Source organism: Citrus clementina, unplaced genomic scaffold (assembly GCF_000493195.1).
Source record: "Citrus clementina cultivar Clemenules unplaced genomic scaffold, Citrus_clementina_v1.0 scaffold_2, whole genome shotgun sequence".
Classification (NCBI taxonomy): domain Eukaryota; kingdom Viridiplantae; phylum Streptophyta; class Magnoliopsida; order Sapindales; family Rutaceae; genus Citrus; species Citrus x clementina.
The window spans coordinates 32,294,522-32,416,287 of record NW_006262688.1 but is presented as its reverse complement, the minus strand read 5'-3'; the positions used below and the strand labels follow the sequence as shown (position 1 = coordinate 32,416,287).

At 34.6% G+C, this 121,766-nt stretch overlaps 15 protein-coding genes and 2 pseudogenes across 18 annotated transcripts; 2 read left to right on the top strand and 15 right to left on the bottom strand.

The window, feature by feature from the left end:
• Positions 1-5,865: 5,865 nt before the first annotated feature.
• On the bottom strand, positions 5,866-9,054 carry LOC18051768 (cysteine-rich receptor-like protein kinase 25). The gene is made up of 7 exons (XM_006449071.2): positions 8,204-9,054; positions 7,983-8,096; positions 7,695-7,897; positions 7,243-7,453; positions 6,762-6,999; positions 6,494-6,644; positions 5,866-6,404 (listed from the first exon to the last, which is right to left on the bottom strand). The coding sequence occupies exons 1-7, from the start codon at positions 8,964-8,966 to the stop codon at positions 6,090-6,092; spliced, it is 1,995 nt and encodes a 664-aa protein (XP_006449134.1). The 5' UTR covers positions 8,967-9,054; the 3' UTR covers positions 5,866-6,089.
• A 1,525-nt stretch (positions 9,055-10,579) lies between these two features.
• LOC18052717 (cysteine-rich receptor-like protein kinase 29) lies at positions 10,580-13,318 on the bottom strand. The gene is made up of 7 exons (XM_024191648.1): positions 12,949-13,318; positions 12,724-12,852; positions 12,503-12,564; positions 11,881-12,091; positions 11,283-11,520; positions 11,035-11,185; positions 10,580-10,939 (listed from the first exon to the last, which is right to left on the bottom strand). Exons 1-7 carry the CDS (start codon positions 13,304-13,306, stop codon positions 10,589-10,591), a joined length of 1,500 nt encoding a protein of 499 aa, XP_024047416.1. The 5' UTR covers positions 13,307-13,318; the 3' UTR covers positions 10,580-10,588.
• A 4,564-nt stretch (positions 13,319-17,882) lies between these two features.
• LOC18052716 (putative receptor-like protein kinase At4g00960) lies at positions 17,883-21,213 on the bottom strand. Its single transcript, XM_006449068.2, has 7 exons — positions 20,122-21,213; positions 19,905-20,021; positions 19,579-19,697; positions 19,279-19,489; positions 18,816-19,053; positions 18,486-18,636; positions 17,883-18,391 (listed from the first exon to the last, which is right to left on the bottom strand). The coding sequence occupies exons 1-7, from the start codon at positions 20,930-20,932 to the stop codon at positions 18,044-18,046; spliced, it is 1,995 nt and encodes a 664-aa protein (XP_006449131.1). The 5' UTR covers positions 20,933-21,213; the 3' UTR covers positions 17,883-18,043.
• A 5,549-nt stretch (positions 21,214-26,762) lies between these two features.
• Positions 26,763-27,502, bottom strand: LOC18052715 (annotated as a pseudogene).
• A 6,366-nt stretch (positions 27,503-33,868) lies between these two features.
• LOC18052714 lies at positions 33,869-34,615 on the bottom strand (annotated as a pseudogene).
• Positions 34,616-36,463: 1,848 nt separating this feature from the next.
• Positions 36,464-37,219, bottom strand: LOC18052713 (cysteine-rich repeat secretory protein 38). Its single transcript, XM_006449060.2, has one exon. The coding sequence runs from the start codon at positions 37,217-37,219 to the stop codon at positions 36,464-36,466; it is 756 nt and encodes a 251-aa protein (XP_006449123.2).
• A 1,882-nt stretch (positions 37,220-39,101) lies between these two features.
• LOC18052712 (cysteine-rich repeat secretory protein 38) lies at positions 39,102-40,380 on the bottom strand. The gene is made up of 2 exons (XM_006449059.2): positions 39,475-40,380; positions 39,102-39,332 (listed from the first exon to the last, which is right to left on the bottom strand). The coding sequence occupies exons 1-2, from the start codon at positions 40,352-40,354 to the stop codon at positions 39,259-39,261; spliced, it is 954 nt and encodes a 317-aa protein (XP_006449122.1). The 5' UTR covers positions 40,355-40,380; the 3' UTR covers positions 39,102-39,258.
• Positions 40,381-48,888: 8,508 nt separating this feature from the next.
• On the top strand, positions 48,889-51,978 carry LOC18052711 (putative receptor-like protein kinase At4g00960). The gene is made up of 7 exons (XM_006449058.2): positions 48,889-49,857; positions 49,954-50,091; positions 50,275-50,393; positions 50,494-50,704; positions 51,022-51,259; positions 51,343-51,493; positions 51,581-51,978. Exons 1-7 carry the CDS (start codon positions 49,059-49,061, stop codon positions 51,905-51,907), a joined length of 1,983 nt encoding a protein of 660 aa, XP_006449121.1. The 5' UTR covers positions 48,889-49,058; the 3' UTR covers positions 51,908-51,978.
• Positions 51,979-53,220: 1,242 nt separating this feature from the next.
• On the bottom strand, positions 53,221-63,773 carry LOC18052709. Its single transcript, XM_006449056.2, has 14 exons — positions 62,880-63,773; positions 62,346-62,483; positions 62,111-62,232; positions 61,801-62,011; positions 61,391-61,628; positions 61,059-61,209; positions 60,620-60,950; positions 55,937-56,800; positions 55,384-55,521; positions 55,145-55,266; positions 54,840-55,050; positions 54,430-54,667; positions 54,100-54,250; positions 53,221-53,942 (listed from the first exon to the last, which is right to left on the bottom strand). The coding sequence occupies exons 1-14, from the start codon at positions 63,706-63,708 to the stop codon at positions 53,607-53,609; spliced, it is 4,080 nt and encodes a 1,359-aa protein (XP_006449119.2). The 5' UTR covers positions 63,709-63,773; the 3' UTR covers positions 53,221-53,606.
• Positions 63,774-66,480: 2,707 nt separating this feature from the next.
• On the bottom strand, positions 66,481-76,012 carry LOC18052708 (cysteine-rich receptor-like protein kinase 10). Its single transcript, XM_024190973.1, has 14 exons — positions 74,962-76,012; positions 74,742-74,855; positions 74,421-74,626; positions 74,132-74,342; positions 73,806-74,043; positions 73,635-73,722; positions 73,185-73,474; positions 69,467-70,107; positions 68,347-68,463; positions 68,063-68,253; positions 67,476-67,686; positions 67,141-67,378; positions 66,892-67,042; positions 66,481-66,786 (listed from the first exon to the last, which is right to left on the bottom strand). Exons 1-14 carry the CDS (start codon positions 75,755-75,757, stop codon positions 66,481-66,483), a joined length of 3,798 nt encoding a protein of 1,265 aa, XP_024046741.1. The 5' UTR covers positions 75,758-76,012.
• Positions 76,013-76,106: 94 nt separating this feature from the next.
• LOC18052706 (putative receptor-like protein kinase At4g00960) lies at positions 76,107-80,638 on the bottom strand. 4 transcript variants are annotated; one of them, XM_024191645.1, is made up of 9 exons: positions 79,681-80,638; positions 79,343-79,459; positions 79,037-79,245; positions 78,638-78,905; positions 78,058-78,295; positions 77,376-77,526; positions 76,914-77,286; positions 76,573-76,730; positions 76,107-76,325 (listed from the first exon to the last, which is right to left on the bottom strand). In XM_024191645.1, the coding sequence occupies exons 1-7, from the start codon at positions 80,510-80,512 to the stop codon at positions 76,978-76,980; spliced, it is 2,124 nt and encodes a 707-aa protein (XP_024047413.1). In that variant the 5' UTR covers positions 80,513-80,638; the 3' UTR covers positions 76,107-76,325; positions 76,573-76,730; positions 76,914-76,977. The 4 variants fall into 4 exon arrangements, with proteins under 4 accessions (XP_024047413.1, XP_024047412.1, XP_024047414.1 ...); XM_024191644.1 differs by having other exon boundaries at positions 76,107-76,730; XM_024191646.1 differs by having other exon boundaries at positions 76,107-76,730; positions 78,638-78,848; positions 79,681-80,636.
• Positions 80,639-86,104: 5,466 nt separating this feature from the next.
• Positions 86,105-88,648, bottom strand: LOC112101060. Its single transcript, XM_024190972.1, has 3 exons — positions 87,941-88,648; positions 86,459-87,739; positions 86,105-86,173 (listed from the first exon to the last, which is right to left on the bottom strand). Exons 1-3 carry the CDS (start codon positions 88,646-88,648, stop codon positions 86,105-86,107), a joined length of 2,058 nt encoding a protein of 685 aa, XP_024046740.1.
• Positions 88,649-89,658: 1,010 nt separating this feature from the next.
• LOC112101059 (cysteine-rich receptor-like protein kinase 25) lies at positions 89,659-90,303 on the bottom strand. The gene has a single exon (XM_024190971.1). The coding sequence runs from the start codon at positions 90,301-90,303 to the stop codon at positions 89,659-89,661; it is 645 nt and encodes a 214-aa protein (XP_024046739.1).
• Positions 90,304-97,263: 6,960 nt separating this feature from the next.
• Positions 97,264-100,586, bottom strand: LOC18052704 (putative receptor-like protein kinase At4g00960). Its single transcript, XM_024191649.1, has 7 exons — positions 99,778-100,586; positions 98,975-99,112; positions 98,681-98,886; positions 98,342-98,552; positions 98,005-98,242; positions 97,661-97,811; positions 97,264-97,572 (listed from the first exon to the last, which is right to left on the bottom strand). The coding sequence occupies exons 1-7, from the start codon at positions 100,544-100,546 to the stop codon at positions 97,264-97,266; spliced, it is 2,022 nt and encodes a 673-aa protein (XP_024047417.1). The 5' UTR covers positions 100,547-100,586.
• Positions 100,587-104,949: 4,363 nt separating this feature from the next.
• On the top strand, positions 104,950-107,534 carry LOC18052703 (probable UDP-3-O-acylglucosamine N-acyltransferase 2, mitochondrial). Its single transcript, XM_006449049.2, has 10 exons — positions 104,950-105,249; positions 105,359-105,557; positions 105,645-105,721; positions 105,821-105,870; positions 106,115-106,179; positions 106,278-106,329; positions 106,410-106,480; positions 106,631-106,697; positions 107,069-107,140; positions 107,297-107,534. Exons 1-10 carry the CDS (start codon positions 105,156-105,158, stop codon positions 107,363-107,365), a joined length of 816 nt encoding a protein of 271 aa, XP_006449112.2. The 5' UTR covers positions 104,950-105,155; the 3' UTR covers positions 107,366-107,534.
• A 3,632-nt stretch (positions 107,535-111,166) lies between these two features.
• LOC18052700 lies at positions 111,167-113,139 on the bottom strand. The gene is made up of 2 exons (XM_006449046.2): positions 112,432-113,139; positions 111,167-111,560 (listed from the first exon to the last, which is right to left on the bottom strand). The coding sequence occupies exons 1-2, from the start codon at positions 112,441-112,443 to the stop codon at positions 111,234-111,236; spliced, it is 339 nt and encodes a 112-aa protein (XP_006449109.2). The 5' UTR covers positions 112,444-113,139; the 3' UTR covers positions 111,167-111,233.
• Positions 113,140-114,062: 923 nt separating this feature from the next.
• Positions 114,063-114,928, bottom strand: LOC18052699 (NDR1/HIN1-like protein 2). The gene has a single exon (XM_006449045.2). It carries the CDS (start codon positions 114,758-114,760, stop codon positions 114,089-114,091), a length of 672 nt encoding a protein of 223 aa, XP_006449108.1. The 5' UTR covers positions 114,761-114,928; the 3' UTR covers positions 114,063-114,088.
• Between the last annotated feature and the right edge of the window lie 6,838 nt (positions 114,929-121,766).

Below are 121,766 nucleotides of genomic sequence, written 5' to 3'. Positions count from 1 at the left end.
CACAAAATATTAGGTGGATATTTGATAATATCCCACTTCTTAACTGTTAGTCATATTTTAAATAATAAGGTGATTTATAAAAAGGGGTAGGGTTACTTGCAGTTAAATACTACTATAATCATTATATTACTCTTTACACTCATTAAGTCATTTTCATGAATCAAAATTTACTTTTTACACTCATTTAAATATTAGTATAACCCTTATTTAGTATATTTATTTTTTTCTCTTTAGGTATGTAAGTACTATATAAGTACTTCATATTTTAGCCATTTACACTACACACTGTGTCTGTGAAAGCACTACAAATTTAAAGATTCTAGATGTGTACGATAAAAATAGATAAAAAAAAGCTCAAAGAGAAAAAAAAATGTGAGTCATGAAATAAATTAATAAATAAGAAAGATTATATTAAAAGAAAAAGAAAAAGAAAATGTGAGATTAGATCTCCCAATAGAAACTACATAGAAATAGATGCACTGAGCTAATTAAAAGGATCTAGACATAAATTCTCAAGAGAGAATTTACAGCTTCTCTCTCATAAATGGAGAGATAAAAACACTCCCCAGACTCAAGATTACATTTTTTCTTGATTTTCGAGTATTTTCTAATGAACCAAACAGTAACTTTAGCATTGAAGCGCCTTTTATAGGTACCATATATGTGCTTGAAGCTATTTGAGCTTGAAGATGAAGGACATAATTGTCATTTTTAGGCATTAAAGGAAATTTGCTACTTCAAAGCCGTAGAATATATTGATCATAATTGTAGATGAAACTTAATTTAGAAGTATCTATCCATAGGCGAGCACAATTTTTTTTTGTATTTTGATAATAAAATCATTAATTAATATTAGTTTATAAATAAACCGAAGAAAACAAAATTTTTATAATATAGAATCGTTAAAAATAAGTATTTGATAAACTAAAAAATAGCAGTTTCTATAATTTAATGTGTTTTCATTTGGCGTGGGATAATTTTACACCACCTTTTCCTCTCCAAACTAATTGTGCAATTAAATTAACTTGTGGCAAAATTAAGGCTAAATAGATCCAGAAATTATTTAAGTGCGCATATGGTATTTCTCATCCACACACCCCACCGGCATCATATACTTAATTTTTTTTTTTCTCCATCTCATTTATAAGTTTTCAAACCGATACCGCCGGTTGCCGAACATGTTTGCATTAGCTTTATTCCTAGTTGCCCAACACATTAATTTTTTAAATTGACTTATTTATTAACAGTTTGATTATTGTCGGGCTGTCAGACGCATTGTGTTGTGAGTGATTAGATCGTCGACAATTTAGCAAATTAATATTTTTTAAGTTCTATAATAATCTAGTAAAACTTTTGCATATAAAAGAATTCATTTTCCATAGTTTTATGGGCCCCAGCGGCCTACCTCCTGCTTCCGTCTGATAATATAAAAAATATCTCCTGAAATTATATACTTAGGTGGCGTTTGTTTTTTAACTTAATGACTTAAAGTGACTTAACTTAATTAATTAAGTTAATTAAAGGTGTTTGTTTTTATAACTTAATGAGATTTTTTAGATAATTTTGACTTAATAAAATAAGCTAATTTTTTTGACTTTTTACTTAATGGAGAAATCTGAATTAAGCAAATTACTTGCTAATGTCAAAAATATCCATGTTTTATAATTTATTTTTCATGTCTATCCCAAAACTCACCCATAGATATTTACCCCACATAAAAATATTCCTATTTTTTCTTTCTTATATTATATACGATAAAATTTGAAATTTATGGTATTTTATATATTAAAATTCCAAAATAATTATGTATTCACTTGAATATAATTTTACTTATAAATGTTAAAATATTATGGTATTTAATATATTATTTATTTGACATTCAAATTTAATAAGGATATAAATGTAAAAGTACATATTTTCAGCTTTTTAAGTTGAAAAAAACAAACAACTTAATGCTTATTTTCCGAGATTCAGACGAAAAAACAAACATATTATTCAGATTCAGACATTCAGACCTATTCAGAATTCAGACTAATTTAAGTCTATTCAGATTTCAGATAAAAAAATAAACGCCACCTTAGTTTAACTTCAAATTGCTAAAAGTAAAGATAAAAATATTGAGACAAACCCTATCTAATTTATTAACTTATTATTCCCCCATTTTTATATTATTTGTTTTAGTGATTATAGGTACCGCTACAGATAACTTGCATTAGCCTTAAAGAAAAAGAGATTTGGCAAAAAGTTTTGGGCCTTTTCTTTCTAAAATGAAAAGGAAAGCCGATGGAAGTTTCCTTCTGGAAGTAAGTACGAGGGCTGATTTTATTTATTTATTTATTTATTATTAATCATGTTACACTGAAAATGAATTACTGGTTATGCGATTGCTGTCTCAGAACACTCATTCTGATGACCTCGACATTTTTCTTTGTTTTCTTGAGAACTTGGGAGATGATAGGACCGGCATAAAAAGAAAATGACGAAGTGGAAACCCATGTCCGCCTCTCGCCACCGAGCTGTGAAAATTTGGTTTGCTTCGTTCACTCTCAATCACATTCTCTTGTTTTAATTGGATTACGGTTAAAGTTTGAATGCGAAAGCCACTAAATTTTTTCAAGTCTTTACCGGCCAAGGAATGGTGATGGATTCCAAGGTGGAATACAACAACATTAGTAACGCGAGAAATTTTAGAATAAATCAAAGTAATTAGTTAGTCATATAACAATTAAATGAGGTTCTGTAATGCCACTAAAAAGATAAAAAAAAATTGTGTAGATAAACATATTGATTTGTCAAGTGGTATGTATGTGCGCTATTAAAAGGGGAATAATTTGTACCAGACCCGCAACATCCTGACATGTGACAAAATTTGGGTCTCTAAACGTGACCACTTTGAAACCACTTCTGATTGTGGAGCTCATTGCTTTACCACATGGGTAAAGCACCATTAGCCCCGCTTATCACCTCAGTATGGTGATCTCAAACAAGTGTATCTCTGCCTGATCTCACACGAGTGTATCTCTGTCCCCCTCGTGCTTTCAAAGTTGTGGATTTAAATGATGCCTGTTATTGCGGATTTGTTGAATTTTTTTTGGAAAAACGTCTTTCATCTCAACTCTTTCAGTTTTGATTTTTTTCGCACGAAGGAATCTTTCTGCGTTTTGGGTCACAGACTCACACAGCTCATAAGACAAGGCCTTGGGCCGTATACTGAGCAATCATCTTTACATAAGTCCATTTAGTAGAACTATGGCCCAGTTGATACAAATATTCATTCAATGGCCCTTCTTCCCGAGGAGAAAAAAATAAATATTAATAAATCCCATGTTTCTTGCATCCTTTCGATTGTTAATTGTTAATTTGTTATCCAATCCGCACTCACATTGGGTTTTCAGTTCATTAGATGGGACTAGAATCCTCTTAGTGCTCTTATCTTCTCCTTGACAATAATATTCATGTGTTTGATTGGTGGGTTAAAAAAAAAAAGGTGAAGTTTAATTTTAATCATATATTGTCTCTAAAAGTTATGTGAGGCAGTTCATAAAAAACTCAAATGAGAATAATATCTTAATCTGAATGGGCGACTATGAAGGGGGTTAAGAAGTTCACATTATTTATTTATTTATTTATTTTTATTATTTGGGTTCTATTTCGATTGGGTATTAGGCTATAATTTATCCATATAAATAGAATAAGTGGGCTCCACATGCATGTGCAATTGCCTGCTTTTTAGCTTTATTTTGCCTATATTCTCTCTCTAATCAAGTATTGATTTTATAATCTCATGTAAACTAGTTGCCTTTTTGTTATCTACTGCTTTTAAAATTAGTGGAAGGTAATACATTCTATTCACTGAACCATAACACACTCTAGTTGAATTGAGTTTTTTTTTTTTTTTTAATTATTATTAATGCTAAGCATGAAAGTCCGTTGTATGATGTGAGCATTATAGCACGAAGAGTTTAAATTTAACGTTCAAAAGCGATACTGCCATGATTTCATTCACATTGGCCCATTCATGGTTTCCCTCTTCAATTTTCCTAGTAGTTACTGAGATATCAAAGAGATGAAGATGCTGAATCTCAAAGTAATATGGTTCATTATATTGTCAAGTTGACACTATGTAGCCCTCGCCATGCTGATGCTAATGCCAGTGTTAGGAATGTTCAGAAACTTACAATTCTACTTCTGAAAGTGCATTCGGGACCAGTCTCAACAATCATTTAAATTCTCTGTCTGCAACAGGATCTCTTCAGAATGGTTTCTACAAAACAACAGAAGGGAAAAGCTCAAGAAGAATTTACGGTCTTGTACAAGGTAGAGGAGATATTTCTGCCCCAGCTTCTGCTAATTGTACCAAGGAGTCCATTAATGTAGCCTTCGGTGAGTGTTCACAGAGCAAAAAGGTTAAAATTTGGTTCAAATGGTGTTTTCTTCGCTGTTCAGATAAGGATTTTTTTTTTTGGTGTTTGGGATCAAAGTTAACTGGGCAAGGCCAATGAAACCAACTTTGATTATCCGTTTGTGATTGCAAGAGGATTTATCCTGATGACTGAACTTGCAATTACAACTCCAAGATGGCGTCTAATGTCTGGGACTGCGGTTTTGGATGCAGAAAAAAGTGGGAAGAGGTATTGCATGGTTCAGTGTAATGGAGATTTCAGTAGGAGTCAGTGGCGGATCTAGAAGAATAATTTACCGGGGGCTAAATTAGATAATAGTAAAATATAAAAAATTAAAATTTTGAATATATAAAATATTTATTAATACATTTATAATTATTCTCTACGAAATTTCATATTTTAAAAATATTATGCAATAGACTTGTCATCAATATTATTAAATTTATTATTTCTTATATAAACAACCAAACTATCATTTATTTCATCCAATTCCAAAGATGATTATTAATGAGTTTCATTACTGAAAACGTCTCTTTACTATTATTATAGAAAATGTAAGAATTAATCTTATTTTTGAGAATAGAAAATATCTTGGGTGGAGGGCTATCATTATTTTTAATTAAAATATAAGTTTTTATAATTCTTAAAAGTTAAAGTTTAAATTTTATGGGGTTTATAATTTATAGTGACTATTTTAATAAATTTAACGAGGGATAATTAAAAAATAAAAATATTTTTCTCTTTTATTTTTACAATTTTTTTTTAGCCAGTGGGGGCTTGAGCCCCCAGTGGTCACATGCTAGATCCGCCCATGGTAGGAGTGTCTGTGGCAAATGCTTGATGATCAATTGATGACTTTTAGAACCACTGTTGGAAGTAAAAGATAATGGGAAATTTATGGGTCAAGTTGTAGCATGTAGTACCACGATTTTCAATTTTATTTAGCATCTCTACTAAAAGTGAGTAATGTGACCGCCCTTTTACTTTTATTTTTGTTACTTATTCTGTATTTACGTAGTAGTTTATCTGATAATAGGTGTTAAAAGATTATCACCATCTCCAGTGGCTGCAACTGGCATGACTGTGGCAGTGCTAAAGCTTCTTTTAATCTTCTAGCTTGTGGACCATGGATGGTCATTGTTTAATAAGAAAGTTAGACTATGCCAATCCAGGGAACTGTTATTTTTTTCTGGTTCATTTCATTTTCGCTGCTTGAGCAACGAACACAAGTTCTTAACTTCTGTAATGGAGAGTGGAAGAGCCATGTGCTGCAGAGGTGAATTACGAATCAAGTTTTTACTGATATTAATTTCATAAAAGTTATTTTTGTTTATGCAAACTTTTCCAACATATGTGGAGCCATTGTAAGAAGTCATCAAAACTGGAGACATACTGACATAAACTAGGCCTGAAATCACAGAACGGGTACTTTTTCTTAAAAATAAAATGGTATAAACCTGGAAGCGAACAAAGCTGCATAAAGAAGCCCGACAGAACCTAATGATCATAAGCCCGGAGAAACTAGCTTCTACCTTTGTACAATAAACAAATAATTTATACTGGAAGAACTCTTTACACAAGCAATGGCACGAGATGTATTTGAAAGTCAAAAAAATTTGTAAAACTCACAGAGCAGTCTTGTGTTGATTAAAATGAACAAAATGCTTTAATCAATCAACAATCTTATTACCTAGAAATACTAGTTGAAGTTTGATCTGATGCGAGAGAACCCGTTCGCACCCCAGATGTCGAAGTTGTATGATCAGACATGGTGGTATATCTACCTGCTGAATATGGCGCTATTGATGGTTGGGGAAGATTTACTGCTTCGCTTCCAAGCATGAGAACAACTACTGACATGGTTGGTCTTTGTGCTGGGTCGTCCTGAACGCACAATAATGCAATATGTATCCATCTTAAAGCCTCACTAACAGGACAAGCTTCAACTAAGTTTGGGTCAACCAACTCAATGCCTTCGCCTTCGTTCCATAGTCGCCATGCCTGTTAAGTATCATGTTTGATGAAGTTCCACAGTCCTTATGGTTAAGGTTCTAACTTTTTAAGTGCATAAAATTACAAGCCAAACTTACATATGTTAGAAGGCTTTGGCCGCACTCAGAGTAGTAAATTCCTCTGTTCTTTTTACCGCTTATGATTTCTAGCATTAGGACTCCAAAGCTGTAAACATCAGACTTTATTGAAAATAAACCCTCCAGTGCATACTCTGGAGCCATGTATCCACTGTTAAGGAAAAGAATTCATTGGAGTAAATCTGTAGCATCAAGGCAATAATAAAGAATTGTGATTCAAATCATATGAGTAATTTCATGGTAGAAAGGAATGATAGAAATGGCTTACTATGTCCCAACAACTTTCTCAGTGTTGGCTTCGAGCTGATTGCCTCCAAAAATCCTTGCAGTGCCAAAATCTGATATTTTGGGGTTCATCTCATCATCCAACAACACATTGCTTGCTTTCATATCTCTATGGATGATTTTGAGCCGAGAGTCTTCGTGCAGGTATAGAAGGCCTCTTGCTATTCCATTAATTATGTTTGCACGCTTTGCCCAGTCTAGTTCCTTATTTTTAACTGGGTCTGCATTGTTGGTAAATTAGGAAGCATAAGACCCCTTGATAAATTATTTGAGAGTTGATAGATATGAAAAATGTTACCGCAGCATTTAGAGAACTATAAAATGGGAACATTGATCTGTCTATTTACCCAATTAAAAGTGAATCACAGCTCTTGGCCTTACTCCTTATTACCACAAGAACATGATCAAGAGGAGGAAAAAAGATCAAATTAAGAGCACACGTCTGAGAGAGAAGAGGAACAAACCAAACAGGAACGCATCGAGGCTAGTGTTGGCCATGTATTCATAGACTAGAAGCTTTTCATCTCCCTCCAAGCAGTATCCCAAAAGCCTCACAAGATTTTTATGTTGAAGCTTGATAATTAAAATCACTTCATTCCTGAACTCTTCAAGTCCTTGGCTTGATCTCAATGAAAGTCTTTTAACTGCTACTTCCTTTCCGTTTGGCAGCTTACCCTGAAAGCGTTACAAACAATGTCAACAAAAGAAATGACTGTATCTTAATTTAGTAGCACTTAAGAGCTATTTATCATCACAAAAAAGGTTCGGTGTCAATTTTCGTGCACAAACAGGTGCCTATTCAAATTTGACAGCTTCTTTTCTCTCAAAGTCAAAGTAAATTACAGACAATGAACCAATTTATGTGGTACGAACCATTCGTCATTGCAAATGCATAAAAAAGGTACACGTGTCAAACCTTGTAAACAGGGCCAAAGCCTCCTTCCCCAAGCTTGTTTTCATTAGAGAAATTGTTTGTAGCAGCCAATATAGTAGTTAAACCGATGTAATGCATCTCTCCGCTGTCTTCTCCTTCTGTCACAAGAATACCTCCCTCCATTAATTCTGGCCGATTCGAGCCTTTGAAATTTCGTAATAGAATTTCCTCAGTTATTCCTTCCCCTGAAAACCTCATAAATCATTTTGTCAAGAAAGTAGCAACTTAAAAGGATAGTGTTTAGTACTAGACAAACTTAATTGTATGTACCTCTTCGGCTTTTCCTCCTGCAGCGGAATAAATAATACCACAAACCCAAAAGAGCTGCTACAACAGCTGCCACTGATGATACAGTGGCGATTACAATCGTCTTTGTGTTTTTTCCTGTTGGATAGTTATTGAACACATTCAATTTGAATTTGTCAAGCATATATAGGAAAAGTCAGGGGAAACCAGAATCGTACTCTTGTTCATTTAAATTGGTTACTAACCTCCACCGTCAGGCGTTGACTGCGGCGGTGGAGCTGATGGTTGCTCATAGAAACGGCGTTCCTCGTACCTTAGGCTGCAACTCGGGCTCAAAATCCGCCATCCTCTCTTAATTTGGCAACAATTTTGGCTTTCATTAGTCAACGTTGCCAAACAAGATCGACATGAACTGCTATTAATATCTCTAGTACACTGCAGCAGAGCATATCCTCGCTGAACATTATCCACAATTCCATCCTTTGTATCGAACATCAAGTCCGTACGTGGGACAGAATCTACCAAAGAGAATATCAAACCCAATGCTCCATAGTTTTGTTGCTCAGGTGAAGTATTATTCTGACTGTTCCACATCAGCAGCCGCGGAAGTGTTTGTTCCCTTCCGAAGAAATTCATGTTAGAGTAGCGTAACATGCACTCATCGTACCATATGATTGCACGTTTATCAGACGGGCAACGTTGTCTGAGTTGTTGAGTGGCATTGTTGACACAAATTCGACATGTACTAGTTGAGACATCTCCTCTGCAGAGATAGAGGCTGTAGATTCCATTTGATGAACCGTTGTAAAAGCTCTCGGAGGAAGCTTTAGATGATAGAGAATCAAATAGAGAGTTAAGGCTGGATATGTACTCGGCTGGGGCTGTATCATTTTCTGGACCCAGGCAGATATGTGTATTGTACGTTGGCTGGCAATTAATGGAGAAAGCAATTGCAAAGATTGTGATCAAGAATAAATGGAAGGCTCCTGAAATCTGTTGAACAAACATTTTTGTTGCTTTGTTTTGACAGAGAGGATGATTTTAGCAACATGATTATGGATATTTGATATTTTCATTGGGTTGGAGTGAGTACAGACGCGTCTCCTTTTGCCATAAGGCACCTGTAGAACATATATTTTTATTCTTTAAATATTTACATAGTTGTCAATGCAGCCATCTTTGACTGCTTATTTTTGTTTTAAAATTTAGAATTAGGGGTTTCTACTGGCAGATTGCTTAGCAGATGTGTCTTACTCTTTTGTTTGATTACGCCGTTGAATTTATTTGGTGAGACTTCTCACTTAAAAAAATTGAAAAAGAAAAAAAAGAAGAAGATTATGGCTGCAAACGTCAAGAAGTTGTCGCTATAGAAAAGGTGGCAACTGGTGCCTCTGCCGTCTGTGGTTAGTTAGCCAGAGACGCTTTGTTCAATAAAGTATGATTATATTAATCTATTAGTCAATATTCTGACAAACCAATTCCGTTCTTTTACTCTTTCCTATAGCTGTTGAAGTTAAGGAGCTCAAGGATGCCTCTAAGGCCTTAGCTGCGGAGGATAAACGCTCAGCGTTATATTTACCTTAAAAGATTTAGTTGGAACTTGAAACGGGGGTCAACAAAAGGGTTGGACCAAGAAATTTAGGCCAATGTTGGACCTTCAAAAAAAAATAAAAAAATCTATTATTATGAAATAAAAATTGATAACATAAGATACATACATGTTTTAGATGATAATTTTGATAGAAAATAATAAATTATATTATTAATTTTTCATTATTTACATATGTCACAAAATTAATTTAACTTTTAATCTATAATTGTAAGTATTTACTAAACACTTTAACTGTAACTTTTCAACTACAACTGTCCTACCATAATTCAGTGTCAGCCTCCAACATGGAATGTATAATACTATGTATGATTTATACATATTTATCCATAGTGCAAAGCTGGGAAAAGCAAAAGTAGATTCATGTTCTTTTTCATATCCTTTAATCTTTAGTAACTATGTAAACTGCAGCTTGCAAGTCGAACCATTAATTCTTCTATTGTTCATGTCTACGGGAGGAAAAACGTGTGAAATGCATCTAATTGGATCGGGCTTCTTAGCACCGTGAGCGAATAATCAGACCTTGGAATCTGGCTTGCACTGGGTTGTGTGATCTTTGTGCTTTCACCTCCTGGGAATTTGCAGTTGCAGAACCGAGTGCCGTGGTCCTTCAGTTCGTTTGTTTGTATTTTACTTTATTATTATTATTTTTTTCAAAAATTCCTTCCCAATTTTGACTTTGAACTTACCCATTTAGTGGAGACTAGTTAAAAGATAAAGGGTTTATGCTAAATTGATTTGTGATCGTTTCTTCAAAGTTGAAATATTGAGAACATACGCGATTGATTGAATTTTTTTTTTTAATCTTTTCTCATATTTTAACGACTTAAAGATCCCTCGCTAAAAATTACTCATTATCGATAATATTTAATTTGTGAAGCAATAAAGAAAAGGAAATTCAAATGAAGGAAGATAATTTTAGAAAGCAAATAGGTATAGACAGAATAGATGGATGGTCTCCTCACAACAAACAATAATAACTGTAAATTAAAAAGCTTAAAAATGAGGCCAATTCACAATATCATCGAGGATACAGGTCGGTAATTGAAATTTCGTTGTTGCCTGACAATGGAAGAGTTTCACAACCGGGCTGATCGGTTTCCATAATTCTTGAGTCGTGGGCTAGTGAGGATGACATGTCGGATTCAATGATGCTATCCATAAAAAATGCTGGTTCTGAAGGTACTGGAAGTGTGAGGGAGTAGCTATTAAGCATGAGAACAACAGAAGCCATTGTAGGCCTGCTGGCTACATTTTCTTGAACACATAATAATCCGATGTGAATGCATCTTATCATTTCAGTAATTGAACCACTACTCAATGTTGGATCTATGATATTCACTGTCGTTCCCTCCCTCCAATTTTTCCATGCCTGCAGGAATTCCACAAAATTATTAATCCCCAATTCAATCTTCTCTGTCGTGAATAACTGAAATGTTTCCGTGTTTATCTGTTTATACTACTTACAGAGCTTAAAAGATCTTCTACTGTCTCTCCATTTCGGAAACAATTATTTCGCTGACCGCTTATGATCTCGAGAACCAATACTCCAAAACTAAAAACATCTGACTTAACTGAATATTGTCCATGCATTGCATATTCTGGAGCCATATAGCCACTGCATTTTCAATTTAATTGGTAAGTCAATATTTGTCAAATCTAAACAGCATTTGAAATAATTATAGCATTATTAGCTTGTAGAGAGATGTACTTACTAGGTCCCTACAATTCTACTCGTATTGCCTTGAGTTTCATCCATCTCAAACAACCTGGCCATGCCGAAATCTGCTATTTTAGGGGTCATCTCTGCATCTAACAAAACATTACTAGTTTTGAGATCACGGTGAATAATCCGAAGACGAGAGTCTTCGTGAAGGTAAAGAAGCCCTCTAGCAATGCCTCCAATAATTTTGTATCGCCTTTCCCAATCTAATTGTGCCCGCCTAGTCGGATCTGCACGTTCATGAAACTATATAATTCAATGTACTATAATAATATTTAAACAATCAATATGATTAATTTTATATTTATTAATGTCAAATTGAATACATATGATATTTATGAAGCATATAGTACTGCTTTAATTTGTGGTATCAAAAAGAAATATAACTATATATATAAGTCTTTGAAAGTCATCAAATACAATTTCCTGAGCTATCTCACTGCACTAAGTCCTGAGACTGGACCTCAGCCCAAGGATAGAGGGCATAAGGGATCCTGACTTTAATATGATCAGGACCTACCTAAAAGAAAAAGTAACATAAATTATACGTATAAAGGAAGTAATTGCATGCAGATTAAATGCAAGCATACCGAATATGAAGTGGTCCAGGCTTGTGTTAGGCACAAACTCATAAATAAGAAGTCTTTCATTTCCTTCCAAAGAAAAACCAAGCAACCTGACTAAATTACGATGTTGAAGATTGGCCACTAACAGGACCTCATTCTTAAATTCCAGATCTCCCTGTCCTGAATCCCTAGACAGCCTTTTCACAGCAATTTCTGCTCCATCATAAAGTCTACCCTGAAATCACATCATAATAATATTGTCCGTAATTTGAGATTCAGGCATGGACTTTAACTTTATATGCTTGGGACGAAATTGGCCGATACATATAGAAATGTTACAATTCGAAATTTTAAAATGCGGGAACGTCCGGAAAAACGTATAAACCGCGCGATTTTAAAATTTTTCTGACCTTTTCCCACACTTTACAAGCACTTCAATATAGTGTATTTTATTTGATAGTATATTGAAAATTGAATATTCAGTCTTTCGGTTTGGTCCTTAGAATATTCAAAATAAGGATTTTCTTAATAAAAATGAACTATTTATCTCTCTCTTTCTCTCTATATGTATTGTAATTACCTTGTAAACAGCCCCGAATCCTCCTTGTCCAAGCTTATTTGCATCGGAGAAGTTATCTGTTGCAACTCTAATTGTATTGAAGTCGAATTGTAAGGATTCTGCTCTATTAATTTCGTCCCCGGCGGCAGCTTCGCCTACCATGTATTCGAAAATTAGCGGGAGCGCACGCGCGCGCACATACGCATACAGATATATTGCAAATTAACATGTGAAAAAGAGAAGTTTCTCTGGAAAATTTTTGGGTAATTGTTAAGTTAAATCTCCAAAAATGATACGTCTTCACTTACTTTTAACCTTAGAGTTATCCCTCGGCTTCCTTCTTCTTAAAAAGAAACAGATGAAGATAATAAGAATCACAAAACCAACTGTTGGAATAAGGATGATGATGACCGTTCGAGCTGTGTCACTACCGTTTCCTTCAAAACCAAAAGAAAAGCAGTTAAAAGTAAGTTGACTTAAATATATAAACAAAATGGGAATCAAAAAGACATGTAAGTAAATATATAGTAGACCTTCAGCCGGTGGGGGTGGCGATGGTGGTGGTGAGTTGGCTGTTGGGTTGTAAAAACGCTCAGTCTCAAACCTGAAATTACAGCTGGGTTTAAGAACTCTCCCTCCTATCTTCCCACTGCAACAATTTGGAATTTCTCCAATAGCCCTATCCAGGCAATCAGAGCACTGCAGCTCAGACAGATCAGGAGTACATTGTTCAAGTGCATATATCGTCCTAAAACTTGCTGTCATATCTCCTGTTGCAAACTTTTTTTGAGAATTCCCAGATGCAGCTGTGTCTCGTAATCTCCTCAACAAATCCTGCAGCGCCTGGTTAAACAGGCTCACATCGTCCGTGACATTGTTCATATTCCACATGTAGTAAGTAGGTCCAGTTTCCAGCACACCGAAAATTGTTTTGTTCGAGTAGCGGAGCAGACATTCAGCAGACCATATAATTGCTTTCTTTTGGTTGGGACAAACTCGCAAGATTTCCTGAGTAGCGTTTTCTAAGCAACCTCGACAAACATCGGTTGCAATATCTCCTCTACAAAGAGCAATGACGTTGACTTTGTCAGGTTCTTGGCCTGTAGACTCATTGTAGAACCCATAGTCTACGGCTGTATTAGAGGCGATGGAGGATAAGACGCTGTTAAGGTTTGTTTTATAGGCACTGTTACTTGTGTAATTACCAACGTCATTTGAACAGACGTTCTGGGCATTAATGGACACAGCAAGTATGAGGAAAAAGAAGAAGAAAACCAATCTTGAGCAGCCCTTCGCCATTGGAACACCCTTTAATTAGCCTCCGATCCCGTAAGATAAGAATCTATACAAAGCAAGACTGATGATAAAATGGAAAACTAATTATTAAGTGCGTGGTGATCAGCTAGCGACTACGTATTCAAAGCCTAAGAACTTTCCACGATGTGAAAGATGCATCTATGTTATTTGTACATATCAAGCTCGCTACTTTCTACCTTATTAAACACGAAAACGTCATATATTTTAGTTTTTATATTCATCAAGTCTTGACCATGCAAGCGTATTGGACTTTTCAAATATATGTAAAAGAGAGCTGATGGGGACAGAAGTTGTTGAAGACAAGCAAGCTGATATGGACCGTGTCAATATCTTTTCCCTGCCAAACGCGGAGTTTTATTTATCCCATATTTATATACATTTTATTGAGATAATATTATTTTTAAAAAATAATTGAGATAATATCATTGGATTGGCTAATTGTTTATATTTTCATGAGGACATACTTTGTCTGTTCGTATCAGATAAATCCTTAGGTCGAAGAAAAATGGCCAAAGTTATTCACATGGTGTTGAATCTTGAGTTTTTGACCAATAGCATGCAAAATTTCAATAGGGACTTCTATTTATCAGGGATGGGCATTCTGTCCTTATTTGTGAAATTGTAAAAATTAGGAACCCCTGTGTTATTAACCCTTTTCTTTATTATATGATATGATTTATCATGGATTTTTAATTTAGCCAAAAGCAGGTGGCGTCTTAGACAATTCACGGGCCATTATCTTCTAGATGTAAGCTCAGCTGCACATGCTGGTGGGAGTATAAATTAACAACCGATACCGATCTCGGGAGCTGGATCTGATTGAAAGATAACATTATTGATATAAATTATTTATACAAGTTTGAATTGGTCTATAATTAAATAAAAAAGTTTACCGAAATATCATAGGAACCATAAATTGGATTGTAAGCGTCCTAAATTGACCGCCCGCTTATTATAAAAATGCATAAATTTTCAATTAAATGACATTGTTGCGCCTCTGGTTAGCAGTTTATAAAATCTTTATAAAAAAAAAATCATAAAATTTAGAAGTTTACTTACCCTAATATAAATGTAGAATTTGAAAGTCAATCGCACTGCATCTAGAATTCCACCTACTGAACAAGGTGGAAAGACATTTTAGGAATATCAATTGCATCTCAAGAATCATATTACTAGCTCGTCCTGGGTTAAACTAGAGCAGCATATATACCTTAGCTGCAACACCCGCTATTTGTTTCCTCTTTTACCCTTATTAAATTGGATATATAGGATAGTTATTATTGGTTGTTTGTGTGTGAGTAAAACTTATCAATTTGTTTTAAATAAGTTACATAGATTATTAACTTTTATTAAAAAAATAAATTTTTTTAAAACTCACGTTTTCTTGCTTTTTATTTTTTAAAAGTATTTATTAATTACCAAAAGTATTTAAGAGAAAGTCATCTTTTTAAAAGAAAGCCGTCTTTATTTTCTACACCCTTACAAATCCAAAGAAAAAAAAAAAAAAAACATAAGTCTCTGGAGAAGGAAAAGAAAGTTTTATAACTTCTTTTCTTGGTCTTTACCTTAAGGTATTAAATATTTCTTTGACTTATATGAATTATTTTTATTAATTATCTGCCTTTAATTACTTGTAGTATGATTTGGGTAATATATGTGTGTTTGTAATGCTTTGATGATATGAACAGTGTGCATTCTTTGCTTCAAATCGTTTTCTTTATTTAGAATCACATGAATACGTTTATAAATCATGGAACTAGACATCCTAGGCTTTCCATTGATAGGTTTTGTGTTGAAATCCTTTGAGTATGCAAATTGTTCTGATCTTTTTCGAAATTGGGTTACTGGTGCTGGAAAATTCTAATTTTCAGCAGCAGTTCTCACTTCTGGAAATTTTTTTGTAAGGTTACATCTTTAAAATTATGGCGATTTTTTTATCAACAGATCTATATCTCGCATAACTGGGTATTTAATTTCCTGATTTTATTCATTATAGTTAAATTATTAAAAATCATAACCTACGGCTGCTGCAGATTTGAAAACTATTTTCCAGAATTGCAGAAGCTGGAGCATGTAACAGTTTGAGCTAATTTATGAACATTATATGTCATGTTAGGATTTTATATGAATTTTTAATCTTTCCTCTGTCTTTAAAAGCTAGAATCGCGATTTTTTGGCGTGTAAAATAAAAGATATGAATTTTTGAAATTCTGTCTTCAAATCTGGAATTTTTTTGGACATGTTAGATGTTCTCGGAAATAAAACGCTTTTAAAATAGTTTCAGGTGTCCAAAAATAATGAATTTTAATATATGCTTTTTGAATGTGTTTATTGTAATTAAAAAAAGAAACGGAGTATTTCGAGTACTAGAGACTATTTTATGAATTTCCTAAGTGGTAAAAGGTCTGTTTTGGTCAATGCTGGACAATTTTGTTACTTTGGTGAAATGTTAATATTCTGATTTGATTTTCACTTGTGTTGATTTTTGTGAAATTTTGTAGCAATGTTATGCATGTTTACAGTACCTCTATAAATTTGCATAGTTTTCTGTTATGTGTATAGGTTATTAAAAATCAGCATGTGCAAGATACTCATATTTATGTTTAGAATATGTATAAGTATTGAGCTAGTATAAGTGTCTATCATTTAAGGATGATTGGGATTATATTTAAAATTAGAGAAAATATTGATAAGGATATTTTTATGATGATTATAGGACATGAGTGAGCTCATTGGTTTGTTTTTAAGGTATTGAGTTGATTGCTGCGGATCGAGATAAGTAAATTCATGCATGATGTCCTTTATGATAAATGCAATTTATGTTATGAAAATTATGTTTAAATGAAAATTTTTACAAAACTGATTTTCAAAATATTTAAATGAATTTTGTAAAATAAAAATAATTTTAAATGAATTTATAAAAAGGTATTTTAAAATGATTTTTTCTTAAGAAATTAGTTTTCTTAAATAAAATTTTTTTCTTAAAGAATTTTCTAAAAGAATTAAATGATCAAAGAAAGGTCTTTAAATGTTTTAAGAGACTTTAACTGCTATTTATGAAAGGATGTAAGATGGATTCAAAAATGTTTTGGCTCGCAGTTCGTACTAATGTATGTGATGCTAATGTTATGATGTGATGTAATGCTATGGCCACCTTACTAGTATGATGATGATCTTGTGCGCAATGATGTTATGAACATTGAGGGGTGTAGTATCCCGAACGAGGAATAATGCGGGATATAGTACCCCAAATAATGAATGATGATGACTACGAGGTATGAGCTACCAAATATTTATGTTTTAATGTTTTTAATGCTCTTACACGAATCCATCCCTTATGCTAAATGAAAATGTTATTATAAGATTATATTAAATTATTTAAAGGTATAATGAAAAAGATTTTCAAATATTGTGCATGGATTTGCTTGCTGAGTTGACGGCTCACCTCTCGTCTCCAAAGTTTTGTAGATTGATTAGAGATGTGGCTTGGGTACTTAGGTGAAGATTTTTTTTTAGTGTATCTTTGGAGTTGCTTTAAAAAATAAATTTGGCAAGACTTTTTATTTTGGATTAGAGACTTTTCTTTGGAGATTTTATCTCAGATGTTTTATGTAAGGATTCAGTTGAAGTATGAATAATGATTGCTTATCTTGAAGCTTATTAATAAGAATAAACGATGTGATGTTTCATTTTAATTTTATCCTTGTGCTTTCGTGGGTAAATTTTTGGGGTGTTACATTAGCTGACGGACTTGTTAATTTGACAATTATATTCTTTGAAATTCTTTTGATAACGTTGAAACAGAAAGAGAAAGAGAAACAAATTTTATATATGAAAGTTTACTACATGCAAAAGAAAACAGTAGTGCACTAATTTGGTAAACCGGCAATAGATATCACAACAAAAACGGGTTCAACACAGCTTATTTGCCTTATTCTTTAAAAATATTGTTACCTCCTAATCATTGCATCGCCTTGTTATATGTTGTACATCTGAGAACCTCTGGTCAAATTTTGCCTGTCCTATTCGTTATGCGGCGGCTATCTTAAGTTTCAAATTCATTTAATGGAATTGGAACTGCTCTGCGGTTGGACGAGGGAGATCAAAAGACTCAAAACACATAAACATTAAACAACAAATAAGTCAATGATATATAAATTTCAGGGTTTATTTGTATTTCTTTTCCCATCAGGAAGATAATGATTGTTGACAGTTCCCAATGCGTTTGCCCTGTCTGTGCTAATAGTGTACTTTGGAGTACGAATAAATAGCAGCACAAAAATGATGAATAATTTCATCTCATTAATAACACTATCTAGGAGACAGCTCGGTGATTGAAGCTTCATTTTTTGATAATGGGACATTTCCAATTCCCTGTCCACCGGATTCAGTTGATCCGGTGATGACGTCTAAAGGTGATGACGTCTCTGGAATGACCGAACACTTCATAAAAAATGCAGGTTTTGATGGTGCTGGTATAGTAACAGTGTCGCCATTAAGCATGTTAACAACTAAAGCCATGCCTGGTCTATTTGATACATTCTCCTGAACGCATAGCAACCCAATGTGGATGCATTTCATCATTTCACTTGTTGAGCCACCCGTCATGGTTGGATCCATCAGATTTAAAGCTGCCCCTTCATTCCAGTTTCTCCATGCCTGCATACAACAAAGTACATATGCCATTTTATGCGCAATTCTAGTTCAAAGCCAATGGAAATTTGAGAAATACTGCCATTCATTTTGGATTTACATAGGTTAGAAGATCCTCTGTTTCCTCTTCAGTGCCAAAACTACTTCTCTTCTGACCACTCACAATTTCCAAAACCAGAACCCCAAAGCTAAAGATGTCTGACTTTACTGAGAAGCGCCCATGCATCACATACTCTGGAGCCATATACCCACTGCATATAATAATCAGAGAAGTCTATTTTAATTTCATTGATTGAGATAATTGAGCTCTTCAATCCAAGTTAGAAATCTTTCAATTATCAAGAAGCGTATATGTTGTAATATAAGACATCTAGAAAATGAAATCTACCAGGAGGATTGTGTTATAATGTATCCTTTTTACAGAACTTACAAGGTCCCCACGACTCTGTTTGTATCACTATGGGTTTGATCCATTTCGAATAATCTTGCCATGCCAAAATCTGAAATTTTAGGATTCATCTCTGAGTCTAACAGAATGTTGCTAGCTTTGAGATCACGGTGAATAATCCGAAGTCTAGAATCTTCATGAAGGTAAAGAAGCCCTCGAGCAATGCCTTCGATTATTTTGTAACGCTTTTCCCAGGTCATATGTTCACGGTTTATTGGATCTACAGAGTGTGTTAGAAGAGTATGGAAGAGTGAGTAGTTACAGAATTATAGATTCACACTACGTCATTGCATATGCACATCTGTAAATCTGGATCATTGAGATTGCTGAGAAGGTCAGAAATGTTTTTGTACGATACAAAAAGTTGCAGCTAAATCTTGTAGAACTGCTTTCAGAATGGAATGACTAGAAATTCATTCTAAACTATAAAGAAGCGTAAACATACCGAATATGAAGTGATCAAGGCTGGCATTAGGCACAAACTCGTAGACTAAAATCCTTTCTTTGCGTTCCAAACAAAAGCCTAGGAGCCTCACTAAATTCCTGTGCTGAAGCCTGGCCAGCAATAGGACCTCATTCTTAAACTCTATTTCTCCTTGTTTAGAATTCTTAGACAGTCTCTTCACAGCTATTGTTTCCCCATTCAAAAGCATTCCCTGTTGGAAATCAATAAGAGTTTTCGCCACTTATTAAGGAAATCATAGTTTTGGATTAAACAATGTATCTATGTACATGTACTTCTTACCTTGTACACAGCACCAAATCCACCTTGCCCAAGCTTATTAGCATCAGAGAAGTTATCTGTTGCAACTCTTATGGTTTCAAAGTCAAACTGCAATGACTTTGCAATGGTTTCTTCCACATCTTTACAAAAGCAATGTTTCAACCATAAGGAAAAGAGTAAAAGTTAAGTCTGAAAGCATAAGAGCTACAACTAGAAGAAGGAAGGAGGGGGGGGGGGGGGGGGAAGCAATTGTACTGAAGAAGTTTCTAATGAAAAATCAAAATTCAGAAGACTGTTAAAAACAAGGAAATCTATCTCAGGGTTTGCCCTGTCCTATGTGAACTTACTTTCATCTTCCAACTTTAATTTCCTCACTCTCAAAAAGATGCAGATGCCTGTAATAAGTATCACAGAAGCGACAACCGAGACAATGACAGTTATAAGTATAGTGTGGTTCTTTTTTCCTGCAATTTTCAAAAGTTTTGTCTGATTAAAATCCTGTTGGGTAACCGAAATTGGATTAAGTTTAGAAATATCAAGAGGGCAAGTTTAAGAGGAACTCACTGGGTGGTGGTTCCGGTGTTACTGGATCAGGGGAGCCCGGTGGTCCTGCAATCGAAGGCTTGAAGAATTTGTTAGTCTCATATCTAAAACTACAGCTTGGGTTAATGACTCTTCCCCCTTGTCTTCTATCACAACATTTTGACATTAGTTTAGTAGTATCATGCAGGCATTCCTTGCAATCAGCTTCGGATAGGTCAGGCGTACACTGCACAAGTGCATACATTGTTACAATGTCCGAAACTGCTTCTTTTCCGGTGGCATACTTATTTGGAGAAGGACGGGCTGCAGCTTCACTAAATAGCCTTTCCAACAACCTCTGCCGCGTCTGATTGAACTCAATTAGATTTTCCGTGATGTTACTTTCAGCATAAACGAAAAAATAAGGAGCATTTTCCATTAAGCCAAATATGTCGTAGTTAGCATAACGCAGCATACAATTATTGTACCCTCTATCATCATATCCTCCGATGGCCGTGACTTTGTTGGGACATAAAGACGTCAGATTTTTTCTCGCCACATTTATACAATCACTACAACTGCTAGGCTCCATGTCCGGTCTACAAAGTGCAATCGCGTAAACTTTATCAGGATTTTGGCCATAGGAGACATTGTAAAATCCATAGTTTATGCGAGGGTTTTCCGTGAGAGAATTGAGTAGGCGATTGAGATTTGCCTCGTAAGTACTGTTGGTGATGTAGTTACCGTTGTTGATATAACACTCATGGTACTGAAGTTCTAGCTGGGCAATTGTGAGAGCAAAATAGTGTATTACAAAGAGAAAAACATAGATACGCAATCTGGAAGAGGCCATAAGTTAGAGAACTTGTGACACAGAAAAATTAACCTCAGACCTCCAGCTTTGACCCGAACGCACTAGCCCCTGCTCGAGTATTTCCACCAACTCTGTCATGTTATCACCGGTAAGCAACGAACATTACTTCTTTCTTTTCAGAGAAAATATTTATGGGAAATTTCCACTTGCAAGAATAGAAGTGACGAAGAAGGAAATCATTGTTTTTTTTTTTTTTTTTTTTGAAGGTTTTACCTTGAAGTCTTGACGTAGAATAGTATGGATTGGTGTAAGAGTTTCATTTAGTGGCTCCAGAAAGGATGAGAAAGCGACGGGTGCCAAAAGTCCAAGAGATAAAGACAGCGCGTGTTACGGTGTTGGTGTCTTTCCACATAAGGAACTGTTAAGCACTCAGATAATGGAAGACGTGTACTGAACCAAACCGTAGAATTTGGTCAATTTGGAGGCCTCTGCTCTGACGCTCGGTCGTCCATCTTTCTCTCTCTATATTTATTTTTAAACTAATCAGAAAATGGGAAATTTAAATGAAGAAGGATTTCTTTATTAAGTTTCGCTAAGGTTGCTTTAGCATCAATTTAATATTAATATTTTATAAAATGTCAAATTTCCAAAATAGTACTTTTAACTTCAATTTCTTTTTATTTGATAAGAAACTTCTTTGTTTCTAAATTATGTACGAAAACTACTTTATTAGTATGATTATCAATCATCAATTAAACGAACAAAATATATTTATAACATGATACTTCTAAAATTTTGTGTTGATAAATTTGTATCATTTTTTATTATGTATCATAATTATTGGATTTCATGTAAAATATTAGATTTTAGGTCATAAAAGTAAATTTATTAGATGCACTAATATATGTTTCTTGTGTCAATTTGATTATAGAGAAATTATCATTACACCACTTCTTTTTTACATTATATTCATCCAACTATTACAAATTTTAACATATTCTTTGCACCATATTTTTTTTAAATTTGTATCAATTAATTACTTTTGCACTAACACCGTTAAATAATTTAAATAAAATAAAAATTTCACCCATAAATAAATTAAAAGATTATTTTATTTATAAAAACTTTAATAAATAAAAAATTATAATAAAAATACTCCTAAATTTAATAAAAATAAATCTTAAAATTATAAAAATAATTGTGGCATTTATTTTTAATAAATAAATTCAAGTATTTTAATAAAATTTTGAAAATTTATAATTTCTAATAAATAAATTCGTTATTTTTATTAAAATTTTGTAAAATTAAAGTCTTTAATAAAATTAATTATTAAAATTTTGTAAAATCTAAATTTAATAAAAATCAATTGTTCTATTTGGGATCTATTTTTTTATTAAATTTAGGAGTATTTTTATAATTATAAATCTTTTATTTTTTAAAGTTTTTATAGGATAAAATGGTCTTTTAAATTATTTAGGCGTAAAATTATCATTAATTTAAATTATTTAACGGTGTTAGTGCAAACTTGACTAATTGATAAAATTTAAAAAGAAATATGGTGTAAAGAACATGTTAGAATTTTGTGGTGGTTGAATGAATATAAGACAAAAGAGAGGTGGTGTAATGATAATTTCTCTTGATTATATTATGTTATAAGGGCAAAATAGTCAAAATAAAGTAATCTTAAATTTTTTTATTATTATGTACAGTTCAAATATTGTCAAAAGTCCTAAGCCCAAAAAACAAGAAAAAAGAGAAAAATTGTGGGAAGCATTTAATTAATTCATTAACCAAAGTGCCTTTTTACTTATATTTTCTGAAAATAATTCGAATTTATTATAATTATTTTTAGAAAACGTGGCGGATTTTGAAATAAGAAAAAAAGTGAGGTTTAAAAATCTCCACGTAATTAATTTTCAAGCTATGGATATGGAAAAACTATTTTGTACTTTTATTATATCACTTAGAATTAAAACTTTATACTTTTGGTAAATAGGTGAGAGAAACAAGTTGAAAGACATTGGAAAAGAACAACAGTTTGATCCCACGTCTACGTATTATAGGATTTAAATTAGTTTAAACTTTAAGTATAATTAAATATTTAAATTTAAATGATAATTTTATTTTTTATCAGATTCTCCAATAATAAATATTAAGTTATTTATTTTTAACTTAAAAAGACTGAAAATTTTATATATATCCTTTTTACATTTGTGCCCTCAAAGTTTTAAATGTTAAGTATATGACAAATATCTCAAAGAATATAAATAAGATAGTGTTTTATTATAATATAAATTATGCTCAAGTAAATACCATCCCTTAATATTCTAAGTTAGAACATTTTAATCATTTTTATTATAGTTCATGATGTATTATATAAAAATATTCATTAAAGATTTTAAAAGTAAATAATGTAAATTTAAAGAATATAAAAGATAAAAGTCATAACAATATACTAATTAGTAAGTTTAAATACAGATGATAATAAATCAATTTGATAGGGATATTTGAAAGAATGTCTTTTAATAATGTCACTTAGACTTTTCAAATAAAATATAAAAAAATAACTTAATCACTAAAAATTTAATTTATATTAACCTAAAAAATAAACTTAACTAACAAAATTAAGTCTACAGACATTTTCCAAGTCTTCCACATTTGATCACCACTTTTCAAAGTCTTCCAAGTCTACAGATATTAATCACTAAAAATTTGGTTGGGATATTTGAAAGAATGTATGGTGACGGTGTTGCGATGAGCCTCAATCTTTTAGAAAAGAAACAGTTGTTTAGATATGGGCCTTGTAAGCTGTAAGTGGGACAACAGTCATGATATTTTAAATTTCTACTTTACATTATGACAAATGGGTGATTTTATAGAATGACAAGAATTCAATATATTTTTTGTTTCCATTTCGCATTATGATAATGTGTAACGGTGGAGATATCTTCATCCTATAATTTCTATATGTGCATCCGTAGTCTATCCCATTTAAAAATATGTATCTACTAAAAATTCATATTATTTTTTAAATTTTAAAATAAAGAAGATATCTAAATAATTAATTAATCAAATCCTTTTCTTTATATTAATCTCTTGATTATTATTATTATCACTGAGTTTGTTTTAATATAATTTTTATATGATTATTTTACCTTTATAACATTAAATAACTAAACTCAAAAGACGTACTTTGTACAATAATTTTAAATAATTAATGGAGATTTAATAGATTAATTATTCATATTTATTACTTAATGGGTTAATTATTCATATTTATTCTTTATTTAAAACTGTTAAAAATAGCGTGGATTTTTATGATTACTGATTTTAAGTGGGGGTGCCCTTACGCAATTGAAAGGCAGAATTATCATAAGTCCGATGCTGGGAAAAAAAATCATTCATACCTCTCATGCTTTATTCATTTTTATATAATAGTAGAGTTTTTATTTTATTTTTAAGTATGTCCCTAATTGAATTATATATATATATAGAGAGAGAGAGAGAGAGAGAGAGAGAGAGAGAGAGAGAGAGAGAGAGAGAAATATTCCAATATGAAATTTTAAAGTAGTTCGGAAAAGTGCATAAATCTTACGGTTTACGCCCTTTAAGTTTTAAACCTTTAAAACCCCGAGGTTTTAAAATTTTTCCGGACGTTTTCCGCACTTTATGATCCTGGACTAGAAAACTATATATATATAATTGGAGTTAATGAGTAATGACTTGTTTTACAAAATGATTAACCTATATATTTATTGAAAAAATTGGTATCACTAGGGGTTTAAAATGCTATTACTCCTTTAACTTATTATAAAATTGTGCTAATTAAAAGATTAATATGTCAATATATTATAACATCGTAACTAATATTATGGTAAAACCTTTCTATAGTGATACTCTATAAAAGAATAATGTCCAAGTAGTCATACAAAATTTTAGTTCTAACTTAGACTAGACATAAGTAAGAATAAACTTTACATTGTAATAATTTATAATTTTCCTAGAACCATTTTAAAGAAACTTGCCCTCCACTTAGTAATAATTATTTGTACATTGTAAAAAAATATATGCTATATTATATTAAATGTTTAAGATAGAATAAATACTTTTCAAATGTTGTTTGAGACAGTGATTTATTATTTAGAGTTGTTACTAAATCCTTATATAACACACACACACACATATATATAGGGAGGGGGGAGAGAAATTTTACATTGAGAGAAAAATTTAAAGAGAATGCAAATATTTAGACTTTTAAGATAACTTTACATATTTTTGACACTATATCACATAGATATATGTATTAGTTTCTTAAAATTATATTTATATTTCGTCAATGTTAATACATTAGATTTGACCTATTCTATTACTTAATTATTAGTGTAGTGCATACTCTACCTCTATATCACTTTGATTAAGGATAATTAAGTTAAAACATTAACTTTATAACTATACTTTTATTTAGTTATAACTTATTCACAATTATTAAATTAGTTTGATCGTAATATTATGACTATAGAGAGTTACAGTAGAAAGTTTAAAAAAATAACATATAGTAACAATTAATATTTTTAAAATTTCATGGTTGTTTGCTTTATAGTCATACTTGCTCGTTTCCTTCCCATTATATTAAATTATTCAAAGATTTCACATTCTTAATCAAAAATAGAAAAAGATTTCAAAATTTTTTTAATGATACAATTTTAATAATTTATGTTATAACCTTCTTTGTTGCATTGTTGCCCATCATTTATTATTGTGTGTGTGTGTGTGTGTGTGTATTGTACTAAGAGTTTTGATGTCGCATTGTTTAATATGTGATTTTTTTAATTTTTTTATATGCACCATCGTTCACATAAATATTGATAATAATTTTATAAATTAACATGGAGTGATCAGCAATTATGGGCCTGCCCCCGCAATTGAGGTCGGACAATCTCGTAGTGAGAGACTGAGAATTTTGCCCTCTTTTATGTGCTTTCTGGACATGACGATCCACCAATTAATCGATTAGTGATGGTGAATATTAATAGTTCGAATCATTTAAAATTTGTCAACAAAAACAGAGCTTGTGTGGTTTCCACTTGCTAAGCGTTACATTTGGTTTCAAAGAGAGTGGTTATCACAATACTGCATTTGTGCTCCTGGTATCTCTTTAAATCTTAACTTTCGAGGACGACGGTATCTAAATTATGTCCTTCACATTCAACTACCATATAGTGGGATCATGAAGTGAAAAATAATTACACATGCACATTAGTAGTATCACTTGAGATCCAAGTCCTGGGATACTGCTTGGAACTCTACCATTACACAGGTCCTTAAATAATAACTTCCGTCAAAGCTTTGCTTACATTGGACTTTTATTTATAAAAGAAGAGTGTTTTTGGTAAACCTTCCTATAGTTCATTAGTCACAGATTGTCTTTTTTACTTTAAAAAAACAAAAAAAAAACCGAAACATCATCACCTTTGATTCTGTTAATGTTAAATGTTATGTTACAATTTTCTTTTTAAGGAAAAAAAAATTAATAATTTCTTAGGTAACTGCATTACTTCGTCGAACCTTTTGATTTGATAAGAAGTGTAACATGATGACAAACTAAAATAATGCTTCAAACTAAGCAGCAAAGCATTTATTTTTTTAAGTTTTATTCGAAACAAACTTCTAGTACAATAGGAATTTTACCGAAAGAGGAAACATTCTGTTTTATTGACTTAATTTGACACTAGTTTTCCAAATAAACTCAACAAACAACTGGGCGATGGTTGCTGCTGCTGAGTCGTTATTACCTTGGGCGGCGCTGGGGATGGTGATCATGCCGCTTCATACACACATTAGTTGTAAGGACAGGACGGGGCAGGGCAGGTCATGCATAGAAACGACCTGCAGTCTCGTACCTAAAATTACAACTGGGTGCAACAACTCTTCCTCCTGCTTTTCCATCACAACATTGTGGAAGCAGTGCAGTGGCGTTAATTAGGCACTCAGTGCATTGCTTCTTAGACAAGTCGGGCGTACACTGCGCAAGTGCGTATATCTTTGGAGAGTTACGCGTGGTTCCAGTTGCAAACTTAAGACCAGAACCACCATAAGCTGCTTTAACTTTCAGGTTATTCAACAGGGTTCTTAATACCTGATTGAAGTATTTTGCTTGTGCTTGGGATACTTTTTTCTCGCTATACATCCAGAATAGCGGCCCGAATTCCATTTTGCCTAATAATTGGCGGTTTGAGTACCTTAACATGCATAGGTCATACCAGATTATAGCCTCTCTCTGGCTGGGACAAAGTTTTTGGAGCTGAATATAGTAGAATTTTTTATGCAACTACTGCAATTTTCAGGCTTAGCATCTCCTCTGCAAATTGCCATTGCATTAACTCTACCACTATTTGCGCCGTATGAGGCACTATAGAAACCATGATCTTTTGTTTTTGACTTTTGAGGGGAAGGAGGCGAGTAACCGATTCAGGTTTGCTTTGTAGGCACTGTTTTCGGGAAGTCCCCTTGTTTTGAACAAAATTGCTTCAGTGGCTGGGCTACGGAGGTGAGAACGACAAGGTGTAAGACAATGCAACAGAAGAAGAATAGCATTCTTGGAGAAGCCATTATCTATTTCTGAGTCTATGTGGTATAATGAAGAAATGGTGCAATCGATGGTCCATTTAAATACAGGTTCCTGACTAGTAGCCGTACACATTAAATTTGTTTCTTCATGGTGAGAAAAACTTACATGGAATGATTTTAACACATTAACATATTGATATGGTAGGACCATTCAATAAATCTTTGACACATAGGAGAGAGGAATTTTTTTTTTTTTTTTTATTTAGAGTGACGGGATCCACTATTAATTATAATTGACTCTACCAATAGGTCACATTAATTAAGAATAAGAAAATTGTCTCTCTTTTTCATTTGTCAAAGACCGGTTAAATGATCCTACCACGTAAATATAGTGTTATAATAAGATCGTTTCACATAAGTTTTTTTCTTGTTGGTTACCTATCCACGACCATCAAGTCTTTCAAGTTTTGTCATTGTTTCAAGCGAGTCCAACTATTAGAGTAATTGCACTTAATATGCTCCATTCACACCAAATTATCACATCAGTAATGATAAATTGATATGCTTAAAAAGTAGGAAAACAAATTTTGTCACAAATGAAAATCATGCATCTTCAATGCAATGGTTATCATCTATTTTGCAATAATTGAACTCTTAAATTATCATTAGCAATGTAATTTTTGCACATCAAATGTTATAAATTTTGTATCCCAAATTTGTAAGTATATTATTACTCTTGACTTCATACTAGACTGACTTGAATTCATCCTCAACTTATCAACTTATCAACTTATTCGAATTTCTACTTGACTTAGTTAATCTCATAGTTGACTTTTTTTATTTCTTTTTTAGTCACTAGACAATAAAAAGACCCCAAAAACAAAAAAAGGATCACTATATTTGATGTAGAAGTGTGTGGTAATATAGCTTAAGATCTTTTACATATGAGTTTATGTTTTTTGGATCTTATTTGGTACAGTGAACAAACGAAACAGCAAGCGAGAAGAACGTAGATGAAATTAAATATTATGCATGGTGTTTTCTTTGGGATGATATGAAGAAATGTGGTTGACAGGGGTAATTTTGTCTCTTCTCATCTATTTAGGCATATGTGTTTGTGGAGGTATATATTTAATATTTTGGTGCAAATGGGTATATTTTAATAAGAAAACCCAACTGTCTATACCATGGGTTAGGATTTAGCACTAAACACAACAGTACCTCCACATTGCGGCAGGCGAATAAAATTAGAGTTTGTTTGGTGTTATAGTCGCTTTAAAATGGAAGTTTTAGTTGTAAAATAAAAAAAAAATTATGGTTGGTTCTTTTTATTAAATCAATAAATATTAACGAAGTCTAACTTATCATCGTTAACCTCGATAAAAGTAATAGATTAGAATATTAATAAATTATTTTTTATCAATTAAATGGGATAAAATATCCATTTTGTAATTGAATTAATATTAAAACTTATCAACAATCATCTAAAACAGCTAAACAAAAAAAATCGGATCTCAAGACCAAGTTGAATAATTTTCAAGTAACTTTATTTAATTGGGTACATAAATTAAAAATCCTTGAAAAAAACTAGTGGATAACCAATTAATTTAAGCTTTACTCATGTTCTACATTTTTCTTTTTTCTTTAAAGAGAAAAACTGAACAAAAAATGCTCGCTTCGTTCCAAGTTCCAACGGCCAAATTTGTGTACTGTGTATAAGTTTGGTGACAGGATAAAAACATGAAGTTTAACCCTTTTTTTTTGTTTTTATCGTATCCCACAAGCTAAGTGCGAAGTTTTTTTTTTTTTTTGATGACATGAGACTATTGCTCAAATTACAACTCATATTATATGAGAATATAACTAATATGTACAATAAGTGCGAAGTTAAAGGCAAAGTAATTGACAATCTCACAGTGGAAGACTATAAACAGCACGTGGAATAGTTAAGGATACATGGCTCACTCTTTATTAGTGTTTTCTTTTGAAGATGATCCACCAATTAATGCATGAGCTAGTGGTTAGCCCATGACTCGTCTATAAGTGGTATGAATCATTGCATTGGAAATTCTAGCATGGTGAAGCCGTTTGACAGAATCGTTCTAATTTAGTAATCTGACATAAGTTGTCAACACTCAACAGAGGGGGAGCCGAAGGGAAGAAAATTCGTTAGCGTGCTTAACTTCCACTTCCCAAGCATTACGTCGGATAGTGCATAGTGGAATCATTTGACAGAATCATGCGTTCTACTTGGTATTTTTGCATCAAAATTTTAAAGAAGCTCTATTTTGATTAAAGCAGTGATTTATTTATCTGTTTAGAGGAGTTTTATATATATATATATATATATATAAGGTATCGGAAGCATTATTAGCCTCCCCCCCCCCCCCCCCCCCCCCAAAACAAAAAAATTATGGCACAAGATTACATATATATGATTAGAAAAATCTTCTCACTATTATCCAAAAAGGAATATTAGAGATGCTGAAAACGTAATGAATATTAGGAACATTAGAGATGCTAAAAAGTTAAGGAAGAAAATAAACGTTTTTCTGCGTTCATGTTTTAACGTAAAACCAATAATGGTTTGGCTACTTGGATCAGCTCTAAGGTAGACCACCCACCATAATCATTGGATGCACTCTGTCACAATTATTTCAAGTTCAAGTACATACATCCAATGGCTGTAGTGGGTGGTCCAACCAATAAAGATCTTGAAACGCCGTGCGGTTGTTTTCAGCTTTTGCAAGTGGCCGGCTTAGTGATAGGCCTTGGTGTTGGGAATATATCGAATTCTCACCTCATGATCCACCTAGGCAGCGCCCACCACTTACATAGTCGAGATGTGCCCAATTGATATAACATCTAACATGTCATTTTATTATAAGGACATTAAGGGTGTATTACACTTTATTGTATTGCATTAAAATATTTTTTTTTGTGCTAACCCATGTTTGTTTATAATTTCTAGTTGTATTGCATTACATTAAAAAGGTGACTTATACAATTAAAGGTGAGTGTAAAATAAACCCATAGGAGAGAGGATAGGATTTAGGCTATATTGCATTAAAATACTGTTAATATTTCATATATAATCAATAAATTTTATTATTTAATAAACTATAATAAATTTAAATTTATTAAATATTAATATATATTTATATTTCAATAAAAATTTAATTTAAAAAATAATATAAGATAGTAATAAACTTATTTAATAAATAAATGTAATTCATTATTTTACTTTCATTACATAAAATCATTTTAATTATTTTAATCTTATTTAATAAATAAATTTATAAATTTTATTTAATCATTTATTATCTACTAAATACTAAATTTAAAAATTATTTTAAATTAAACAATAACATTTGACATTAATAAATAGAAATAAATTTATAATTTGATATTTTATTATATAGTATTATATTTTTACATAATATTAAATGATGTTGTATAATATGATTATACTATATTATAAGAACTAATTAATGTATAGAAATAAATTATATTTTAATATAATATTATTAATAATATAACATAATATTTTATTATTTAATCATAGTATATTATTAAATCATTTGTATATTATGAAATTAATATATAGAAATAATTGTTTAATACCTAATTTAAAAAATTAATAATACAACCCTAAAAACAAATTTAAATAATATTAATTTAATTTTAACATTAATTTAATCCAATATTTTTATAAATAATACAATCTATGCTACACCAAACATAATATTGCATCACAACTTAATTTAATGCACCCTCGTACAGTACAAATATACAATGCAAATGCACCCTAATAATATAATAAAGTCAACCAAGACCTAATACAATATGACAATTAATGATGATGTCATATGAAGATTAAAAATTCTCTAATGAATTGGGATTTTGTGAGTTTTTAAAAATCTTGAGCCCTTTTAAAAAAAAAATAGATTGTATGACGCGTACTCATTAGTGATGGTATATGACTAGGATTATATTAAGCATTCTTAATCTTTTAGCCATCAATCAGTCACCTAATTTTATAAGAATGACTCAAATAATTGTCCCATTGTTACCTTTAATTCATGACTACAAGGGGTTCCAGATTTTGTAAAGCTTTCTTAGTACTAAACAAAATTCTTCCAACTGAGAAAATGAGAGATAAATGAAGAAAATAGCTTGTACTACTTTTGTAAAACATATATATAGAAGAAACACCAAATGTTAAAAAATTGGTGGCCCATTTCTAACCCGTAACGTTTGTTCCTATATCGGCCCTTGCCCATAATGCAATAAAATCTATCAAAATAGATCCAATAATCTTAACATATGTGACGGTCCTATCATTTCTGTATGGGCTGGTAACCCTACAATAAAATCGCACGGTACTCGCCCCAATGCTCCTCACTCAACCAAGCAAGAATGTACGTTATCATAAGGAAGACTATTACGGGCAATTATTTGGGAAATCTATTAAATATAATAAATTGTGTCAACTTATCAAATTTTTTTTGGGAAGCTAACAGCTGATGACAGGTTGATCCAAATTAAGATTTATTAAGAAAGTGGTCCGGCTAATTAACGAATGGGACAAATGACTACCATGAAGTCACTTTCTAACCACAATGTTGATCACCCAGCTTCTAGCATAAGCTTGCTGATGACCAAGACGAGCATAAATTTGATTTGAATGTGTTAATAATACGCACCGTGATTTGTATAAAATTTTAACATGTGAAACCCGAGAGCTTCTGGGTTTAGAGCTACGTATGAACACGAGGAAAAAAATCATGGGCTTGGCTTGTGAATGTGAATTGATGATTGATCATAGCATAGGGCAGCGGGCGATGGCGATGGAAATCATGGTAGGGGCCAAAAACCGCCCCAGAGTGGGTCCCACTTATGCATGTGGGTAGTAAATGATGAAGCTGCAGTTTGACCAATTCGGCAGGGCTGAGTCTCCCACTCGCCATGACTTTTCACCATCCGATTGGTTACATCACATAAAAGATTAGGTCTTTCTTGGCCGGTACTTTGTGTTTGCAAAATTACCCGCCTGTGACGCTAACGCTAGAGCCTACCGGAAATCAAGCTTTTTTCTTTTGGCTTTTTGCTTTCGCTATAGATTTGAAGGCTACGACTGCCATGCACCAGTTCCATTGACAGACCGCGTGGAACTAAATATATGGAAAAAATAATAACCACAGGATTTAAAGTATTTGCACAATCAACGGTTGATGTTGATTGAGGGAACCACTAGGACGTGGTAGCCGAGTTGATGTTGTTGTGAGAATGGGAAACTAGGACGTGGCAGCCCAGTAAATGCATCTGTGATGTTTATGTGAAATCGGAAAAAAATTATGAAATGAAGTGAATTAAAAAAAAAAAAAAAAGAACACAGGCGGGGTAAGTGAGAAGAGCTTTTGGGTTTGATCTCTATTAAATATATTATTTGGTAGATATAAAGAATTTTAATTGTAACTACATTCTAAATTCGGATTAGTTGGGCTCAATGCTGTAGTCGGAAACTGGGTGGTTTAAACTAAAAAAAAAAAAAAAAGGCAATCCCTGCTCCTGTGATGGCCCATGCAAAAATTAAAAAAACAAAAATCTTAACAAGAATATGCATGCCATTGATTGACACTGAATTTTTGTAAATAATATTTTACAGGGTGGTGATATTTTGACTATAGAAATTCTGTAAATCTATTTCAATTCTAAAAATTAAGTATAGGGTGGTGATATTTTCACCATAGAAGTTATGTAAATCCAACTCACTTCTAAAAATTAAGTATAAAAGATCCACATTATTTTTAAAAATTTTAAATAAAGAAAAATTCTAAAGAATTAATCATTTAAATCTATCTTAATATTTTTTTGAGATTTTAATTTATTTTTTTGTGATTTATATTTTTTTATTATATTTGACTATTAACATTGCTTTATTCTAAATTTAAATTGATTATTTTACCCTTAAAGGATAAACACACCAAAAATTTACTTTAACATTCTTTTTGTTCTATACAAAATTCATTATTTCCAAATGGTCAATTCTACTTTATTAGTATGATTATTAACCTTTAATTAAGATAATGTCTTTATGAGCAATACTAATGTAAATTATTAGATTATTAAATTTATGTTATATACATGTAAAATATTAAAAATCATTATACTTCAATTGAAAAGTTAGAATATAGGTCACAAAATCAAGTACTCCTTATTAAATCTAACAAACTTTAGATTTCAACTCCTTATTATTTAAGATAAACTGCGGCACGAGCTTTACAGCCAAGCAAGGGAAATTCGGAGTTATTAATGCTTTTTTATCTATATATGTATAAACTCAAAAAAACAACTTCAAGCGTTTGAGGAGATTGTCTTTGGTGCTGGCGGCTAGCTATTGTAAGGTTATCCGTAGAAACGACCAGTCTCGTACCTAAAATTGCAATTGGGTGCAACAAATCTTCCTCCTTGTTTTCCAGTACAACATTTTGAAAGCAATGCTATGGAGTTGTTTAGGCACGTAATGCAACCGTGCTTAGACAAGTCAGGACTACACTGCACAAGTGCGTATATATTTGGAGAGCTTCGCGTGGTAAATCCTGTTGCATACTTAAGACGAGAGCTGCCAGAAGCAGCTTTAAGTATCAGCGTATTCAACAATGATCTTACTGCTCGAGTGAAGGCTCCTGGATTCGGTACTTTTTTCAAGTTATACATCCAGAACCAAGGCCCGAATTCCATGTTTCCAAAGAAGTAGCGATTAGAGTACCTTAACATACAATTATCATACCATATGACAGCCTCCTTCTGGTTGGGACAACGTTTTTGGAGCACAAAAGTAGACCTATAGATGCACTGACGGCAAGAGGCCACATTAACATCTCCTGTGCAAAGTGCTATTGCATTCACTTGATCTTGCTTTGCTCCGTAAGAGGTTTTGTAAAAGCCATAGTTGATCCTGGTGTGGGAGGTGATGGTGGACAGTAGGCGCTTCAGGTTTGCTTAGTAGATACTATTTCTGGGTAAGGTGCCCTTGCGCCCGCGCCCTACACAAACAGAGTCCAATGGCTGCTGCTGCTGCTGGTGGGCAACTTTAATGAAACACAGGAAGACGAAAAGCAGCAGTTTTAAATTTGATATTGAACAAGCCATTCTCGTTCTTGATGTCGGAGGAGAGAATGTTGGTTTTTTGTGAAAGAATGGATTGATCGCCCGCTTGTCCATATAAATACACATCACTGCAGACTCCGTTTTTCCAGTATACCACGTCAAACCGAGTCTCTCCAGGTCAACCACATGTGTTGACTGTTTTAATATGGAATATGAGATAATTTTACAAATTTCCTTACATTTTTTAAAAGTATCACTCGAGTCCTGAGCAAGCATTTTTAACAAATTAAACATTAATGTCCTTGATATTTGTCAAAGTGGTAGGAAACTCGTGAGCAGTAGAATATTTATAAATATAACGAACGACGAAAAGTTAAAAAGATATTAACATCTAGTGAGTCTAAATAAATGGACACAAGAAACTAATTTTTGAGATTTATATCTTATTCTGCCAATTCATGACACACACCAGGGACATTAATAAAATTGTTAATTGTCTCACGGAACCAATTAGAGTATTCCATTGAAGACTCTTATGTTACATTTTAAGTTTATTCAAGTAGATAATCACTGTGGTGTGACAATATCCTCGTGGACGAATGGCGTCCCTAATAATGAAAGAATTGAAGATTCATCCATTAATGGGTTCGGGTGCGATCAGTGAGAATGTTTGCTATTTTTATTTTCACCAATAGTAAGAGAAGTATGATTGTGAAGAAGCAATAGCGTTATAAACAATCAAAGAGAAACAAAAGGAAAATTATCTAGTTCTTTGAACCAGCCTCTCTTTGTATTTTCATGGTATCAATAACAAATTACATTGAACCATGCATTTTTTTTTTATAACAGAAACAGAGTGCATATATTAGAGGATCAAAATATCTTCTTGTGCAACAGACTAAAATCACGTGGTTTTTTGTTTCATATATTAGAGGATCAAAATATCTTTTTATACAATAGACTAAAATTAACGTGGTTTTTAATCATGACATTCACATTAATAATCACGAAATTTTCTAACTATTGCTGGTGAACCACAATTATTAAAGACGTTGAAAGTGACAAGTTTCTTTGATTCATTCCACCAATGGAAATTAAAGAGATTATTAAAGTAATGGAGATGGTGAAATGCACCGAGTTGTGGATAAATAGATATACATTACTCTCCCCAAAATAAAAGTAATTCATCCCACAAATAGAGTGTGGCAAAAACATAATGCTTGGAGTCAGCTTTCTTCCACCAACGCCAAAGATCACGCCCATTATTCGTTAATGCCTTTCCATAGCAATTCTCACTTCAAGTATCGGAGAAATTTTAGAATACATCAGAGGTACCATGTCAGTTATACAATAAGCAAATAATGATATGACATGTGTGAATTTATTTTAAAAAACCATCATGCAAGTGGTGGTTATATTAAATTCAACCACATATGTCATGCATGCATCAATTGGTTGTAATACATTAAAGTTATTCTAAAATTTCTCCAAATATCGATCTCCATAAAATTATTAAACAACCACTTAGTAGTGCTTACAAAAAGATTGGATAAATCGTTTAGTGCTTCCATCACATCATTACGTTATATATATATATAGTAATTTTCCAATCAAAGTAAGTTTTTTTATTTAGAGATCGCCAACTTTCCCCTCAATATTTTTGTTCTACCACATATATATCCTCTATCTCCATAGTTTTCATAATATCCCGTTACCCCTCCTCTAACGCCAAAATTACAGAGTTAGTTTTTCTGAAAAACCATTGACGTGTGGCCGTGTGGGTAACTGAATGTCACAAAAGCTATAGAAGAGTAAGTGCTAAAAGATCGAACAATAATGGGGAAAAGTACCTATATTCTCCCTTTTAATTAGAAGTGTAAATTTAATATTCTAACATGTGACAGTAAGGTCATAGAAACGACCTATCTCGTACCTAAAATTACAACTGGGGGCGATAACTCTACCTCCTTGTCTTCCATCACAACATTTAGGAAGCAATGCGGTGGCATTATTTAAGCAGTCAATGCATTGCTGCTTCTCCAAATCAGGGGTACACTGCACAAGTGCATATATTGTAAGAGAATTTGTGGTTGTAGCATTTCCTGTTGCAAACTTACGACAATTATCACCAGAGGCCGCTTTATTTTTAAGGATATTCAACAAGGTCGCTACATCTCTGTTGAAAGTAGTCGCATCCGACACATTATGCAAGTTATACATCCAGAACCAGGGCCCGAACTCCATGTTGCCAAAGAAGTATCGGTTCGAGTACCTTAACATACAATAATCGTACCAGATAACAGCCTCTTTCTGGTTGGGACAATGTTTCCGGAGCTCCACAGCAGAAGTTTTAATGCAACTACGGCAACTGTTGGGATTAACATCTCCTCTGCAAAGTGCCATTGCATTAACTTGATCGTTGTTTCGGCCGTAGGAGGCAGTGTAGAACCCATAGTTGATTTTAGGGTTAGAAGAGATGGTGGAGAGTACGCGATCAAGGTTTGCCTTGTATTTACTCTTTTTGGTAAAGTTGCCCATTTCACTTAAACAAAGTTCATCCAGAGGCGTATCTTGCTGGGCAATAGTATGAGCAACAAGTTGTAAGACAATGGAACACAAGAATAATGGCAGTCTTGAAGAAGCCATTGTCTTTGAAAAGCTAAAAAAATGGAGAATGAGTTGGATTGAATATCTTTTAGTTTTGTGGGAACTAATGGAGTGATTGCTTGTCCATATCTATACAGATTACTTACTCGTTATGCCGGTGATTATCTTGTCGGTAGATGTCAACTATTTGACACGTCGATTTTAATGTTATGTCTCTTGTTGAACAACTTGCGTTGCAGATGCAGTAAATTTAATAAGCTGCCGCAGCCATTTGAAGTTTGAACCCAACCATTCCCCAATCACCGAAATATTTATAACTTTTTAAAGGACACAAGTTGTGGAAGTTAGTGGAGAATGCCAATGCGATGTGGCAGAGCAAGCAAATTGAACAGGGAACTAGCCTAGTTTGTTGTATAGTGGAAGCCATTAAAATAAAAATTGATTGTGTGTTTTGTAAATGTGGTTTTAAATTAAAATATTTATTCAGTGATTACTTCTCTTACTGGTGGATATTCATCATTGATTACTTCTCTTTCTGGCGCCCCTACGGACAAGGGGATGATCATGCGTGCTGGCATAGATGCATATATTTATGTTTATATTTTGTCTTCTTCTTTATTGCTTTTTAATTTGATTACTATTATGAAACCACATACTTATTGAAATCACCGAAATCTAAGTAGAAGAGATTGAAAGTCAAATTTTCTCTAGAAGCCTAAGTACAGTAGATACTGCTTAAATTAATATATGATAATAACTTGATTAAATAATAGTTTTTGTCAACCCGACTTAGGACCAATGTCATGAATTAATAATTTGATAAATTTATAAAATTAATTTTTTTAAAAATATTTTTCTGTATGACCCAATTATTACATAAATTAATAATAAACTAGTTTAAAACTAAATACATATGATATATTTATAATTTTCTTTGTTGTATTGGCATAGCGCTCTACGTAATTTATCGATCATTGTTGCTTTTTTTATACCTTTCATATGAGAAGTTATTGTTGTATTCTATATGTTATGTTAAGAGAAATAAGAGAGAGATCGAACTAAATATATTGCCTCCAAAGTTCTTATTTGATGAGTTACAATATAATCATGATCCAACAAATGATTATTAAATGACTGATTCACTCAATCAAGATCATATCAAAATCGTATTAGACACCTTGATAAAATCACTACATTATTTAATTATACTATCTCTATACTTCATTAAAAGTTCTATTATGAAAGTGATATTATCTTTAAAAATTAAAAATTTACTAAATTATCAACAAATTAAAAATTATTAATCTATCAATATATTAATATTTTCTAAATTAATAAATTTCTTAATTCTCATGGTTCAAAAACTATTAATTTTTATCGAAGTTCTACCGTGGTTTCTAAGGTTAATATCAGTATTCATTACTTAGTGGTATTGGTCAAACAATTGCCATTACAATACACGAAACCAGTCAACTGAGAAATCAAGGCCATTTCGAACCGTTGACCACCATGTCTAAGAAAGGTCTTCTGGCGAATACCGATATCTATGCATGTAGTGCAATGATTTCGCACACCCTTTCAACATCTTCATTATGAATGAAGTATTGTTAATTTTTTCAGAAACGAGCGGCTAAAATTGGAGTTTAATCGTTTGGTCAAATATTACATAGGGATATTAAATGAGGATTTCCTTCCGTAGACTGAGTCAGTCAGACCCTTTTTCACCAAACTCACTCACAAAAATTCAACAACTTTGAAGCTATGATTTCTTAAATGTTAAATTAAATATGTTGAATAGACTTTCACTCATGTTCAGATTACCACCAGCTATATGCTCTGCTCATGAAAAGATGAATTGCTTCTGCAACGACTGTAAAGAAATTTAAGCCCAGTCAATTGAATATAAAATTTTGCGTCAATGGTTTCGATTTCTTTTTATTCCTATTTCTAGAGGAGCAGTTGATCTCCATTGCAATAAAACAGAGTACAAGCTTTTTTGAATAACATGAAATTATGAAAACGATATTCCTTATTTTTCCCCTTTGGCTTCGGATCACTTAGAAATACGCAGATACAGATTACAAGTATTGCCAAAATAATAAGGGCACTAAAACGAGGACAAAAGTTGCAGATGTCGAAGGACTCGCCTTTCCTGCAAAGACCAAGAATAAAATTTTATTAAAATGAAAAAATTACGGAATTTTTATATACATCTACAAATCTCACCTCAGAATGACAAAAAAATTAAAAAAAAAAAATTAGTCATGTAGTTTGAGCGCGCAAGTGCATGGTACCTTTCTGAGTTGCGGAATTTGTAGATTCTTGTGATGCTGGCGGCTGATCAGCCGTCGGTGTCGGTGTCGGTGGGGGTGGTAATGATGCTGGTGATGGAGATGGAGATGGAGATGTCGTCGGGGCATCAGCTGTGACGTCATAGAAACGACCAATCTCGTAACGAAAATTACAACTGGGTGCGATAACTCTCCCTCCTAGTCTTCCATCACAACACTTGGGAAGCAATTCGGTGGCATTATTTAGGCAATCAATGCATTGCTGCTCAGACAAATCAGGGGTACACTGCACAAGTGCATATATGGTTTGAGAGCCTGCACCTGCAGACGTATTGGCATTTCCTGTTGCAAATTTATCACCTGGGGCTGCTTTAATTTTCAGGCTATCCAACAAGCTTTTTACAGCCTGATTGAAGGTACTTGCATCCGATGCGTTTTTCAAGTTATACATCGAGAACCAGGGCCCGAATTCCATGTTGCCAAAGAAAAAGCGGTTTGAGTACCTTAACATACAATTATCGTACCATATAATAGCCTCCTTCTCGTTAGGACAACGCTTTGGGAGCTCAACAGTAGCAGTAGCGATGCAACTGCGGCAACTGTCTGGCTTAACATCTCCTCTGCAGAGTCCCATTGCATTAACTTTATCGAGATTTTGGCCATAGGAGATATTGAAAAAGCCAGTGTCGATTTTAGTGTTAGAGGTGAGGGATGAGAGTAGGTGATTGAGATTTGCTTGGTAGGTACTATTTGCGGTGAAGTTACCCTGGTTGCTTGAACACACGCTGTACAGTGCCGTATCCTGGACTTGGGCAATAGTGAGAGCAACAAGTTGTAAGAGAATATTGGTGCAAAACACGAGTAAGAATCTTGAAGAAGTCATTGCTAATTTGCTTTAGTCTCGGTTCCGTGTTTCGGTCTTTAAAATACAAAATTTGCTGAAGTCAAATCATGATACGTTAGTCTTGGGAGAATAAATTCTATGATACATTTGAAGTATCACGTGAATCACATAATAAATAAATAATATTATGATATACGTGTATTTATCTTAGGAAAAAGGACACAGAGACCCCTAATGTTTGAATAAGGGACATAAAATCCCTTAATGTTTCAAAAAAGACACTCAGACCCTAATTGACTAACGGAAACTGTTTATTTTAACAGAAATTATAATTTTAAAGTGCAATTACCATTATACCCTTATAGTATATTAAAAACTAATTGTTCATTGTCCAATTTATCCCACAAACACAACCAGCAACCAAACGCGAGCACAAGCAGCAGCCAAACCCGAGCACAACCAGCAGCCAAACACGAGCACAACCAGCAGCCAAACACGAGCACAACCAGCAGCCAAACGCGAGCACAACCAGCAGCCAAAAGCGAGCACAACTAGCAACTAAACGCGAGCACAAGCAGCAGCCAAACGCGAGCAATTCCAGCAGCCAAACGCGAGCAGTTCCAACAGCCAAACGCGAGATTTCAGCAGTTCCAACAGCACAAGCAACAGCCAAACGTCGATCGACAGCAGATCCGGCAACTAGACTCGGTCTCGATCCACGCACGAGCAGTTCCAGCAGCTTCCGGTAGCGCGAGCAGCAACTTCCGGCAGCCCCAGCAGCGTTCGGCGAGGCAAACCGTGAGTGTGTTAAAAGATTTGTCTGAAATCAGTATCAATGCGTGTGTGCGTTTTCAGCCAAACGCGAGATTTTAGCAATTCCAACAGCACAAGCAACAGCCAAACGTCGATCGACAGCAGATCCGGCAACTAGACTCGGTCTCGATCCACGCACGAGCAGTTCCAGCAGCTTCCGGTAGCGCGAGCAGCAACTTCCGGCAGCCCCAGCAGCGTTCGGCGAGGCAAACCGTGAGTGTGTTAAAAGATTTGTCTGAAATCAGTATCAGTGCGTGTGTGCGTGGGGTTTGTTTGTGCGTGTGATGCGTGTGTGGGTTTTTAGTCAATTCACTTGTTTTTAATTTGTAATTACGATTTTAACCTTTTAATGATTTAACGGAACGATTTCCGTTAGTCAATTGGGGTCTGAGTGTCTTTTTTAAAACATTAAAAAAATTTATGTCCCTTATTCAAACGTTAGGGGTGTCTGTGTCCTTTACCCTTTATCTTAAGAATTATTGTGTAAAAAATAATGGTATTAAATTTAGTTATATGTATTGCACATACGTATTAATGTAAGAGATCATGGAGTGGGTCCCTGCAACTTAGTAATTGGTATACGGGTTTTCCACCGATCATGATGCTTGCTGCTTTGTCCATTGGTCTTTAATAAAAATTGAAAAAAAAAAACTTTTTTTCTGAGGGAGCTGCAACCTTAGGTTCAACTTAAGGTCTACGGCAGTGGATCTCATTAGGACCCACTTACAGCCGTGTGAGGGAGCGCACCTTACGTTAAACGGTGAGGTGGGCAGACCTCTGGTTTGAAATGATGATCCGCTAGTCTTGTCAGAGATAATGAAAGTGTGTCACTGCAACTTGTAGCTGGTTCCATGAGTTTTTGTTTTTTTTTCCAATCTTGACGTTTGGTCACCGTTTTCCGTTGACTCCTATTAATGTAAAAATATATACCGTTGACTCCTGTATTGAATATATAATAAACACAAGTAGATTTGAGATAACATGAATCCACACAACAAATTAATAATTCATTCATCAATATATTCGGGTTGAAAACTAACAAATAAATGGAAAATATTTTAACACAAAATCCACATATCATTTTTTCATTAGATGATTTTATTATCTTGTATATATACTTTGGATTTAAGAAAAATATCCGTATTATTTGCTCTAAATAGCATCACGAAAAGACTTTTTAAATAGAGTAATGATATAGTCACAATTTTTTATACAAACTTATGTGGCATGATAAAATTGGTTAAATTAAATATTTTTTGACCCACATATTTTTTTTTTAATTTTATATTTTCATTCAACCAATAAATTGATACCACGTTAGTTTGTACACAATAAGTTTATACAAGAATTTGTGGCTGTATCATCACTTTTTAAAATAATATTATTGAAGAGAGAAGAGCATTGTCTCATTTAAATAATCTTTATTTAAAAAGTCTTTTGCAGTCTTCATTTAATATTATATTTTTTTTTATCTTTTTATTCTTGAAGAAAGATAAAGTGTTATAATTGCTATTATTTTGGTAGAGATTTTTTTTTATAAATATAATATAAACTTATTTTTATTTAAATAATCTTTTAAGAGATGAAATAAAAGGACTCTTTTGGTGCTGCTCTAAACTTTTTAAAATACGTCTAAACCCGACACTGCTTTTATAAGTTATTATAATGTTAACTTTATTAATTATTTTACTATTTCATCCTTTGTTTTCATGTTTGGAAACATGAATAAACTAAAATAACTTTTAGTAAATACAATTATTATTAAAAGTGGAAAATAAAAAAAAGTGAAATTAAAATTTGTAACAAATAAATATTAGTAAAAAAACACAAAAAAAAATCTTTTTCAAATTTCTCATCTCATCCATCTCACGGTAAACAATACAAGAACAATCATCCTCTAACTTATTTTATCTAACAAGAAAATAATCAAATTCATCTCACAAATAATGTACTAAACAAATTCAAATTACCAGATATTTAAAGTAGATATCCATGGAATTGTATTACTACTCACCTAGACCTTTGGCTTCAAAATTAACTAATTTTTCAAGCAAAATGCAAGACTAAATTAAGGCAATTTAAAAAAAATGTATATTACTTTAAAATAAATTTATTAAAACAAACGTGAATATTTATAAAACATCCTTTAATCGAGTGATGATACAGCCACAAACTATTGTACAAACTTATTTTGTAGTTTGTATAAATTGATGTGTTATTAATTCATTGGTTCAATGAAAATATAAAACAATAGAAATAAATCATGTGGGTCAATAGATATTTAATTAAACCAATGAATTAACATCATATCTGTTTGTACAAAATAAATTTGTACAAGAGTTTATGGCTATATTATTACTCATTTTAATCTCTCATCTATCAACACTTTACTTAGCTATAATTCTTGTTTTCTCACAAAGAATTATAATTTATAATTTTTTCATTTATTTAATAAACGTGAATATTTATGGGAAATTTTCATTTGGAAGAGTAGAAGTGACGAAGGAGGAAATCATTGTTTTTTTTTTTTTTTAAGGTTAATTTTACCTTGAAGTCTTGACGACTTGACGTTGAATAGTATGGATTGGTGGAAGCGTTTCATTTAGTGGCTCTAGAAAGGACGAGAAAGCGACGGGTACCAAAAGTCCAAGAGATAAAGATAGCGCGTGTTACGGTGTTAGTGTCTTTCCACGTAAGTCACTGTTAAGCCCTCAGATAATGGAAGACCCGTACCGAACCAAACCGTAGCATTTGGTCAATTTGGAGGCCTCTGCTCTTACGCTCGGTCGTCTATCTTTCTCTCTCTATATTTATTTTTAAACTAATCAGAAAATGGGAAATTTAAATGAAGAAGGATTTCTTTATTAAGTTTCGCTAAGGTTGCTTTAGCATCAATTTAATATTAATATTTTTATCCTTATAAAATGCCAAATTTCTAAAATAGTATTACTTTTAACTTCAATTTTTTTTATTTTAAAAGAAATTTCTTTGTTTTTAAATTATGTATAAAAACTACTTTATTAGCATGATTATCAATCATCAATTAAATGAACAAAATATATTTATGACATGATACTTTTGAAAGTTTGTGTTGATAAACTTGTATCATTTATAATTATGTATGGTAATTATTGGATTTCATGTAAAATGTTAGATTATAGGTCATAAAAGTAAATATTTAAATTATTAGATGCAATAACATAAGTTTTTTTTTGTGTCAGATTGATTATATTATGTTATAAGGATAAAATAGTCTAAATATATTTATTTTAAAATATTTTTTTATATATATAGTTCAAAGATTGTCAAAAGTCCTAAGCCCAAAAAACAAGAAAAAAAAAGAAAATGGTGGGAAGGATTTAATTAATTCATTAACTAAAGTACTTTTTTATTTGTATTTTCTTAAAATGATATGAATTTATTATAATTATTTTTAGAGAGCAAGGCGGATTTTGGAAAAAAGAAAAAAAGAAAAAAAGTGAGGTAGAAATATCTCCACCTCATTTATTATCAAGATATGGAAAAACTATTTTGTACTTTTTTTGACGGGACCTTTATTGTATCACTTATACCTTTGGTAAATAGGTGAGAGAAGCAAGTTGAAAGACATTGGAAAAGAAGATAACGGAAAGTCTGGAGAGTTAAGTGTGAGCAGGCGTTGTCTGGTTTTTGATTTGTCAGAACAAATGTGTCGCTTACTACCCATATAAATGGAGATTACTGGTTTGTGCAAATTGGGGTTCTTGTTGGTCCCACGTCTCCGTATTTTCTAAGGCTTCCAGTTTGATCACTATTTTAATTTCTAGGGGTAAAAATAAATAAATGGATTTAAATTAGTTTAAATTTTAAATATAATTATATATTTAAATTTAAATGATGTTTTTTTATTTTTTTATCAGTTTCTCCAATAATAAATATTGAGTTATTTATTCTTTAAGACTGAAAATTAATTTTTTTTTACATTTATGCTCTTAAAATTTTGAATGTTAAATACATGACAAATATTTCAACGAATATAAATAAGATAGTATTTTATTATAATATAAGTTATGTTCAAGTAAATACCATCTTTTAATATTCTAAATTAGAACATTTTAATTATTTTTATTGTAGTTTATGATGTATTATATGAAAAATATTCATAAAAGATTGTAAAAATAAATAACTCAAATTTCAAGAATATAAAAAGATAAAAATAAAAATAATAGATTGGGAAACCCGATACAAAATCATCAGGGGCATAGCTGAAGGAATGGTTCCAACGGTTAACAAAAAAGGAACAAAACCATCGCTGATCGGCCTCATCTCTTCTTCATTCTTCGTTTCTTGTTGTTTTTTGTTGTCACGACGGCGTGATCAAATTCGAATAATCAAACCGCCATCTGTGAATGTATGTACTCACTAGATCCATACTCAACTTCGCTTCAAGAATCTTTTGCATTCAGCCAAGTAATATTAAATTACTAGTGTTGTAAACTACGAGTTGCGGATGAAAGTGATACTCGGACTGGGATGTGGGTACTGCTTAGGAGTTAGGAGCTGGGAATTTTAGTTTCATGTCGATGGCAACTTTAATGAATACAAACGGACGACACTGAAACTGAGAAATCCTAAGATGTAGGTCAAAGTAGAAGATACGAAGAAGAAACCAAGAGAGAAAAATTTGGGTCCGGGTTCAATGGAGGTTTTAGGCCCAAAAGTCTGGGTCCGTGGCCTGGCCCGAATTTCTGGTATGCTTTAATCTTAAGAATGTCAAGTGCTTGGGTTGCTCGAGTAGTTGAAAAATAATTTTATTTGATTGGTTATTCGAGTTTAAATTTTTGAAAAAGAAAAATGTTAAAAGATTAATTTAAATTTTATCGCTTTTCTTTCTTTAAAAAAAAAATGTATTAGTCAAAATTATTCCTCGAGTCTTACAATATAACATAAACTTAACTGATGGACAGAAACTTGGGTTATGTAATAATTTAACTAGTATAGGTTAGCCCAAAAACTTAATCCGGTAATTTTTAAGCATCATTCTTTAACAGTCCTTCTACTTTAAAATTGGAGTAGAGGTATTAGTGCCCCTCTAATCTCCTATTAAAACCCCTACTATATGTTTATACTTTACCCTTAATTGAAATTACACTAAAGGACAACGTAAAAATAAAGTACAAATTATTCTATAATTCCAGTGAACTTTTTGCACCCATTATACCACTTATAAGTTTTGAAATCAACAAAAAACAAGAAAAATATTTTCAGAGTAGTTTCTGAAAACTAATCGTCATGTCACTATTTTAATTATATTACTAGGAAGTTTATTTTTTTTTCACTAAACTATTTCCCACGATGGCCAGGATTTGCCGTCAACATCCGATAGAGTTGTTAGTTTTCAAGAAGTTGAAAAGAATTTGTTTGTGCCTATGAAATAATTGCAATAAGTTAGAAAAAATATTGAACTTACGTACTGACGAATTTATAATAATTAAGTTTAGAATTCAATGCAGCAAATTGCAGTTTACTTATTACATCACCCACGTATTTATGCCACTACAATATATTGAGCTTCCTCGTTGTCGCTATGGATTTTCGAAATTTTCAAGCTCAAATGAGAAGTTTGAGCAATTGACAAATTTCAACAAACGCAGCTGCTAAAGAAAATGAGCATGGAGATAAATTTGTTTTATTCGTGAAATGGAGATTTGAAAACTGAAACAAGCAACAGAAAGTGACAGATGGGGGTTTGGTCAAAAGTGATTTTTTGGGTGGGGGTGGTGGGGGTTGGTGTTGGTTTATATGTGGAAATTGATTAGGTTTTAATAGAAGTAACATGATACTTTAAATTATTTGATCGTGTATTTTTAGAAAAGAAGTTTTAAGAGATTAATGGACGGGTGCCAATAACTTCGCTCTAAAATTAAGTCATATGTCTGGTTTTAAATATCAATCTTCAATAAAAATATTTAAAATAGCAAAAGTTGGAATTTCTTGATTTGAAACCAAACAGTATCATGGTTTTGATTTGATTAGAAAACATCAAATTAAATCATATCTCAGTTTATCCTGATCCATGTCGTGGGTCATTCCGAAGCCATCTCCAAAATTCAACAATCCAAACCCATCTCCAAAAATCATCATTTTAAAAAAAAAATCAATAGAATAACCCAATGAATGCGCTGTTGTTGCTTTAAGTTTTAAAATTATTTCAGAAAAATTATGAACTATGTTTTACAATTCTGAATATCCGAATTCAAAACCATGACTTTATTGTTTAATCATACAATATTTTTGAACAAAGAAGAGCAAAAGAGCAATCATGATTTTCACGCTGAAAATTCCTCATTGAAAAACGCTGTCCACGACCGAGTTACAGATAACGATCGACCTTCCACCCTCACTCTCACACACTAGCCAATTGGCGCGATGGAAAAGAAAAGTTGGCAAGGCTTCAAGAGTCGTTGTGGATTTGCCGACAGCTCGTATGCACCTTGCGCAAGTAGACGCGGCGTGCGTGGATAACTCGCATCAACAATCAATCAATTTATTTTTCGGTAAGCTTATATAGTGTTTACTTTTTAAAGTGGGAGTGAGAAGTGTAAATTCCTCCCACTTCAGTGTTTACTTACAAATTTTAAGAGGAGAGTGGGAATCTCACTCATGGATCCCACCTAATTTTGGAGTTGATGATTCCCACTTCTTTGGGGGGAAGTGGGAGTGGAAATATATTCTCCCTCTTCTCTTTTTACCCTTATATTTAATAAAATAAAATAAATAATATTTTAAAAAATATAATATTTAAAAAATAAAATAAATAATATCATATTTATTTAAATGATATTATTATATTATTTTATAAATTATATTTATTAAAAATAATAATATTAAACATATTTATTTTATTAAATTTAATAAAATAAAATAAATAACATCATATTTATTTAAATATTATTATTATATTATTTTATAAATTTCATTTATTAAAAATAATAATATTAAACATATTTAAATATAATATTATTATATTTATTTAAAAATAATAGTATTATATTTATTTAATATTATTAATTAATAATGATAAATATTTTATTCTATGAAAATATTAATTTTGTACTATATTATTAATAATAATGTTTCATTTGTGTTGCTCTTATTAATAATTTTTTATTTACATAATTTAAATTTAAATTAATAAAAAATTGTGATTTACATCATTAAGAATGTTAATAATTATTATTAATTTACAAATATAATAAAGTAAATATTTTATATTTCAAATATATTTTATATTAATTTTATAATTAAAAACAATAATTCTTTAAATAAGAGTAAAACTGTAATTTAAAATCATTTACTTCCAATTCAAGACAATGTAAACACATAAATTAGATTTTAGTTTTAATTTCATACTTTAATTTTAGTGTAAGTAAATAACACACTCTTATTCCCACTTCACACTCCTAATTTCATGATTCTCACTTCTCAAAATTTCTATTTCTATCCAAAATGTAAGCGCTCTTTTAACTGAGAAGACTAGTCCAAGCATATAGTGAAGCCGCCTGCCGTCTCTTTGGAACCAACTTTCAAAGACTCTCACGTGGAAATGAAGTCAACCTCTCGATTGTAAGAGAAAATCTTACGTGGAACTGAAGGCAGACACGAGGGGACTGCCTTTTTGAATCGTGATTGGATACATTAAAAAGTTATTGCCCCGCAAAAGGGATATGTCCTGCTCAATTAGATGTTAATATGGCTAATGTATTGGTGGAAGCAATAAAAGCCCTTCCGGCAAAGCAACTACACTAGCTGTACATTAATATGGCTAATGTATTTGTGGAAGCAATAAAAGCCCTTCCGGCAAAGCAACTGCACTAGCTCTATTTGCTCTAAACCGTATATTGGTCGCTGATCTCTCATTGCTCTTCAACTAGTTTACTTTAGATATATAATGGGTTTTAAAATTTTGCTTGGTTTCGTTTCTTACATGCTTCTGAGTATCATTCGTCTTACCTCCGGCCAGACATGTTACGACACAGGAAACTTCACCACTAATAGTACCTACGGTAAGAATCGGGAACTGTTTCTCTCATTTCTTGCTTCTAACGTAACCGCGAACAAGGGTTTCTACACTTCCACCATTGGCCAAATTCCCGACGAAGTTTATGGTCTTGCACTCTGCAGAGGAGATTCTACTCCAGAAGCATGTGCCAGCTGCCTTAATTTCACAGTTCGTGATATGATGAAGAACTGTCCGAACCAAAAAGAAGCAATTTCATGGGGAGGAATGGATTTTCCATGCGTTGTACGCTATTCAAACCGCTCTTTCTTTGGAAAACTAGAGCTGAAACCTACAGAATTCAACCATAATATAAATAACATCACTTCAAGTTTGAAACAGTTTGATCGGATCTGGAGGAGTTTAATGGATCGCGTACTGGCAAAAGCTTCTTCGGGCAATTCGAAGCCCAAATTTGCAACTGAAGAGGCAAATTTGACAAGCTCTGAAACGATTTATGCACTAATGCAGTGCACTCCAGATATATCCCAGAGTGACTGTGAATTTTGTCTACGTCAAAGTATGGCTGATTTGCAGAGTTGCTGTTATGGGAAAAAAGGAAGTTATGTTTTGGGACCCAGCTGTATATTTCGCTGGGAAATGTATCCATTCTATGGAGCTACTGCCGATTCTTTATCGCCATCTCCTCTGAGTCCACCCAGTACTACTACTGATACGACAACCACCAAAGGTATTTTCACGCCCACCGCCACTGTTAGTATTTCACTAATATCCAATCTCAACACGAGTTAACATTCGCGCATATCTCTATGATTTATTTTTGCAGACAAAGGAGGCAATAGCATTTCATCTGGAACTGTCATAATCATTGTTGTTTCTACGAGTATTTTCATCATTGCACTTGTTGCTTTGATCACTTGTGTCTTTCTACGAAGGAGGAAGCAGAAGCAGGATCTCACAAAAGGTTAGTTAATTATGTGCTTTTTCCCCTGTTATTAAAAGGTTAAATTTTACATGTGCTACAACCAATAAAACGACTTCCGCCGAAACAAAGAAACCAATCTTCTTTGACAAGGATTTTTTTGTTTTAAAATTTTTTTTATTAATTTTATACAAATCTATATGCTAACTTATCGTTATTCTGAAGCTGATGAAATCAATACTGCGGAATCCTTGCAATTTGACTTCAGCACCATCAGAGATGCAACAAATAACTTCTCCACAGATAATAAGCTTGGACAAGGTGGATTTGGTGCTGTTTACAAGGTACTTGAACCATTACATGAACGTCGAAAATAATGCTGATCGTTAGTGCAAATCATTTGGCACTTACCCTGTGTTTTTTTTTTTGGTAAAATGATTTCAGGGAAGGCTTTCACACGGACAGGAAATAGCAGTAAAGAGGCTGTCTAAAAATTCGGTTCAAGGAGAACTAGAATTTAAAAACGAGGTCCTATTGGTGGCCAGGCTTCAACATAGAAATTTGGTTAGGCTTCTAGGTTTCTCCTTTGAAGGAACCGAAAGGCTTCTCATCTATGAGTTTGTGCCTAATTCAAGCGTAGATAAATTTATATTTGGTAATGGTTGCACGTTTCCTTTTAAGCTTTTAAAGATATTATTCCAGTTATCCTAATTCACTCATATTGCACTTTGTTATTTAGATGCTTGTCTAAATAATTAAAATGATCTCGTTAAAGCAGATGTCATGAAGGACTCTATTAATCTACACTGAAATTGATAGCATCTATACATAATTAAATTCTCTTGACATCGATGCAAATTTTCAATGCATCAAATGTTGCTATTCTTGTTTGTGTAATATCTCCTGTAGCTTGTTGTTTATTACCTTTTTGCGACCAAAATTATAAGTTTTGTGGCTTTTGTAAATTGGTAGATGCAATCAAGCGCGTGCAACTAGATTGGGAAACCCGATACAAAATCATTGGGGGCATAGCTCGAGGAATTCTTTACCTTCACGAAGATTCAAGGTTACGGATCATTCATCGTGACCTCAAAGCAAGTAATATTCTTTTAGATGCAGACATGATTCCAAAAATTTCAGACTTTGGAATGGCAAGGTTGTTTGAAATGGATCAAAGTCAAGGCGATACAAGTAGAATTGTCGGGACATTGTAAGTATACGGAGATGAACTTCAGATTGTTCATTTTATGTTTGAAGTCTAAAATTATATTGACAACTTTTTCTTTTTTTCAGTGGCTACATGGCTCCAGAATATGTAACGCGAGGGCACTTCTCCATTAAATCTGATGTTTTTAGCTTTGGTGTGTTAGTCCTGGAAATCATCAGTGGTCAAAAGAATAATAGTTTCCGTATTGGAGAGGAGGCAGAGGACTTACTGACCTACGTAAGTAATAATCTTCATATACTATACTAAGGTCTGAAATGTTAAGAGATCAAACAAAACATTTAACGCCGTTGTATTTTTTTGTAGGCATGGAAAAATTGGAACGAAGGAACAGCTTTAAATATGATAGATCCCACATTGAGGAATGGTTCCAGTAGTGAAATAATGAGATGCATCCACATCGGATTGCTATGTGTTCAAGAAAATGTTGCAAATAGACCAACAATGGCTTCGGTTGTTGTCATGCTTAATAGCAGCTCTCTCTCCCTGCCACTACCTTCGCAGCCTGCATTTTTTATGCGCACTACAATGGAGCAGGATAATTTGGAATTCACCGCATCTGATCAATCTAAAAGCGGTTCCATCCATTTTACAGTCAATGAAGTTACAGTTAGTGAGCTAGACCCTCGCTAACTTTCTGGGACAGTGGCTTTATCTTTAAGCAAGTTTGTACTATGATATTTATTGTATGAGATGAATTTAGATCGATGCTAATCTTTTAAAGATTTTGTCTCATTGCGTATTGTTAATTACTTATAGAAGAGAATTAAGAATTAATTACATATATATTCTTATCAAATTAACATAACATCACAACTTTGTATATAACAAGAGTAGTTTAAAGATTATATCATCAAATCAATGTAAATCTTGTCCCATACGTTATTTTAGGTAATTGAAGCTAAGTGCCAAAATAATTTTCATGATTTTGACCCCATGTTACACTCCTTTATGTTGATTGTAATTAAGTCTTGTCAGTATAATTGTAATTGATCCCAAAAGTTGCAAAGTATGACCAGAGACCACCCGATACCGAAGGGTTCATGACTACCATGCCATTAATCAAACAACGACTTTGATTTTAAATTTACGTGTGAATGTATTTTAAAATGAGTTAATGACAGAAGTAAAAATGACAGGCAAATTACCGTTTGTAGGAAAATGGGTCAACAAAATGGGACTCAATATCAACACTCGAGTGAATGTATTTTAAAAGGAGTTAATGACAGAAGTAAAAAAGACAGACAAATCACCGTTTGCAGGAAAATGGGTCAACAAAGTGGGACTCAATATCAGCACTCGAGTGAATGTATTTTAAAATGAGTTAATGACAGAAGTAAAAACGACAGGCAAATTACCGTTTGCAGGAAAATGGGTCGACAAAGTGGGACTCAATATCAACACTCGAGTGAATGTATTTTAAAATGAGTTAATGACAGAAGTAAAAACGACAGGCAAATTACCGTTTGCAGGAAAATGGGTCGACAAAGTGGGACTCAATATCAACACTTGAGGAAAAACGACATTAAATAGATTGAGACAGAAAATAGGTTAAACAACAGTACATGCGTGGGAGTTAGGCTAATTCGATGGCTATTTGGAATTTTTTAAATTTTGAAGATATTTTCCAGAGTATTTCGTCCTTTAATTATTGTGTAATATTATTAATAGATTAAAATAGGTTGGGTATAACAACTTTTGTCAATCTTATTAGTTATTTTGCAACCACTGAAATGATTAGTGTTTTTTCGGCTTTTATTTCACTGAATGCACATAGAAAGAACTCACTCACAAACTAATGAAGAAAAATATGGCATGGAATACCTGCTTATGCAACTCTTAAAATAATGTTTCAGATCGAATGCACAGCAAAGCTAATCTTGATATCCCCACATGTGGTGGTTGCAACGAAATCGTAAGCATGTTAAAGGTAAAAACATAGCACAAGACCCAAAGAAAAATTTAAATTAAAACCATGAAGATGTTATATCAATACTGGCCAAGCCATTTTATCACTTTGAATAACTTCACTGAACTTTGGGCTCCCTACCCAGCAGACACTAACGAGACGACATAGAACAAAAACTACATGGTAATGGAAAATTTGATATCCCAACGTTGTATCATTACTCACACATACAATATTCATATACTTCAACGAACAAAAACTTTGGATAAAGCAACGCGGCATAATTCAATTCGAAGGGCACCTCCTCTTTTTCATTATTGCTTGTCATAAACCATGTCATTCTCCCCCATACCGTACCAGCACTGCCCCTCGGTAGATCATATACTAACATAAAGAAGAAGCATCATTAACAGTTCTTACAAGTTAACGGGGGTATACTTCAGTAATTGACGCTTCATCAACAGACCATGGAATCGACTTGCTTGTAGATTTATCAGAGCACTCAAATTCTTTTGTGGGCAAGCCCCTCTCAGTTCGACTGCCTATGAAAAATGCAGGCTGTTGAGGCAACGGAAGTGTGACAGAGTAACTATTGAGCATGAGAACTATTGTTGCCATTGATGGCCTCTCAGCTGGATCTTCCTGGACGCATAATAAGCCCAATTGGATGCATCTAATCACTTCATTTCTTGAGTAAGAATCTGTCAGATTTGTATCCAACAACTGCAAAGGAGTTCCATCCCTCCATTGTTTCCAAGCCTGCAAACAGTATATCAAGTATATTAAAAAAGGTCGCAGTTTCTACCTCTTCTTTAGTGCTTTTACTTGTGTGTGATGATATAGGCACTAACAAAGGGGAAAAATTTCAATATATTATCACATTTATGCTTACATAACTCAAAAGATCTGCACTTACATAACTCAAAAGATCTGCAGCACCATCTGTTTGATAAAAGTTGCTGTTCTTCTTGCCAGTTATAATCTCCAAAACTAGGACACCAAAACTATATACATCTGATTTCACAGAAAATTGCCCATGCATAGCATATTCTGGGGCCATGTAACCACTGTAAACCAACAACTAAGTCAATGAAAGACAACAACGAAGCTTTTGAAATTATTCAAAAAACTCTATGCAGTTTATTTATAATCCACACTAAATGGTTCTGCCAGGGGATGTAATGCATAAATTGTAAACTAACCAAATGGAGACTATGTACAAAGGGTAATAGTTGCCAATACTTACTATGTCCCAACTATTCTGCTAGTATTTCCTTGGGTTTGATCAACTCCAAATATCCTTGCCATGCCAAAATCTGAAATTTTCGGATTCATCTCTGCATCTAAGAGTATATTACTAGCTTTCAAGTCACGATGTATAATTCTGAGCCGAGAATCTTCATGAAGGTAAAGAATTCCTCGAGCAATCCCTCCAATTATCTTGTAACGTCTTGACCAATCCAATTGTCCTTGTTTTTCAGGGTCTGTGCACATATCAAAATCAATACTTCAAATTGAAAATTGGAAATTGAATATAAATGCAATCTAGAAATTCTGTCTGTCTTGAAAAGAAGGATAAAAACTAGAATAATCTATTAAAAAATCTTGAATATTCAACTCTCTTAAGACATTGAAATTTATGTAAATGATCCTAACCATAAAGAAAATAGTCAAGGCTTTTGTTTGGCACAAATTCGTAGATAAGTATCTTTTCTTCGCCCTCCAAGCAAAATCCCAGCAGCCTAACCAGATTTCTGTGTTGAAGCTTGGCAACCAAAACAACCTCATTCTTAAATTCTTCTGCACCCTGTCCTGAGCTTTTTGATAGCCTTTTCACAGCTATTTCTTGTCCACTAGGAAGTACACCCTGCAAATGTACATTAATCAACAATTAGAAAATTTGTAATGTGTCCTGCAACTGCTAAAAACTTTCAGAGATGTCATGATAATGAATGGTATACCTTATAAACCTCACCAAATCCACCTTCACCCAACTTGTTATCAGTTGAGAATTTGTTTGTGGCAACTTCAATTGTCTCGAAATCAAATTGCAAGGATTCTAGAGTTGTAAGATCGTTATCAGCTGCACAAACAAAAAGTAATTAATTCAGTCTTCGAAAAAAGGTTACAACAATTGTATGCATACATACTCTTGTTAAAAGACTGTTTGATTTAGTAATAAAGAAGCTCTCGTGCTTACCATTACTTTCCGGTACAGCATTATACTTCTTTTTTGCTTTCCTTCGTAGGAAGCAGAAGCCCAAAATAAAAAGCACTGCAGTGACAGCAATTGGAGCAACAATGGCGATAATTGTTGATGATGAGATTCCACTTTTCCCTGCAGGAAAAAAACAATATGTTTCATTAGGCATACTAGAAATTCATCAATGTAAAATATCATATTGAATGTTAAATATCCAGAACCAACATTGTTTTAAATGGTTAAAATCATCAATCACATATATGTAGACAAAAATTTATAGTTATAAAATAAAAATCAAAAGTGTAGTAATATATATAAATTTTAAATAATATAGTAGGATAAAACTAACTTGACTTCAAAATCATCACTTGAAGTACTCATCAAACACTTTAGCTCTAGCTTAATACCAAAAGGAGCCTAAAATCTCGTTGCGTTTCACTTAAAATCATAACTTACAGATATATCATTGACAGACCCCTCAAAAGAAAACGATAAAGCATATATAACTTAAAATAATGAAAATGGCAATAAAAAGTGGGTTCACATTTACCTCGAGACGTCGTTACCGAACCAGGAGGTGGAGGAGAAAGAAGAACCGGAGCAGGTGCTGGCGGCGCTGTGGCTGGTTCATTGTAAAAAGGGTACAATTCATACCGTACGTTACAACTCGGAAACAACACTCTTCCTCCTTGCTTTCCACTGCAACAACTTGGCAACCGTGCCACAGCTCCTCGAAGACATGCGTTACAATCCGAACTTGACAGGTCCGGTGTACATTGCGCAAGACTGTAGAGTGTTTGAAAGGTTGTGAAATTTGCTTTTCTCGTTGCAAACCTTTTGGTATTATTCACAGCCTGAGTTACAACTTGGCTCATCTGAGTCCCCACTAGCTCGTTCAACCTGCCTTGGTCCGTAACATTTTGTGTATTCAACAAAGAGACAGTGGGAGCTGTGGCCATGGTAGAAAAGATAGACTGATCCGAGTAACGTAAAAGGCACTCAGCGTACCATAGTATTGTTTCTTTGCTGACTGGGCAAAGCTGAAGTACATTTCTTGCAGCGTAGGTGGCACAGTCTTGACAACCGGTGGTGGTTTGATCCCCGCGGCAGAGAAAGAGACCGTAGACCCTGTTTGGGTCTTGACCAGCTGTAGCGTTGAAAAATCCGCTGGAGAATCCATTTCCACGGCTGGCGTTAGTCGGAATAGAAGAGAGGAGAAGATTGAGGTTTTTTTCATAGGTGCTGTTTCTGGTGAAATTTGCTGTTGTTGAGCAAAAATGATAAACGTATTCCGGGTCAACTGCAGCTGTAAAACTGAACTGGGAGCTTAAAAGATATATGAGAAACGGAAAGACCATGAAGAATTTCAAGGGCGGCATTTGGAATCCCAGGTTTTTGTTGCGTACTGTGGATTACAAATACAATCCTCTATCCCTTCTTCCTTTTTCTTGTATTTTTTTTTCTATCTTTTGTTTTATTAATGTTAGGTACCAGATTTTATCAAATATAATGAAGAAACGAGTGGTGGAAACTGCAAAGGTTGCGTCGGGAAACGGGACTTGTCTGCACAAAGTCAACAAAGTGAAGTCAAGCTCGTCCCGTCCCAATTAATTACTTGTTTGCTTCCAATCACCCGGAGAAAAAACCAGTCGCAAAACCTCAGTCAAATGAAATTTTGGAATTTTTATTTTTTTGTGATTGAAGAATTTGTGGAAAGTTAGATGAAGGGGAAAAAAAAAAAAAAATTAAAGTGATTAAGACAGAAGTCGATTCGTGACGTCAGAGATACATGTTAGCTGTCAATTATGAATATATTTTCCAGGGAGTATTTTGTCCTTTAATTATCGTAAAATGCTGATGGATCAAAACTAGGTTGGGCATGAACACGACTTCCTTAACTTGAAGTAAATTATACATGTTATATATGTATTAATTAAATATTATACCTTTCAAATATCATTTGAAAATTCTTCAAATTGAAGAGTTTAAAAGTCATCGTTTCGTACCTTCTTGAGGCCAATTAGCGAAATCGCATGTTTCACTACAATGTCATGATCTAGTCCGATTCCCGTGTACATTCTTTGAAAAGTTTATTGTTACTATTTCAACGGCATTATTTGCGTAATTGATTTTTGCAGGAAACGAGGTTCAGAAACCAATGATGGGGTTCCATATATACTTCGACAGAATTATAGGAGAGTATTTCATAAGCAGCCCATTATGTTGGGTGCAAATGGGCTGGGCTGGGCTGGGCTTGAATGATGGGTACACTTGCAAACTGAAAGAGTACGGCTATTTGAACGCCACTTGTCATATCACAAGAGCCATTGTGAAATTAGTTTGAAGGACAAATAAACATTTGAGTTGCGCGATTTTCACCTATGGAGAGGCGGATGAAAACCCCAGAATCACTCTCTCTTCCAATTTCAATAATTACCTGCTCCAAAATATTAAGCATGTCTTTGATATTTTCAAATGATTTGTTTTATTTGCTTTAGAATATATATATATGAATGATTAGCTTTTGATAAATTTGAAAATGCATTTGTGAAATTATCTTCTTTCCTCATTGGACTTTTTCCTTCGCAACAAAAAATTATCTTCTTTCCTCATTGGATAAGCTTTAATGATGACGGGATACCTACAAAAACGTACTCCAACACTCAAATTGTTATATCAAATTACCACTTAAAAAGTGATAAAATAGTTTACATATACTTTACACAGGACAGGTTTATCATAAGAATTATTTAAATATATATAAGGACGATTTATCCACTTAAATGGAAAAAACAAAAGTAACAAAAATAGTTATATATGAAATTGCCCCTACAACGCCCAATATGAAATTATACGATTAAGTTTTCATATAATTTTATTTAAGTTATTAATTAAAGTCTTTAAATATGAATATAATTTATTAAAGTTAATTTAACATTCAATAGGGGGCAGACATGTGTCACCCATTGATCCGCTGCTAAATTTTAATATTATTAATTTTAAAAATTCTGAAATTTTTTATTTTTTATTTAAAAAAATTCATCTTAATTGTTCTTTTAACAATTATATTTAAACCAATTTTAATAAATACATATCAATTACAATTAAATTTCAAAAAAATAATTATTTTAAGGAACTAATTCCATCTTAACTGTTCTTTTAACATTTATTAAAATTGATATAGATATAGTTTTTTCTTTATCGATATGGATATGAATATTAAAAGAACAATTAGAATGAAGTTTGTTTCTCAAAATACATATCAACTACAATGTTAAATTTAATAATAGTAATTACATTTGTATTTTCTGATTAGGAAATTATCAATTTCTCTGTAGCACTCAACTTTTTCATTTTATATCAAACCATCATTGGCCCTTTTTTTTTATAAACAGGCGTCGCTTTTTACCAGATGAAACCAAATTTTGAAATACCGAAATTGCCCCTGCAACATCAACGTTTGCCCATCGATGTTAACATAAAAAAAAGGTTCGGTGGTACAGAGAGCTATTATCAAAATTCTTTGGTATCAAATTGAACTTTCGATATAAATTTGGTGGCAAATTTATCGATTTGTCATAGTATATGAATGAAATTGTACAAAACAAAACAAAAAGGGATTATATGTTAGAAGAGTTGAGATTTGACGAAGGGACTTTGCAACATAAGGAAGAAGGAAATTTTGATATTAACATTTCTGGCAGCAAAAGTGAGACAGTCTTGGCAGGCGCTGCTGCCAAGATCGCCACGGCAGAGGAAGAGGCCGTAGACTGTGTCAGAGTCTTGGCCTGCTGTGGCGTTGTAGAAACGGCTGAAGAATCCGTTGCTGCGGCTGGCGTTAGTGGGCAGAGAAGAGAAGTGTGAAGCCAAAGATTAGATATATTCTGTTATTGAGCTTGCTGAGGTGGCTGATGAGCTGGCGTTAGTGGGATCCAAAAAGAATAAGCTGTTAAGTTGTTACAGCTTGGTTTCGTTAAGAGGATACACACGTGTGAAAAGCAGAGCATATAAGCTTCTCTGAAGCCAGAAGAGAGGATATACAAAAGAATGCGTTACAGAGAGAGGAAACACTAAGCTTAGAGAGTTTCAATCTGTATTGTTGAGAGTCATTGTAATCGGCCATTTTTGTTCAATAAAGCTTCAGCCCTAGCTGGCATTTTCAGCCGTGGATGTAGGTTCCTTTGTGGAGCTGAACCACGTTAGTTTCTTGGTGTGTTGGTAGTTCTTGGTTTGCTTTGTGTTTCTTTGCTTCCTTTTCTGGTCTTGTTTTTGTTAATTCTGGGTTGGTGAGTTACTTAGTTCTTGTTCAAGAGTCTGGTATAACTCAGTTAGCATTACAAGAAGAAAAGGTTGGATTGAGAAGTGCTGTTCCTGCTGAAAGTTGTTGTATTTGGGCAATTATGAGCGAGGTATTCTGGGTCAGCTGCAGTTGTGAATCTGAGAAAAATGCTTACAAAAGACAGAAACCGAAAGAAAATGAATAATTTGAAGGAGCGCATTTGGATTCTCGCTCTCAGCCTCAGGCTGACCTCACCCGGGAATGAATATAATAAATAGTTCTTAGTACTACGGATCTACATATGTGATGATCGTCTATCTTCCTCTTTTTATTTTTATTTTTTATTGCTTTTAATTTCTCTGTTGTTTTATTAAGTATTATTGTTGGTGAATGGCGATGAGGTTGATCAAACAACTTTGTTTGAAAGTTGAGACGCGTGGTGAAGATGCAAAAGTTGATTATCGCAGAGGAGACTCGTCTACCCGAAGTCAACAAAAGTGAAGCCAAGCACGAAAGACGGAAAATCTCAGTCAAATTTTGTCGAAAATTTCACCAAATTAAATAGATTGAGACAATTTTCAGGGGAAAAAAAAATTAAAGACTCAGACAGAACTGGATTCTTACACAAACTACATCGTAATGGAAAATTGGCCTCCGGAGTCCGGACCCAGCAAACACTAACCGGACGACACTAAACGCAAACGATACCGTAATGGAATATTTGATTTCCCAACGTTGCATCATTACTCATCCATACAATAATCATATACTTCAACAAATAAAAACTTTGGAAAATGTAACGCGGCGCCATTCAATTTGAAGGGCACCTCCTCTTTATCATTATTGCTTGCCATAAACCATGTCATTCTCCCCCGTAATGTACCAGCACTCCCGGTGGGTAGACCATATACGAACATAAAGAAGAAGCATCGTCAACTATTCTTACTGGTTAACGGGGGTATACTTCAGTAATTGATGCTTCATCAACAGACCATGGCATCGACTTGTTTGTAGATTTATCAGAGAACTCAAATTCTTTTGTGGGCAAGCTCCTCTCAGTTCGACTGCCTATGAAAAATGCAGGCTGTTGAGGCGACGGAAGTGTGACAGAGTAACTATTGAGCATGAGAACTATTGTTGCCATTGATGGCCTCTCAGCTGGATCTTCCTGGACACATAATAAGCCCAATTGGATGCATCTAATCACTTCATTTCTTGAGTGAGAATCTGTCAGATTTGGATCCAACAACTGCAAAGGTGTTCCATCCCTCCATTGTTTCCAAGCCTGCAAACAGTACATCAAGTATATTAAAAAAGGTTGCAGTTTCTACCTCTTCTTTAGTGCTTTTACTTTTGCGCCATGATATAGGCACTAATAAAGGCAAATGCTTACATAGCTCAAAAGATCTCTAGCACCATCTGTTTGATAAAAGCTGCTGTTCTTCTTGCCAGTTATAATCTCCAGGACTAGGACACCAAAACCATATACATCTGATTTCACAGAAAATTGCCCATGCATAGCATATTCTGGGGCCATGTAACCACTGTAAACCAGCAACTAAGTCAATCTAAAGACAACAACAAATCTTTTGAAATTATTCAAATAACTCTATACAATTTATTTTTAATCCAGACTAAATGGTTCTGCTAGAGGATGTAATGCATAAATTGTAAACTAATCAAAAGGAGAGTATGTGAAAAAGGGTAATAGTTGTCTATACTTACAATGTCCCCGCTATTCTGCTAGTATTTCCTTGAGTTTGATCAACTCCAAATATTCTTGCCATGCCAAAATCTGAAATTTTTGGATTCATCTCTGCATCTAAGAGTATATTGCTAGCTTTCAAGTCACGATGTATAATTCTGAGTCGAGAATCTTCGTGAAGGTAAAGAATTCCTCGAGCAATCCCTCCAATTATCTTGTAGCGCCTTGACCAATCCAATTGTCCTTGTTTTTCAGGGTCTGTGCAGATATCAAAATCAATATTTCAAATTGAAATTCGGAAATTGAATTTAAATGCAATCCAGAAATTCTATCAATCTTGAAAAGACGGATAAAAACTCGAACAATCTATTCAAAAGTCTTGAATATTCAACTCTTTTAAGACATTGAAATTTATGTGAATCATCCTAACCATAAAGAAAATAGTCAAGGCTTTTGTTTGGCACAAATTCGTAGACAAGTATCTTTTCTTCTCCCTCCAAGCAAAATCCCAGTAGCCTAACCAAATTTCTGTGTTGAAGCTTGGCAACCAAAACGACCTCATTCTTAAATTCTTGTGCACCTTGTCCTGAGCTTGCTGATAGCCTTTTCACGGCTATTTCTTGTCCACTAGGAAGCACACCCTGCCAATATACATTAATCAACAATTACAAAATTTGTATTGTGTAACCTCTTGCAACTGGTAAAAATTTCCAGAGATGTCATGATAATCAATGGTATACCTTATAAACCTCACCAAATCCACCTTCACCCAACTTGTTATCAGTTGAGAATTTGTTTGTGGCAACTTCAATTGTCTCGAAATCAAATTGCAAGGATTCTAGAATTGTAAGATCGTTATCAGCTGCACAAAACAGTAATTTATTTACTCTTCAAAAAAGTAGCAACAATTTGTATGTGTACATGCTCTTGTTAAAAAATTGTCTGATTTAGTAATAATGTAGCTCTCGTGCTTACCATTTTCTTCCGGCACAGCATTATATTTCTTTTTTGCTCTCCTTCTTAGGAAGCATAAGCACGCAACAAAAAGCACTGCTGCGACAGCAATTGGAGCCACGATGGCAATAATTGTTGATGATGAGATTCCGCTTTTCCCTGCAGGAAAAAGCAATATGTTTCATTGGGCATACTAGAAATTCATGACCGTGAAATATCAAATTGAATAATTAAACATCCAAATCGAACATTGTTTTTAATGGTTAAAGTCATCAGACACTTTGATTACAAAATCAATGTAAATCCAACTTTTAAAAAGTGTCAGTTTAGAGATAAGGCTAGTTTATAAGTGTTGGGTTACTTCTTAGCCGAAATTTCAATAGAATAAACAAAAGTCCAACACCAAATATATAAAATTTTTCTGGTGCGTTTCCCTTGGAATTATAAAACTATATACGTATCAATATCTTCGATCCCTGAAAAGTCAAAAGCAAACGAAAAAGCATAGCTTAAAATAATGAAAGAAATGGTGTTAGAATGTGGGTTGAACTTTACCACGAGGCCTGATCACCGAACTAGGAGGTGGAGGAGAAAGAAGAACTGGAGTAGGTGCCGGTGCCGGTGTCGCTGGTTCATTGTAAAAGGGGTACAGTTCATACCGGACAATGCAACTCGGAGTCAACACTCGTCCTCCTTGCTTTCCACCACAACAAGTCGGCAACTGGGCAATCGCTCCTCGAAGACATTTGTTACAATCAGAACTTGACAGGTCTTGTGTACACTGTGCAAGTGCGTAAAGGTTTTGAAAGGATGTGAAATTTGCCATTTTTGTAGCGAAATTTTTGGGATCATTCACTGCCTGGGATGCAGCTTCACTCATCAAAGACCCCACTAGATCGTTAAACTTGACAGGGTCTGTTGCGTTTTGAGTATTCCACAAATAGACAGTGCGCGTCGTCTCGATGGTAGAAAAAATATACTTATTTGAGTAACGTAAAAGGCACTCATCGTACCATACTATGGGGTCTTTGCTAACTGGGCAAAGCCGAATTACATCTCTGGTAGCAAAAGTGACACAGTTTTGGCAGATGTCGGTGGTTTGATCACCGCGGCAGAGAAAGAGGCTGTAGACCCTGTTTGGGTCTTGGCCAGCGGTGGCGTTGAAGAAACCCCTGGAGAATCCATTCCCACGGCTGGCGTTAGTGGGAAGAGAAGTGAGGAGACGATTGAGGTTTGATTCAAAGGTGCTGTTTCTGGTGAAATTTGCCGTGTCTGAACAGAAATGATAAACGTATGTTGGGTCAGCTGCAGCTGTAAAACTGAATTGGAAGCTTGAAAGATAGATCACAAACAGAAACAACACGAAGAATATCAAGGGAGTCATATGTAATTCCCGGCTTTTTTGTTGCGCACAACTAATAATAATGCTCTAAATAATCATCGTCTACTTTTTTTTTTTTTCTTTTAAATTTTGCATTTTGTTTTGTTTTAATTTTTAATGTTAGTCGATGAGATTTAATGTGGAAACGAAACGATTGGTGGAAGCCAGGGATGGCAAAAGCCGGGTCCGGGTCCGGGTTTGGCCTTCCCGGTTCCGGACCCGGATGCCATTTTCATTATACCGGACCCGGATGTTAACCCGCTTTTCTTGCATCCGGGTCCGGTCCGGGTTAAACCCGGAAAAATCCGGGTTTCCGGATTCCGGGTTTTGAACCCGGATCAATAAGAGCAGTCTGAAAAAAAAAAAATTTATCCCATCACATGAACCAGAAAATTTAAGGATTAACGTGATATACAGACTCATAAAATTAAAAATCCATCATGTTGGTCAATCACATACTTATTCGAAGTCAAAAAAATGCCATCCAAAAAGAAAAAAAAAGTCGGAAAAATGAGTAATTGCAAAAGCTTTTGAAGTAGGAAAAGTTTTCCAGCAGGAGAAACACATAAGACAGCACGTGAGGAAGAAAGTATAACTCTTTCATTTTTTTCCCAGTCTGAGTAGTTTTGCTGGCAATTTCGCAAATCAGTTTAATTTCCGTATCAGTGCTGTTTTCTCCACAAGCTGATGAAGGTGCGTCTTCCCTCGAAATACGGCAACTGACGATGACGATGATGATGAAAAGAGCTGCGACGGTAGCGAAGAACAATGATTTGAGTTGATGAGGAGACAATTTGAAGAGAAAGAAAATGGTTGGCTCTGATTTTGGGCTACGGTGGCTGCGATATACGAGTGAAATTAGGGCACTTGTGTGTGTTGTGTGTGTTTTTCTAATGTTACTATTTATATTAAATATAATAAAAATAATATATCCGGGTCCGGGTTCCGGATATGCGGGTTAACTCAAACCCGCATCCGGACCCGGATATATCCGGGTTAAGAAAAATAATTCCGGACCCGGATTTTATTGTACTCCGGTACGGGTTAAACCCGGACCGGATTGTCCGGGTTCGTCCGGGTCCGGGCCGGGTCCGGAAAAAACTGCCATCCCTAGACTGGAAGCTGCAGAAGTGGAGTTGGCCAAGGAGACTTGTCTTCACAAGGTGAAGTCAAGGTCTCATTCCTCCAATTAACTGTTTTGTTTCAGGACAAATTCTCGGTCCCACGGAGGAAAAGAGTTCCGAAAATCTCAGTCAAATTTGTGAAAAGTTAAATGAGGAAAAAGGACATCACATTAAATTAAGTTTGATTAAGACGGAAGTGGGTGCGTAACGACGGATTCAAGGGAGTTGTTACATGGGACTCAGGGTTATCCAATGGTTTAAAGTGGCATTTTCTAAGTTTTGAAGATATTTTACAGAGAGTATTTTCATTTTGTCCTTTAGTTATTGCAAAGTATTAATTGATCAAAATTAGATTTGGTATAAATTTCTGATCGTTCATAACTCACAAGACGAGAGTAACACAAAATTTAATTCCAATTTTTTTCTTTTTCCTTTCCTTAGATATAAGTCATCAGTTGATATTTCCCAGAAATCAATTAGCCAAATCACGGCTTTCATTTGAGATATCATTATGTTGTTCGATTCCCATAAAAATACGTACTTTCAACTTTGAAAAGTTTATTATTATCATTCATAATAACATCATATTTATATATTAAAAATTATGTGCATTATTAATTTTGCTCTTGCAGGAAACAGATTTTCAAGTCACTATGATAGCTGCTAGGATTTCAAGTTGAACAGATTTTGGAGAGTATGTTTTAAGCAGCCTACTAGACATGGGTGGGTGTATATGGGCTGTGGGCTTAAAAGATCGACGTATGTAGTCCAGGTTCAGGAACAACAATATATTGTCTATAATTGTGGGACTGAAATTACTTTAAAGGACAAAGAAACATACGAGATTTTCACTGAATGCAAAACCTCAGAATCGCTCTCTCTTCCAAGTTCAGTGATTACCTTGCCCCAAAACGTTAAAGCTTTTTAAACTTTTTCTTTAAAAGCTGTAAATGCTATTCACTTTTTCTAAGCCTAAATTCTATCATATAAACAGTACCTCATCATTGCATGTGCAGCCTTCATTCAATAACCCAAATAAAATGAGAGGCGTAAATGTTATTTCCCTAGGAACCAATTTAACAAGGTAAACACTACAATCATGAATGGTAAACCCTGCATTTCCTTTTTTTTTTTTTTTCATCTGACAAGCGATTCATGCTTCGCCCACACATCTCCTTCAACAGTTTGGCAACATGACATAAAATTAAATATATAAATAAATTTCAGATTTTAGAAGTTAATCAATTTTTCATAAATCTATGGGAAACAGTTTTTCATTTTAGAGGTACGTGTCACAGGCGAGAGAGTTCGATTTTTCATAACGATCGTGTAAAAGTAATTGAGGAGAGAGAGTTCGAACTTAATAAAATTTAAGTATTAAAAAGGAAAGTTTTTTTTTTTTTTTTTGAGAGAAAAAAAGGAAAGTTTTTTTTTTTTTTTTTTGAGAGAAAAAAAGGAAAGTTTAATAGTTGTAGCATTACACGTTGGAAAACTCAATCTTGATTATTGATAACGTCATTAGATCTTTCAAAGTCAAAACTTATAACTATAAAGATGGAGGTGAAAAAACAAGGGATGATCCAAATCCATTCACTTTGCTATTTGCCTTCGGCGATGAACTCTTAACCACTTGGGAAAAAGAATGTAACAGTTATCGTGGTGAGAGAGTAGAAACAGTGAGGTCATGACACACAGAAGGATCTTTGGTCGAAGGTTGCTCAGCGAGAACGATTGTTCTGCCCACAGGAAACGGGGGTTGCCTTGGTTCTGAAAGAGCTATTGATTCACTTCCCAAAAGAGCCACCACATTTGACATGGTGGGTCTTACTGCTGGATCTTCTTGCACGCACAAAAGCCCTATGTGTATGCATCTCACCACCTGTGGAATCGAACTTGATTTCATCCACAAAGGGTCTACAAATTCCATGTCTTTACCTTCTTTCCACAGTTGCCATACCTGCAATCAATTCCAATTAAAAACGGTTTATAATCTTACATTTATTATAATAACATCCATTTGAAGCAAAATCTCAATTCTAGTTAGCAGCTACATTAAACATACGTATGCAAGGAGTGTCTGAGCATGTCCTGTAAGATAGAAACCGCTATTTCTTTTGCCACTTATGATCTCAAGCACTATTACACCAAAGCTAAAAACATCAGATTTCACTGAGAACAGTCCTTCCATTGCATACTCCGGAGCCATGTATCCGCTGTTCCAAATGCGAAAAAACAATTACACAGCATGATTAAAATAATTTCCGGAAAAATATGCTGAATAGTTGGTAATGAAAAAAGCTAAGAAACATACTAGGTTCCAACTACTCTCCTAGTGTTAGCTGTCTTCTGATTTTCACAAAAAATTCTTGCCATACCAAAGTCTGAAATCTTGGCAACCATATCTTTGTCCAGCAATACATTGTTCGGCTTTAGATCCCTGTGGATTATTTTAAGCCGAGAGTCTTCATGAAGGTAAAGAAGTCCTTTGGCAATTCCACCAATAATATTATAGCATGTATTCCAATTAAGTTGCAACCGTCTTTCAGAATCTGAAATTGAGTAAACCAAGGTCCAGAGAGAGATTAGTACACATAACTGAAGCAACTGTGTAAGTTCAAATGTCTGCAGTCAGTAGCAGAGACAGACCAAAGATAAAGCAATCAAGACTTCGGTTGGGCATGAGTTCATAGATTAGCAGCTTTTCCTCGCCCTCTATGCTGCAACCCACTAGTCTTACAAGATTTCGGTGTTGAAGTTTTGCAATAAGTATGATTTCATTCTTGAACTCTTCCAAACCTTGCCATGACTTCCTTGACAACCTTTTAACTGCTACTTCCTTCCCATTCGGTAGAACACCCTGAGGATTAACTAAAAGTTATGGAAATATATTCCCTTCAATGGGTGTATGTGCAAACATCTAATTAATCATGACATGTTTGTATTCTCTTATATATTAACTGATTTCGTTGGGTGTGCTCTATGCATATACTCTGAAATTGGTGCTTTTACTTCAGTGAGGATAAGAATCCTTTCATGATCTTAATTAGCTTCTAAGGGTTTTGTGCATTTATACATGTACACTGATGTGTGGTCGAAATTATTTCTTAGTAATTTTAATTTTTGTTAACAACCAATTACGTTCTTATATTTTACTAGGGTGAAAGCCTAGAATATGAGAAGATTTTGGTCCGAATATCTTTTGTACGATATTGAACTAGGCAATAGAGTGTTACCTTATATACAGTGCCAAACCCGCCTTGTCCAAGCTTATTAGAATCAGAAAAACCATCAGTTGCTGCCTTTATAACAGCTAGATGCACAAAAGGCAATTCCTCTGAACTAACCAAATCCCCTTCTTGTGTTAGTGATACTGATATTGGTCCTGCCAATTCATGTAGTAACCCTCGTTGGCTTCTTTTCTCATCTACAAAGGCAAATTAAACATATTAGTCCCTAAATTTTGGAGAATTTTTCAATGTATTCGTGGAAAGCCTTTTTTTTTTTTTTTCATATTTACCATTTTTTGCTCCTTTCTTCCGGCGAAGATAGACAACATAAGATCCAATGAGGACAACTAGTACAAATGTTGATATGCACGCAACCGCAACAACCATCCCAGTCTTCCATTTTCCGTCTGCTTTTCATTAAAAACGAACCCTTTAAATTCAAATTAACTGTATAAGCTGTGATACAACTCTGAATACGAATGAATTGAAATGACCAAATATTAAAAATACCTGCATTTTAAAGGACATAAACCAACTCATAATACAAATCATTTCCCAAACACCGTACAACCATGACTCTTCATTAATCATACACTTTTTAAAATACAATTGAATATGATTAGCTGTTCTTCTTTAATGAGGGCGCTCTCAATTTTATAAGATGTAGACTTAATTTGATTGGTAGCAACTAAATATTGACAAGTATCGTAATAAAGAGATTTTACTGTATATATATTCCTACAACTCTTGTCCCACTTTGGGATAGTTGTAAATAAGAATAAACTCCACATTATAATAACTTATAATTTTTCTGAATTCTAATTTAAAAAATTTGCCTCCACATAGTAGTAATTGTGTGTGTGTGTTTTGTTATATTAAATGTCTAGGATGAAGAAAAATATTTTTTTTAAAGTTATTTAGGACAATGATTTATTTTTCAGAGTTTTTACTAAATTATTGTGTAGTATTTATAGAATTTACATTGAGAAGAAAAAAAAATTAAGAAAATGCAAACATTTAGACATTTAAAATAACTTGCATATTGTGAAATCATGTCCACTTTTTTTACCAATGTCTATACATTGAATTTGATATTAATTATTAATATAGTGCATGCTTTATCTCTATATTACTTACACTAAAGATAATTTTAAAATAATAATTTTATAACTACAGTTATATTATGTTATAGTAACAAAATTAGTTAGGCTCGATATTATGACTATAGAGAGGTTTTACTTTATATATAATCAGTTATAGCCAAATTTGGATTGTTTTAATCGATAGGTCATCATCTTGTAATTAAAAAAAAAATTAAGATTTTGTTAATTGCTTCAATTTTGTTGCGGTGACAGCAAAAGCAAACTAGTAAACGAACAATATATGATTGATTAAAGTCAACGATCTCACCTGTGGAAGTTGGGTATGTTAGTGATATACGTGTTGAAGCATTATAGAAGAGGGAGAGCTGAAATCTCAAGTTACAATTCTCATTTACGATAATCCCAGCCTCCCGAGCACCACAGCATGCTTTGAGGTCTCCCAAGGCGCCAGTCAAACAGTCGTTGCAGTCACGGGAATTAATGTCCCTGGTACACTGCACAAGCCCATATATAGTTTTCCGCTTTGGAAATTTAACTTCACCGACCGCAAACATCGCCGGATCAGATGAGGCCTCAATTGAGAGGTTAGTCATTAAGTAAGTTAATACTTCGATAAAACGAGCAGGATTGGACACACTCTTCCACTGATTATTCCACTTTTCTGCGTACTGTCCTGCATAAACCATCACTAAAAATTTCCGGTATGAGTATTGAATTTGACATAATTCATACCATATGATTGCCTCTTCAGCAGTCTTGCAATTTTTCAAGATTTCATGTCTTGCGTTTTCGAGGCAATTCTGACAAACTGTGCGGTTAACATCCCCTCGACAAAGTGCTCGCCCAAAAACTCGATTAGGGTCATCTCCGATTGACAAGTTGTAGAAGCCTTGTGAAGTGTTGGTGGCTATTGACTCTAGAAGGAGCTTTAGGTTATTTTCAAACGGGCTGTTAGGAGCATAACTTGTATTGGAGCAAGCTATATCGAGAGGATCTGCATCAGTAAAGATAGAGAGAATGAAGAATTGTACGACTAGGAGAAGCATAGCTGAAATTATATTTTTTTACCATCTTCCTTATTTGGAAGCACAAGGGGATTTAGCCTGTCGGAGGCCAATGGCTGCATGACATTTTTTTTTTCAGTTGACAATAATTAGGCGAGGTTTGAACATTATGGAATAGAAACTTCCTGATCATTCGCAACGCAAGAGATTGAAAGTTCAGCAGACTTAAATTACCTGGTAATTGATTGGTGGAAGAATTTGACTGGTTTTTGCCATTATTTCTTGTCTGACCTTACCTACTACAATTACATCATTTTAACGAATATTAATTCAAGAAGCTTTCAGATACGTAATCACCGAAAGAAAAAAAAAATGTATCCTTATTAATAAGCCAGCAAACAGAGCTAATAGCTTTTCTCCAATAGTTGTGCCCATACACTGGATGGCCACATAAATGACTTTGGCTCGGTTTGTATTGATGGGTTTGTGGTTTAAAAGCTAAGGTTATGAAATTTTGGAAATTGTAGTTGTGAAATAAAAGTTGATGATATGGCTCGGTTTGTATTGATGGGTTTGTGGTTTAAAAGCTAAGGTTATGAAATTTTGGAAACTGTAGTTGTGAAATAAAAGTTGATGATATTTGATAAAATGTTAATTTTAAAGTTTGGAATAATAATTTTAAGTAATTTCATCAAACACTTTACAATTACGTCCTAAAAGCTACAGTTTAAGTGTTGATCAAAATATCGTGGCTATAGTTTAAAAAAGTAAAACTACTAGGAAACGACATGAAAAAAAAAGAAAAAAAAAATATTTAGAACTTGAATTTTGGGAAGATTCCACTTAAAATGTTAAGTGAAGACAGTGTAGGTCTGTTATTTCAAGAGCAATACTTGAACAGTTGAAGATCTGTAATCAATATTCGATGAGCTAGCGTAAGATTTAACAACTACCCTTTCAAGCTCACATAGTTAATATCAAATCATTTGAGGCGAGGCTCGCGTTAACACCCATGAGCAACCCACGAGTAGCTTGCTGTTCAGTCATATATAACAAGGTTTCTTATGTTTTGCCAAATTGCTTAACTAACAGTGACGATACCATGCCTAGTTTCGGACTTTCAGTAACAATTAGTCGCTGGACTTCAACACTTTTGTCAGATTCCACCACATTGACATTGTTGTTATGTTGGAGAAACAACGAGGCAGCTGTATAAAGGACTTTTCTGATCTAATTCTAGACGTAAAGTCGTGATTAAACAGGTCGCAATCCTTGGTCAAATTCAATTCACCGGTTGCAATCAATTACAGCTTGTCCGACTTCTCCGATTCATGATATATAAACAGGTATTGAATATCAAATATATCACAATCCCCTTAAGTTGTTTTTATTTGCTGTTATCCTCTGTTCTTTTTATCTTTTTATCTTTATCTCAGAATTTTCCAACTAATAGGGTTCGCCAACATAGGGGATCCATTTCCAAGGTTGACACCCAAGACTTTCTCGACTATATATGAATAACATTTGAATTTTCCATGTAAGTTTTGGCCCATGTTCACCTTGTCGAGTTCCTTAATTTTGTTATTACTGGAAAATCTTCGCCTTGTAGGATTAAAGCCAGAATCGGATTGGGAATTAGAATACGATACTACCTTAAAATGAAACGGATCAGAAATTTACTTGTAGTTGTCCTTTTCGAGCTACGAATTGTTTATTTTCAATTTTATATGTTTTAAGATTATCTCTTCCGTCCATTTCAAGTTTTCAACAGATTAGAATATTGCTGTCGTCGGAAAACAATTGTAATAATCGTCACGACTGGATAAGAACTAGGTGATCCATTGACTTTTTGTTTCATTAATTCAAAGGCCTTTTATGGTTGATGTTAGGGTAAAATTTAATTCATCTCTTACTTGAAATGTCATTCAATTTTAATTTTTTTTTCCCAAAGGTGTGAAAATATTAATTTACCTCCATTTAATGTCAAGAAGAGCCAAAATAAAAAATAAAAAAATCCTCTCTTCTTTTGAATAAAAATAGAGGTAAATTCATGCTACCACTCTTTCAAACACTAAAAATGAGCATATTTTGTTTTTATTAGCTCAAATGATAATACACATCAATTTTAGGACACCGCTATTGTCTGCTGCTTTCAAATGTGTCGTTTCTTAGGCTTGGGCTTCAGATTCGATAATCTTTCCCTAAATTCAAGATACAATAGATAAACTACATGAATCACCCTATTTCAATTGTTATTCTAGAGTTTTACAACTATTCATTAAAAAAGCCTGTTCTAGTTTGATAAAAACCTGTTAGGATAAACTTCAGTTTAATCAAATATTTCAAGATATTTGTTATAAAATAAAAATTAATAAATATGTATAACTACTCTGGCTTTTGGGTTAGATATAGTATTTTTAAAAATGTTCAACTACTGTACTGGACCACTGCAAATAATTTCTAACCCTAAATATATAATTATATATTGATGCTGATGATATACTTGCTTTGGTCGTTGATTTAAGAGTTGGGACAAATTAACATACAAGAGGCTGCTCACTAGCTTGACCTCTTATAATATTTTGATTAGATAATCTCATTAGCTAGTATGAAGAACAAAATTAATAGATCATTGTCAAAAGTCTACTCTCTTATAGAACATAATCAGCCACTAGATGACTCTGACTCCCCTCTTTTAAATATTCTGATTCGTCTCATGAAACCTTTGAAGGTATGAATGGAAAAGTAGTGTGGCCGGTTTGTATAAAAGAATAATTAAATAGACTAGATAATAAGATCAATATATATATATATATATCGTTATTTTACAATCTGAGAGTGCGAGTCGCTCTTTCACTCTTTGCTGTTTTTCCCAAATACGGACTCACAGATTAATTATTACATTTGTAAAATCCACATACCCTTTGGTTGAAATACAAGCGAAGTGGGGATATAACACTATGTATGACAAGAAAGGCACCAGCCCAGTGCACATTCAAACTCATTCATTGCCTGAATCACCGAGGCGAAAGATCAGAAATTGTTAAACCATTGACAGAGCAATAATTGTTATCATCATCATCCGTAACTCTTCCAAAAGAGAAGGCAGGTTTTTGAGGCTGGCAAAGAGTAATGGTTTCACCCTGTAACATTACAACAACGGATGACATGGTAGGCCTGCCAAATGCATCCTCTTGAACACACAACAAACCAATATGAATGTATCTTAAAAATTCATCTGGAGAACATGTATCGGTCAACAGTGGATCAATCAGATCCAATGAGTTCCCTTCATTCCAGAGATGCCATGCCTGCATCATCATTAAAGTGGATTAAAAATTTTGCAGTACTAAATATAAATTCCCGAAATAAAATGCACGTTCTTTATTGTAGACAAATTTACATAGGCTAGGAGGTTCGGGGCAGTCGCGCCTCTTGATTGATTGAAGCCTCTGTTTCTCCTTCAGTTATAATCTCAATCAAGAGTACTCCAAAGCTAAAAACATCAGACTTTGTGGAATATAATCCCTCCATTGCATATTCAGGAGCCATATATCCACTATTTACCAAAAAGAAAAATATAATCTTTATTATTAATTGAGAATAGCATATTTGAGCTATAAGTAAATAGGTTTTACTTACTATGTTCCGACTATTCTGGCAGTATTAACTTCACCTTCACTTCCGGCGAAAATCCTTGCCATTCCAAAATCTGAGATCTTGGGGTTCATGTCATAGTCTAACAACACATTGCTAGCTTTTAGGTCCCTGTGAATGATTCTAAGTCGAGAATCCTCGTGAAGGTAAAGAATTCCCTTGGCAATTCCATTTACAATATTAATACGTTTGCTCCAACACAGTAGCCCACGTTTCCTTGGATCTAACAATTAAGAGTGCCAGAAAGAGGAATAAATCGATGTTCTGAGAATTCAAAGGGACAATAATAAATGAAAAAGAAAAGCGCATACCAAAAAGGATTGCATCAAGGCTGCTGTTTGGCATAAATTCGTAGACAAGCAGCTTTTCATCTCCGTCAACACAAAAACCTAGAAGCTTGACGAGATTTTTGTGCTGTAGCTTCAATATAAGGAGCACTTCATTTGTGAATTCTGCATTGCCCTGCTCAGAACAGCTGGAGAGCCTCTTCACTGCTATTTCCTTGCCGTCACTTAATACACCCTGATAATTTTTATTTCTTATTTTTAATACAAATTAATGGATGACTTTTTATTTTTATTTTTTAAATAATACTAATACCTTGTAAACAGGACCAAAACCACCTTGTCCTAGCATATTTGAATCGGAAAAGTTACTGGTTGCTACATGTAATGTTTCCAGATCAATATAAAAGTCCTGAGCTTTTAGATCATCATCCCTCCCCCGAACATGTTGATAACGGAGGCCTGTTTTGCTTGCGTCCCCAATTTTATGTAATTGAATCTGCTTTCTTACCATACCCTTCCCTAACACACGAAAGCAAAATTTGAAGAGATAAAATTAAAAGAAAAAGAAAAAAGGGTGAATACAGTTGACGCCAGAACAGAAAATAGCTTGAAAATTTTCTGATAAAATCTTTACTTTTCCGGGCTACTTTTTTTGCAGCAAAGAAGTAGCCAGTGGAAGCAACAACTAGCAGTAGAAAAGCTGCTACAGCGGCTAGAATTATAATCATCCACATCCTCCTTTGGTTGGCTGCATATATTTGAGACCACGAACAGAATACTACATTAAGTTCCATTTTCTTCAAACACCATATGGATTAAGAAATTAATTCTTATGGTGAAATTGCACTACTTACATTTCCCTGATGCTTGGTTTCCAACTGAGGCAGAAGCTTCTGTGTCACCGTTATAAAAGGCATATAATTCATACCTCAAATAGCAGCTACGACTGAGAAGTCGTGCTCCTCTTGAAAAATAGCAGCAAGATAAAATATCTGCTATAGCTTTGTTGAGGCATGCATCACAATCATCGGCAGATAGATCTTTGGTGCATTGAACTAGAGCATATAAAGTGTCTGAATTTGTGAAGGGTACTTCACCAGTTGCATACATTTCGTTTGAAGGATCAAAAGCTGCCAGTTTGGTGAGATTATTCAGAGTGTTGTTCACAACAGATCTATACCTCTCTGGTTCTGATATATTTTTTCTGTTGTATTTAGGAATGTTTCCTGAGACATCCAATTGGCCAAAGAAATTTCCGTAAGCATAGCGCAACTGACAGACCTCTTCCCACACGATTGCGTCGGTTTTGTTTGGACAAAGTTTGGTGATGTCTTGTGTTGCTGTGGTTATGCAGTTGTTGCAAGTGTCATTTGAAATATAGTTGAGGCACATGTAGAGACCATAAACTCTATCTGAGTCATTCCCTGAAGACGCATCGGAAAACTTGGCAGCAGAAGCATTCAAGGCTAAAGAAATGAGGACTTTTTTCAGGTTACTATAGATTGGACCAGCATGTCCATAATCAGCGGCACTGCTTGAACAAGTGTTATAGGGAGGGCTATCGCCAAAAGCAAGATCATGAAGAGTGGCTGTGAGAGAATAAATGAAAATTAATTGAATGACTTTTGTAACACTGATGATATGAACCATATCTTGCCTTTTGGAACCCCTGTGCAATAATGAAAAGTGTTCTCTATTATGCAGCTAAAACAGTTCTTGGGCTAGCTATTTATGGTGCTTCAACCACTTCGTTCATGGTATTTTCTTGGAAGAATTCTTAGTGGATAAATATATTAGTCATTTTCTAGTAACTCTGTGGTGAAGCATATAAGGCTAGAGATTTCGAGTCACACGATTACTCTGGCTCTGGTAGTGGGGATATTTACATTTTTAATTTTGCATGAGTAAAACAGTAAATTGTAGCCCGTAGATAGCTGAAGAAAAAAAAAAATTTGGTAGGACTTTGACTAATTGAGCGTAGTTTCTGGGAAAGTGTTACTATAATAAATAACCCCTTAGTCTGACTGAATTGAATTGATGTCTGGAGTGATACATAAACTTATGAAGCATGCATCGACAGAAAAAGATTAGCAAGAAAACAAATCAAAAGTAAACTAGCTGGCCATTTCGACACGTCAATGACAATAAACTAATTGTAATAAACTTGAGAGGCGGCTTTTAATAAGCAGGAGGTCAATGTAGAATCTCCGTTGCAAACCTGCAATGCAAAGTGGTTAACTTCAACATGTAATCCAAGGCCCATCCATATGCAAATGGAAAGGAGCTTCAAAGAATAACCATAGAGAATGCAAACCCAGACACCCAGAAGAAATAACTTTTGCACACTGCACAATGACACGAAATAAGTTGCGTAATCTCGAGTGTTGAAATGTCTCCGTGAAGGAATATTTCAACTGCACACCGAGACTATACAAAGGGTAGATTTTGAGATAACAGATTCCTACCAGTTATCACTGCAACGTTGGGTTATAGACAAAAGAAGCAATCAGCTGGATAAGAAAATTGCCGTAGCTGTTTGGTATAACAAATCATTGCTGCCAAACCTATTTCCAATGACTGGGTTGTGAAAATTTTCGTGCTTTTGCATACTTTCTCTGAATTCCTGACATTGAAAGAAATTTCTTCAATGTCATATAATGACAATTTTTTCCAGCAGTTTGACAGAGTAAATCAAGAGTATAAATGGGGATGTGATAGAACAGAGTAGTCTAGTTTGCAGGTATAAATATTAACAAGGAACAACTGATAAATTAAAATCATGTGATCAGTTAGTAACATGACTTACGCATGTGTCCTAAATCTTCAAGTAAAAGAGATGAAGAAAAAAAGTTAGTGTGTCCTCATCATTATCACCGGGGGGATACATCTGAAACAGTAACATTATTAACAGAACAAACTTTATCAGGCGATAAAAAGTGACCGGAATTCGCAACAACTCGGCCTACAGAAAATGCAGGCTCGGTTGGTTGAGGAATTGTCATGGAATCACTTGCCAACATAACAACCACTGATGACATGGTAGGTCTGTCTGCGGGGTCTTGCTGAACGCACAACAATCCAATATGAATAAATTTCAGCAGTTCATCTGGTGCACATGACTGCTTTATTACTGGGTCTATCAACTCCACTGCTGGTCCTTCACACCATAGTTTCCATGTCTGGAATATTAAAAAGGTCGAAAGCAAAGATTAGGCTATCGAATTATTTAAAAAGAGAGAGAGAGAGAGAGAGTGTGTGTGTTACATACGTAAGTAAGGAGGGTTTGACCATGTTCGGAAAAATAAAATCCATTGTTCTTTCTCCCACTTATTATCTCTAGCAGAAGAACTCCAAAACTGAAAACATCAGATTTAATAGAAAATATGCCTCCCATTGCATACTCTGGGGCCATGTATCCACTGTTTGAACAACAAAATAAGATCAAAGTTATGGAAAAAATAATAAAGTCTGGGAAACTTGCTTGTTAGCCTCATAAAAATTTGATTAGAAGTTATAGAAGACAGGTTTATAGCTTTAGCTTAGGTTAATGATTAATCCTTTGCAGAAGCATAGTAGCATTTCTAAACCACCGTTTTTCTTTTTTTTTTTCTTTTTTAAATTACATAAATGTAAAATAAACACATCGCCAACTCCAACGTATGCAGAAATCAAACCCAGATATTTTGAAGCATCCCACCAGTTGAACCAACTTCTTATTCTTAATTCTTGATGTTCTAATTTTATAACTGTCATCAATAGAATCCTCGTATAGAAAGACCAAGCTTTATAACGGATTTATTAGACACTAAATTTTCCCCAAGCTTGACAACACAAATGTAAGAAAAGAACAAACAAAGGAGCAATTGAGATTAAAAATGGGAACATAAATTTTTTATTTTTTTTTATTCCAACAGGAAGGAAAATGAGCTTCTAGGACAGAAGCCACTTACTATGTACCAGCAATTATATTTGTATTAGCTTGATTTTGATTTCCGCCAAATATCCTCGCTAATCCAAAGTCTGATATTTTTGGGTTCATATCATCATCTAGTAAGATATTACTAGCTTTGAGGTCTCTATGAATAATTTTGAGGCGAGAATCCTCGTGCAAATACAATATACCTCTTGCGATTCCATTAATGATGCTTAGACGCCTTTTCCAGTCTAACTGTACACTCCTCGTTGCATCTAACAATGAATTGAACACAAGATGTAACTTGATTAGTTCGTCCGCAAGCTCCATTGCTGGAGCAAGGAAGGGAAAGCGAAGGGAGAAAACACCAAAAATTTGTTACATTTGCTATATGTATGTGGTGCGGCAGGTAGTTATGTTACATAAACAGGGAACATAATATAAATATGTGCAATTCCAACCAGGGGCTTGATAAAGTTTGGAACTAAGAAGAAATCCTTCCCATAATATCTGATTTTATTTGCACAACTTAACAGCCAGTTTACAATTAGGAAATGCACATGAGCCTTACAATATATACAATAGATAGCATTTAATAGAGAGCGAGAGAGACAAACCAAAAAGATGGACATCAAGGCTTTTATTTGGCATGTACTCATAGATGAGCAGCAGCTCCTGTCCCTCTAAGCAGCATCCCAAGAGTCTCACAAGGTTTTTGTGTTGTAATTTGGCAATCAAATTAACTTCGTTCTTGAACTCCTGTAGCCCTTGCCCAGATGTTCTTGAGAGCCTTTTCACTGCAATTGCCTTACCATCCGCTAACGTACCCTGGAAGCAACCATCCGCCGTTACCAATGAAACAAAATAGCTAGCAAAGTGCCTAATCTATAAATGTCATTCAAATTTCAAAGAATGAAAGATTGCATTTGGTCAGTAATAATATTGCATTTTTTGAGTGAACACATTTAGTTTCTTATAATTTATAAAATTGAAGCCATCACCGTATAATCAATTACCTTGTACACAGGGCCAAATCCACCTTGTCCAAGCTTATTTTCATCGGAGAAATGGTTTGTGGCTTCAAGTGCAAGGCGTAATGGGAACAAAGGGAATTCTTGAGATTCCGCCTGCTGCTTCCCTCCTCGTAAAATATCATAGGAGTAATGATTCCCAATTCTTCCTTCCCAGTGAAGAAATTGAACCTCTTGACTGTTTCTTTTCTCCTCTGCAAGTCAATTAACTGGATTTAAATATAAATTCAAACGGGGAAAAGACGAACGTAGAGGTGAGAAAACTTTTATAATGCCAAGTAAATTCTTTACCTTGGTCTCGTTCATACCTTCTCCGCCGGTACCAGAGAAACGAACCGAACAGCACTACTATAAGTGCTGATAAAGTTGTGCCAATTGCAATACTTATTGCTCTTCTCCTCTTCCCTCCTTTCCAGACGCAAAACAATATTTAAAAAAAAAAGCAGTTAAGGATCACGATATGTTTGGCTAGCTACACAAGTCTCAATTTTATCACTTATTTTCCAATGATCTCAATTCATCCACCATCTCTGCCATTGAATTGTATGAAATCAATGACTCAAAATTTTTGTTGAAATTCTACGTCAAAATAGCCCTATAAATGTATTAAAATCAAACAGAGTAGTTACCTGGTGCAGAGCTGGGTGCCAGAGCTCCTACTGCTGGTACCTTGGAGTAGGGGTGCAGCTCGAACCCCATGATACAACTTGGGAAAAGAATTCTACCGAATCCCGTTCCCGGCGGGTCGAAGCACCTTTGAATCCAACGAATAGTATTATTCAGGCAATCTCGACAGTCATCTACTGACAACACTGGTATACACTGCCCAAAAGTTTCAAGTCTAATAATGTTGGAAATGTTAGTCCCTTTGGTTGCATTTCGGAAAGAACTTAAACTTGGCATGGCAATTACGTCGTTGAAGGACTGAGCCAGACTTTTGGTGACATTATAAGTGTTTTGAAATATCTTCATGCACAGAGGTGCCGAATTATCCATGATGGATAAAGAATGATCTGAAAATCGCACCATGCACTCTTGAACTTGATACCATATCAATGCCTCCTTGGTGCCACTACATTTTTGCAAAACGGAGTTAACTGCTGCAACTATACAATTCTGACAAGATTGGAAGCTAACGTTGAATTTACAAAGATAAAGACCATAAACTGTGTCCGGAAATTCCCCTTCTGATGCATTGTAATAGAGGGACTTGCCAGCTTCAGAGTGAAGCCTCTGGTTGAAGAGGATGTTGAGGTTGCTTGTGAACGTGTTGGAAGCGGTGTTGTTGGATACAGAACAGGATAAAACCATGTCTTCTTCAACAACATACTGTGACATAACAGAGGATACAATAGAAAGGAAGTGAAGCCAGCGAATAGCTTGTGAGGCTAAATTTGCGGCAGTCGGCATCGTCCTTCTATAGCTTTTGACCTCCGAAATGAATGCTCTATTAAGTTCCATTGTCAATTGTATATGGTGATGTATATGGTGATCGAAGGTATCTTTGAAGATAAATTAGGTGGGAACTTATGTTACAAAATAACATTGAAGAGACAAGACATATGGACAGGGTAATAATTGATCGAGTCAAACATATATAAAATTCAGAGCCTCCGACAGAGGGAAAAAACAATAAAGAAGTCAATTAAATACCAATAGATAGGATTAACTATGAAATGTCAATGCCCTACCAAAAAGGGCAAAGCAAAATGAAGAAAGAAGACAAAAGAGGAAGAAGAAAAGAATTGAGAGGAAAAGATGTCATTAGATAGGATTAACTATGAAATTCAAAGCTCGATTCAGGTGCAAGAAAAATCAAAGTAAAGGAAAGGGACAAAACCTGGTCAAGTTGTTAACTACTTTCATATTAAAATTCATCATCTCATACTTAAATCCGGAATGAAAAATGCAGGGAAATTCCTATATTTATTTATTTAAATACGATTATACCAGATCGATTTAATGTTTTTCTTTTAATATTAAGGGTAATGAAAAATACGATTACGTCGAGATCATTATTCAAATACAGGTAATGAAAAATGCAAGGATGGTTGAATTAGTCGAGATCATTATTTATTTATTTATTTGTTTGTTTGTTGCCTTCACCGGTTGACCCACAAGAAGCTTGTAGAACACGCCAGTCGGTGACGCGTTTAAGGGAAAAAAAGAAAAAAAAAATTTGTCGAGTCAGATAACGTTTGCTTGCGTCGTTATGTTTGACCTTCGCTCCCATTTTTAAGGGACGTGGACCACGTGGTTCACATGGACGGTGTTTTTCGGATTTTTTTTTTTCTTTTAATAGATGACTCTATGCGTAGGTCTAAAGATAACGAAGAATATGAGTGGAGCTTTTTAACACCTCTCGAAATTTTTTATGACACTTCTTTTAAATTCTATTTCTTAAAATATCCCAATAAAATTTATAAAATACAAACTCATATATTTTGAATTAACAATATTCTCATAAAATTTCTCCTTCAAAAATATTTTTATTATTTATGTATAAAATATATTTATATATCATAATCTTAAATTATTTTCTTCTCGTTAAGCAGTTTCTATTCCCATAATTCTACCCTTATAATTTTTTTAAAAATATTTTTGATTAAATTAAAATATAAATATAAATTATAAAACAAGATGGATGTAAAAAAATTGTTGAAGGAATAATTTATTTAAGTATTTAATTAAATTTTCATTCAATAATGAAGAAATGAATAAATTAGTTTTTGGTCATTTTGGTAATTTCAACTAGAAAAGGGATTTATGAGAAATTCTGAGAGGTCTCCAAAGACATATTCCAATAATAAATTAAAGACCAACAGTCCAACACCCAAAAAGCCCAAAGCAATACACAATTAAAGCCGAAAGAAAATTAAAAAATAATAATAATAAATATCAGTAAATATATAGAGAGACTCGAACCTTATGCCTTAAAAATAAGATGAGGAGGTGTTGATCAACTAATCTAAAAGGTTGTTGGAAAATCATAAACTTGTTGTATATCAAGCAACAATATTAATACAAGTTTTATATAATAACCAATTGTTAATGCGAGATTCTGGTTGTCCTCGTTCTACGATCAGGGTCTCTGCTCGATCAACTTCACCACGACCAGGATCCCTCCTCGTAAAGATTCTTCTCCAGAGGTTCCTGCGCACACAGACAGGTCAGAGTACGCCGGTTGTTTTCCCGGCGCAAACCCTCTGACGCTCAAGTCAGATATGAAGGTTCGGGGAACGCTTGCCACAGATCTTATGACTTTTAGGTAGTTTTCTCTTCTTTAGAATTGCTTTTATCTCTTTTCTAATCTCAAAATTGCTAACCTTTTTACCTTCGTTGGCTACCTTTTTATAGGCCACTTCTGAACTCGGGCGTCCCCGTCATTTGCGTTCATTATCCTCCCACCTCTCGAAAGTGGATTCCCCATTTCCGTAGTCGTGGGTGGTTGCGTGGCCCTCGTGCCTAGATTCTCGGACTGGAAAGCATGCCTCGCCAACTGTCGTTGATCGGGTCTCCTCGAATCAACCCTTAGCAGGAATACAGCAGGAATGGCTTTATGCTTCTTACAGGAGATTGGACTCGCAGCTGACGTGCTCGTGGATGAGCAGGGTATTTTTGCTCCTGCTCCCCAGGATACCAGGCTCTTACGGGACACACCGGTTCGCAGAACTCTGCCATCAGATATCTGCTCATCATGCCTGGTCTTGTCGACGTATTTCTCCCAAACACCGGTCCCCCAGTTTCTGGTGTTGGGTAATGTAGTGGACCAGCAGAAGAAACTCAACAGTACTTGCTCGCGTGGGATTGGAAAAGGCTGCCAAGAGTCGTGTCGCATTTAATTGCGGATGAGCTGATGTGGCAGAGATCCACCTCTCCATTTGAATTTCAAACCGACAGTTACGAGACCCTCGAGATTCGATGCTGTTAAATGCTGGCTATCCAAGAGTTTTTCTTCGAATAAGATAACCCAAAACCTCTCGAAGGGAAATTAGCCATTTCCACCGTCTCTGTCCCTGTCTCTCCGGCAAAGAAGTTTCGGCATAAAAGCCCCACATCCTTGCCTTTCTCCGACTGAAACAGTACTTCAGGTATTACTTCTTTCTCCTCGGTCTCGGATAGTTTGTAGATAACTTCTTTTTTCTTTGCTTTGCTTGGGGTAGTAGTTGGTGGTGGTGTTTTGGTTATTACTTAGGGAATGTCGAAGGGTAAGGAGAAAGTCGTTGAGATTAATGACGACGAACTAGGTTTCTTGCCTAGTTTGCTCTCTGATCCTGCTTTTGACCCCGGGATCCCCTTAGAACCCATTAGGTCTAGTGTCGAGACTAGCGCTACGAGGATGTCCCCCCAAACAACCTCCATGAGAGGAAGTAGCGGCGAGGAGGGACGTTCTGGCTCGGAAGACACCCTAAGTGAGGATCAAGGAGACGACTCTGGTGAGGGATCTTCACCGGGAACACCGCGACCAGAAGGGCGTAGTACAGTAGGAGGTAGAGCCTTGTTGCGGGATTATGCTATTGATTACATGACTTGCACGACCACATTCAACGAGCTGGATGACCTCCGGCTCAGGTATCATATTCCTGGTGAGGTACTCCTTAGGATCCCAGAAAAAAAAGATAGTCCTAGCAGGCCTCCTAGGGGATATGTTACCCTGTTTTTGGAGAGTTTTAGGCACGGGCTGAGGTGTCCCTTACAACCCTACTTTGCCCGGATTCTTAACGGGCTAAATCTAGCTCCTGGTCAGCTGAACCCCAAAGGGTGGAGAGTGCTCTCTGGTCTGTTCATACTGTGGGACAGATGTTGCCAAAGTGAGCCCACGGTCGACGAGGTGAAGCACCTGTACCAGCTGAAAAGCAGCCCCAAAGACGCCGACTGGTACTATTTCCAATCAAGTACCAAGAACAGGAAACTCATAACCGATCTTCCTACTGGTGGTGGTGGGAATTGGAAGAGGAAGTTCTTTTTCGCAGGGGGTCCCTGGGGTCAAGTTGCACAGGTTGATGGGAAGGACTTCCACGTCCCACCCCGTTTCGTGGTCCCAGGTTGCCTGCTCGTATTAGATGTCTTGTCTCCCTTGTTGTTGGCACTTTACTGGTTTGTCTCTAATCAAACGTTTGTTTGTGTTGCAAGTTCTTGGGGTGTCCACTTCCCGCTCAAACCTGACCAGCTCAAACGGGTCGAGGCTGTACTAGCCAATTCCTGCTCGAGCCGAGAACTGTTAACTACATACAACTTGCTCGAGTCTCGCTTGATACTTCCTGGCCATAGGATGGAGGACGCTGTGATTGGGGCGCTGACCAGGAAACGTTCTCGACCTTCAACCACGAAGAGGGACCAGAATAAAGATGCCCCTGCTGCAAAGCGGGCCAACATCGTGCAGCAAGTCTCTCCCTTGAAGACTTTACCTCCTGCTCCTGCTAAAGTCGGGAGACTAGTGGAGCAGGCACAGATCCTGCTTCCTCTTCTCCTCCTGTCGGGCCTCGATCTCGCTTGCCTGATAGCCGAGCAGAACACTTGGTCCCCTATCTCAATGAGTTATCTAAACTCGTGAGCAAGAAGGACCTGGAGGACTTTGATGGCTGCACCTTGGGTGAGCTGGTGGGAGCCATGCAGTATATTGCTTTCCACCTCAGCTGCATGACCACCTATTACAAGGCTAAGGTTGGCCGCTACGACCGGAAGATGAAGGAAGACATTCAATCGGCGACGACCAGAGCTGACGTTGCCGAGAGGAAAGCCGTGGAGCTGAATGTTGAGAACCTCAAGCTGATAGAGCAAGAATCTCTTGCTCAAGCAAAAGCCATTACCCTCGAAGAAGAGCTGACCAAGGTCAATGAGGATCTTCAAAGGCAGAAAGCTGCGTACAAGGCTCAGCTCGAATCTCTCCGCGATTCCCAGCGAGCTCAGGTCGAGAATTTGGAGAAGGAGGCTGACAACCAGTACGACCAGGGGCTTCGGCATTCCTATCGTTGCATCATGGCCGTCCTCGGGAAGCAGCACCCTGACCTGAAGATGGACGACCTTGCAGCTGGTGTCGCCTAACATATGGACGAGGAGGCTGCAAAGGAAGATGCCGAAGGGTTGGAGCCTATCATAGTTGAGGAAAACTCCCCTCCTCGTGCCACTCCTGTTGATGTGGGTGAGGCGAGCACCCCCCCGGACGCGACTGGTGATACTCCCCCAGCGCCTGAGGTGGACCAACCGACTGAGGCTGCTCGGCTTACGGACCCACCGTCCTCTTAGTCTATTTCTTGTATTGTAATGAACAACGTTTGGAAATTATCTACTTTGTTAATTACTAACAAATTAATACAAATATTTTTTATTTACTTTCCTGCGTTGTAATCATGAGTTATTTTTCATTTCGAGAATCTGCTCGTCTGCGTCTGGTCGAGCAGATTCTGGCTTGGCATATGGTTTTGCCACATGCCTTAGAAAAGTCTTAAGTGCTTGGGATTCTGCTCGCTTTCTTGCAGTCGAGCAAACCCTGGCACGCTTGGCTTCTGGTCTCACCATAAACAGGCTTTGAGACTTGGCGAGCCTTTGCATGCCTTACAAAATATTCCGATGCTTGGGGATTCTGCTCGCCTTCTCGTGGTCGAGCAGATCCTGGCACGCTTGGCTTCTGTCTCGCCATAAACAGGCTTTGAGACTTGGTGAGCCTTTGCATGCCTTAGAAAATATCTCGAATGCTTTCGAGTCTGCTGGCCTTCGCGTGGTCGAGCAGATCCTGACACGCTTGGCTTCTGTCTCGCCATAACACAGACTTTGAGACTTGGTGAGCCTTTGCATGCCTTGGAGGATATCTCGAATGCTTTGGAGTCTGCTCGCCTTCGCGTGGTCGAGCAGATCCTGGCACGCTTGGCTTCTGTCTCGCCATAACACAAGCTTTGAGACTTGGTGAGCCTTTGCATGCCTTAGAAAATTCTTCGATGGTTGGGATTCTGCTCGCCTTCGCGTGGTCGAGCAGATCCTGGCACGCTTGGCTTCTGTCTCGCCATAAAACGGGCTTTGAGACTTGATGAGCCTTTGCATGCCTTAGAAGATTTATCACAGTTTCAAGTGAATGACATTCCTCGACGTTCCATTAATTGCAGGTTTTGATTTTACATGAACTCGCTTTGACGTAAAACATAAAAATAAAAGATAAAGAGCACGAGCAGAAATTGCTTTAAAATGTGAACAAGTCTTACTGGAAGTATTTTCGGAGGTGTGCTGCGTTCCATGGGCGTTTCACCTTGTAGTCGTCCGTGCGAACCAGCTTGTAAGCTCCGGGTCCCACCATCTACTTGACTCTATATGGCCCTTCTTGTTTTCTACTCGGGTATCGAGGGATGTTATCTGCATTGCTTCCCCTGCTGCCGAGGAGTAGCAGCTTCTTGCGATCCTCTGGTCTCCTCGTACCACTCCAACTACCCCATTCACCCGGTACTTCAGAGCCAGATAATGGTTGAACAGCACCGCTTTGCTCATCCTCAGAAATGGCCGGCCTATGATCATCTGGTAAAGACCTTCTTCATCTACCACCACAAAGTTCAGCATCATTGTCCTTTCTGTCGGGGAGCTCCCAATTGTGATAGGCAGCTCGACCATGCCCAGAGGGATCAGCTTTCCTCCTCTAAACCCTTTCAAGGAGGTGTTGGTATATTCCAGCTTCCGGTCTGCTATTCCCATCTCCTCCAGGGTTGACTTAAACAATACGTCAACTGAGCTCCCTGTGTCAACCAGTATCCTGTCAAACTTCTTGCTAGCAACAGTGGCCTTGATGACCAAAGCATCCTCGTGAGGGTATAAAATCCCTTCCTCATCCTCATCTGTCCACATGATTGGCACTTGCCTAACTCGTGCACGTTTGGCTGCTGGGGTGTTGAAGAATACCTCTTTGCTGGTTATGGCGTATCTAGCATAATTCTTCCTCGACCTGTTGGAATCTCCAGTCAATGTTGGGCCCCCAGCTATCACCCTTACTGTAGGCTGCTCGCGCCTCAAATTCCTGTCACTCTGCTCCCCTTCATTTGTTGATGCTACCATTGGGAATGTCCCATCTATAAACTCGTCCAGATACCAATTTCTCACCAAATCTTCAACCTGGGTCTTGAGATCCCTGCAATCTGCTGTGGTGTGGCCATGAGTGCCATGGAACTTACAATAGCGTCCCCTATCCCTCCTACTGGATGGCTTTGTTATTGGGGCAGGGAGGTACAGCAGCCCTCGATCCTTTATGGCTTCATACACCTCATCCAGGGACATCTTTAAGGAAGTATACCGCCCATAGTCCTGGTTCTGGTCGATCATGTGCACTGCTCTTTCTCTGTTTGCTCCGTTCTGAGTTGGGGGCGTTGGCAGTACTTCTGGTCTGCTCCTTCTGCTACCGTGGGAATGTTGATGAAGACCACCATATGCCCAATCATGCCTTCTCCAAGGCTCCATAGCTGGGGAACGAGGAGGTTGCGCCCTGCTGCGCTGATACTGTGGTGGCCTCTGATGAGGCTGGTAAGCAGTTACCCGACCTCCTGCTCCACTACCCGAGGTCTGGTGGTCCCTCCTCCTGATCGGCTCATTCCCTAGTAATGCTCTCTTCTCTTTCCTCCCCAACCCTTCTAACTGGTCTGTTTTAATCCGTACGGCCTTCTCCTCTTCAATCTCAATGTCTCTCTTAGCCTGCTCGTATGCGGCCGCATATGTCTGAATAACTGGGCTTCTTAAGTTGTACCACAGCCTTCATATCTTCACCCCTTCTTTCAATCCCCTTAACGCCTGAGGGTAGTTGAAGGCCCCCAAGTCGAGGACTACACGATGAAACCTCTTGATGAATTCCCGAAGGGTTTCCTGCTCCCCCTGTTTCATGCTTTTCAGCTCCATCATGTCATCTTCTGGTGCCATTGCCCCACTAAACTGCTCTGCGAATTCCTGGCACATCTGCTCGAAGGTTTTAATGCTGCCCCAAGGAAGTTTCCTGTACCACTCTCGTGCACGTCCCTCAAGGGATAGTGGGAACACCCTGCACCTTTGGGATTGAGATAATCCTTGTACCCCAGTTATGTCGTTGAAGCGTTCTATGTGCACCAGTGGATCAGTTTTTCCCAAGTATCTGAGGTCTGGGAGGCGGAAATCTCTCAGAATAATTGCCCTCATGATCTCTGCTGCGAGCGATGATTCTCCGTCCAACATTATCCTCCAACCAGGAGCTCTGCTCCTTCCTTGCATGTTGTCAATTATCTGCGCTAGCCTGCGCACTTCCTCCTCCAGCTGCACTGCACGACCAGGGTCACGTGCTGCAACTTGATCCCGCTCTTGCTCTACATCATGCAAGTGTTGCCTCAACTCTGTTTCATCTGCATTCACCACCCCGTCGTCCTCGTCAAAAATCTGTCTTGCCGGGGACTGCTCTTCCTCTCTATGAAATTCTCCCCGCAAAGGTATGTTACCTCTCTCACCACCAAATCTCCTGGTGGTTTGGCTTCTCCTCACACTATCGGGACCTGGTGTCACTCCACCACCTCTCACCCTTTCCTCTTGGGGTACCTTTGGCTCGCTCCGCAGTTCATGCAAGATGGTTGTCAAGGTCTCCATCTGCTTTTCCATCCGTTCCATCCGGTCGAACATGGCTTTTTCCCGTGCTTCGCTGGCTATCTCCCTCAGCGTCACGGAATCGTTAAGCCTCATATCCCCCCCTTGTGCGCTACTTCCTCCTATCTCCATTGCTTTTCAGTTGCTTTCCTTCTCTTCTTGCTATCAACAGAAGCTTTTTGCTCCGTTCCCCACAGACGGCGCCAAAATGTTGATGCGAGATTCTGGTTGTCCTCGTTCTACGACCAGGGTCTCTGCTCGATCAACTTCACCACGATCAGGATCCCTCCTCGTAAAGATTCTTCTCCAGAGGTTCCTGCGCACACAGACAGGTCAGAGTACACCGGTTGTTTTCCCGGCGCAAACCCTCCGACGCTCAAGTCAGATATGAAGGTTCGGGGAACGCTTGCCACAGATCTTATGGCTTTTGGGTAGTTTTCTCTTCTTTAGAATTGCTTTTATCTCTTTTCTAATCTCAAAATTGCTAACCTTTTTACCTTCGTTGGCTACCTTTTTATAGGCCACTTCTGAACTCGGGCGTCCCCGTCATTTGCGTTCATTATCCTCCCACCTCTCGAAAGTGGATTCCCCATTTCCGTAGTCGTGGGTGGTTGCGTGGCCCTCGTGCCTAGATTCTCGGACTGGAAAGCATGCCTCGCCAACTGTCGTTGATCGGGTCTCCTCGAATCAACCCTTAGCAGGAATACAGCAGGAATGGCTTTATGCTTCTTACAGGAGATTGGACTTGCGGCTGACGTGCTCGTGGATGAGCATGGTATTTCTGCTCCTGCTCCCCAGGATACCAGGCTCTTACGGGACACACCGGTTCGCAGAACTCTGCCATCAGATATCTGCTCATCATGCCTGGTCTCGTCGACGTATTTCTCCCAAACACCAATGTTACTGCAATTTTAATAGTAAAATTCACATGCATTATCATATGCATGAGCCTATTTATTCTTTGTATACGCCAGGGCAATTATTGGTAACATACATATATAGTTGCCACGTGCGGTTGGCAATTTACAGCTGCATCAGTGCAACTCGTACCCAATGTTACAACTTGGCAAAATAATTCTACCAAATCCCGTACCCCGCTGGATGAAGCACTTGGAAACCCAGTCAACAGATTTATTTAGGCACTCTGTACAGTCGTCTGCAGACAATACTGGTATGCATTGCCCATAACTATGCAGTGTATTAAACCTAGATATGGTAGTCTCTTTGGTCGCATAGCTGAAAGAACTTAAACTTGGCATGGCAATTACATCTTTGAAGGACTGAGCCAAGATCCTAGTAACGTTTCTCGGTACAGAAACGTTTCGTACTATGTACATGCAAAGAACTGTGGAAGTATCCATGATGGGTAAAGACTTGTCGGAGTAGCGAACCATGCACTCTCGGTACCATATAATTGCCTTCCTGGTGCCATTACATTTTTTCATCACGGCTTTAACCGCTGTAGCTATGCACCTTTGGCAGGACTGGAAAGTAATGTCGAATTTACAAAGATAAAGACCAAAAGCTGTGTCAGGAAAATGGCCTTCTGTGGCGCTGTAATAGAGGGAGTTGCCGGCTTCAGAGTGAAGCTTTCGGTTGAAGAGGCTATGGACGTTGTGGATGAACGCGTAGGAAGAAGTATTAATATTGTTAATTGATGCAGGGCAAGTCAGGACCATGTTTTCGTCAACAAACGTAGTCTGTGACATTATAACATGGGAACGGGATAGAATGGCCAGCAAGAGAAACAAACGAAGAGTTATTATTGAGGCCGAAAATAGCATCGTCATTCTGGATTTTGAAATCGGAAAAGCACGATTTGGCTGAATATTTCTTTCTGTAAAAGTAAAGCAAGGTGGTAATTATATATATATACTAGTACAACCTTATATGTTGATTGAGAGGTAGAGACGAAAATTAAACTTCAGTCGATGAGAAATTGAGCAAGGAAATATATATACTAAAGTCTGCTGAGACAGGCAACATTTGATCAAGTCAAGTATAAATATTTTATATATATACATATATACTTCTATACAAAAATTTCACTAAAGTCTTATGGAACAGGTAACGTTTGATCAAATCAAACATTTAATTATATTTTACTTTGAAGAGTTTTCATTTGATGTACGACATGTGAGTGGTAAACTGCAATTATCTAATTTGATTTTCAATTAAGCATATAGTTTATTGTTAATCTTCATCTTTTTATTTTTAATTAAGCATATAGTTTATAGTTAATTTTCATTTTTTTATAATGTTAGTTGATGCAGAAATCTGGTTGGTGGAAGAGTTGCAACCAGATGTCCACGCAAACACTTAAATTTGTATTAATGGGAACAGCTCTGGTTTGCACTTCCTTTGCTCAAGCAGATTCTTGCGACCACAAGCACTTCCTACGAAACTGACCTGCATTCACATAAACAGTTAGGGGAACGCTGAATATTTTTTTCGGCGTGAACCCTCCGATGCTCAAGTCAATAATCATTTCTTTTAGGTAAAACTTATGCCACAACTCATGTGGCTTAATTTTGATTGCTTTTGAACAAAAAAAAAAAAAAAAGCTTTTTTTAACAAAATTTCAAATTAACTGAAAAAAAAAAATTGAAATGAGAGAAGAGAAAGAAAGTGAAAGAGTTTAGACTTTAGACAAAGAAAATAGAAAAACTTACCTACTTTGAATTTCCATAGGTTCTTATAGAGGACCGAGACTCATGTTCCTAGATAAGAGAGAGTAGTTGTTAGTCTATCAGGATCTTGCCCTGATTTTTCGGAGAGAATCCTCAAGTTGACTCTTGATTGAGCTTCAAGTTGACTTTGTTTGAGTTTCTCCTCGCGAGATCCTTGTGCGATCACACCTGCAAAGCGACCTGCCTACCACGTGATGACCTAAACAGATTGTTTATGAGTTCCTTAGAATCACAACTCAAGAAGGCCTGTTTACAACTCTAGTGTCAAGGAGAGGATGATTAATGATTTGCACATAATTGTATCCAATCATGCTCCCACTTTTATCCTTCAAACAACATTCTTTGAATTATCGTCACATTTTATTCCTTTTGGTTCAAATTTGTATTCAACGTTTTATTAGACAAACCAAGAAACTTCAAGGATTTTAGTAATTTTTTAGGAATAAACTCATGAAATTTGATTGTTATTATTTTCTTTTAAATCCTTATGATTAAAAAAAATGTATTTTAGAATTTCTTAGTTAGCAGTTCAAAATGGTTAAGAGTGGTGATATTTGACTCCTTATTATATCTCACCAACCCTCACTATTCAGTTAACCTATTAAAAAATTTAAACTAATCTTTATATCTTAATATACCCAATTTAATCCCAAATTTACCCTTATTATAATTTTTATTTTTTTTCCAAAGCAGTCACTATATGGAACTTATAAAATCTATTAAAAAAGATCTTAAAATTACTATAATATCTTTTTTTTTAAAGGTCTTATCCATCATTGCCATAATTATATAAAAGAAAGATTTGATACTTCTTCCTCATTCTCTATAGAGTACTGTAAATTAATTTCCTCCATGATTACAAAAGTAGAGTATACAATATTTAAAAAGAGATAATAATTTAAAAAGTTAAAAGAAATTAGAGTCTAAGAAATTAGATTGGCTAAACTAAACATTAATAGAAATTATCATGCCAATGCACTTAAAAGCTATCTACCCCTTTTATGCCACTTTATATAACCATAAAATAAATATTAGTATAAAAGTGATTAGCGGGGCCGGTGAGATATAATGAGAGTCAAATATTAAAACTCAATGGTTAATGAATTTTACGATCATAATCTCTGTCAATCAACAAACTTTTTAATTCAATTTTTTTGTCTCTTTTTCCCTTTAAATTACAATTTTTTATTCAAGTTTATTGTAATTATCTGTCATAATGATACAATAAACTTGAGAAGCCATCATAACATAAAAATTGTAAGTCTAAGTGGCCATAACGTAAAATAGGAAAATTTCAATTAAGTTCCTTGTCTTTATTGAAATTTTGTTTTTCTCATGGTAGGCCTATTGTTAGGATACATAATTTGTATATTGAACAATATGTCATCTATTATTAATAAATTGACAAATATCAAGGGTTGTTTGACTTTATCACTCAATATTTTTAACACAATAGTATTATAATTAATTAATATACTATTATATTTGTATCTGATTATTATGTGGCACTAATTATTTATTGTGATATGATGTATATGGTATTAATTGATTTAATTAAGATATTATAACTCAATCCATGGATGACACATGGAATGTTGTACAAACTAAGTATTCTAATAGAGTAAACATAGTATTATTCTTTTTAATAAATAATTTTTCAATATTACTTTATCAATAAATATTATATTAGATGCATATCAATTGAATAGACATTCTAAAATTTTGTCTCAAATAATATAGTAAGTAATATGCTGTTTATTAAGGCTCCGTTTGTTACAGCTTATTAAATAGAGCTTATAACAGTAGAGCTTATACCAATAGAGTTTTTGGACAAAAAGTTATTGGGTGTTTGGTTGTCAATAAAAAAAGTACTTTTGAACCATTAAACTGTGTGATATTTTTTATATTATATATTTTTAGAAAAGCTCTCTAACCTCTACTCCCAAAAGCTATTGGGTGTTTGGTTGTCAATAAAAAAAGTACTTTTGAACCATTAAACTGTGTGATATTTTTTATATTATATATTTTTAGAAAAGCTCTCTAACCTCTACTCCCAAAAGCTCAAATTTTGGGCTTTTGCTAGTAGAGGTAAATTAGCTTATTTAAGCTAAAAAAACTCTACTAAAAAAATAACCAAACACCATAAAAATTTTTAAAAAGTGCTTATACAATTAAATAAGCACTTATGGCTCTTAAATAAGCCATACCAAACAGGCACTAAGTGGTAGATGATTTTTAATAAGTTCTCAGTAAATTAATTATGTTATCTCATCAATCTGTGAATGAATACTATATTATTTAGAGTAAAATTATAGAATTAAAATTTGAATATATAGCACTACTCCCATGTTCATATGCCTTAATTGTCCTCAGTAAGATAAGATGTTTGGCATCCTTTTTGACAGTTTGACTATTTAATTATATGCAATCAAATTGAAAATTAGTTGTGATTATTAATAATAATCAAAACAGGATTGTTAAGTAGCAATTATTTAATAGTTTTTAGTGATCTCAATCTCATCTTGTTTAACATTTACGACGGCTACCAAATTCAGCAATAATCGTCTGCAATTCAAAGTCGCACTCGCACATCTTTTGTTCGCACGTCAACGCCATCAATGCTGAAACCAATACAAATACCGTCAAAATCTCTTGAGTGTCAATTTTTTCTCGTTCACACACACACACACACACACACACATATATATATATAATATTTGAGAATATTTTTAAATACTTAATTACTTAAATATTTCTAATCATAATTAATTAAAATTTAAATTAAAAATAATTAAAAAATAAGGAAATTCTCATAATTTTCTAATTTATTCTGAAAAAAAATTCAGAATTAATTCAAAATTAAATGTAATGTATATATAAAGAGGATGTCACTAACAAATAAGAAGATATAGCTTTCAATACACTAATAGACAAAAAATTACAATTTTCGATTTTATTAAAATATGTGTTTTTCTGTGCAATCCCTACAAATTCTATTTGTTTCACCTTATTATAATTCTATTCTTGCACTTAGATTGCAATTTGAGCATAATATATGAAAGGCAGACGTATAGGATTAGATGAAAGTTGTAATTAGAAGAGAAGAGATACAAAAACGAGCAAGAAGGAATGGAGATGATGAGAGAAAGAGAAAAGAAAAGAAAAGATATTAATTATAGATTACTAATATAAATCTATATCATTTAATCTATAAAATCTCAACCAAGGGTCTAGAAATTATGTAAACACTTAAAATCTATTTATCATTTTCAGTAATTTCATAAAGCATTAAATGAATATTAAAATAAAAGTGATAATTAGGAATTGGTGAGATTATTAGAGAGAGCCAAATATCAGTATATCACCAGGTATGACTTATGAAATGTTGGATTTGGGAGTTCGGGTCCTTTTCATGTGGGTGGCCCAAGGTGAAATCCCAAAATGTAATTAACGAAACTTAAAAAGGCCGAGTGGTGCTTCTGACACCCCTCTATTGTTCTCATAAACCCCCTGTTAAATACACCCGTTAAGATAAATATTAGGCTTTAATTGAAGTGACTAAACTAATGTTTGATGTTAGCATCTGTTAACGTCTCTCAAAAATCCGAAATGGCAAATTGAAGAAGCGCAATGTTTCTTGTTTAAATCAACAAGCGTAAATTTTGGACTAGCCTCCACAATTTTTAGAATGTCCCTAATTTACTTTAAGCTTTAACTTATTTCTATTTTGTTTAAGAGATAAAATAAAAGTGAGGGTGGGTTGATGAAAAATAACCTCAACTTATCTCATATTTTGTAAAGATTATATATATTTTTCATCAATCCGCCCATATTTTTCCTTTATTTTTGAATAAAATTAAGAATAAGTTAAAATTTAAATAATTTAAAAATATTTAAATATTGTCATTTCAGGAGCATATAACCCGAAACTAACCCAGTCAACAATATATACACTAGAACTCCTTACATATATTGTAGTGATACAAGATATTAAGTATATCACAATTAAACATCAACTTTTATATAATCAACTTTTTTTTTGGGGGGGGGGGGGGGGGAGGGGGTTGCAAATTACATCTTATTTTGTTTGTAAAAGTAGAAATTAATACAATTCTATTTTACATAATCATGCTAGCGATATACCCTAGCAAGATATTTCATTTGTCTAATTTCTTTAAGACTCAGTCCTTTCTACAAAGATGGTCGTTTTTTAATAATCCCCTCTTGTCCTTCTTCAGTAATTAATTGATTTTTTGTAATATCAATTGACTTTACGTAATTAAAAACATATGTAATTATCAATTCAACACTTAGATCGAAAATTTTATATTCCATTATCGTTAGTTCAGTTTAAGACCAGTAATTATTTGTGCTTCAGAAGTTGTCAATTGGAAGGATTATCATAATTAATTGAATTGGATAACCTTGGCTTTTTGGATCACGAATGGATGTTGAAATAGGTAGGAGAGATTTTAAAGTATATCAGAAGTATTATACTTAATTAATGCATATAATATTTTATGTGTGCATTTATTTTGAAAAATCACTACGTAATTGACAGTTATAGTTAATTAAACTATACATGTCGTGTATGTGTTAATTAGGTGTAATATTTCTAATGTACTCTAAAATTTTCGGTGATTATATTGTAGCTCATATTTCAACATGTAAGGGAGCATTCAGATCGGCTAAAGAAGACACGAGTCATCCAACTTTTTGCCATCATCATCTTGGTCATTCGATCATCACTTTTATCTTGGTCATTCGATCATCACTTTTCTGCATTCCCCTTCTAGTACTAAGTTCCGCTTCGAGGATCTGTACCAGTCCTTTTCGTGCTGGCGAGGAAAGAAATATTTTACATTAATTTGAAAATTAAAAATGCAAGAATAACATGGCGTGAATTTCCCCTTAGTAGTCCTTAGAGTTAAACTATTATTTTTGCATTATTAATTTCAAATTCATTTAAAAAATATTAATTTCCAGCCAATATCTTCATGGCTGTAGCCTGTAGGATAACAATTTGTAAGTAACTCGTCGTCCATCAAGACTGCTCTGGATATTTCGATTGTCGAAACTATGATACTTGGGCTACCAAATAGACGAGTCTTGTAGATGCCTGTACGACCACATCTGCATCACAAATTAAAATTAATTTTTCCAAGTATAAACATACTAATAATTAATTAATGATGATCATATACGCTGAAGTAAATTAAAATTTGTTATACAGTTACAAACAGAATAACTGATATAAAAAAAGAGGGGTCATAATAAAAATATATAATTGGTAGTAATTAGATAAAAATATAAAATTAATTAAATTTTAACGATATATTAATTAATGATGATCATATATTTTTCACATGACAAAAGCTCAAGTTACTTCATTATTGGATCCACATCCATTGACCAATAGTGCTCCACAAGCAATTATCTCTTTATTTTGCTCGAATTTAATTAGCGAACGTTGTCCAGAGAGTTTTGTTCTCTGTAATGAGATTAAGGACTTTAATCGTCGTGATCCAATAAAGCGTTTTGAGTGCGTACTTCGATGCGGAAGTAAGCATCTCGGGTGAACCACCTCAAGTATTTGACAGCGTTCGAGTCTTTGGAGTTCTTGATCTTTCTGTGTTTTCAATTGATACTGTAAGCCTCAAATTCCTCAATAGATTAGGTCAAGATTCGTTCATCATTTGAAATTAATTGATCAATATGTGCTTTGCTCGATCCCAACATTCTGCTTCCCTAAGTATTTAAAATACGAAGAGAATGAATGGCAGATATATATGTGGTAGCCAAAATGAATCTAGCGGGGAACAATGATTCCTATTCAGTGGAAAATGAAACCATATGACGAACAAAAGATGATATTAGTGCCAAACGATCATGGCCAACGTGTTGTAAACGTAGAAATCAAAATGATGTATATTAACAACATATAGAGCGTCAACGAGGTGAACCATTTGAAAGGGTTAAATCAGCATCAAAACAATCTCTAATATTAGATGAGCATTGAGTTAACTTGAGAGCAACTCGGCTAAAAGAAAACGGAGGTTGGGTTGGTTTAGGAAGCGTAACGGTATCACTTGCCAACATAACAACCACAGAAGACATGGTTAGTCTGTCTTCCGGGTCTGCTTGAACGCACAGCAGCCCGATATGAATGCATTTCAACACTTCATCTGGATTAAACGATTGCTTGAGCACGGGATCCATGAGCTCTAATGCATTTCCTTCACACCATAGTTTCCATGCCTGAAATAACGTTACACGGTTCATAAATAAGGCGAGTCTAAGAAAATTGGCTTTTCAATTATAAAGAATAGTAGAGACAGCTACATACATGCGCGAGGAGGCTTCGACTTTCGTCAGAAAGATAAAAGCTGCTATTCTTTTTGCCACTGATTATCTCTAGAAGAAGAACTCCAAAGCTAAAGACATCTGATTTAACTGAGAATAGTCCTTCCATGGCGTATTCTGGGGCCATATATCCACTGTTGAAGTTGGAACTTTCTAAGATTAAATGACATGTATAGAGAAGTTTTTATGCCATATTATATTTCAGTATCTAATTTAAACTGAAAATTTTCAATGGTGACCAAAAGAAGGAAAGTTTTGTAAGTGATAAAAAATAGTTTTTGATGAGAAACAAAACAAAATCAAACAGTAATTCAAGAGGTGGCATACTATGTTCCGACAACTCTATTTGTATTAGCTTCATTTTGATTTCCACGAAATATTCTTGCCATTCCAAAATCTGATATCTTTGGGTTCATGTCATGATCTAGCAAAATATTGCTAGCTTTGAGGTCGCGATGAATTATTTTGAGTCGAGAATCCTCGTGCAAATATAAGAGACCTCGTGCAATTCCATTAATGATGCCAACGCGTCTTTCCCAGTCTAATTGTCCATTCCTTGTTGAATCTAATAATAAATTGAACATTATTTAACTGGTTTACTTACCTTGTCGTGTGCTCGTAAACGATTAGCAATTAAGGAAAATAGAAAGCTTGAGGAGCATACCAAAGAGAAGAAAATCAAGGCTTTTGTTGGGCATGTACTCATAGATGAGCAGCAATTCATTTCCCCTTAAGCAGCATCCCAAGAGTCTCACAAGATTCTTATGTTGTAATTTGGCAATTACAGTAACTTCATTCATGAATTCTTCTAGGCCTTGCCCAGATGTTCTTGAGAGCCTCTTCACAGCAATTTCTTGGCCATCCGCTAATACACCCTGCAAGCAAATTTCCAGAATGAATTGTTACCATGAAACAAGAAGCTCACCTGACTGACAGTTGAATAAACTCGTTGTACATAGTGGCAAAGTTTCTTAAACAAATTAAATCATAACCTTGTGATTACCTTATAAACAGGGCCAAAGCCCCCTTCTCCTAGCTTGTTTTCATCGGAGAAATGTTGTGTAGCTTCCACGGTGAGGTCAAATGGGAACAGAGGAAACTCTTTGGATTCCACTTGCTTCTCTTCTCGTAAAATATACGAGTAATGGCTTCCAATTTGAATTTCTCCCAATTCAAGTAATTGAGCCTCTCGACTAATTGCTCTCTCCTCTGCAAGCACAATGAATTTACTTTACAAAGAGCAGAACAAGAGTATTGTCGCTTTCGTACCATCACCGATAATAAAACCGTTATGTACCTTGTTCTTTTTTATTTCTTTGCCTCGTACGCCAAAGAAAAGAAACGAACAGCATGACTATTAAAATTGACCCTGATACTGAACCGCCAATTTCAATCCATTTTCTGTTTGCGTTCCTTCCACTTGGTGGAATCCAGGCTAAAATAATTAAGAATTTTTCATGACGACATTAAAAATGTTAGAACTTCAACCTAATTAATGGTCGTGAAATTTATGAGGATGACACAACAAACTGTGAATGTTTAATTAAATAACCTTTAATCACATAATAATGAAGTCAATGAACAACTTATCTCACTAGAAAATTTATTAATAGGTGTCACACATTTATAAGATTACAAGTTGTAAATATATGCCGTTCGGTTTTAAAAGTAAAAATACAAAAGGTTACAATAAAATATATGTTGCCACGAGGATTTCAGAAAGAGGGATTTTGTATGACATAAAAACTAAATCAAAAGAATAAAATTTACTACATTGGAAGTTGAATCATGTTCTACCATGTAAAGTTTCCGTTCCAACTGCTTCCACAGTCGCCTTAAGTGGATTTATAACTGAAAAATCTGAACTCTATAATGAAAACAAGAACACTTTTACAAGTCTTAATTAATTGGCGTCAATTCAAAAATCCTATAATACATTAGAGGTAATACAATCAACTAATGTATATATGATATGTGTATTTAAATTTAAATTTTTTTTATATATTCTAGACTTTCTTCCTCATAATTACGAGAAATCTTTACTAAGTTATAGAAAGCTCAACAGTATGCGTTGTGCGAACCTCAAGTCAATGAACTCACCGTTAGGGCCGGCTGCAGGTGGAGGGTTGGACGTGAAGAACGGGTACAGCTCGAATCTTATATTACAACTCGGGTTAAGAAATCTGGCACCCTTCTTATCCTGGTAACAACGTAGAATTGAAGTGGCGGCACTTGTTAAGCAAGCACGACAATCTTCCGTTGACAGCTCTGGTATGCACTGCACGAGACTGTACAGCTTATGCTTGCTGGAAAAGTTAACCACATGGGTTGCATACTTAGATTCGTTATTCAAAGTTGCCATCGCAATTACTTCCTTTAATGACTTAGCCACAGTCTTTCTCAACGTTTCAGGTTCAGTAGAGTTCTCTCTGTGGGTCGAGCAATTGCTTGGCCACGTCTCTGAGTTAGGGGAGAGAGATCTATCAGAATAACGTACCATACACTTATCAGACCATATAACTGCTTCTTTGGTGCCATCACAATCTTTCTGAATGGTGTCAGTTGCTAAATCTACGCATTCGCCACATGATTCATTGTTAACATCGCCTCTACAGAGGTAAAGACCATAAACTTTGTCCGGATACCTCCCTTCAGTCGTTTTATTGTAGGCGTCTTTGCCAGCCACTTCAGAAAGAGTTTGGAATAAGCGCTGAAGATTGGATGTGAACTTGGCTGAAGCAGTATTATTAGGAAGATGTGAGCAATGAAACGGCATGTTTTCAGGGCTCTGTGACATAACTAAGGATAGAAAAGAAAGAAGGTGAAGCAAGTGAATAGTTTTTGAGGCAGAGAAAATGACGATCGGCATTGTCCTCTGAAGCAAAGATTTGGCTTCGTTTCAATAGGAGATGTTTACTTCGCACTTATCCAAAGTAATAGGTTTGTCTGGGATAATGAATGTGTTAATAAAGAAAGTTGGACACAACACACGCACTTGCGCAAATAAAGTGGCAGAGTCTTTATGTAATGTTGCTTTATAAATTATTGAAAAATGTTTAAGTAGAGAGAAAGCTGAGACAAAGGTGAGAGAAATAACGAAGAAAATGGTAGAGAGAGGATAAATTTCTCTCTAACTTTCTCTCAAGAGTCCTTATTGTTTGTGAAAATGAACACTGAGACCATACCCTTACAAATACATCCCTTCAGTCCACATTAATTATATTTTATTTAATTCCGATTTCAGGGTCGTCACCAAGTTTGATCATTAACGTAGTTGACAACATAACAATCCAAACATCTAATCAAATATGTGTTACGTTTTAGTATCCAAATGAGTTACAAGTTAATTATTAAAGTTTAAGTTTTTTGTTATCAAAAAATTATATCACCTTATATATTTGAGAGTAGGAAGACAAAAAAAGAGCATGTAAAATTTTTATATCAACCATGGAGAATTTAAAAAGATAAATGTAATAAAAATATATAAAACTCAATTTTTGTGGCCATAAGCTCGTAAACTTAGTTGTTGAAAACTATTTGAATGATATAAAATACAATTAAGAAGGACTTAAAAAGTAATAGATTTCCAATATATCAGTCTATGAATTTCTTTCCACAAACAACAAGGATGCGAGTGATAGAAACCTTTGTTAAGAATAAAGGTGCTCATCCCACTTTTATTTCGGATAAAAAGAAAGGCTCCAGCAATCACACATTTGGGAGAAAGTATTTCCAAACGCCTTTTGACAAACTTTTGACAAACTTTTCCTAACACACAATACACGACTCTAAACAATTATATACGAATCTAAACAATTACTAAATTAGATCACTAATTATCAAATTGTCAAAAGTGTACTGGTACTTTATATCTTCATGTTAAAATTGACTTTAGTGCTTATTTAATAATTATAAGTATTTATTTAATTTTATAATTTTTTTTAATTCTTATTGCTGTTTGATTATTTTTTAGAGTTTTTTAATATTAAATAAGTTGGCTTTTTCTCTATTATAAAAGCTCAAATTTTTTACCATTACTAATAGAGGTTGAAATTTTTTTTAAAAATATTAAAATATCTAAAATATATTTTACTTAATTGACAATCTTATCTCATTTCTTTCACAACATACTTTTAAAAAAATGTCTATTAAAGTAATTTTTAATTTTTAATAAAAAATTTCATTGACAATCAAGCAACTAAAATTTTAAAAATTTTATAGTATTTTTTTCCTTACTATTTACAAATCAATTAATGAGAAAAATATTGTTTCAAATTTAAAAAGGTTGCTGACAACACTCTGATTGAGTTGGTTGCATTTATTTCTTTTATCATTATGGTGAAAGGCTCAACTCTTCTTATGTAGTATTTTTTTTTTTTTTGTTGGGGAGCATCCTATGTAGTTATTTGAAAATGTATTTTCTTTGATTTCCTGCATTGGATTTTAATTATGTATTTTTTAAAATTTATGGGTGCTGAACTTTAAGTGTGCATTTCTTTTAACTCATCGTATCCTATTTGTACTATACAAAATACAAAAAAAGAAAGAAAGAAAGCTTCATAAATAAAAGTAAATAAACAAAGCATATGTTACAAAATTCAATGAAGAGAAGAATCAGAACTTGTCACTTGTTGGTAAGGATCCAAACATTAATTTCAAGCACAGACCAAAATTTTGCCTTCATATAAGCTTTTGCTTTAGTAAAAAGAGATTAGTCTTTGGTGATAAATATTAAATAAGATTAAAGTATATTTCATCGATCCAAGACGCGTGCACCAAAAATCTACTATGTTGCAAGTTGGGGTTGGCAGGAAAAGATTTTCGTCTCGTTCGGTTCACACAGATATAGAGTTAAATAAATCAAAATGCATGAATTAAAGAGCATCTGCTGTATCCCCCCACAAGCTTGACCAAAATTGTAAATGGAGGGTTGACTGCCATTTTTGGCATTGCGTGTCTTGGCGTAAGGGGTTGACTGCTCCTTTGCTTGCTTTAGGGGATTAACATATCATTCACTGATGGAAAAAATCTCCCGTTCACCGAATCCGTAATCCGTTGGCCATTCAAGATAATTTTTAATATAAACAGCAATAACCACGAGCTGCATAAAATAAACTCATACTTGCTTTCAACGAGAAAATATGAAGAGGGAAGACACAACTGTTGGAGAAAAATATTAGAAGGGAAGACGCAGTTGTTGAATTGAATACGAAATCTCTAGCTAATTGTTCCTAGCGGGACAAAACCAGAAATTTTTCATTTGAATGGGTTTTTTTTTTCTTTTTTCTTTTTAAAAAAAAGATATATTTCTAATTTTTTCGCTGCATAAATTCAACTCAGTTTCTTTTCCTGAAAAAGGGAAGACAAAATAGTTGAAATGAATATCTGCATTTTTATGCAGTAGAGTCTAGGTTTAATCGGTCCCTTAAAGAGATGCAATATACTTACACAAATGATTAATAAAACATAAGGTAAAAGAAATCAGACCAATTAACCAGCTGTGCTCCTGTCAGTGGACTGTGGACAACAGTTCTTGCAGAAGAAGAGTAATGCAAAAAAAATGTTTGCACGGGATCAACAAGAGCAATTACTGGACCTGCCGTAGGTTACTAATTAATAATTTCTTGTAGTTGCATTATCGCCAGAACTTCAAGCTAATTCTAATTAACACTTTGTTTTCCCTGTGTTTATCTTCAACGAAGTGAATGAATAGGAATTAATTTTCAACGGGGTGACATGCTTGAAAGAGTAACACCATTAACAGAGCAAATTTCGGCGCCTGGTGAGAATTGACCCGGCCTTGCGACAATTCGGCCAACAGAAACTGCAGGTTGGGTTGGTTGAGGAAGTGGTACCGAACCGCTTGCTAACATAATAACCACAGAAGACATGGTGGGCCTGTCTGCTGAGTCTTCGATCTTGAACACACAATAATCCAATACGGATAAATTTCAAAAGTCCAGCATGAACCCACGACTGCTTCAGTACTGGCCCCATCGGCGCCAGTGCTTCTCCTTCAGACCATACAAGTCACAAACAAAGATTAGGGAAACGATCGTTGGAAATTATTTTTCAGAAAGAAAGAAAGAGAGTTACATACATAAGAAAGGAGGCTTAGACCATGTTTGGATGGATAAAATCCACTATCCTTTTTCCAAATCTGAAGACATCATACTCTGGGGCCATGTATCCACTGTTTGAAAATGGAACAACAACATAAGATCGGATGCATACGACCTCAGTCTCTTGAATCTTATCACACGATAATATGGTCATAAGTTCAAACCATATACTGTTAGCTATGTTAATCTTCGAAAACAGACAAAGCAGAGGCAATTACCAATTAATTGTGAAATGCGGTTACTATGTCCAACAACTCCGTCGGTAGTATTAGCTTCACTTTGCTTTTCCCCAAATATCCTCGCCATTCCAAAGTCTGATTTCTTAGGGTTCATCTCATAATTTGGCAAAAAATTCCTAACTTAATTTTGAGATCTCAATAGATAATTTTGAGTTGAAAATTCTCATGGGGATATAAAAGACCCCATGTAATTTCATTAATAATATTTATGCGTCTTTTCCAGTCCAATTTAACACGCCTTGTTGAGTCTGAAAACGAATTTGAACACAGCATTTAACTTGACTAGCTACCATGGCTTGCTCTGTGGCTAAGGCAAGGAAGGGGAAAAATAATGGGAGGAAGGACTTGTAGTACAACTGCTACGGTGCCCAGTAGTGACGTAGGCACATAATGTGCAAAGAAAACTAGAATTAGGCCGAAATAGCCTCACGTTCTACTTTTATTTGCACAATTTGATAACCAGCAATTAAGGAAGTACTTTAGTCTTTCTTACTACATGTAGCGTACTAGAATTAAAATACAGAGTCCGACAGACAAAACAAAGAGGAAGACATCGAGGCTTTTATTAGGCATATACTCATAGCTGACCGGAGTTTCATTTTCCTCTAAGCTGTATCCCAAGAGCCTGACAAGAATTTTATGTTGCAATTCGGTAATAACGGTCTCTTCAATTTAATAAACAAATATAAAAATTTAAATTATTGGCTATTGCATAAGAGATATATCATTTCCTATTAAATAAAATAAATAAAAATAATTACTAAATTTTAAGTAACCAATGAATAATAAAAAAATAATTAACTATAAAGTAATAATAAATACATAACTAATTTCTAAGTAATAATTAAAAAATAGTGTGATAAATTGTAGAAAATATCGTAAATTTTTTTTTTTTCGGTCGTCGTCTAAACCCAACTAAACCTTATATAAGTTTGGGACTGCCAATATTTGTATTAACGACTAAACTAGATCTTCCCTATCTTATTCCTCCAATTCGCTGACGCCAGCTGTCTCTGCGTGACTGGCGAACGTCTGTAGAACTCGCGTCGTTTCCAAAACTCCACGGTTTTTTGTTAAAAAGAATAAAACTCCATGCTTTCATTTATTTTAACTGCTTATGGCGGTTAAACGATTTGTCCATTATTATCGTCTCACCAAGACATATAAACAAGACTTTGGTAGATTTTGCAATCTCTTTTCGACTAAGTCCGGTGAGTGTTATAGTGGTTATACTCATACAATCCGCTGTTCAATTTCTGCCGTCCAAATGTTCGAGGAAATGCTTGACTGGTACTTTGCACATGCTTTTATATGTTTCAGACATAGAAAGCCGCCAACAATTTCAAAAATGGCATAATGGAGGTGGGATCTTCCACCAGTCAGCTTGTATTGATTCAACTGTGCTGATTGAAGTTGGTGCTATAGTTCATTCAAAAGCAGTACTGGGTGCAAATGTGTGTATTGGATCAGGAACTGTTGTTGGTCCCGCTGTTACCATCGGTCAATCAACAAATATAGGGTATTTTAGTTAACTCATTTTACGACATCTACAGTCAACTTTTAGTGTTTGATAGTAGCTATAACTATGTATGTTTTCTTTCTGAAGGTTTAATGTTGCACTCAGTAACTGCATTATAGGTGATTCATGTATAATTCACAATGGGGTGTGCATTGGTCAAGATGGTAAGGCAGTAAGCCAATTGTTGAAAGATACATTGAACTTTAACTTTATAACCCAATTGTTGCGTTCTAAAATTTGGAGGCATGTTGTCTGTGTTTCAGGATTTGGATTTTTTGTGGACGAGCACGGCAACATGTTGAAGAAACCTCAAGTTGGTGATCTATATGTTTGTTTGTGTGTGTTTCTCTAATTTATCCTTTTAGAGAGATCTTGATAACTAAAACAGTTAAAAATTGAAATTATAAATAATTGGTAAAATTATATTTGGATTTGTGGTGGAATATGGTAAAAGCTTTATGTTTGTATTTTCAACATATTTTAGCCTTTTAAGAAAAGCTAAGTAGGTGCCTCAGATGTATTGCCTTGGTGTTTTGTGATATGTTTCCTCTCCTCAGCTGCTGAATGCTAGGATTGGTAACCATGTGGAGATTGGTGCAAATTCCTGCATTGACAGGGGCAGGTGACGCGTTTGTTTGCTTTGCTAATTTTCTGAAACTTGCTTGTACTTAGAAGCCAATTCAAGCTGAATTCTGAGTTTTGACCTGTTTATTTTTGCAGTTGGAGAGATACAGTTATAGGGGATCATTCAAAGATAGATAATTTGGTCCAGGTGGGTTTCTGCTAACTTGCCTTTTCAACAAACATATTCAGCAATCTCAAGAAGAAAGAGAATCTGCTTTCCTTTTGCAGATTGGCCATAATGTAGCTATAGGAAAGAGTTGCATGCTGTGTGGACACGTTGGAATTGCAGGTTCAGCGACGTATGTTACTTCTTCTTCCTTGTTTACATTTTTTTTCCTAATGCTTTTGGTTTTAAGTTTTTGGAGTACTTTGGGTTTACGTTGTATTTGACGCAACTCCATTAAATGACAATGTGAAACTTATGTCCCACATGATTTCTTTTTCTTCAGGATAGGGGATTATGTAACTTTGGGGGGAAGGGTAGCTGTTCGTGATCATGTTTCTATAGCATCAAAGGTATATACTTGAAGAAGCACTTTTTTTCCAATTTGGGGGAAAAAAAGGGGTTTATCCATTCAAGTTGTTGAGATGACTCTTATCATTTGATAATGTAATAATGTGAAGCATATACTCCTATAGTCCTATATACAACTGGAAGATCATAGACTGAAAGTTGTCTGGCATACTGCTGATCATGTATCAGAGTAGTCATCGACTCTACCCATCAGGGCTCGCCTATCTAATTCCTTCCACAGTTTTTGAAGCAGAAATATAGTACCATTGATCAGAGAATTTCATCTTTTGACCTAAATGTGGCAGCATCCTTATTCTATTGTTTCCATGGTTGGAGTATGTTTACTCATTTACATGGAATGGTTCAATTGCAGGTCCGACTTGCTGCTAATAGCTGTGTCTTCAAGGACATCACAGAGCCTGGGGATTATGGTGGCTTCCCTGCTGTGAGGATTTTCTTTTAAGCTCATTCATTTATTTGAATTTGTCGTGTAATAAAGAGTAAAATCTGAGTGCGTCAACTAAATTTGTGAGTGTCAGTTGATTGATTTGTGCAACATTGTGACGTTCATCGATAAACCCTTTTACAAATTGCTCTACAGGTTCCGATTCATGAATGGAGAAGACAAGTCGCTAACCAGATTCGTAGTTCAAAGAAAAGGACCTCATAAAGTCTTATGTTCGACGGATGTTGGGCAAAACACTTATAACATATATTTTGATATCCTTGTGTTTAGAAGGATTTAGGCCAGGACGGCCATGATTAGGGGATGGACAATTTAGAACATTATTAACAATGTTGGTCATATTTGACACGTTTAACAATTATCTAAAAGATTTCCTTCTAATGGATCAAGTGTTTTTGTACTAACATTAACGTCATCGGTGCACAAAAGTTGAAATTATTATGCAAATTGTCTTTTTCCTTTTACTATTTTTCTAGTATCTAGTGAGTCTGAATTTCACGCTATGATTGTTCAAAAAAGTAGTATAATGTTCAAAATACTTCTCATTTTTTTTGGTTGTGCACAATTCTTGAGTATAATTTAGAATGCAAAAAATCACACTTTTGTCAGGTAGTGATTCTCTGTTCTTTTTTTTTTTTTAACAACCGAATTAACTATGTGACACTAACACTCGGTACTCCCTCACAAATCTAACAAATGGAAACCTGTTTCAACTAGGAAGGCGTCAACTCTGCGCAAACAATCTGTTCACTGTAAAAACAAGTGTATGAAGCCAAAACGCGACTTGACCCTCCGTTTACTGAAAGTAAACAATGCTGATCAAATCTTGTGAAGTTAGCAGCCGGGAAGGCTAGAGATGCTGCAGAAGAGTATTTGAAGCTTCAGAACCTAGACATGGCGATCAAGCAGCTGAAAGCAGCCAAAGATTTTAATGGAAATTTACCCAATCTCGATGATTATTTCACCGCCTACAGAGTGCATCAAATACCAGAGATGAAATCAACCCGGTACGACATTCTTGCCATTACTGATCCCGAAGTTGATAATATCACTATCAAGAAACAGTACAAGAGATTGGCGTTGATGCTGCATCCCGAAAAGAACCCATCTATTGCCGCCGAGGGTGCTTTTCAAATAGTTCAATCAGCCAGGGACGTTTTGACAAACCCCGTTGATGCTGCATCCCGAAAAGAACCCATCTATTGCCGCCGAGGGTGCTTTTCAAATAGTTCAATCAGCCAGGGACGTTTTGACAAACCCCGAAAAGAGAGAAGCTTATTATTGTCGTAGTTTCTGTTCAAAGAAAAGCAAAGCGGGTTCCAATTCAAGTTGATCTCAACCTCGAGCAGATGGTGATAGTAATTTCTCAAGAGCACGAAAGCCTTCACCATTTGGGTTCCAAAAGACTGACCCTGACCCAAATAATTCATCTTAGTTCGAAAACATAGACCCACCGGTTGATGCGGAAATCTGGTCGAGTTGTGTGGCAATTAGATGCCCACGCCAACATTTAAATTTGTTATAGTTGGGGAGATGGTTTTTACTTGCAACTTCTTGCTCAAGCAAATCCAAGCGACCACAGGCACTTCTCGTTGCGTTCATAGAGAACGGTTAGGAGGATGCCAAAGGTTTTTCTAGCTTGAATCCTCCAACACTCAAGTCAATTATTTGAGTTTTTTTAAAAAAAAAAAAAATTTATACAACAACTCATGTGGTTTAATTATATTTGCTTTAAATAAAAAGGTATAAAGAAAATCTAAAAAACAAAAGTGAAAGAAAGAAAGAATTTTTGAGTGAGAATAAGAGTGAGATCTATGGTAGAGATAGAAATATATTTTTTTTTCACGGATTAAAAGGATTTTTTTTTTTTGGGGAGATGAGGTAAGATATTACTTACCTCATTTGAATTTTTTGGAGTTTTTATAAATAACCGAAATTGCCGTCTTTAATTTGCTGCATGACCATTAGTGGATTTGTCTGTTCTAATTCTTTGGAGGGATTTGTAGGTTGACTTGATCCAAACCGGTGGCGGACCTACAGCTGAGCTAGACTGGTCAGTAGTCCGGTCTGGTCCAGAAAAAATCATTATCCCCTTATTTTTTCATCATTTGTTTCAAATAACAGAGTTTCAATTTTCTTTACATATCTGTCCCTAACTCAATTACCCTTATATTTTCATCAATTTAATATTACAATAGAGTTTTTATTTTATATTCAAATATGTCCTTAACTCAATTGTCCTTATGTCTCATCAATTTTATATAACAATAGAGTTTTATTTTATTTTCAAATATGTCCCTAATTAAATTATATCTTTTTTCTAATTGAAATGAGTGACTTATTTTATAAAATGATAAATTATATATTTATTGAATAGATTGAAAACATTAGGGAGATAAAATATTATTACTACTTTAATTTATTTAAAAAAATACTAATTGAAAAAATTAAAGTATAACAATGTAATATAACATTGTCATTAACACTAATGGTACTTACAAAAGCAACATATAGTAACAATTTTCAACATTTTCATAAACTTTTTTATATGAATTTTTAGATTTTATTTATTAATTACATTAACTAAGAGTATAAGTTAGAAAATAAAATTTGAATATGAGGAGTTTTTTATGGAAGAATCATCAGCATTTGGGTTTTCAAAAAGAGTCAGAGTGCATGGTAAAAAAATAACAATACTAAAATACTTTTTTGTTGAGTTAAGTTTAGTTTATTATTGAAACTTTTAACAAATAATACTTTTATAATTTAAAAGGATGAATAAATTTTAATTGTTTAATTATTAAATCTGATAATTAAGTATTTGACTTCAAATATAAAAGTTTTACTTGCTATTTTTAACATATTGTAATTACATGTATTGATTTATTTTAGTTTGAAATTCTTAATTGATTTATTAATCCTTATATAATTACATGCTATTGTAGGTTGTAATATCAAATTCCATAATAGAAAAATAGTATTTTTATGAATTGTCTTTTGTTTTCTACTCTTTTATAACTATTTTTGTTTAAAATAAATATTTATAGGGATAAAGTTCATCATTTCACCCTTTATTTAATGTATTTTTTTCTATTTATAAATTTTTACACTCACTTTAAAATATAATTTTTTTAAATTTAGTCTAAAATAATATTAAGTCCTGGGTCCGCCCCTAGTCAAGACTTCTCCTTCTAATGCCCCTGATCGTCCACACCTTATCGGTCATCTGCAAAGGCGCGTCTAATCGTGGTCCTTCTTTTACCTCCCAAGCATCACCAAATACCTCTTCGAAGCCAATTAGAACAAGTTATTATTCATACAGCCAATGCAGCGCCAGAGTAGAAATTAGCAGACGAGATGGCAGAAGAAATATTATAATCTCTGTCAATGGACGAGACGAGAATTTTCTAAACCTCAATGCCAATGATAGCAGTGTTTTCCGTTTTTGTTGTTCTTTCTTCTCCGGGAATTGTCCTCCAACTGTAATCATCGGTTCTTGAATCTTATGAAACCATTACTTCGACCGAACTTTTTGTTATTCTGTTGGCTTTTGGACTGCGTTAATATTGAATCAATTATTGATTATATTCAATTGACTTTAACGAAATTGACTAAAATCTATTGGATAGATCAATTTAAGCAGATTAAATCAGATTCACTACAAAAATAATACCGCGAGTTCAAATCATATTGCTTTGCAAAAAAAGTAAATAATAAAAATGGTTTAGAATAAATCAAATACATCAATTACGCAATGGAATTGACATCTTCCTATTGTGTATATACAAGTACATATATAGCTAACTGATTCATTCATGAAACTATGAATGAAATACTTTTAGTCTTTCTGTATCAATTAATTTCCTGTACATATAATTAAAAATTTGGTAAATATTTTATATATATAGTCCCGATTTGTTTCGGAATTTTAAAACATGGGAAAGTCTAGAAATTAAGCGGATTTAAAACTTAAAGCACATATTAATTCTCAGACTTTCCCACACTTTTAAATTTCGAATTAGAATATATATATAAAATAAATCCGAAGGAATACATTAATTTATCATATTGTTTAATGAAAATGAGAAGCTCTCACTCTCCATTTCTTGGATGTAAACTTAAGCTTAATCTTCTTCTTCTTTCCTGAAATCTTGCCATCCTTACCCAGTTGTACATCGCCTTGCAACTTAGCTCCATGATGCTTACTCTTTATGCCTATCGTTTTATAACGAAACTTGGTTGAAAAATCAACTTTCAGCGGCGCCGTTCCATTTTTTGATATTGAACTGCGAAGAGATTTCCATGAACGACCATTGATATTTACGCTCTGTCCTCGTATTTCTCGATCTTTGTTCTTGTCAAGATCGAAAGAAGGAACTGTGTCCGTTGCTGCTGCATCCTGACCAAAAAGGAATGTCAGTATAATGTCATCAAAATTAATACTAGAGTCTTTGTTTGGATTTTCAACTTCAAGCGCGAATGAGAGGGTGCCATTGCTATCATCAGCGGGAGAGGAGCTGTCACCTATCGGCGGGATTGTGAGCTCAACGACGGTGACAGTTGGGTTCTTAGGACGTAAACTTAACCATAGGATAAGTGCGATGAGCCCCAAGAGGCCCACAATCTGAAGAAGCCAAAGATAAAAATTTCTGGTTTCGCACATATTAGTATTATTGTTTTACTAAAATGGTTGCGGCATGGAGAGAGGAAGAAGAAAGTAATTTGAAGGGATTAATTGCTAGGGAGGCAATATTTTAGTATAAACAAATGTGAAAAAGCATAAGGCAGCTTGCTGCTTAGAGTTAGTGGTGCCCCCATCAAGGGAATATTATATTTGCAAGCTATCGAATAAGTTTCAACAGGGACGGGAAATAGATGCTTTCCTTTGGAGTGATATTTAGCTTTCTGTGCGACCACAAAATGGGGCCTCAAGGCCACATGAAATTAAAGTAGCTTCAAGGAGGCCGCTACTTTTTTTTTTTTACATGGAATTGATACATACAGGCAGTTGAAAGGCTTATCTCTTCTCAGACAGGGAATTTTCTTTACACATTGAAAACAAGTCAAAGGATATCACTTGTTTTCTCGGGGAAGCTTGTTTTATGCACTTCAGAAAAACCGTAAGGGGTGTGTGTGTGTGTGTGTGTGTGTGGTATATGCTTTTCTAATAGACAGAAAAAGATAATAAATTAAACCTGATCGAAGTGTTATTAATTACAACTATCTCGAGAAATTATCTAGGCTTTTTTGTCTAAATTAATTAAATAAACCTTAATTTCCATCTTTGATTTTCTCCTTCACCATCATTTGTTGTAGCTTTATCTCTCTCTGCCCTGAAATCCTTCCATCTGAACCAATGCATATGCATGCCTCAAAATTCATCCGATGATGCTTCGTAGTCGATAAGAATATCTTGTACCTAACAGCAGTTTTCAAGCAAACCCTGATCATTTCTACAGTGGTAGTGTTGCCTGTAAGCACTCCTCTTCTTAATGGTTGGTGATCATCAGTTGCATTCACCAACACTCCGTATGATGTCGCTTTCTTGTAGCCTTGGTAGAATCCTGCCAGAGAATTGGTGCCAATGACTGTATCCTTGTAATACAAGGTTATGATGATGTCGTTATAATAGATGCCAATTCTTTCGTTGGGGTTTGAGAGTTCAAAGTTGAGGTTAACAACAGAATTGTTTCGTATGGATTCTGTTGAATTGTGTTGATTCAAGGCTGGTACGTAGGCATTAGTGATCATGTAAACAGGACTTATTGGCTTCAAACATAGCCATATCAGCACAGAAATCAAAACCCAAACTATTACTACTTGACAAAGCCACAACAAAACAGAAATTTTAGATTTTGTTTCTTCACGGAGACGCATTTTTGGAGACATTTTTGCACCACAGACGGAATGATGACTGTACGTATATAGGAAGAGATAAGGACAGTGAATGTGACGAGAAAAAAGATAGCCTCGAGTTAATCAAGCTGGAAGAGAAGTAGAATTAATTTTGAGTTTTAAGCCATTGAAAAGGTGACTTATATAAGATCACTCCACACATTGTGGTCAAAATCATCTGGCCAAAAATTTCTATTATAATTGGTTTAAGCGGTGTAAGCAAGCAATATTGCTAAAAGCATTGTGATTACGTGATCAACTTTTGCTTTCACTGACTGGACATCTCATTATCTAATAAGGGCGGTGTGTAAACGCAAATACTTTCATTTCCCACTTGAAAATTGTAACAATTATTTCACTTTCTGAAGAAACTTTTACTTTGTAATTCTTTGGTGGAAAGTCCTTTTAGCTGCTTTATATCACTGTGATGATATACAGATGCAGGGAAAAATCTATCGTAGGCCAATTCTTTAAGGGACTGGTGGATGTACACCAAAGAACAGATCTCTTAGTACCATAATTAATCCTTAAAATAGGATTACTCACTCGCCTGGGTTTTTTAACAGGGAACATGCTTTTCCTCTCTCTGAGTTGAAAAAGTAGCTTAAAGCCAAAACAACCAACCTGCTTTATTTCCTTTTTCTTAAGAGCATCAACAACATGACTCAATCTTAATTTTGTGATCGGATTTCTTCATGAATTTAGCGAAACAATGGTTATCGGCCGCATTGGAACTTGATATCATGAAACATCATTTTTGAAATATCAGTAACTGATCAAGGAAAACAAAATTCTAGGTAGGCCCGCTTTAACAAATTTTGTGCTGTTGAACAATATATGTTATCGTAATGTTTGGAAATAGACGCAGACAAATAGTCATGTACAAACAATTGTTGCTCAATCAAGCAATTAATTACACCTCCCAGCAGGTTACAAATCAAATCAAAAACCAAATTTCCAAATTCTATAAGAAATTACTCTGAACTCACTTCATGTTAAGAAAACAAACAATAGTACATGATAATAATCAAATCAGGTGAAATAGAGTGGACACCTCTTATCTTTATAAGCTGGCAAGATAAATCCATCTGTACCCACAAAAACATCACAGGTGGCGTGCATCGTGTGGCGCTTACTATCCCACGTGGACACCTGAAATCGGATGGTTGATTTTATCTCCAGACGAAAACCAACCTTTCCTTGTCCACGATCGTGCATGAACTCCATCCAGCGCCCGCTATTTACAGTTAACGTTGCCCCACTTAATGTAGCATGTAAGATAGTTGTAGTCTTGGGCTCTTGAAAAAATGTGTCCGCCAACGGAGTTGCCCCGACCCGTTGGTTCTTGTAATAAACCGACCCCTCCACGGAATCGAAATATATCCCAACGTGCTGGTTGGAATTACGGGCCGTTACATTAAAGATAATTTCAGCATTCTCGAACCCGTTGGGTTGAGCCAAAGCCGGGATGGAAAATTCATGGATAAAAATTCTTGGCCTATGCGGGCGTAAGCTAAGATATAAAACAAATAAGATGATGCCCGCAACCAAAAGGAGTGACAAGAATATGATACATAGCGTTTTGGAGACCCTAGTGGTTAGGCTTTCACGCACCCTGTGGGCATAGTAGCGGGCGGTGTTGTGGCGCTTGATGGGCTGGTTTTGCGGCGTGGATCGAACTGGTAGCCGGTCAGTTGAGTGCATTTTTTTTTTTTCTAGCGAGGGTTTAGCTGGAACTGCAAGATGTGTTTATGTAGTAATTAGAAAGGTAGAGGGAATGAGAAGCTGTACGAATTTTGGATGTTGATTTGCATGGAGAAAGAAAAGAATAAGGACATTGTTACATGAATCAGCTATTTTGCCATATTATCTTCTTCTATGTTGATTTGCCCGGAGAAAGAAAAGAATAAGGGCATTGTTATATGGTATAATGCCATAATTGTTAATTTTGTAATTTGGGACTAACGAGATAACAATACATTAAGACAAGCAAATAATGAAATTTAAAGAAGATACATGTATAATGCCGTATATGCTGAGCTTTGCTAATAAACGAAAATAAGGTATAAAGGTTCCTTACAAGAGGTGAAAGGTATTTTATATATACATACATATATATATGAACAGATTGTGTGATAAAGTTTCCTCTGGACTTCTGATCATATGTTAGTTGTATTTGAGCAAAAGCTTACAATCATATCTGTACATATACTTGATCAAGCAACTAAGCATAAACCAAAACACGTCATCCATTCGCTACCTACAGGCTACAGTGCCTTTTACATCTTAGGAGTCTTAATTCTTGATGCTATGATATAAATATAACTCTGTGAGATTTATCTTGTCACTTAGAAAACAAAGAAGGGAAAGGCAACTTGTAAGCTGAATTGTGTTTTTGTATTGCTCAATAAAACAGTAATTCAAATGAAAATACATGCAATTCAAATTGAGTTTTTTGTTTTAATTTTTTAAAAGTTAGAGGTTGGCAAAGCTAAGTTGATTTTTTCCCCCATATCTCCCTTAGAATTCGAACCTAATGATGAATTAAATAAAATTGATTGAAAACGACTCGCCTAAAGTCTAAACCCCTAACCTAAAGGCCAATAAAAAAATAAGTTTAGTATAACTACAAGATGAGCAAGGGTTGAGCCTAAGTGAAGAAACTCATTTCATGGCTAGCAACCCAATGAGCATGTGAGTATTTTTTATCATTCTGCCATGCATCTATTAACCTTCACTAAGAAGCGAGGTCCTCAAGAGGAGAATAATGTAATATACAGCATCATTAGCGATTGAGTTCTTGTAATAATTTATAATTCATTGGTTCTTCCAACTTAGGAGGCATGTTTTGGATTGTAAATTCAAAAAAAAAAAAAAATTATAAACGGTTGTGTGCCCAAAATAAATAATATCTATTCGATTACTATGCCATATCCATTCCAAATTAAGTTTTCATTATTGTTATATTTGTATAGGATTAGTCGCTAATAGTGTGGCCAACTTGGGTTTTACAAGTTTCATTATTCTTATATTATAAACGATTGGCCTAACTTGGGTTTATTATGTTTGACATTTGTTCTGTGGGGGTAATCCTCCTAGAGTCAATTTTTTTTTTTTTTTCATTCATACAGCTATAGCATTTGTAATCCCCTCTTATTTTGGAAGTTGACGATGATGATGATAATTAATTGAGTATTTAATTTTTTTATTAAAAAAAATCTAATTCACCTTTATATACTAGCCTAATGTAGTAATAATGTGTGGAGCCTCTGAAGGTTATAAACTGTCAAGTCATTTCACCTTTAAGAGGAAAAAAATCCTTAAACTCGAGATTGTTCACTTTAATTGAATTTGAAACATTAAACTTGAAATCCACGACATCAATAATACATTTATTACACGTTTACAACAATATTACACATAAAATAAAGTCAGAATCAAAGACACATTTTCTGACGTTCGTGAATAAAGTTTTATATCTAAGTCACATCAATTATAGAATTATACCAAACAAACACATAATTATATCATATGCACTATAATTTTTTTTTTTGTTTGGTGTAACTTTATAGTTGATGTAATTTATATTATTATATAAATATAAAGGATCGAGGTTCCAAGAGAAAATCAGAAAAAGCAAAATGAAATGTACGGACACTTACATCCTTTATGTGTACAATTCAAATAAACTCATATGCACATGGCATTGTCTGTCTTTATATTTTGCCAAGATCACGCCGTTCGGACCAACCCCAACGTTACAAGTGGCACGCATCCGATGGCTCCTTTTATCCCACATGGACCCTTTGTATTTGATGACTGATTTGAATTGCAAGCTATAAACCACCATTCCCTGCGTACGATCATTCATAATCTCAATCGTACGTTGATTGTTGGACGCCTGCGTGGTCAGGGCCAGGGGCTCATTATAAACATAATGCAAAATGGTTGTGTTCTTCGGCTCCTGATAATGCGATTCGAAAACGGATACTACCCCGACCCGTTGATCCTTATAATAAACCGACCCGCGCATAGAATCGTAATATATCCGAACCCGATGGCTCGGGTTTCGGACTGTTACATTGACATTTAGATATCCATTTGTTTGACCCAAACCCTGAAGGGTGAATTCTTTGACGTGGAATTTTGGGTGATGTGGGCGTAGGCTAAGCCATAGAATGAGAAAAATTATGCCCACGACAAAGATTGGAGTGAAGAAAATGGCACATAGTAGTCTATAGCTAAAAGAGCGTCGCTCAGTAGCCATTTCTCGGCAAGATAAATTTTTTGGTTGCAAGAATGTTAGTGATCGTTACGTCGTTTTATAGTGACCAACTAGACTGCAAGTGTAAGATACAAGACACAGAAGGGAAAAAAAAGGCGGAACTAAACAATTTGTGTCTCCTTTGCAAGGACAATGTAACGTGAGCTCACTGTTGAGGCGGCTAGGCAAAACTAGGCCGTCCTATATGTTAGAAGGTCCATTGTTGTTGTTTAGACCTCACATGTTAACAATGTTCTTTTTTTTAATATTTCTTTGATACACTCAATTTAATATTTTTCATGTTAACAATGTTCTTTTTTTTAATATTTCTTTGATACACTCAATTTAATATTTTTTTAAGTTACTTATAATAGGAAAAGTTATTATTTAGTCTTCTTTAATTACTATTATCTTACAATTAAAATTTTTTATATATTTGGCAATCTTAATGTATAAAGGTTATAATTAATATTATTATTTGACCATCAATTTACTATTAGTTTTTTTTCAAAAAAAAATAAATTCTTTATCTGTTTAAGAATAATAACCTTAATTATTTATCATCATCAATTTCTTGCTCTCTTTTGTACAAAGAAAAATATTATACATACTCATTTTTTAAGTTAAAAAAAAAACTTGAAATAATAGTTCTAAAGAAAATAAAAAATATATATATATCTTCTTGTCTATTTTTCTTTTTTAAATTCCTTTCTATTTTTATTGATTGTTGATATTTAAGATATAGTTGAAATTGATTGAATTTTGAACTTTTTATGTTTATTTAAGTGTTAGGGCTGCTAAATATAAGAAGACCTCATAAAAAATTTCGCCTAAGGCCTCTAGTACTCTAAAGGCGGCACCGCTCATTGTTTACATATTTAATTCATGAACTTGGCTACTATTACAGTGCACTTTATTATAGATTTATGTTAATATTACACCAATAAATATAACGACACTAGTTCCAAAAAGAAAATTACATGTATATATTTAGACATGAATGATATAGTGGGTGATCATGTTCATCTTACAGGGTGCCATATGTCACACGGTAATCTCTAACTAATTTACAACTTCAATATTATGTACAGAGAAACAAATTTCTACCACTTGTCCAAGTGCTCACTATATGGTGAGCACTTGCCCGCTAGATACATACATGCATACATACATACATCCATACACACACACACACACACATGAGAGAGAGAGAGAGAGAGAGAGAGAGAGAGAGAGAGAGAGAGAACATTGTTGCACGTGTCAAAATATGATTAGGAGACCTCTAAAGTAAGACCAACAACTCTCCCAATAAGAACTGAACACATATGATATCTCTCTGAATAAAAAGAACGACATAGCTCATGTGAAAATTAATACATACGGTAAAGGACCAATTAAAAGTGTTGGCTCCACTGACAATAGAGTCTCCTTAAGTGGCTTGACTGAGTTTGCTCCCCAGTTCGAGTCGCAGGGAAGTCGCCTTTGTTGGGAGAACCTGTGCCTCTCGGTTCGAGCGGGGACTTCTAGTCTGAGTTGTGGTACAGGCTTAAATGTGCCTCCTACAGTTAGGGCCCTCCATACTTCGTGGTCAAAACCAAAAAAAAAAGGACCAATTAAAAGACAAAAAAATAAAAATTACAATGCATTACAAGATAAAATATAATGCATTGGGATGTGTATTTTTCTTATTTTTTAACTTAACAAAATAAGGGATTCTTTATTGGAAAATTACTATATATATGTGTGTACACAAATTTTGTAGTGAGGATTCCCCTACTTTATTAAAGTGGAAAAGGTGAAAGTTATTATACTTTTAAACCATACAACTTAATATATACATACATATATATATATAAAGGCATTTTCACTTTATTAAAATTGAGGATGTTAGTAAAATAAAAATAAAAAATAGAATACATTGCGTTAGAATCTGGGTTTTTTTTTTTAATCTTTTTTACTTATCTCTAACTTTAATATAGTATCCCTGATTGAAATATTTCTATACTCTGATTGAAATATTCTATACACACGTAGACTTTAAATATAATTTTTTTTTTATGATTTGGCTTCTATTAGGTTAATATCTTAGCTCTTTTATTCAATAATTAATACAATTTTTTGCTCCAATAAATTTAATTTTACAAAATTTTGACCCCATTAAAATTTCAATCCTACCTCTGCCCCATAATTGATTTATCTCAACGAAAAAGCATGAAAGTTCTTGATTTTGCTACAAGTAGGAAGCTTGCTCGAGCTAATGATGGATAAAATACCTCATTTTATGATAATATTTTCTTAATTAATGGTTTGCTTGAACGAGCTAATGATGGATAAAGTACCACATTTTATATTAATATTTTCTAGGCGGTCCGCTTTATAATATTTCCCGAATCACTTTCCACTAAAAAAGTGAAAAATATAACGTAAAATAATAGAAGGAATGAGAAAAAGAAGACTAGAAGCAAGAAGAAGAAGAGAGGAGAATAAGGGGTTGGTTTTGCTTCCAAGGAATTAGTTCTGACCTTAGATTAGATTCCTAGAAAAAGGTTAAATAATTTAAATAATTTAGTAAGGAGTGTGATAAATGAAGATTATTTGCAATCACTTCTCAAATGATTTAAAAATTAAAATGCAATTTCACGGGCAATGATAAAAATAGGCTGATTTCATTTATAATTTATTGAACATATTTACTAAATTAATCATGGGCACAAGTTTTCTTATATAGTAATATATTAATGGTAATTATTAATATAATTATATTAATGAAAAATCAATAATAATGATTATTACTATTAATACATATTAATGAAGCAAAGTAGGTTAGGATTAGCAGTTGAAACTTTTCAATCTCTATGACGGCGCCGTCGCCATCAGTGATGCAAGCAAGAATACCACAATAGCAATAGGTGACTCTTTTCAAGCATCGTCACAGTATTCCAGGTCGCCATTGGCCTATATATCTAATGGAAGTGGCTGTGCCACCCTTTTTTATCCTCTATTTGATGGCGGCTTTCTGGTTGCCATTTTATTAGGGAAGCTATCATCGGTTGCCCATGACGGCGCTGAAAAAAATTATGTAGTAATTTTTTTCTTATTATTTTTAGTTATTTTCTAATAAAGATTCTTTATTATTTTTAGTTATTTTCTAATAAAGATTCTTTATTATTTTTAGTTATTTTCTAGTAATCTAATAAAGCATTACAAAATAGCTTTATTATTTTTAGTTATTTTAGGAAAATTAAATTGCTGAATATTAATAAATTATATTATTTCAGTTCATGTGCATTTTTGGAAATATGTTGTTAAGATGAGGATAAATTTGGTATTACATATTATGATATCAAATGCTTAGAAAATTAAATTTTTTAAAAGTTACTTCCAATAATTTTTAATGTTTAGTACAAAGATAGATTATCTTATAATCAAAATTTTAAATAATCTATTTTAAAAGCATTTAGCAAACATTTTTTGAGTGCTAGATTGATTATTTGACGATCTAATACAATCCCAAACATACTCTAAATGAGATGAGAATAAATATAGATACTATGATAATTTATCAAGAAGATAAATTGTCAACAGTACCTTGAGCATATTAGTTTAGAGTTTACGAATGTGTACAACAACTAGGGATAACATCGGGAACAAATGTTCTAGTAATGTAAAATTAAAATAGTAAATCGATAATAATAAATTCATAACTGAGGCAAAAAAAAAAAAAAAAGAGGGGGAAATAGAAGAGAGAGTTTAACTCTGTAAATTTCAAAGGTCTAAAATTAAATTTAAGATGTTTAGTTAAAAAAATTATTTAAAAATCATTCGATCAAGTCTTGGGGACAACCTAGCTTTATAACCTAACTAGTAACTATATTTGAAAAATAAAATAAAATAAAAATATTATATGCTTTGTTAGTAACTATCTGAAGATTGTATTTGTTTTAATAGTTTTTTAATGGGTCAGAATATTTTAACATAAATTTTTTACATAATTTCAAATCTATTAATTTTACACAATCCAATGGTTGATAAATTTATACCACTAAATGCTATTTAATATTTACCATTAAATTGTATCAAATCAATGGCTTAACATTTGTGTAAAATGTTTTAAGTCAAAATCTTAAACTTTGTGTACGTAAAGAATACGCCAACATACATAAAGAATTTTCTTGCTTTATAATGGGCCTCAAGTAAATGAGCCATACTGAGGTCCATGTAACTATTTGGGCCTACATATTAAACCCAACGATTGATAGGAGATGCCCAAACCACCAGAACAGACAGTTGTCTTAATTTTGAATCAGAAAACTTATTAGAATCACATCCATTATCGAATCAATCCACACACTCATTCATATAACAACTATTAAAAATCCACAGAAAATAGAAAACAATAAAATATATTACAATACACCTTTCAAACAACCGAGTTTTATATAAAAT

Bases quoted from the DNA above. Each gene is read 5' to 3' on its own strand.
- LOC18052704 (XM_024191649.1), bottom strand. From the start codon at position 100,546: ATGCCGATCGTCATTTTCTCTGCCTCAAAAACTATTCACTTGCTTCAC. The intron at 99,113-99,777 runs GTGAGTTCATTG...TAATTATTTTAG, and splicing joins ACCTGCAGCCGGCCCTAACG to CCTGGATTCCACCAAGTGGA. The intron at 98,243-98,341 runs GTATGCTCCTCA...ATTTATTATTAG, and splicing joins CCTTGATTTTCTTCTCTTTG to ATTCAACAAGGAATGGACAA.
- LOC18052708 (XM_024190973.1), bottom strand. From the start codon at position 75,757: ATGGTTCATATCATCAGTGTTACAAAAGTCATTCAATTAATTTTCATT. The intron at 74,343-74,420 runs GTATTAGTATTA...AAAAATTATCAG, and splicing joins GTTTTGGTCCTGTTTACAAG to GGTGTATTAAGTGACGGCAA. The intron at 70,108-73,184 runs GTGATTCAGGCA...TGCTCCTAACAG, and splicing joins ATTTCTGATCTTTCGCCTCG to CCCGTTTGAAAATAACCTAA.
- LOC112101060 (XM_024190972.1), bottom strand. From the start codon at position 88,648: ATGGAACGGATGGAAAAGCAGATGGAGACCTTGACAACCATCTTGCAT. The intron at 87,740-87,940 runs GCAATGGCACCA...CCAGTTATTCAG, and splicing joins TCGCAGAGCAGTTTAGTGGG to ACATATGCGGCCGCATACGA. The intron at 86,174-86,458 runs GTACGAGGAGAC...TTTACGTCAAAG, and splicing joins TGAATGGGGTAGTTGGAGTG to CGAGTTCATGTAAAATCAAA.
- LOC18051768 (XM_006449071.2), bottom strand. From the start codon at position 8,966: ATGTTTGTTCAACAGATTTCAGGAGCCTTCCATTTATTCTTGATCACA. The intron at 7,000-7,242 runs GTTTGTTCCTCT...CCAACAATGCAG, and splicing joins CCTCGATGCGTTCCTGTTTG to ACCCAGTTAAAAATAAGGAA. The intron at 6,645-6,761 runs GTAAGCCATTTC...TTTCCTTAACAG, and splicing joins GAGAAAGTTGTTGGGACATA to TGGATACATGGCTCCAGAGT.
- LOC18052706 (XM_024191644.1), bottom strand. From the start codon at position 80,512: ATGGAACTTAATAGAGCATTCATTTCGGAGGTCAAAAGCTATAGAAGG. The intron at 79,460-79,680 runs GTAACTACTCTG...GCGTCTGGAAAG, and splicing joins GGCACCCAGCTCTGCACCAG to GAGGGAAGAGGAGAAGAGCA. The intron at 78,296-78,637 runs GTTTGTCTCTCT...ATTCATTGTTAG, and splicing joins CCTTGATGTCCATCTTTTTG to ATGCAACGAGGAGTGTACAG.
- LOC18052717 (XM_024191648.1), bottom strand. From the start codon at position 13,306: ATGTGGAATATGAACAATGTCACGGACGATGTGAGCCTGTTTAACCAG. The intron at 12,853-12,948 runs GTCTACTATATA...TTGGTTTTGAAG, and splicing joins GCCACCCCCACCGGCTGAAG to GAAACGGTAGTGACACAGCT. The intron at 10,940-11,034 runs GTAAGTAGTATA...GAATTCCTGCAG, and splicing joins TAGAAGATCTTTTAAGCTCT to GCATGGAAAAATTGGAGGGA.
- LOC18052703 (XM_006449049.2), top strand. From the start codon at position 105,156: ATGGCGGTTAAACGATTTGTCCATTATTATCGTCTCACCAAGACATAT. The intron at 105,871-106,114 runs GTTGGTGATCTA...TCCTCTCCTCAG, and splicing joins ACATGTTGAAGAAACCTCAA to CTGCTGAATGCTAGGATTGG. The intron at 106,330-106,409 runs GTGGGTTTCTGC...TTCCTTTTGCAG, and splicing joins AGATAGATAATTTGGTCCAG to ATTGGCCATAATGTAGCTAT.
- LOC18052716 (XM_006449068.2), bottom strand. From the start codon at position 20,932: ATGGCCTCTTCCAGATTGCGTATCTATGTTTTTCTCTTTGTAATACAC. The intron at 19,698-19,904 runs GTAAGTTCACAT...GCTTTTGTAAAG, and splicing joins ATTAAAGTTGGAAGATGAAA to ATGTGGAAGAAACCATTGCA. The intron at 18,637-18,815 runs GTAAGTTCTGTA...TATTATATGCAG, and splicing joins AACAGAGTCGTGGGGACCTT to TGGGTATATGGCTCCAGAGT.
- LOC18052711 (XM_006449058.2), top strand. From the start codon at position 49,059: ATGGGTTTTAAAATTTTGCTTGGTTTCGTTTCTTACATGCTTCTGAGT. The intron at 50,092-50,274 runs GTTAGTTAATTA...GTTATTCTGAAG, and splicing joins GAAGCAGGATCTCACAAAAG to CTGATGAAATCAATACTGCG. The intron at 50,394-50,493 runs GTACTTGAACCA...AAATGATTTCAG, and splicing joins GATTTGGTGCTGTTTACAAG to GGAAGGCTTTCACACGGACA.
- LOC18052709 (XM_006449056.2), bottom strand. From the start codon at position 63,708: ATGACTCCCTTGATATTCTTCGTGTTGTTTCTGTTTGTGATCTATCTT. The intron at 56,801-60,619 runs GTTAACCAGTAA...GATTGTATTTGT, and splicing joins AATTACTGAAGTATACCCCC to AATCCACAGTACGCAACAAA. The intron at 53,943-54,099 runs GTAAGTGCAGAT...TACTGTTTGCAG, and splicing joins CTGCAGATCTTTTGAGTTAT to GCTTGGAAACAATGGAGGGA.
- LOC112101059 (XM_024190971.1), bottom strand. From the start codon at position 90,303: ATGGTCCTGACTTGCCCTGCATCAATTAACAATATTAATACTTCTTCC.
- LOC18052712 (XM_006449059.2), bottom strand. From the start codon at position 40,354: ATGACTTCTTCAAGATTCTTACTCGTGTTTTGCACCAATATTCTCTTA. The intron at 39,333-39,474 runs GTACCATGCACT...TGGTCTTTGCAG, and splicing joins AAATTCCGCAACTCAGAAAG to GAAAGGCGAGTCCTTCGACA.
- LOC18052699 (XM_006449045.2), bottom strand. From the start codon at position 114,760: ATGCACTCAACTGACCGGCTACCAGTTCGATCCACGCCGCAAAACCAG.
- LOC18052713 (XM_006449060.2), bottom strand. From the start codon at position 37,219: ATGGCTTCTTCAAGACTGCCATTATTCTTGTGTTCCATTGTCTTACAA.